This window comes from Triticum urartu, chromosome 2 (genome assembly GCF_003073215.2).
Source record: "Triticum urartu cultivar G1812 chromosome 2, Tu2.1, whole genome shotgun sequence".
Classification (NCBI taxonomy): Eukaryota; Viridiplantae; Streptophyta; class Magnoliopsida; order Poales; family Poaceae; genus Triticum; species Triticum urartu.
Genome location: NC_053023.1, coordinates 513,169,910 through 513,314,088, shown reverse-complemented (window position 1 = coordinate 513,314,088; position 144,179 = coordinate 513,169,910). Strand labels below are relative to the sequence as shown.

The window sequence follows — 144,179 nt, the reverse complement described above, 5'->3', positions numbered from 1 at the left end:
CTGATTACAACGCAATAAGTAATTGCAAATCTATTCACACCTATCAAACTAATATGTGTTCACACTTAGCACCGGGCTATAAAAACTACCTACTCAAAAATTACTTCACAGTTCCTCTCCTCATCACCCACAAAACTGGTTTTTTCTGTCAAGTCATTCCGCCATGACCAGTAGGAGGAGTTTAGGGTGGAGATATAACCAGGAAGCAAAGACCAAGGCTGCGGAAGCACTAGAGAGGTCCCGCCACGAAGTCCCAGCCGCAGCAGAGATATCCTGGCGCGCCGCAGAGCCCTCGAATGAGCTCTCACGGGCACGCGAGGGCTCTCACAAGCGCATTCGCGGCATCGGCCATCGCGACGAGCCGACGTTCCTAAAGTCCTTCGCCGGCAACGACGACATTCTCGCTAGCATCAGTACGCAGCTGGAGCTGGTCAACGACTTGATGAAGCTGCTCAAGATCAGTGATGCCTCGGTTGACAAGGCGACCAGCCTCGTCGAGCAACTCATGGGTGACAATGCGAAGCTCCTCAAGTTGGTCGCCGAGAAGGAGGAGGAGGCCGCCGGCTGGAAGATGCTGCATGAGCAGAGCAGTGCCTCGGAGATGACACTGAAAGCGGTCGTCGAGGAACTGATGGGTGGCTTGAGGAAGCTCCGGATCGAGCGCGAGCAGGAGGTGGAGGAATCCGTGGCTGCTTTCAAGCAAAGTCGTGAGGAATTGAAGAAGGAGCTGGAGGATTTCGCCACCCGGCGATCCATCGACGAGTAAAGACAGTAGCGACCCAGATCGTTGTGTGCAATTTCCTTCTTCTCTTGCCCCCGTGTCTTCCGGGCTTTGCCGCATGTGGCATTTTAAATTATTCGGAATATGTAAGACAATTATTATCTGTGCCATTGTAAATTTTTCGTCGTATTATCCGTTGCCATTTTATTTATGGTCATATTATCCATTGCCGAGTTGAAAACACGAATAAAGCAAATGCTTCCATGGGATCACAAGAAAATACCATTCGTCCAGGTGCTTTAATTAACCCATTCATGGAGAAGTTGTGAGCGAGGCGAGCGGCAGCTGGTGCATGGAGGTCAAAGAGCTCGCTTCCCAGTGAGCATGGGTGGCCTTGCTGCTCGCACGTGTCCCGTCGAGTCTGGGAGGTGGACAGGAGGTGCGCGTCCCGTCGAGCCTGCGCGGCGGACTGCTTGCACACGTCCCGTCGAGCCTGCACGGTGGACTTCTCGCGCTCGTCTCGTCTAATCAAACAGCTGCACGCACGCCACCGAGTATGGTTAAATTTCGACACGATTAATATAATACAACCGTTTGCGATATTAACATGTTAGCTTTGTGTTTCAAAAAGGACTTCATTGGCTACTAATGTGTGCACCTCTTCTCAAACTAGACGTTTTTTACCACGACATATATGTGCCATGTCATGTAACCATGCCAAGTTTCATGTTTTTTGGGTGACTTTTTGATTTACTGGGATTTAAAAACCGAGATTCTCAATGTTTCAGGACGACGACAAGTTTGTAATTCATTCCCATTCCTTAAATGAGACCTAAACATGCACCCAATGACACATGTACGATTTCCCACCCATTTTGCTTCACTGGAGCATGTGGTTGTAGTTCAAATTTGAATTATGGACTACATTAAATGCATAGAAAACTTAGTAATTAGTAATATATATACAATGGCCAAACGAACCCTAAACAGTTTCAAATTTCAGCCCGACACTCCTGTTATTCTATGTTGCCTATAGAAAACAAAGTTCAAGGCGAGAAGAGGCAGCGATTATCGTTTCTCCCACAAGAGGGGCATGTTTCCCTACCGGAACCACGAGGGTTGCGACAGGCTCCGGTTTGTAAAAGCCTTGTAATATAGCTTCGCCCAAATTGGAAAATTATATGTACCATGTAGTGACACCATGCCAAGTTTCATGATTTCCTGGTGAGTTTTGGATTTATAGAGATTTAAAAACCGAGATTCACAATGTTTGTGGCCAAGCCAGGACGGCGAGACGGTTGAATTCGTTCCCATTCATTCCATGGGACCTAAACATGCACCCCAAGGAAACATCTAAGTTTTTTCTAGCCATGTTGGTGCACTGGAGCATGTATTTGTAGTTTGGATTCGAATTATGGACATTAAATGCCTAGAAAACTCAGTCAATGAATAAAAAAGGTCAAACGAACCTTGAATAATTTCAAAGTTTAGCGCGAATCTCCAGTTGTTCCGTGTCACGTGTAGAAGAAAATACGAGGCTAGAAGAGGGAGTGATTATCGTTTGGCCCACAAGGGGACATGTTTCCCTATCGAAACCACGAGGGTTCTTGGGACAGGCTCCGGTTTGTAAGAGGTTTGTAATAAAGCTTGGCCCAAATTGGCAATGTTTTTACCACGACATATATGTGCCATGACGTTACACCATGCCACCTTTGATGACTTTCTAGTGAGTTTAGGATTTATGGGGACTTAAAAACCGAGATTCGAAATGTTTGAGGATGAGCCAGGACACCGGTACGGTTGTAATTCATTCCCATTCCTGGCATGAGACCTAAACATGCACCCAAGGACACGTGTATAATTTTCTAGCCATTTTGGTGAACCGCAACATGTATTTGTAGTTCAGATTTGTATTATGGACATTAAATGCCTAGGAAACTCAATTAGTGTATAAAAAGGCCAAACGGACTCGGAATAAGTTTAAATTTCAGCACGGATATCATGTCGTTCCATGTTGCCCGTGGAAGAAAATACAAGCCGAAAAGAGGCAGTGATTACATTTCGCCCACAAGGGGAACATGTTTCCCTATCGGCACCACGAGGCTTCTTTGAGAGAAGCTCCGGTTTTTGTAAGAGGTTTGTAATAAAGCTTGGCCCAAATTGGACAATGTTTTTACCACGACATATATGTGCCATGACGTGACACCATGCCACCTTTGATGACTTTCTAGTGAGTTTACAATTTATGGGGACTTAAAAAACGAGATTCGAAATGTTTGAGGACGAGCCATGACACCGGCACGGTTGTAATTCGTTCCCATTCCTCGCATGGGACCTAATCATGCACCCAAGGACACATGTATAATTTTTCTAGCCATTTTGGTGAACTGGAGCATGTATTTGTAGTTCAGATTTGAATTATGGACATTAAATGCCTAGGAAACTCAATTAGTGTATAAAAAGGCCAAACGAACCCTAAATAAGTTTAAATTTCAGCATGGATATCCTATCGTTCCATGTTGCCCATAGAAGAAAATACAAGGCGAAAAGAGGTAGTGATTACGTTTCGCCCACAAGGGGGGCACATTTCCCTATCAGAACCACGAGGCTTCTTTGAGAGAAGATTCGGTTTGTAAGAGGCTTGTAATAAAACTTGCGCCACAATGGACGAAAAAAATTCCTCGACATATAAGTGCCATGTCGTGACACCATGCCAGGTTTCACGATTTTCAGCTTAGTTTTGGATTTACGGGGATTTAAAAACCGAGATTCTTCTCACAAAATGTTTTCAAATAGCACACGGTTCACTCACGAAAGCCGATATTCAATGAAAACTTCGTGGAAACCATATTTTAAAGTTCCATAAAAATCTGAGAAAAATGTGTGATGTTAAGAAGGTGATGTTTTATTGCGACACAAAATTTCAAGTTGAAAAACATTACGAGATGTGAGCAATGAAAAAGGCAAATTCAGCCCTGAATAGTGACATTACTATTCGGCACTATTCAACGTTGATTTTGTCTTTTTCATAGTTACATCTCGTAATGTGTTTCAACTTGAAATTTTGTGTGGCAATAAAACATCAACCTCTTAACATCCCACATTTTTTTCAATTTTTTTTAAACTTCAAAACATCTTTTTCTTGTGGTTTTCACCGGTTTCCACCGAATGTTGGTTTCCGTATGATATCCCCCCCCCCCCCCTACGCGCGCGATCTGAGTCGTGCTTTCTGATTAGCCAGAACCCAAACCCCATAGATCGTACGTGTGCACCGTTGGATGCTCCTAGATCGAACGGCAACCCTGAGCCCTTTCGACAACACATGCAGTACATGGGTAAGCACTATGCGCATGCGTCGTGTAGCTCACGCTTCCTTCTCTACTAGGTTTTCATTCAAAACAGCACATGCAGTTCATCTCATCCAAAATCAATTAGTTTTATAAAAAATCTATTTTAATATTCATGGAATTATGCATTGTAAAGGTAAAAACAAAAAGCGACAATTCATTTTAAAAAAAATTGGGCAATTAAGATATGGAAGATTCTAGAGAACAAAGGAGGAGTGCTTGTGTTTTGAGGTTTGTGCATTATGCTTAAGTTCAACCATGGAGTCTTCTAGATTGTACATGTGGAAGAATCTAGTGGAATGTAGATGATATCCAACGGCTAGTAGTGCTTGGATTTTCCATCTCTGTACCGTCGGATTGGCTTCATCCAATGACCAACTTTCAAAGTTATTCGCACACTATATAGGTGTATAGATGTATAGATATATATATAGATGTGTCCCATGCTAGACAAAATAAAGTTTGAGCGCATGCGTGGGACGACCCCCCCCCCCCCCCCCCCCCCCCCCAAAGTTGGGAAACTGACATCGTACATATTGAACCAAGCTTGGAGTCGGGTACGGTGTTTGGTTTGTAATGTAGTTGGTGGCCCATCGAAGTTGTGCATTTGGGATTTAAACACATCATACACCATCGTACCCATACATATTTTCAGGCCGCATGCAGTGTATACGGGGTCTTCTGATCGACCACGTCTCCCTTGTGCGGTTTTTGTGATGACACGCATATCTGTGGGATCCCCGAGTGTATATATATCATCCCTTTGACCGATAATGAGGGGTATGTGTTGGCCATGAATGGATTCCTTGTTCGTGTTAGGGCCGGTCACTGTCAAATGTCGCTCAACCAAAGCTCGAGCTCATCCGTTGTCAGGATTCCCTCCCAGATGCTTGGATTGCTGGGTTCGACCTACATCAATCCCTGCGTATCTCGTCCTTAACTACCTTGCCTTCATGGTTGTTGTCTGTATCGAGAGGTAGCACTACAAAAAAAGACACATCTGTGACATTTTGGGCCGAACGAATTTTTTTCTGTCATACTTATGACACTTCTATGACGATAATTGTGACAAAACCCGGTATCATCATAGATGTGGTGGGATCCTACTTCTATGACAAGAAAATCATGACAGAAAATGGGCTTTTCGTCCTGGGCGGGCCGGAGACGCAGCTGCATGACATTCTTTGGGCCGTCCATGACGGAAAAAACCATGGTAGAAGTGAGGGCGAGGAAAATTTCGTGGAGTTCCCGGTTACGGTGGGTGGTCGGGGGTCGAGCGATGCGCGTTTCTCTCGTACACGTACGCGCGTGTGTGCGAGGCGTTGGGCTCTAACTGATCCCGAGCGAGGCGTTGGGCTCTAACTGAACCCGAGCGATTGCACTGCAGGCTACGCGTTACTGAACCCGAGTGATTCCTTCGCTACTGCTGCTAATTGAAGCCGATCGATGCTGCCTCTGGATGAATAGTGAGCGTTGCTGGGGGGGTTTGGATGAATAGTTCCCGGTCAGGGTGGATGAACAGGACCCCGTGGTGTTGCCTCTGGATGAACAAGACCCCGATCGATCGAGCCGGTTGGGGCTGGATGAACAGGACCCCGTGCAGGGCTAGATGAACAGGACCACCCCGTGGAGGGCTGGATGAACAGTAGACGGTGGAGGGCATGATGAACAGTAGCCCGTGGAGGGGTGGTTGAACATGAGCCCGTGGAGAGGGCTGGTTGAACAATAGCCGGTTGAGTAGCGCGTAGTGGAGGCTGGATGAACAGGAGCCCGTGGATGAATAGTCGCAGGTGGAGGCTGGAGGAGGTCGATGGTGGATGAATAGTAGCCCGTGGAGGCTGGAGGGGGTCGATGGTGGAGATGAACAGTATCCCGCGGAGTCCCGTTTTGTGGTACGCCACACCCCTCCCGATGAACATGACCCCCGTTTCGACCGTAGCGCTCCAACACAAGTCCGTCTCCTCCGTTTTGCGGTACGCCACACCCCTCCCGATGAACATGACCCCCTTTTCGACCGTAGGAGGTTTGTTCTCTCCGTTTTGTGGTACGCCAGACCCCTCCCGATGAACAGGATCCCGTTTCGAAACGTGGCCGATCGAACACAAGGCCGTTTCCTCCGTTCTACGGTACGCCAGGCCTCGTTTCCATCGGCTGTTTCGTCCAAGCCCTCCCGATGAACACGACGACGCATTCTGTTCCAACCCAGCCGGTTGGCTCCCCATGAACGCGACGACGACGTTGTTTCTCCGTTCTGACCCAGCCATGTACACGAGCCCTGGCCATGCGTATGCGCGAGTAGGCGTTCGAGACCCCACCCGTATGTACGTACGTGGCCATATTTTCTTTCTTGCATACTGGCCGCTGTACGTACGTGTACATGCTACGTGCGTACAACACGTGCGCGCCTCTACATCGACCAGTATGTACGTACACGTTCGCGACCAGAATGACAACGCTACGTACGCTTCAACCAGGTGGGTCCCGACTGTCAGGCACTTCTTTGCGTGCGAAGATGTAGCTGACCGGTCCCGGTAGTCAGGGGGGCGAATCGTTTTTTTTGCCCGGACGCACTTCCTTGCGTACGAAGATGTAGCTAGTAGGTCCCAGCAGTCAGGGGGAAATGTTTTTTTTGTGAAATACGGTTGCCCGTCCAGTGGGTCCCCGCTGTCAGGTGGATGATACGTCTCCGTTGTATCTACTTTTCCAAACACTTTTGCCCTTGTTTTGGACTCTAACTTGTATGATTTGAATGGAACTAACCCGGACTGACGCTGTTTTCAGCAGAATTGCCATGATGTTGTTTTATGTGCAGAAAACAAAAGTTCTCGGAATGACCTAAAACTCCACGGAATATCTTACAATAAATAATAAAAAATCCTCGCCAAAGATGAAGACCAGGGGCGCACACCCTTGCCACGAGGGTGGTCCCCCTAGGGCGCGCCCCTACCTCGTGGGCCCCCTGGAGACCTCTCGACTCCAACTCTATATAATTGCTTTCGGGGAGAAAAAAATAAGAGAGAAGAAATCATCACGTTTTACAATACAGAGCCGCCGCCAAGCCCTAAAACCTCTCGGGAGGGCTGATCTGCAGTCCGTTCAGGGCTCCGGAGAGGGGGATTCGTCGCCGTCGTCATCATCAACCATCCTCCATCACCAATTTCATGATGCTCACCGCCGTGCGTGAGTAACTCCATCATAGGCTTGCTGGACGGTGATGGGTTGGATGAGATTCACCATGTAATCGAGTTAGTTTTATTAGGGTTTGATCCCTAGTATCCACTATGTTCTGAGATTGATGTTGCTATGACTTTGCTATGCTTAATGCTTGTCACTAGGGCCCGAGTGCCATGATTTCAGATCTGAACCTATTATGTTTTCATCAATATATGAGAGTTCTAGATCCTATCTTGCAAGTCTATAGTCACCCATTATGTGTTATGATCCGTTAACCCCGAAGTGACAATAATCGGGATACTTACCGGTGATGACCGTAGTTTGAGGAGTTCATGTATTCACTATGTGTTAATGCTTTGTTCCGGTTCTCTATTAAAAGGAGACCTTAATATCCTTTAGTTTCCGTAAGGATCCCGCTACCACGGGAGGGTAGGACAAAAGATGTCATGCAAGTTCCTTTCCATAAGCACGTATGACTATATTCGGAATACATGCCTACATTACATTGACGAATTGGAGCTAGTTCTGTGTCACCCTATGTTATGATTGTTACATGATGAACCGCATCCAGCATAATTATCCATCATTGATCTGATGCCTACGAGCTTTCCATATACTGGTTTATGCTTATTTACTTTCCCGTTGCTATTGTTACAATCACTACAAAATACCAAAAACATTACTTTGCTTTCACTACTCTTTTGTTACCGTTACCATCACTATCATATTACTTTGCTGCAGATACTAATTTTCCAGGTGTGGTTGAATTGACAACTCAGCTGCTAATACTTGAGAATATTCTTTGGCTCCCCTTGTGTCGAATCAATAAATTTGGGTTGAATACTCTACCCTTGAAAGCTGTTGTGATCCCCTATACTTGTAGGTTATCAAGACTAATTTCTGGCGCCGTTGCCGGGGATCATAGCTCTATTCTTTGAGCCACTTGGGATTTATATCTGCTGGACACTATGAAGAACTTGAAAGATGCTAAGACAACAATTTATCCCTCAACTACGAGGGGAGGTAAGGAACTGCCATCTAGCTCTGCACTTGATTCACCTTCTGTTATGAGTAAGCTTGCGACACCTAAACCTGCTTCTGCTATTCGTTCTGATATGTCGCATGTTATTTATGATGCTACTTCTGCTATACATGATACTTATGATGAAACTACTTCTATGCTTGATACTACTGTGCCACTTGGTGATTTTCTCGAGGAACGACTTGCTAGGGCTAGAGAGATTGAAAATATTGAATCTGATTATGAAGATGAAAGTGATGAGGAAGAATCACTTGTTATTCCTGAGGGTTATTTATTTGATCAAGATGCTTCTTTAGCTATTTTAGCTTGCAAAGATAGATATGAACTCAAAAGGTTATTAGCTAAATGGAATAAGAAATCTCTAAATGCTAGGATGAGACCTGACCCTGCTTTTGCTACTTCACCTATCTGTGTTGCTGATGAGGATTATGAATTCTTTGTTGATCCTGATATAATTACTTTGGTTGAATCTGATCCTTTTCATGGCTATGAATCTGAAACTGTTGTAGCACATCTTACTAAATTAAATGATATAGCCACCCTGTTCACTAATGATGAGAGATCTCGCTACTTTTATATCCTTAAAATATTTCCGTTCTCATTAAAGGGTGATGCTAAGATATGGTTTAATTCTCTTGATCCTGGTTGTGTGCGTAGTCCCCAGGATATGATCTATTACTTCTCTGCTAAATATTTCCCTGCTCATAAGAAACAAGCTACTTTAAAGGAAATATACAACTTTGTGCAAATTAAAGAAGAGAGTCTCCCACAACTATCCAGGTAATCTCTGGAAGCATCGGTTAGTCCATTATAAAAGATATCAAGTATTTCATTTTTCTTAAGAGGATGATCAGACAAAGCATTAAGTAACTTGAGAAGCCTCCCCCAAGCTTGTGGATGCTCAGTGGAGGAATCATTATTTTCCACGTAATAAGGAGGCACTTCCTTGCTGCGGACATGGACCCAGCTATCAGCCTCTCCACATATAGTCCACGTCTGATGGAAGCCGTTCCTTGACCATGTTGACCACGCCACCGAGAGCACCAGGGCGGTGGACGATGGTGAGGCCTAGGAAGGGGACGATGCGGAGCTAGGGAAGACGCGGCAGTGGATGCCCATGCGTAGAGGAGTATGAGGGTTCACTGGTTCACTGCGGTGTGAGGCTGCCGTCGCCGCAGAATAACACGGGGTGTGGGTGAGTAGAGGGATGACCTGGCCAGCGGTGGGAGTAGTAGGGAGTGGTGAGGCCTTCACGGCATCGCAGCCGGCCACGGGAGGCAGGAGCACGAGGCACGACCGGCGCTGGTTTGGGCGGCTGGAGCAAGAAGACCAGAGGTTGAAGAAGCACTACGGCCGTTGGATGGACATCGTACGGTCACTGGAGCTAGAATCGTGCATATTGACTAAGTTGACAAAGCCCTCCGCCCCCGTCAACTTAGTAGGCCCACAAGTCAGCCTCCGACTATACTAGGTCCTAGCTAGCAGGGGGAGTATTCATTTTTTGTGCGTAATAAGGAGACACTTCCTTGCATGCGAAGATATAGCTGGTGGGTCCGAGTTGTCAGTGGCGATAACGTTTTTTTCGCGAAATACAAAGGCCCTTTTGGTGGGTCCCAGATGTCAGGTGGAGGAATCATTATTTTGCGCATAATAAGGAGGCATTTCCTTGCGTGCGGCCGTGGACCCAGCTGTCAGCCTCTCCATGTATAGTCCACTTCAGATGCATGTCGGTCATTGACCACATTGACCAGGCCGCGCCGAGAGCACCAGGGAGGTGGATGACGGTGAGGCCTAGGAAGGGAATGACACGGAGCCAGGGAAGACTCGGCAGTTGTTTCCCACACAGAGGGGAGTACGACTGTACGAGGGTTTACTGATTCGTCTGCCGTCGCCGGAGAATAACAGCAGGTGTGGGTGAGTAGAGGGATGGCTAGGCCAGTGATGGGAGTACGATGGGGCGGTGAGGCCTGCGCGGCAGGACAACAGGCTGCGGGGAGGAGGGAGCAGGCACTCCCGCCGGCGCTTGTTTGAGCGGCTGGAGCAGGAAGAGCAAAGATTGAAGAAGCACGACAGCCGTTGGATGGACATCCAACAGTCACTGCTTGTGCGTCAACCTTTTTTAGGAAAGCCTCAAATCTGTGGAAAACAACATACAACCCATCTGCCAATATTTCTAATAATTTACAGCCCATTTGCTAATTCTTAAGGTTTTTTTGGAGCCCATATTCTTTTTGTTAGCATTACAGCCCATATTGTGGCCACGGTTAAAAAATTATACGAAATTTTGCATATTTCGGTGCGGTCCGAACTGTTTTTAATCCTGAAATTTCGAGTCACATTCAAAATGATTTTAAAAATAAGTATATATCAATATAAAATCCAACAAATTGTCCACGCATAAAAATCAATGCAATTTAAAATCTCGGAATGAAAAAAAAGAAATCTGAAACTAATTGTCGGTTTGATGTGTTTTAAAAATGTACATCCCATTTCTCATTACTGATAGGCCATTTTCCCGGTCAGACGAATGAAGCTCTCCTCGTCTTGAAAGATTTGCAGCACAACAGGCCTGACAAAGCGACTTACTTGGAAAATCACAAAAAAAACTAGGCTGTGGCCGTGGACCCAGCTGTCAGCCTCTCCACGTACAGTACTCTTTCGATGGAAGTCGGTCGTTGACCACATTGACCACGCCGCGCCGAGAGCACCAAGGCGGTGGACGACGGCGAGGCCTAGTAAGGGGACGACGCGGAGCCGGGGAAGACGCGGCAGTGGATGCCCATGCGGAGAGGAGTACGAGGGTTCACTGGTTCGACTATGGTGTGAGGCTGCCGTCGCCACAAAATAACAGGGAGTGTGGGTGAGTAGAGGGATGGCCTGGCCAGCGGTGGGAGTAGTAGGGACGGTGAGGCCTCCGCGGCATCGCAGCCGGCCACGGGAGGCAAGAGCACGAGGCACGACCGGCGCTGGTTTGGGAGGCTGGAGCAAGAAGACCTGAGGTTGAAGAAGCACTACAGCCGTTGGATGGACATCGTACGGTCACTGGAGCTAGAATCGTTCATATTGACTAAGTTGACAAAGCCCTCTGTCCCCGTCAACTTAGTTGGCCCACAAGTCAGCTTCCCACTATTGTGGGTCCCAGCTAGCAGGGGGTATTCATTTTTTTTGTGCGTAATAAGGAGGCACTTCCTTGCGTGCGAAGATATAGCTGGTGGGTCCGACCTGTCAGTGGTGGGAACATTTTTTTCACAAAATACAGAGGCCCTTCTGGTGGGTCCCAGCTGTCAGGTGGAGGAATCATTATTTTGCGCGTAATAAGGAGGCATTTCCTTGCATGCGACCGTGGACCCAGCTGTCAGCCTCTCCATGCACAGTCTACTTCTGATGGTGTTGTTCGTTGACCATGTTGACCACTCCGCACCGAGCGCATCCAAGGTGGTGGACGACGGTGAGGCCTAGGAAGGGGACGATGCGGATCCGAGGAAGACGCGGTAGTGGATGCCCACGCGGAGAGGAGTACGAGGCTTCAGTGGTTCGGCTGCAGTGTGAGGCTGTCGTCGCCGCAGGGCCTGGCTAGCGGTGGGAGTAGTAGAGGGCGGTGAGGCCTCAACGGTAGCACAGCCGGCCACTGGAGGCAGGAGCAGGCGGTCTCGCCGACGCTGGTTTGGGCGGCTGGTGCAAGAAGAGCAGCAATTGAAGAAGCAGCAGGATCGTTCGATTCAAATCCAACGGTTACTGTTGCTAGAATTGTTTGTTGACTAAGTTGACAAACCCTACGTACGTGTCAACTTAGTAGGCCCACATGTCAGCCTCCCAACCGGTGCGCCCCAGATGTCAGTAGGAGGAATCATTTTTTTCACGTAATAAGGAGGCAGTTGATTGCGTGCCGCCAGGCCAGCGGAGGGAGTAGGGTGGGCCGGGGAAGCCTGCGAGGCATCACAGCGGGACACAAGAGGAGGGAGCACACATTCCCGCCGGCGCTAGTTTAGGCGGCTAGAGCAGGAAGATCAGAGATTGAATAAGCACGTTGGCCGTTGGATGGACATGCAACAGTCACTGCTGCTAGAATCGTGTGTTGACTGACAAAGCCTTGCGTAAACAAGTCAGCCTCGAAATCTGTGGCGTGTACAGCCCATTTGCTATTATTTTTATATTTTTTACTCATTTTTCTAATTCATATGGAATTTATTGCAGCCCGTTTTCCATTTTTAGAATTGCTGCCCATTTTCTGGTCAGTACCAGGGTTAAAAAAATTAACTAAATATGTGGGAAATTTTGAAAATTCGCAATTTTTTGCTGGGGAACAAAATATTCTTAATCCAAAAAATAGTAGCCATACTAAAACAAATTTAAAAATAAATTAGTACCATGTCATGTTAAATCCAATGAAATACAGTATAAGATATCAGTGAAGAATAAAAACAAAAAAAGAAACTAATATCCCATTTGCTATAATTTTTTTGGAATTTTCAACCCCTTTTGATATTACTTTTAACAGACACTGACCATACTCTTTGGCCAGGCCAGAATGCATCTTGCAGCCCAGTAAGTCAGAGAAAACCAATAGGCCTAGCTTGGGTATTCTTTAAAAAGAAATACTGGGCTACCTATTTCCCAAAGAAAAAACTGCTGGGCTGATCATGTTGTTAGACGGGCCATAGAGACCACACAACCCAATTTATAGCCTGCTCCTCCAAATTACTACTCAAAAAAAAGTTGTGCAATTCTATCGTTAATTGACTATACGTTGAAAATGATGTGGGTCCCAGATATCAGCAGGGTGGATTAGAGTAAAAAAACGAGGGGTTCATCTGAGTAGTAAAAGAGGCGCTTGCTTGTGTTCGGGAGTGGACCTGGTGGGTCCGTACTGTCATACTCACAACTACAGTCCTATCCCGATTCACTATGTTGACAAGGATCGTTTCAAAAAAAACTATGTTGACAGGGCCGGACGGCGGCGCCGCGGTGAGCGCACCAAGGTGGAGGATAAATTGTTGTCGCCAATGTGCTGGGTTGGGTTGGATATTCTTATTGAAAAATAAAAATGGACCGGAACTATTTACAACGTTGGCTAAGATTTGCATGGGTCTGCTGGTTGCAGGAAGAAAATGCTGGGAGAAAGAAGACTGGTCGCTATCTTTGCCTAAGAATAATATCGACTGAATGTAACGACACTATCATAGGAAATAATATCCTCCTGTTAAATCGTGAATTTAAAGAACTGGTGCATGAGCATTTAGCTTTATTTATTTATTTACTTATTTATGTTTAGGGGACCGTGAGCATGTAGCTGGGCCGGATTCATGTGAGATCCTCCCTTCCGGTTAATTATGGGCTTCTCTATTGGGCCTTCATCAGTGGGCTGCATGTTATCAACAAGTGGAAAATGTGTTCCGTACGAAAGATAGTATGCGCTACATAGGGTACGGGGCACTAAAGGATCGAACCGTGCAACGACTTCCAAAACATTGTGTTTGTCATTCTAACAACACATTTATTCAACCAACAAACGAAATATACTACTGATTGTACATTGAAAACAACAGCAGTAGCAGCAACCAGGGCTGGGGGTGCAACAGAAGTAGTAAGGGGGATCAATCGCCGGGTGTAGACCTCCATGAGCATCTAGCTGCCGCGACCGTCGACGAGCACCATCCAAGACGTGTTCATGTCGACCTAGTACATACCGTTAATGTAGTTGAGGGTGACGAGGATCGGATCGCAATCAAGGGGGTTGATGCTCGCCACCCTACGATCGTTATGCTGCGTGACACGCCGTTTCTGAAGATCAGGCGACATCAGCAAGCAAGGAGCTGGCTTAAAAAGCTCTGCCCTGAGGGCTTTGAGTAAACGGTACAACCCCGACGAGCACGCTGCGGGCGGCATGGTACTGAGATTGTCCACACGTGAAACAATGAGCTTGATTACCTCTATGGGGAGCGAATTCCGGCCACTCTTTCAGCGGACGCTGCTCGGTTCTGCCATTGTTAGTGCTTGGGTTTCAGACGAGGGGGGAGGCGCCTTAGTAGGGATGGAAGATTGGACGAGATTATGTGCAGACAAAGATGGAGAAGCGAATATGTGTTGTGGGAAGTGGACAGGTGATGATGACTACAACACGCCGCTTGACTTACAAGACACATACCAGCAGCGTAGGGTCATATCGATGCCAGACAACTTGCTTGGGTGATCACAGTACTGGTACGCCATACATTACCTACTACTATGCCCTAACTTGCTTGAGTAGAGTAGTAGTGGAGTAGGACTGGAGAAGTGGTATATTCTAATCTAAAAATAGTTACAAAGTTCAATGCCCAAGCATGTAACGACTCCGAACCGCCATCGGTGCTAACTCCAATCCCTAGCAAACGTTCGCTGGGAGACATGGCAGTTGCAAACGCCCGCGACGCAGTTACAGTACGTGTGTAAGGGTGGCAGTTTTTTCAAATACTATGGCTTAAAAACTGGCCACCGTCGGATGGAAATCTGATGGTTACGTGAGATTCACCAGGATTGAGCTCATGGCGAACAATCATCAGATATCATTACTAAAAAGGTTAAAACACCCGGGGCTATAACTTGCACCGGCTGACCACTAACAAAGATACTAACATAGTTGTAAAATGGTCAAAGACTGTGTCTACGTGGTGTTTGTAATTATATGCAAAAAAAATTAGCAAGATGCCCGCGCATTGCATGGAACATCAAGATGCATTTTTTACAAAACACCTGTTGTGATTGACCCATGCAGGAGTAATCGCATGTGTAAAAACTAATGATATCTTGAGAATTTTTTCGATGAAATGGTATTTCGGCCATTTCATCGAAAAATGATATCTCGAGAAAGATGATAGAGGTGAGGAGGAGTGGGGCATGGTGGTGACTGGTGGTCGGACTTGGCGGAGGCATGGGGATGGACGGCGTCGGCAATGACCACCATGCCAGATTGTTCTAGAGACTTCCTTTTTTAATTGCTCAGCAATGAGGTTGTGGGAGATAAGGATGAACGAGGCAAGGCCTTATCTATAAATGTGGAGAGAGGTGTGGGTATCTTTTGTAAAATTGTCATAGTTTGCTTTCAATCCGTCAGATATAGACCGGACAGTCTATATTATAAGATGACAGGCACACCATCATCACCAACTCGGTTTTTTCTCTACTCCTACTCCTATAAAAGACTCAGTTGGTGATGGTGGTGTGTCTGCCATCCGCCATTTCTGACCATTAGATCTGCATCTAAGGGTTGTGATGTAAGTTGTGGCCTTTTGCAACAATTCCCACTTCTCTTCTCCAGTTTACACAAAACCCCTTAGTATCTTCAAACCAACCACATTCCTCCCTTACTTCATCAAAACAGCCCAAAGAATATATTTGGAGTGAAACATAAGATATTTTTAGTGATGTGTATATCAAAAGTAAAGTGTTTTCTTTCAAATTTGTGAATATGTATTATTCTACTTTGGATCCGTTGCAACGAACGGGCTCATTGTTATAAAGGTTTATCTCTTTCATTCTCCCCAACGAACACCTAGTGTACTGGTCCGGGCCGGATGCTCGCAGCGCAATGACCTAAGTTCGAATTTTGTCCTAAACTTTAGCTTTTTATATTTTTTTTAATATATACTTCTATCGCTACTGTACTGGTAGTGGAACCCACAGAGTACTTAGAATACAAGATTAAGGATGGATTTGTTTCTTTTTAACTTTCTGTACGAATCTGTAGCCAGCCTGCAAGTCATGTACAAAGGTTTAACGGAGGGGTTTGATGGAGGCGAGGAGGCATGTTCAGCCGGGCGTGCAGCGGACGGCGCAGTACTATTCGATTTGACAGCTACAACTAGTATATTATAAAAAAAGAAGAGTAGTAGAGATAGAGATAATAATAGAGACTAGGGAGGAGCACCATCTACTGCTTCGTGGGCTACTCCTGCACTCCATCCGGCGTCCGCAACGTCCCTACAACTACTCCCTCCTGCGCTCCATTCGGCGGGCGCTGTTGAAATTTGGGGAGCGCACTCTCGCGACTGCTGGCAGCGATGAGTTCACTGACGACGACTCCTTCCCCGACCTCGTCACCTCTTCCTCAACGACATGGGCGACAACCTCAACGCCAACGGTGCTGCTCCCGTTGCACCGTATGTGTTGTTGTCCTTCCTGTTCAAAATCATGGTAGAATTCATGTTTCTAGTCTGTGTCCTAGATTCGATCTGTTTACCTACTATGCTAGTCCACATGATTAGTTTAATCTCTGTTATAGTCGTCATGATTTATTTTGTGCTTATTCGGACTAAATCTCATAGTAACTTGCTCATATATTCAACTGGCGGAACGTCCCCAACAGCCACTCCCATTTCATGGACGGCCTGGTCGATGCCTCCAAGGAGCCCTTCGTCTACTGCTATGAGTGCCCAATGCCATTTTGGGGCTCACCAGCAGACATCTTGCATCACCTCACGCAGGCGTGCGACGATCACTACTGGCCCTTGGCGGAGAACATCAAGTATGAGACGTGCTACCCGTTCACCGTGCCGGAGTCGCTGGAGGATCACCGCCGCCTGCTAGTCTCGGAGGAGGACGGCAGCGTCTTCCTCTTGATCGTGGGCACCAGTGAGGCCCGCGCAGGCCGCTGCCCCGTCTCTGTAGTGTGCGTTAGGGGCGATGCCGCTGACGCTGACACTGACACGAGGCCGATGTATGGGTGCGTGCTCACTATTACTACCCCTCGGAGGTACGTGGGCGGCGACACTGGCTATGTCGAGCTGACATGGACTCTGCCGAGCTGGGACCTTCCCGTCGATGTGGACATGGAAGACGCATGGTATGATTTGACCCCCAACAATGTGCACGGGGACTCCAACGAGGTTCACCTGGACATCTGCATTACCAAGTTAAATGTTGATCATTAGTATTTGCTCAATGTAATCTGCTGTCTAAGGATGTGGAGACTTCCATGCATGATCTTGCTCTATTGGAGTGTCGCGCATGAATAAAAGTGTATCCATTTATGGTTTAGTCTAGAATCTTCCATGTACGAATTTTTACTACAGTACTGGTGAAAGACTTATGATGAACCATTTCTTACATCTCCTCTGCCCCCTTCCAAGTCATCCTGATTTAATCCCTCTGTCTAGGTGTATAAGGGCATGGTTAATACTTAAATAGTATAGCCAACTGTTGACTATAAAAAAGTGCCATGTCATCTGTAGCCAACATGTATAACAATGGATACTCAAAAAATAATTCTTGAAGATCATTTCTTGCAAAGCACAATAAGTGTTATTTCTTCACAAGTTTTGGATGAAGGTTGAACAGTTGAACGCTTTTGTTTGCAAAAGATACTTTTTATCTATTTTACCCGGATGTTTGTGAGCTCTAGAGATGAAATAATATCCGAAGAAACCTATCGATACCCATTACACATGCGATGACCCCCACATCCTTTGTCAAAATAAACAACTTCCCGATCAATGTATTTCACTCTTCCATGCAACGCACGGGCACCTTACTATAGATTAGTATTACCAAAAATTGAACTAACATTATATATAGTACGATAAATGCTGATGCATGTCACCTAAAATTATATCATTGAAAACTATGTTCAAATACGAATCCAACGATATTGTTTTTGTTGACATGCACTAACATTTTGTGAGTTAAATCTTCAGTCAAATTCAATGGGGGATAAACCACGACTGATGTAGTACTAGTGTAGAGGGCGGCGCTGCACAGGAGTCTCACCCCGCTCGTGGCGCGGCAGTAAAGCCGTCATATCACAAAACCCAACCACTCCCAGTAATAAGTGGCCTGGTAAAATAAACGGACAAGCAACCATCACATCCCTCCGCCTTTTTTGCATTTCATCTCTCTGCATTTACTTTCTCCGGTTCATCTCGCACACTCGATCCCTAGCTAATACTCCTAGTATCCCTAGCTACTACTCCTAGGGCCAGTTCTTTTGGCGGCTTAAAAATAAGCCGTCTCTTCCCCAGCTTTTCCCATAAGACTAGTCACAGTGGAGAGTAACATTAAGGCGCCTCACTCATTTATTTGGGCTTCACAACTTGTTAGGCAAAAAATTCGATACATGGTGTAGGAAGCGGTTTGGGAATTTGCATGCCTTTCCGACCAGTGAGATACTCCGTACAAAGTACGACAGAGAAATAACCACAGAGAAGGAATATAAAGGTAAACAATCAAACGAGCATTTTTGCATTGAATCATTTCACATGCTTGACTAGTGCTATTTTCTACTTTTACAAAAACCGCATCGTAATGTTAAAACGTGCATTTGCACGTACATAAGTAATAGTAGTACTCCCTCCGTCTAGGTGTATAAAGTCTTCCCTCCTTCTTGGTCACGGTGCACAACCAAAGATGACTTATTCACCTGGACGGAGGGAGTAGCACAGTCTGCAAGCATATATAGAGAGAGACGTGTAGTGCGATAGTATATAGTAAAGTTTGTGCTATATGCACCTACTTACAAAATGCGTACGGATACACAAGGTTTCCAAACTTTCCCTCTTACATACTTAATTAAGGATGCTAATAATTCCCGAACGTTCGGGATTTATCATTTGCGTCCCAAAACTAATGAGATCACCTTACGAAACTAAATTATACTCCTACTAAAAGCAACAACGCTCGCAGGAGCGCTTGCGGCGCGCCAGGAGTGCCCTGGTGCGCGGCCGTTTCCTAGCGCGCCGACACAATGCCTCTTCCTCAGCCTCACAACTCGTGATGTGCTGATTGGCGGCTTGCCCGGGCGAGCGCGATCTCACCGGTGTGGTGATCCGGCGCCAACAGGTACTCCTCCTCGCTGGAAGCGTGCACCCGGTCCACGTACCGCCAAGCGTAGATGAGGCGCTTGGTCCCGACTGCACTCAGTGCTTTGGCACGGGCGTCCTCCGCCACCCTCACGACCCTTGCACGAGCCTTCTGCCAAAGAGCCAATTGCCTGACTCTCTCGGACGCGTCATAGACCAGCCAGGCAGCTTGCCCCGCGGCGCGCTTCTCTTCCTCGGCCTTCTTCTCCGCCTCTATTTTGGCTTTCTTTGCCGGCGGCAAAGCCTCCCACATGGCGACATCCATTTCTTTCCAAAGCTCCTCAAGGCTGGGGGGGGCGGTGGGCGACACGACGTTCTCCTCGTAGCGGGGAGCCGACGCGAACTCCGACGCGTGTGCTGGCGAGATTGGGAACGCAGAGGCATACACCTTGATGCGTCGCAGCGAGGAGTGGAATGCCCACGCGCCCTCCTCGATTAGTGGCGATGAGGAACGGAACGGCGACGCCTGACCGTCCAGGCGGTGCAGCAAGGGGCACCTAGGGCTTGGGAGGGGTGATGCCATGGTGGTCGACGTGAGAGGGAGGGGGAGGAGATAGCGATGGACGTGAGCGTTCTTCTGAATGCCATGGGAGGCGTAGTATTTATAGCGAGCAATGGCACACCTACGCAAGATATGGACTGAGCTGCAATGACTTAACTGCAGGTCCGGTTGCGTCAGTGACATGTGGGCCAGACCCCTGGTGGGCCCATATGTCAGTGACCCAATGCACCTGCAGCTAAGTAACTGAAGCAGTGTCCCGGAAGATATGTTGTGTGATTAACGTAACAGCTACTCCCATCACATGCTCAGATTTCAAGGTGCATTAATTCATCGCATGCGAGGATTATGAGAAACTTGACCAATGCATGTACTTCATGTATGCATGCATTGCACTTAATGCATTGGTAAACACAATTCTTTGAGAAAAACAAGCGCATTAATTGAGTGCTTTTACAAACTATGAAAATTATTCCACCACTCAGCATCTACCTTGGTTGGTGAGATTTTTGAATTGAGCCCTATAAACCGGAAAGGAGGTAGTATGTGGGCATATTTGTTGGAGTAAATTACGGGGGAGGGAAGGGGTGGAAATATTGCTGGTCACAACGGATTGGACGAGCGCGGGGGGAGGAGAGTCATGCATGTAGATTTTTTCCACATGGGGTGGAGTGGTGGGACCGCCGGAGGGAGAAGGAGAGTCTGGCAGGCATATTGTTTCCACACATGGAGAGGAAAGATTTGGAGATGAATGGGCTTCCTGCATGTATGGGGAACGGTGCATAATAAGTCTCATCTTGCATGTTGGGCTAGGTATAGTCTCAAGTCATTACAAACATACACGCCCCACACATGTTCATATTTCAAGGTGCACTAAATTATTGCATGCGATGATTAAGGCTGGCCATAATGGTGGTATCTTAGCTGGTATCATGCACACGGGAATAACAAACATGCTGATGTGGCAAAGAATTAAAGAAGAGAGGGGGGTTAGAGTAACTAGTGTTCATGCATGCATTGGTAAACACATTTTTTTGTGAAGAACAACAACATTAGTTGAGTACTTTTGCAGACTACAAAAACTATTCCATCGCCTCTATCTTGCTAAGAGTAGGTGAAAATTTTGAATCGAGCCCTTTAAACTAGAAGGGAGGTAGTAGTACTCTAATAGCTCTTGTTGTGATGACAAGATAGGACATGGCACACACTTGGACAGAGGAACTAGTAGTCTGCATTGTGCATTTAAGTTTTGTCTGAAGTCAATGTACCTCTACTTTGACCAAACTTATAGAAAAATGTATCAACATTCACAATGTCAAATCAATATTTTTATACTCATTATAAAACGTAGTTCTTATACTCATTATAATCAGTATTGTAGATATTGATATTTTTAGTATAAATTTGGTCAAACACTTTGCAAACGGTTGACGGAAGTAAAAAGGACCAGAGGGAGTATCATGCATGCGGAGTAGGAAAAAAATTGCTCATTTATAGCCGGTTGAAGTCTCAAAGGGCGCGACCGCGCGAGGGAGGCGAAGGTCGTGGGAGGCGCGACGGTTGACGGAATTCAGTGAAGTTACCCACGCGCCAGCATGGCGTGCGAACATGCAGAAGCTATACCGTTAGGCCTACGATATGGGTCTAGTAGACATGACATCTAGTGGGTCCCACATAGTTCTCGAGAACTCTTTGGGGGCTTGCAGCCATTTATCCACCGGGCAAGCCAGCAACCCCACGTTGTTCGCACGCCCTACTCGTCCCCACCTTCTACTAGTACAGTACCTTACAACAGTTCGCTCCCAGTCGTCCCGTCCTTTCACATTACACCAGTTCAACTTCTCCTAACCCTCCTCCAAAATCCATGGCCTCCCAAATCTCCATGGTCGCCGCTGAGTACTAGGTTAGAGCCATCACCGGCGATGAGTTCATCGTCATCTACACACGTGGATCCGTGACGGTGAAAGCATGCTTTGCTCACTTCCTACGCATGTTCAACAGTTCAACGGATGAGTGGGTCGCTGGGCTAGATGTTGAGTACACCACAGTCCTGCAAGGAGAGAAGATTCTAAAGGAGGCAGAGAAGAAGAAGCCCGCCGTGATCCAGGTTTGCGTACATAATGTGTGCTTGGTCTACCACATATGCCATGCTGACGTTGAGTGCCAGGATTTTAAGAACTTCCTCAAGGATGAAAGAGTGAAATTCCTTACTATAGACTTTAGGAACGATAGGGATGTCCCGGGTCGGATAGGCCTCGTTGTAAGCCAGCCTTCGATCTCTAGAAGGCAAGCCTGGTGTCCTCCTCTCAGCCTTCAATGCTGACCCTGGCAGCAGCAAATTTAATCCTTCATATGCTAAACTGAAGAAACCTCACCACGAGTTTCATCATGCATGGGAGTGTAACGACCCGACCTTAGACGGTCAAGTATCTGTGCTTAAGTGTCATCCCTGGATCGGTATGCTGACACACACAGTACTCGACGATTTATAACAAAGGTAAATCACATGTATAAGATAACGTAAATACTATTACCTCAATCCAAATAGCGGAAGTAACAACATGGTTGTGGATTCCCATCAACACCAACGACAAAGTTGAGTGTAGAAATCGTAACCCTAACGTATCACTTGCTCGTCGTAAGATTCCTGCAACATGAGACGTTGCAGCCACAAAGGGTCAGTACATTGAATGTACTGGCAAATTCACACCAGAGGATAATGATGAATAATGACTATCACTATATGCATATATGGCTGGTGGAGGCTCTATGGTTATAATGTTTTTGCGAAAAGCCAATGTTTCCCTATTGCAAAGTAATATATTTTATTTAACTACAAAGTTGGTTGAAAACATTGAGTATTGTAAACCCCATCTCAATCCCAATTAAAAGGTAATTAATAACCCAACAAAATTAATTTAGAGTGATGAGATAAACATGATAATCCAAGAACCAGATACTCAAGATGTCCATAACTGGGGACACGGCTAATCATGATTAGTTTGTACACTCTGCAGAGGTTTGTGCACTTTTCCCCACAAGAATCGATCTCCTCCGTTGGATTTCTCGCACTACATGATGTTTGAGAAATAGATGACCGAGACACAGTCTTTCCGAAGAGGTCCCCTTAACTGATAGATAGGCCGGTACACCTATAATCCCCTACATCTGCTAGCCCATCATGGAAAGGTTTCCCACAACTTACTCAACTATGCCAGAGCCCATAATGGCATGTGGCAGCACACGGAAATTTCCAGCATGAATAATCTTATGATCCCTTTGAGCTTGGGTAGCGGTCCATAGGAAAATCACACGGTACCCCGGGATTTCCAAAAATACAGGCAATCACTGGGTTCCCAAGGTGCCTCAATCCACCCAGATGTGTATTAAAGTTGCCACCTTAAGTTAACCATTAATTAACAACTCACATCTGTCATGGACACTCTTAAACCCAATCCACGTCTACGAGCATAGCATGGCAATATAAGCATAACGTAGAAGTAACTCGCAAGGTTTGATAATAAAACAGGTGAATAGGTACTACCTCAATCTACTTCCCAACCCACAATTTATTCAGACCCTAACCATGCAATTGTTTGAGGGTTGATCTAATGCAATAAAACTGGGTAGTAAAGAGGTATGATCAAAGTATGAACTTGCCTTGTACTGTTGATGAAGATGATTCACACTCATAACTCTTGATAGTTCTACTCGTCATACTCCGTTCAATCTATCGTGAGCAAGCAATAGTAACCACACATAAGCAATCACTCAAAAGATCGGGAAGAACGAAGAAGACAGTTCGGAAAACATCAAAACCAAGCAAATAACTCTTGCAACATAAAACAATTTCTAACAGTACCAAAATTATGTGAATTTGGCCTTATCAGAAAGTTTAGGTCAAGAGCTTCGATTTGCAAAAAGAATCAACTAAATCGGAGTTACAAAACTCAAGTTATGTTCAAAAGAAGTTCAAATACAAATCTGTTTGAATTCAAATTTGAAAACTTTCAAAAACATATTTAAGTTGATTTACTGGATAGAGGGGTTCGTAATGAAGAAGTGGGCGTTGGTTTCATTGGATTTGGACAAACGAGTAAGAAGTAGCGTAGGTTTGAAGAACAGGGACTAGCGTGTAAAGAAAATAATCACAGATAGGTCCTTGACCGAAATTAAAAGAAAAAGAAAAAAAACTATCGAGCGAACACTCGCTAATAGAACCTAAATGATGAAACCGTTTGCTCTAGAGGTTTAGAAAACGAACGTTCTCTAAATAGAAAAAAAATGCTTAGAGAAAAAAATGGATCTGGATCCTTAGATCCAGATCGGACGGACGAGGAGGGGCGGCGGTTACCGCGGCGATTGGAGTCGCCGGCAACGGAGAAGACGGCGGCGGCGGCGTCTTCGGACGAGACGGCGACTTCGGGGCTCGGCGGCGCCGGGCAGAGGCACCAGGAGGAGCGGCGCGTCGCGGCGAGGATGATGGCGGCGTCGGCGGCGACGGGACGGAGCGGGGTGGAGGCGGCTCCAACGAGATGTGTGGCGGCGGTGGCGGCGCAAGATACGGCGCAAAGCAAGGAGAGAGAGGGGTCGGCGGCGCGCGGTATTTAAGGAGGGCGGGGCGACTCCGTGGCGTGGGTGAGGGGGCAGAGGAGGCTGGGGCGGGCACGACCTCCCATGGCGACGCGGCGTGCGTGCAGTGGAGTCCGGCTGGAGCTCGAGGACGCGCTACGTTGGGCTGGGCTGGGCCTGCTAGCTGGGCCGCCCAGTCGGAGGGAAAGGGTTTTTTTAAAACATTTTTCCAAACAAACAAAAATAACAAAACCAAAATAAATAAAAATATTATATAGGCATATAATATATCAAAAAAAATAGAAAAAGATTTTCTACAACGTGAACATTTTTCTTGCATCAAATAAAATCCACAAAAAGTTAAATAAAGCAAAGAGTGCTACTAGTCTAATAAAATCTAATAAAAATCATTTTAAAAATACGTAAATTAATTAAAAAAATCCAATTTTCTGATGTAGGGAATCATGTTACCCTATTTTCCATATATTTTTATTTTGGAGAAAAATAATTTGAATAAAACTCAAATAACTCCAAATTGAAAATAATTTCAAATGGACTTTAAATTTGAGTTCTTTGAAACTTCCAACTCATATTTGATATGTTCTGAAGAAGTCATTTTATCTTCTCTCATGAAAATCATTGAGTTGATTAAAGTTTCTGAATTGGAAAATATTTCCAAAAAATATTCAAATCTCTTCAAAACCCTTTTCATTTATTCAAATGGAAGAAGTCATGTCATCTTCTCTCTAGGGTTTTATATTTGAAAAGAATTTGAATTCACGGAGATCATAAATGCAAAATGAAAGTTTGGGAAAGTCCTTTTATTCCCTCTCATTTAACTTCCAAAAAGTTTCGAATTACACTCAATTTCACTCAAGCAATCACACCACAATCAAATATATCTATTTATTATAACATTCCAAAATTTATAATTTTGGGATGTTACAAACCTACCACCCTTAAAATGAATCTCATCCTCGAGATTCGGAGAGGCTAGAAAGAAATAGGTTAGGGTCGGGGTCTTCTCAAAATCCATCGATCGTCTCCAGGGGTATGGAGTGCTACCACCCTTAGAAACATGGTAACGGTTCCAGGTAAACTCATATACTCCATCCTTATTCTTGACGGGGCCGGTCTTCTTAGATTTTTGGGAAAACTCCTTCTCTGGGCTCTTCCGGTAGCGGCATAACCTTTTCCACAATTCTTCTGTCCTTTCATCTTGGTAAGGTTATTCCAAGACTGGGTCTTCTTAGCTGACGGGTCTGGCGCCAATACTAAACAACTATCGATATCTCATGGTGGTCATCAATTTATGGTTTCTCCTGCAGGGAATGAGTCTGGGCTTCATTCTCACCGTATATCCTACGTGTGGCAAAAGCTGCCTTGTACAAGGGAAAAAATTGCTATACCATTCTAAGGTTTAAAAAAGGTTTAATATCGTCGTCTCTCTACTATAGGTAAGTCACTCAGATTTACCATCCCATATAGCAAGGCGAATAATAAGAGTAAGTCGGTATGGTGATCAATCCATCCCGCACCCAAATCATTACCTTGTATACGGTTTAGCGAATCTCGCATTCTAACACTCAGTCATCCTCACAAGCATTGCAGAATTTTTCTTGTCGACGAACTAGGTTCGGATAAATCCATTGATTCTGCAATCCAAACAAACATCTATCGTTCCTTCGCAACTCCCAGGTTTTGCGTAAACTCCTATAAAAATTGTCTATTGCTAAAATCGTAACTTCTTCCAGGGTTTTTCCTTCAACAAGGGTGTGCTTGCTTCTTGGCAGGTCCTGGGGCCTGTGGGTTATGGCCCATCTCATCACTTGTAAACCTTTAACTCATCATCGGGGCAACTGATCACTACTCCAACATCCAACCTCCCAGCATTCTTAAATCCATCCGATTCTACTATCTTTCTTTCTTCTATTGGCACCAAACTAAGACGTGATTACTCCATCTCATCATGGAGTTACAATTGCTCCATATTACCAACATCATACCTCCTTTATATCAAATAGTACTTCCTCCCTTCATACTCTCGAGGTATCGCACATATCGAGATAAAACTCGTACTTAATTTTGTCCAAAATCCACTTCGTGGAATATCCTCATCCTTTCCAGGGGTCAAGTGTCCTCACAGGGTACTACCACCCTTAAAATGCACAAATCTTCCATAGAACATATTTCTCATATCCTCGAAAATGGTCAAAATCTTTCTTCACAGAGTAACAACTCATAAAATCCATCAGTACTGACGATGCTAACTTTATTGATCCTCAAATTACTACAATCTCCTGCATATCCATTACATGCCTCAACTCAACACCTCAATACTGAAAACGAAATGTTCTCACTACTACTACTATATTCCTTTTTCATCACAACTATTTACCATGAGTCTCCTTCTCATTGGGACAATCTCTGGCAAAGTGCCCTGCTTTATTGCAGCAGAAACATATTACTTCTGACAAGTCTCTAGGTTTCCTTTTTGGGCAACTGTTGCAGTAGTGCCCTGACTCCCTGCACCTGAAACAGGTGATATGACCCAGGTCCTTCCTGGATTCCAATCTATTTCTCTTCCTGGACCTTTCCGTTCCAATCAGGGCTTCTATTTCCTATGGGTCATACTCTACTTCCTCTGTCGGGAATTCTACTAGATCCCCATTCAAACAATTCTGGGAGATGTGTCCTTCTTCTCCACATGAATAGCATGACTTGGTGCAGGGTTTAATTGGGCCTTCTTCGGGTGTGTCCTCCACCTCTTCCTTCATCACAGGTTCTTCTAAAATTTCCATTAAGGCTCCTTTCATTGCTTCTTTCTTCTGCTGGATGGTTCTTTGTACCATGGGGTAAATGCGACACTGAGCAGGGTAGTGGGTAGTCCCTTCACACAAGAAACAAGTGATCTGCCTAGTTGGGCATTCTTCAGTTGGGTGACTTCCTTCACAATGAGGGCATTCATCCCTGTGTTCCTTATGGTTGTGTCCTATTTCTCCACAAATCTTGCATGCACAAGGTTTCTTCATATCCTTTCCATAAGGCTTCAACTTCCGGGACACAAGACGAGATCTTTGCAGAGTCAACTTAAATTCTTTCCAAGTGGTTACTCCTTGACATCCATTGATGGTTTGGTACATCCTCCACCTAATAGCATCACCTCTTTCAAAGCACTGAAGAGCATGCTGGGTCATATCCTTTCCGGCTACAGAGTTATTCTCCATATGATCCTCCATGTTCTGAATCCATCGGTCTGTCTCCAATTGACTCATCGGTCCAGAAAATATGGTTTCATCTCCGTTCATCCTCTATTGGGTCCATGGGTTTTGGGGGTGAGATGAGAGAGATGGAGAGGGATACACACAATACAAACAATAGTTTTGAAAAGACAAATTTTATTTTGTGGCTGTCGAAAAAACATCAAACAAATGACATCTCACAATCGTTGCATCTAACGTAGGTATATAACAGGGGTTTGGTCTTCTAAAGGCCAATAAATCTTCAAGGTCGTCTAACTCTTCAAGTCTTGTTCATGCCTCCAATGGCTTCTTCCGATCATGCTTGTCTTTCTCAAATTCTTTTGCCAGATCCTATTTGTTGACAAAAAGTTTCTCGTGACATCCTTAAATATTCTTGGTGTTGCGTTCCAAACTTCTGGGTTTCAACATCCTTGGCATTAACCATGGCCCTACTGTCCTTCAGTTCCCGACGAATCTCCGGTATCTTGAGGTTTTGCTCCTCCAGCTTGGCTACTTTCAGCTTCTGGGTCCTGAGTTTTTCACGAAACACTTCTTTGTCAAAATACGGCTTCCTGAAGGTCCATCAAAAATTTCTTCATGTAATACTCCAGATCCTGGCGATACACCAACTAAGGTTAAAACTGCATCCTTTGCTAATAGATGCCCCATCAGCCTTCTTGTCATCCAATCCTTCCAAAGAAATGCATGCTTACTCAGCGCGGTGGCAATAGCATAAGCGGCCGATATAGCCGTGTTTCTGCTCTTGTCATTTCCATGAGCTATCATTCCATAGTTGATATCTCTTGCCTTAGGGTTTTCTTGACAAAATCTTTGAGTTCTAATGCTCTATGTTCTGGTCTTTCTTCGACACACCTTGATCTTGGGTATTGACAGCTCCAATAGTCTGCCAAGTTCCATAAGGGTAATCTTCCTAGGTCATACAAATCTGGAAAATTCTATAGGGTCTTCAAATTCTCCTAGTCTTCGGAGTCTTCAACCGTTGTAGTTTCCATTATTATAATGCACGGTAAAATCCTCTTCATTCCGAAATGATCTTACTTGTCCGATATCTTGTCCTTCTCGGAGTGGTCTCATCAGCTGAATCTTCGCATGGTCAAAAGGGGAAAAGGGGGGTATGGTCTCACTACAAGGGAATATTTGAATAAGCTCAGAAGAGAACAGAGATAAAAGATCTTTTAAAAAAAAAGTTGTAGAGAAAAATCTTTCCCTATGGGCTTGCCAGTTTCTAGGGGTCACGTCCTACAGTCAACATGTGCTCTGATACCATCTTGTAGCGACCCGACCTCAGACGGTCAAGTCTCTATGCTTAAGTGTCATCCCTGGATCGGTATGCTGACACACACAGTACTTGAGGATTTATAACAGAGGTAAATCACATGAATAAAATAACGTAAATACTATTACCTCAATCCAAATAGGGGAAGTAACAACATGGTTGTGGATTCCCATCAACACCAATGGCAAAGTTGAGTGTAGAAATCGTAACCCTAACGTATCACTTACTCGTTGTAAGATTCCTGCAACATGAGACGTTGCAGCCACAAAGGGTCAGTGCATTGAATGTACTGGCAAATTCACACCAGAGGATAATGATGAATAATGACTATCACTACATGCATATATGGCTGGTGGACGCTCTATGGTTATAATGTTTTTGCGAAAAGCCAATTTTTCCCTACTGCAAAGGAATATATTCTATTTAACTACAAAGTTGGTTGAAAACATTGAGAATGGTAAACCCCATCTCAATTCCAAATTAAAAGGTAATTAATAACCCAACAAAATTAATTTAGAGTGATGAGATCAACATGATAATCCAAGAACCAGATACTCAAGATGTCCATAACCGGGGACACGGCTAATCATGATTAGTTTGTACACTTAGTAGAGGTTTGTGCACTTTTCCCCACAAGACTCGATCTCCTTCGTTGGATTCCTCGCACTACATGATGTTTGAGAAAGGGATGACCGAGACACAGTCTTTCCGAAGAGGTCCCCTTAACCGATAGATAGGTCGGTACACCTACAATCCCCTACATCTGCTAGCCCATCATGGAAAGGTTTTCCACAACTTACTTGATGAGGACATCAATACCATTGTTACACCCATAGCCCCTACTGTTACATATACTGGACCAATTACTAGAGCTCGCGCACGCCAATTAAATTACCAGGTACTTTCGTTTCTTGGTAATGATTCTAATGTTCATGAGATTATGATGCTTCCTAAATTAGATACATTTGTTTTGCTTACAAATGAAGGGCCTAGCTTGGAGAAGGATGAACATTGGAGCAAGAACACGCATGGAGTTGATGGCATGCGCAAGGGGATCAAGAACGGAGTTACAAGTGATGATTTCAGGACTTTGAAGCCGCCATAAGGAGTGCATGAAGCCTTGGACGAAATATACAAGATGCCACTTCATAATATCCGTCCATAGGCTATTGTAGGTGCTGCGTCACCTTATTAATGGGCCAGGCCCATGTAATTTCGAAATACTTAAGTATAGGCTATTTTTAGAGTCCGTATGTGTGGGGAAACAAGAGTTAGGGTTGGTTTCGGACCCCACCCTCAAGGGCCACGAAATTCCCCCCTCTTCCTCCATATATACAGCCCTTAGGGCGTCGTTTAGACTGTGGGGTTTTGTTTAGATTAAAAGTTCGCCATAGCTGCAACTTCGCGTACTTCGTTTGTGTCCAACGACCAGACCAAGACGTCATAGAACCCCACCTTGATCAATAAAGCTTTCATCTTATATTCGCAATATCCCGATTGCAATCTCAGTTTCTTGCTTGTTCTTCATTTGCTCGTAGGAAACAGACCCTCGTGGTCAGGTTGATCGTGCTCCGGCGTGGTCAATAACCCTCGGAAGTTGGTTTAGCGATTGCTAAGGCACGACGTCTCGCACGTTCGTAGTCGGATCGTCAAGGTTGACTCCCATAGAAAACGATAGCCACCATCTCATCGAAACATCGGGACACCTTAGCCTCTATCATTACTCAACTATGCCAGAGCCCATAATGGCATGTGGCTGCACATGGAAGTTTCCAGCATGAATAATCTTATGATCCCTTTGAGCCTGGGTGGCGGTCCATAGGAAAATCACACGATACCCTGGGATTTCCAAAAATACAGGCAATCACTGGGTTCCCCAGGTGCCTCAATCCACCCAGATGTGTATTAAAGTTGCCACCTTAAGTTAACCATTAATTAACAACTCACATCTGTCATGCACACTGTTAAACCCAATCCACGTCTACGAGCATAGCATGGCAATATAAGCATGACGTAGAAGTAACTCCCAAGGTTTGATAATAAAACGGGTGAATAGGTACTACCTCAATCTACTTCCCAACCCACAATTTATTTAGATCCTAACCATGCAATTGTTTGAGGGTTGATCTAATGCAATAAAACTGGGTAGTAAAGAGGTATGATCAAAGTGTGAACTTGCCTTGTACTGTTGATGAAGATGATTCGCACTCATAACTCTTGATAGTTCTACTCGTCACACTCTGTTCAATCTACCATGAGCAAGCAATAGTAACCACACATAAGCAATCACTCAAAAGATCGGGAAGAACAAAGAAGACAGTTCGGAAAACATCAAAACCAAGCAAATAACTCTTGCAACACAAAACAATTTCTAATAGTACCAAAATTATGCGAATTTGGCCTTATCAGAAATTTTAGGTCAAGAGCTTCGATTTGCAAAAAGAATCAACTAAATCGGAGTTACAAAACTCAAGTTATGTTCAAAAGAAGTTCAAATACAAATCTGTTTGAATTCAAAATTTAAAACTTTCAAAAACATGTTTAAGTTGATTTACTGGATAGAGGGTTCGTAACGAAGAAGTGGGCATTGATTTCGTTGGATTTGGACAAACGAGTAAGAAGTAGCGAAGGTTTGAAGAACAGGGACTAGCTTGCAAAGAAAATAATCACAGATAGGTCCCTGGTCGAAATTAAAAGAAAACTAAAAACACGAACGCTCGCTAACAGAACCTAAATGATGAAACTGTTCGCTCTAGAAGTTTATAAAATGAACATTCTCTAAATAGAAAAAAAAACACTTAGAGAAAAAAAATGGATCTGGTTCCTTAGATCCAGATCGGACAAACGAGGAGGGGCGACGGTTACCGCAGCGGTTGGAGTCGCCGGCGATGGAGGAGACGGCGGCGGCGGCTCCAGGGCTCGGCGCTGCCCGGTAGAGGCACCGGGAGGAGCGGCACGTCGCGTCGCGGCGAGGATGTTGGCGGCATCGGCGGCGGTCCACGGCGACGGGACGGAGCGGGGTGGAGGCGGCTCCGGCGAGATGCGTGGCGGCGATGCAAGATGCGGCGCGAAGCGAGGAGAGAGAGGGGTCGGTGGCGCGCGGTATTTAAGGAGGGCGGGGTGACTCCGTGGTGTGGGCGAGGGGGCAGAGGAGGCCGGGGCGGGCACGGCCTCCCATGGCGGCGCGGCGGCGTGGCGTGCGCGCGGTTGAGTCCGGCTGGAGCTCGGGGACACACTGCGTTGGGCTGGGCTGGGCCTGCTAGCTCGGAAAGGGTTTTAAAAAAACATTTTTCCAGACGAACAAAAATAACAAAACCAAATAAATAAAAATATTATATAGGCATATAATATATCAAAATTTTCAGAAAAAGATTTTCTACAATGCGAACATTTTTCTTGCATCAAATAAAATCCACAAAAATTTAAATAAAGCAAAGAGTTCTACTGGTATAATAAAATCTAATAAAAATCATTTTAAAAATACCTAAATTTATTCAAATTTATTTTTCTCCAATTTTCTGATGTAGGGAATCATGTTACCCTATTTTTCATATATTTTTATTTTGGATAAAAATAAGTTGAATAAAACTCAAATAACTCCAAATTGAAAATAATTTCAAATGGACTTTAAATTTGAGTTCTTTGAAACTTCCAACTCATATTTCATATGTTTTGAAGAAGTCATTTTATCTTCTCTCATGAAAATCATTGAGTTGCTTAAAGTTTCTGAATTGGAAAATATTCCAAAAAAAATTCAAATCTCTTCAAAACCCATTTCATTTATTCAAATGGAAGAAGTCATGTCATCTTCTCTCTAGGGTTTTGTATTTGAAAAGAATTTGAATTCACGGAGATCATAAATGCAAAATGAAAGTTTGGGAAAGTCCTTTTATTCCCTCTCATTTAACTTCCAAAAAGTTTCGAATTACACTCAATTTCACTCAAGCAATCACATCACAATTAAACAATCAATCAAATCCATCTATTTATTATAATTTATAACATTCCAAAATTTAGAATTTTGGGATGTTATAGGGAGTCGAAGACATTAGATGAAGATCACATCCTGTATGCAGCAATGGATGCCTACCTTTGTTTAAATATCTACAAGGATTGGATGAAGAAGTAGAGCCCAGTGTCCAGTTCAAGCAAAGAAGCGTCGGCGAAGAGGAAGAGGAAGAGGGACGAGGACGAAGTCGAGGACGTGGACTCGGACTCGGAGTACGTGGAAGTGCCGTCGCTCATGCTGGTTCTACTGCAGTGTTAAGCGGACTAATTGCTTAGTTTATTTTCAATGGTGTGTTGTGCTGAGGACCCAGCAGAACTATGTTTATGTTCTTTCTCGTTATTTGAACTCTTTAGTACGTACAGTAGTACTAGTACTACGTCTCCCTCTGTTCCTATATGTAGTGTGTATACATTTTTTAGAAAAATTCTGATTTATAGTGCGCATTGGCAGCCATCCTGTACTTTGGACCCAAATAGCCTTGCACAGCAGCGCACATGCAGCCTCCTCGCTTGCCGCTTCTGTTGAACTGCAACAGCACATGCCCTGGGTGGGGGTATTCCGCGTCCAAGATGCAACCTCCAGCTCATGTGTTGGTATGTGTGCCTATAACTATGCGCACTAGATATTGGAATGGAGGGAGTACTACTGTTCTTCTTGCAGTTGGTACTACTGTTCATATCTTCGTGTTCCTACTGTACTTAATACGTTCGTACTAGTAGTATAATTTGGGTTAGTCGATTTGTGAAAGAAGTTCGATGGAGCGAAGGAAGAAGACGGCAGAGAAGCAACCCCAATATCTATATTAGGGTGGCAGGGTGCACATGATCTATCTTATGAGTGTTGGGTGTGGAATGCAGTCCGCCGGAAAAAAAATGGATCGTGCCCGGGGTTAAACGGATGGCGGGGGTGGGGGGAGCATGGCGGCGGCAGGCGGTTTAGGGGAGGGCGCGGCGGCGGCAGGCGGTTAGGCGTGTGGCGGGCTGAGAAGATGAACCGTGCATCAATTTCGGAGGTTGAAGAAGCCCTTCTAGCCATCCATGTTGCATCAAACGGCTCACAAGAGTCGACTAACCCAAATTGCTCCTTCAGATTGCAGGATCCACGTGGCATTCAAGGTCTCGAAGGTAGATTCCGCGTCCGCACCCGGTTTGCGGGCTCAACGCGCGCACGACCAGCTTCCGCCGCGACAGCCACCATGCGCGCCTCCTCCGCGCGGGCGGAGACGACAATGACACGCTAGTTCCTCCTCGCCGGCGTGCTGGAGCACGCGCTTGTCCTCCTCTTCGTACGTTGCATGCATAGACACGGCTCCACCAGCTGGTCGCATGCTTGGCAGCGCGGCGGCATCATGAGGAGGGACTGCAGACGACATGAGAGGGCGAGCCTTCGGCTTCATGGCACATGGATGGCGGCGACATGGCGGTGATGGGCGAGAAATTGTTGGCCGGAGCAGGCGGGCGCCGGCATGCGCAACGACGGCGGCGGCATATTGATGAGTGCGCATATGGAAGCTTAGTTTAGTTTGATATAGGGTTGGTCAAACTTAAAAGAAAACCGCACTAGTATACGTAAACATTAGACTTAGGCCCCGTTTGATTTCGCTTTTTCAGCCGGATTCCGCTTGCTCGCAGCTAAATTGTAGCCAAAGAGCAAACCGACGCATGCCGCCATCGCAGCGCATCCAAAAATACACGCACGAGCGGCAGCTGCCTAGGAGGTGCTTTCCCGGATTCCGCTGCGTGCCTCTTCGAACCCACCCCTAATAGATGGGTGGAATTAACCACCTTTGCCACTGGGGATGGGTCGATCCACCCCGATTCCAGAACCCACCGAGAGCATACATCGGCCCCTCTTTTATCCTTTCCCCTTCTGGCCACTAGGGTTCGTCCCGCCGTCGCCCTTGCTGGTGGACACCGGCCCGCTCCTCCACCGCGATGGCTTGGCGCCGCCGTCCACCGACCGCCTCCAGATCTGTCCCCGTCCGCCCGAAGATCCCCTCCACTCTGCCGCCAGGGACTCTTCTCCTGCCGCTGCCGCTACATGGGGAGAGGAGCGCCGGCTAGCCACCACTGCCGGACGCCTCCATCCCCCTTCCTCCTTCGCCCGACGAGCCTCTTCACTCCGGGAACTTGCTGCTGCTGCTAATCCGAGCTGCACCACCTACCTCGCTGAAGCTCTGTCCCGGCAGCTCTCTGTGAGGTAAAAAATCTACTTTTGTGATGTACAAACCCCTGTTTGTTCTTGCTTCCATATGTGAGATAGATACAATGTTGCTGATGTGTTTGTGTGAATTCTTGTTGCCATATTTGTGTGAATTATTGCTGCCATAATACAAAGTTTGTTGATGTATGTCAAATACTATGGTCAGATTAGCCTATATTAGTATATGTGTTGATTGATTAAAGTGTTATGGCAGCAATGCATGACCGCAGTATGTGCATGAAGTGCTTGACAATTAACCTTAATATTTATCTTGTGAAATAGATGGAAAAGGAAAAGGCTAATTGGGATGCACATCACATAACTATCTTCTATGAGATATGCAAGGACGAGGTCGATGCTGGAAATAGGCCAAAGGGATGTTTGAACCGTAGAGGGTACACACATCTTGAAGATAAGTTCTTTGATAGGACTCGAAAAAGATGTTCACAGAATCAATTTAAAAACAAATGGGACATGTTGAAGATACAATATGTACAATTCATGTTGTTGAAAAATGCGGCAACTGGGCTAGGTTGGGATGATGTGAACAAAACCATTATAGCCGATGATGATTGGTGGAAAATACATCTTAAGGTATGTACTATCATTTATTTTGTTAGCAGCGTTTATTTGGTAGCATCATTTTGTTTGTGGAATTGCTAACTCTTATGCTATATTTCAGAAAAATCCTAAGCATGCAAAGTACAAGAAGAAGGGGCTGGCCAACTTGGAAGAAATTCATGTCATGTTCGCCAACGCACATGTCACCAGGGCTACATCATCTATTCCTGGGGAGATGTCAGACAGCACAAATGATGATGATATGCCTGATGTTGGAGAAGAGTCCGAGGAGGATGGAAATGCATTGAAGGAGGTCAAGGTTTCACCTAAGGATGGAAAGGCGGCAAAGGAGGTCAAGGTCTCACCTAAGGATGGAAAGGCGGCAAAATATCTGAAGCGCAAGGCCAAGTTTATTGACGAGTCAGCTAAGGAGGACAAGAATCCTTTTCTACGTGAGTAGAAGGCCACACTTGGGAATATAAACTCAGAGATAGCAGCAACTCATGCTCCAGCAAGTGTTGTTCCTACCATGAAGGAAGTTTTGACTTTGACGAAGTATTGTGGGGCCGAGGAGGGAACTCCTTTGTATTTCACAGCCACTGACCTTGTCCTCCAACCCAACTATAGAGAGTTGTTCATGCTGATCGAAACAAAAAAGGGGAGACTTGATTGGCTCAATAGGAAACATGATCAAATGAACAAATAGAACCACAAAACCTTGTCCTCCAACCCAACTATGTTTGAACTATTTGTATAACTATTTGTTTTAGTACTTATGAACACGTGTCTTCGTGATGTAATGAACCATATCTATGTTATTGCTGCCTTGTTTGTGACAAACCATATCTATCTTATTGCTACCTTGTTTGTGATGAACCATATCTATCTTATTGTTGTCCAGTTTTTGAAAATGTTGTTGCTGCCACATATTAGCAATGTTCATGTCCAGTTTTTGTAAATATTGTTATACATGTTGTTGCTGCCATATTTGACAATGTTACTGCCCAAATTTTTTGTAGATGAATGGAGTGGATCAGGATATCAATGATGGCCTAGGAAAAGGAGGAAAAAGCTCAAGCGGTTGGCGACTTTGGCATATCAAGTTGGGTGTATGGGTGACATGGGTAATCACTACACCAAAACCTATCTACTAAAAGAACCATATAGGATTCCAGAACAAACTGGTTATGAATGGGTTATGGAAACTCTTGGTCATAAAAGGAGTTGTTATAGGATGTTTTGGATGAGTCGAAGAGTATTTGAGTCATTGCACAATATCCTAGTGTCTCATTATGGATTGAAGTCAAGCAGAGAAGTGACATCGTAAGAGTCTTTAGCTATGTTCTTGTGGATGGTTGGTGGCCCCCAATCATTCTCTCATGTTGAGAATCGTTTTTCGAGATCAACGGAAACGGTCCATCGAAAGTTCAAAGAGGTCTTGAATTGCTTGTGCAAGTTAGCAGGACATAACATAACACCTCGAGATGATACTTTCACAACCGTGCATGCAAGAATTCAAGATGAGAGATTTTGGCCTCATTTCAAAGGTGCGATCGGTGCAATAGATGGCTGCCACATCCCAGTTACACTGCCATCGGATGAGGTTGTTAACCACACAGGTCGCCATGGATTTCCATCACAAAATGTTATGGCGGTTTGCGACTTTGACAAGAGGTTTACTTTTGTTGTGGCTGGTTGGCCCGGTTCAGCACATGACACAAGGATCTTAAATGATAGCTTGGTAAAGTATGCACATCGCTTCCCTACACCACCACCAGGTACTAATATGTGTTGTTGCCATTACGTACTATCCTCTTTTATATTGCTGCCATTACTTGCTCCTCAACAACCATGCATAACAATGTTGCCTTTTTTATAGGAAAATATTACCTCATCGATTCGGGATATCCAAACCGTGAAGGATATCTTGCTCCTTACAAAGGCCAAATATACCACATACCAGAATTTCGTAATGGACGAAAACCGGTGGGCAAATATGAGGTGTATAATCGCCACTCTTCACTTAGAAATGTTGTTGAGCGAACATCTGGAGTGCTCAAAGCTAAATGGCGCATCTTGAAGGGTGTACCTAGTTTCAAACCTCGTACACAGAAAAAGATTATTATTGCTTGTATGGCGTTGCACAACTATATTCCTGAGACCAAGTTGCCCGACGAGGAGTTTGACAAATGTGATGAAGATGAGGATTATATTCCTGATGAGGACTTGGAAGTAGTGCCAGTCAAAGGAGATAGTGTTCCGGCGAGACTTAACATCGTCGACATGAACATAGTCCGTGATAGAATTGCTAACTCCTTGATGAGCTCTACTGCATCATAGAGTTCTTTTATCTGCTCATGGGTGAACTACTATTCTATTTTGTGATATGTGTAGAAGTGTATATAATATTTTGGGTCGTGATGTCTACTACACAACCTTCTTCTTGTAGACGTGTTGGGCTTCCAAGAGCAGAGGTTTGTAGGACAGTAGCAAACTTCCCTCAAGTGGATGACCTAAGGTTTATCAATCCGTGGGAGGCGTAGGATGAAGATGGTCTCTCTCAAGCAACCCTGCAACCAAATAACAAAGAGTCTCTTGTGTCCCCAACACACCCAATACAATGGTAAATTGTATAGGTGCACTAGTTCGGCGAAGAGATGGTGATACAAGTGGTATATGGATAGTAGATAATAGTTCTTGTAATCTGAAAATATAAAAACAGCAAGGTAACCAATGATAAAAGTGAGCGTAAACGATATTGCAATGTGTTGAAACAAGGCCTAGGGTTCATACTTTCGCTAGTGTAAGTTCCCTCAACAATACTAACATAATTGGATCATATAACTATCCCTTAACACGCAACAAAGAGTCACTCCAAAGTCACTAATGGCGGAGAACGAACGAAGAGATTATGGTAGGGTACGAAACCACCTCAAAGTTATTCTTTCCAATCAATCCGTTGGGCTATTCCTATAAGTGTCACAAACAGCCCTAGAGTTCATACTAGAATAACACCTTAAGACACAAATCAACCAAAACCCTAATGTCACCTAGATACTCCAATGTAACCTCAAGTATCCGTGGGTATGATTATACGATATGCATCACACAATCTCAGATTCATCAATTCAACCAACACAAAGGACCTCAAAGAGTGCCCCAAAGTTCTACCAGAGAATCACGACGAAAACGTATGCCAACCCCTATGCATAGGTTCATGGGCGGAACCCGCAAGTTGATCACCAAAACATAAATCAAGTGAATCACGTGGTATCCCATTGTCACCACAGGTACGCACGGCAAGACATACATCAAGTGTTCTCAAATCTTTAAAGACTCAATCCGATAAGATAACTTCAAAGGGGAAACTCAATCCATTACAAGAGAGTAGAGGGGGAAAGAAACATAATAAGATCTAAATATAATAGCAAAGCTCACGATACATCAAGATCTTATCACCTCAAGAACACGAGAGAGAGAGAGATCAAACACATAGCTACTGGTACATACCCTCAGCCCCGAGGGAGAACTACTCCCTCCTTGTCATGGAGAGCACGGGATGATGAAGATGGCCACCGGAGAAGGATTGCCCCCTCCGGCAGGGTGCCGGAACGGGTCTAGATTGGCTTTCGGTGGCTACGGAGGCTTCTGGCGGTGGAACTCCCGATCTATTGTGCGTTCTGGAAGTTTTAGGATACGTAGGTATATATGGGTGAAAGAAGCACGTCGGTGGACCGAAGGGGGGGGCACGAGGCAGGGGGTGGGCGCGCCCCCCACCCTCGTGGGCACCTCCCTTCTTTCCTGACGTGCACTCCAAGCTTTTCCGGTAGCTTTCCTTCCAAAAATAACTTCTCTAGTTGATTTCGTTCCATTTCGACTCCGTTTGATATTCCTTTTCTTCAAAACACTGAAATAGGAAAAAAATAGCAATTTTGGGCTGGGCCTCCGGTTAATAGGTTAGTCCCAAAAATAATATAAAAGTGGATAATAAAGCCCAATATTGCCAAAACAGTAGATAACATAGCATGGAGCAATCAAAAATTATAGATATGTTGGAGATGTATCAAGCATCCCCAAGCTTAATTCCTGCTCGTCCTCGAGTAGGTAAATGATAGAAGCAGAATTTTTGATGCGGAGTGCTACTTGGCATAATTTCAATGTAATTCTTCTTAACTGTGGTATGAATATTCAGATCCGAAAGATTCAAGACAAAAGTTCATATTGACATAAAAATGATAATACTTCAAGCATACTAACTAAGCAATTATGTCTTCTCAAAATAACATGGCCAAAGAAAGTTCATCCCTACAAAATCATATAGTTTAGTCATGCTCCATTTTCATCACACAAGAATGCTCTCATCATGCACAACCCCGATGACAAGCCAAGCAATTGTTTCATACTTTAGTAATCTCAAACCTATAAACTTTCACGCAATACATGAGCGCGAGCCATGGATATAGCACTATGGGTGGAATAGAATAATGAGGGGGTTATGTGGAGAAGACAAAAAGGAGAAAGTCTCACATCAACGAGGCTAATCAATGAGCTATGGAGATGCCCATCGATTGATGTTAATGCAAGGAGTAGGGATTGCCATGCAACGGATGCACTAGAGCTATAAATGTATGAAAGCTCAACAAAAGAAACTAGTGGGTGTGCATCCAACTTGCTTGCTCACGAAGACCTAGGGCACTTGAGGAGGCCCATTGTTGGAATATACAAGCCAAGTTCTGTAATGAAAATTTCCCACTAGTATATGAAAGTGATAACATGAGAGACTCTCTACTAAGATCATGGTGCTAGTTTGAAGCACAAGTGTGGTAAAAGGATAGTAACATTGTCCCTTCTCTCTTTTTCTCTCATTTTTTTGGGCCTTCTCTTTTTTATGGCCTTTCTCTTTTTTATGGCCTTTCTTTTTTTATTCCTCACTTGGGACAATGCTCTAATAATGATGATCGTCACACTTCTATTTATTTACAACTCAATGATTACAACTCGATACTAGAACAAGGTATAACTCTATATGAATGCCTCCGGCGGTGTACCGGGATATGCAATGACTCAAGTGTGACATGTATGAAATAATTATGAATGGTGGCTTTGCCACAAATACTATGTCAACTACATGATCATGCTAAGCAATATGACAATGATGAATGTGTCATGATGAACGGAATGATGGAAAGTTGCATGGCAATATATCTCGGAATGGCTATGGAAATGCCATAATAGGTAGGTAGCTGTTTTGAGGAAGATATAAGGAGGTTTATGTGTGAAAGAGCGTATCATATCACGGGATTTGGATGCACCGGCGAAGTTTGCGCCAACTCTCAATGTGAGAAAGGGCAATGCATGGTACCGAAGAGCCTAGCAATGATGAAAGGGTGAGAGTGCGTATAATCCATGGACTCAACATTAGTCATAAAGAACTCACATACTTATTGCAAAAATCTACAAGTCATCAAAAACCTCGGTACTACGCGCATGCTCCTAGGGGGATAGATTGGTAGGAAAAGACCATCGATCGTCCCCGACCGCCACTCATAAGGAGGACAATCAAATAACACCTCATGTTTCAAATTTGTTACATAAAGTTTACCATAAATGCATGCTACGGGACTTGCAAACTTCAACGCAAGCATTTCTCAATTTCACAACTACTCAACTAGCATGACTTTGATATTATTACCTCCATATCTCAAAACAATCATCAAGCATCAAACTTTTCTTAGTATTCAACACACTCATAAGAAAATTTTACTAATCTTGAATACCTAGCATATTAGGATTTTAAGCAAATTACCATGCTATTTAAGACTCTCAAAATAATATAAGTGAAGCATGAGAGATCAATAGTTTCTATAAAACAAATCCACCACCGTGCTCTAAAAGATATAAGTGAAGCACTAGAGCAAAATTATAAAGCTCAAAAGATATAAGTGAAGCACATAAAGTATTCTATCAAATTCCAAATCATGTATGGCTCTCTCAAAAGGTTTGTACAGCAAGGATGATTGTGTTAAACTAACAAGCAAAGACTCAAATCATAAAATACGCTCCAAGCAAAACACATACCATGTGGTGAATAAAAACATAGCTCCAAGTAAAGTGACCGATAGAAGTAGACGAAAAAGAGGGGATGCCTTTCGGGAAATCCCCAAGCTTTGGCTTTTAGGTGTCCTTAGATTATCTTGGGGGTGCTATGGGCATACGCAAGCTTAGGGTCTTGCCACTCCTTGTTCCATAATCCATCAAATCTTTACCCAAAACTTGAAAACTTCACAACACAAAACTTAAAGTAGAAAATCTCGTGAGCTCCGTTAGCGAAAGAAAACAAAAGAACACTTCAAGGTATTGTAATGAACTCATTCTTTATTTATATTGGTGTTATACCTACTGTATTTCAACTTCTCTATGGATTATAAACTATTTTACTAGCCATAGATTCATCAAAATAAGCAAACAACACACGAAAAACAGAATCTTTCAAAAACAGAACAGTCTGTAGTAATCTGTAGCTAGCGCAAGATCTGGAACCCCAAAAATTCTAAAATAAATTGCTGGACGTGAGGAATTTATCTTTTAATCATCTTCAAAAAGAATTAACTAAATATCACTTTCCAAATAAAAATGACAGCAGTTCTCGTGAGTGCTAAAGTTTCTGTTTTTTACAGCAAGTTCAACAAGACTTTCCCCAAGTCTTCCCAACGGTTCTACTTGGCACAAACACTAATTAAACACAAAAAACACAACAAAAACATAGGCTAAATAATTTATTTATTACTAAATAGGAGTACAAAGCAAGGAATAAAAATAAAATTGGGTTGCCTCCCAACAAGCGCTATCGTTTAACGCCCCTAGCTAGGCATAACAAGCAAGAATAGATCTAGGTATTGCCATCTTTGGTAGGCAATTCTTAGATGAGGCATCTATCTCCCTTAGGAATTTCTTTCTTTCTAGTGATTATCAAACTCTTAGGCACAAGATCGAAAAATTCATTTGTAGCAATTGGTTCCTTAATGATAGCAAAGAGATTGGGATGAATACTTATAGATTTAAGATCCGCAGTTTCCTTAATAGATGAGTCACCCTTATTTTTAGGAACATACATAAGCTTGGCAATTTTAGTAGGAGGACTTGGAGTATTCTTTACGGAAGAAAAAGCGGTTCCCAAGTTTGTAATGATACCCTCAAGTTTATCAATTCTAGTAGAATCTAAGTTTATATTCTCATTAACTATGGGTTCCTTTTAATAATATTTTTCAAAGTCATTCCTACCTTAGATCCATATTGAGTAATTTGATTGTGGATCTTTTTATCTAGATTTTCAATTAATTCAATAGTAGCAACTTTGTTTTCAATAATTTCAAGTGTTTGCATAACATGCTCCAAAGTTAACATAGTTCCATTAACCAAAAGAGGTGGTGAGCCAAATAAATCTAACATAGCATTATAAGAATCAAAAGTATGGCTACCCAAGAAATTCCCCCCGGTAATGGTATCAAGGATATATCTATACCAAGGATTAACACCTACATAAAAATTGCGGAGAAGAACTGAAGTAGATTGCTTCCTGGTAGATCTATTTTGAGCATTGCAAATTCTATACCAAGCATCTTTTATATTTTCTCCCTCCCTTTGTTTAAAATTTAGAACTTCATTCTCGGGAGAAAAAGGAGAAGATAAGAGACTAGCCATGAAGACAAGAAAACAAACTAACACACGAGCAAACAAAAAGGCAAACGGAGAAAGAGAGGGAGGATAGAGAGGGAGAGAGGGCGAATAAAACGGCAAGGGCGAATTGGGGGGAGAGGAAAATGAGAGGCAAATGGCAAATAATGTAATGCGGGAGATAGAGATTGTGATGGGTACTTGGTATGTTGACTTTTGCGCAGACTCCCCGGCAACGGCGCCAGAAAAGAGCTTGATGTCTACTACACAACCTTCTTCTTGTAGACGTTGTTGGGCCTCCAAGTGCAGAGGTTTGTAGGACAGTAGCAAATTTCCCTCAAGTGGATGACCTAAGGTTTATCAATCCGTGGGAGGCGTAGGATGAAGATGGTCTCTCTCAAGCAACCCTGCAACCAAATAACAAAGAGTCTCTTGTGTCCCCAACACACCCAATACAATGGTAAATTGTATAGGTGCACTAGTTCGGCGAAGAGATGGTGATACAAGTGGTATATGGATAGTAGATAATAGTTTTTGTAATCTGAAAATATAAAAACAGCAAGGTAACTAATGATAAAAGTGAGCGTAAACGGTATTGCAATGTGTTGAAACAAGGCCCAGGGTTCATACTTTCGCTAGTGTAAGTTCCCTCAACAATACTAACATAATTGGATCACATAACTATCCCTCAACATGCAACAAAGAGTCACTCCAAAGTCACTAATAGCGGAGAACGGACGAAGAGATTATGGTAGGGTACGAAACCACCTCAAAGTTATTCTTTCCAATCAATCCGTTGGGCTATTCCTATAAGTGTCACAAACAGCCATAGAGTTCGTACTAGAATAACACCTTAAGACACAAATCAACCAAAACCCTAATGTCACCTAGATACTCCAATGTCACCTCAAGTATCCATGGGTATGATTATACGATATGCATCACATAATCTCAGATTCATCTATTCAACCAACACAAAGGACCTCAAAGAGTGCCCCAAAGTTCTACCAGAGAATCATGACGAAAACGTGTGCCAACCCCTATGCATAGGTTCATGGGAGGAACCCGCAAGTTGATCACCAAAACATACATCAAGTGAATCATGTGGTATCCCATTGTCACCACAGATACCCACCTCAAGGCCCGCACATCGCTCTCTATCTCGCACGCACAATCTCTTCGTGAATACCCTGCTTAGCATGTAGCTTTCCATCACATACACACACATTTCTCTCCTTAGGTTTGTTTTCTCTCAATATCTGACACACACACACACACACAACACACAACACACACACACCCTCCCCCGAGCACACAATTCATCCCCATCCAAGGTTATATGGTGACTACTCTCGCTTGTGCTTCTCTGCACCCTAGTATGCACAACACCTCAATCTTCAAAGAGGGCATCGAGGAGACCGAAGACGGCGACCACACTATGCTAGAGAATGCAGGGCCATTTGGAAGCAGGATGATGTGACGACGGCTGACTGACTCATCCCCCACCCTCTCTCTCGCACAAAATTACCAATCCCTCCCCCCCGCACAAATTTATCAATCCCTCAACCCACAAGATCCTTCCCCTCTCGTCCATGTTTTTCCAGCTCTCTCATCAAACCTGTTGTCTCTTCTCCTTCCACGTGTATAGAATCTGGATGCACGCGCATCTCACGTATATTACATGTCTCCATCTTTCTCACAGACCTAACTTCTTCCTCTCTCTTTCTCTCTTTCTCTATTTCGTTAGGTTTGTCTCCTAATCTCTCGTCCACATACATACAATCTTTCCCGCCCTACCCGCTCCATCTTTACAAGCTCTCTCTGCACGTTTCATTCCCACATTGGGATATGTTCAAAATGTTGCTTTTATAATGGCTGATGTAGAGTTATTGTTGGTTTTGTTGCATCCTACAAAGTAATAACTATGAAATGCATTTTGATTGTCATTTGACTGGGATTATGTGAGTTTGAGCATGTTGTGAAGTACTATAGACCTCGTATACATCTTGGAATTCGACAATGATTGTAACTATTGAATTGTATAGACCATATACATTCGAAGTCAGTAGCCTAATATATTTATTTCACAATTTCAACAAATGATTAATTCACTACATACTAAGAAAACAAATGTGTACACCCTCCGTTTTTATTTAAGTCCGCGTATTAGCATTGGTCAAAGTCAAGTTTTGTAAACTCTTAGAAAGTTTATAACAAAAAATATTAACATATACAATAACAAATAAATACCATTAGATTCATTATTGAATGTACTTTCACATCATACATATCTGTTATGGTAAATGTTTATATTTTTCTATAAACTTGGTCAAACTTTAGGAAGTTTGACTTCGGTCAAACCTAATATGCAGAGTTTACTAGTACTACTCGCTAGTTGCTTAGCCGAATCACCCAACACGCCACACGGGGAGTTCAGTGTCACAAAATTTTGAGGTTGGCGGGAAAATCTCCCGCGACCCTGATTCGAGCAGTGGGAAGTTACCATCATAGCCTTCAGAACAGGCCTATGGATGACGGTTGGTAGGGGGCTATTTTCGTAACTTCAGGTTCACCCTACCCAGCCAACCCCACCCCGGCACCCATAGTAGTACACCTGAATACTCCCCATTTTCTATCCCCACCGCAAAATAGACTTCTCCACGGCACCGCAGCCTTCGTGCTCCTCCCCTTCTACATAGGCGCACTCGTCCACCGCAACGCATCTGCCTCATCGACGACCTCGTACGATGCACTGGAGCCAGTCCACCATCGTCGTCATACACGAAGCCTCTTCCCCAGCACCGTCTTACACGGTCTCGGATCTGCCTCCCGAAAGACGACGCCAAGCGCAGAAGCACCACCATCGTGGACAATGAACGGACTCCCGTTGCCGACCATGACTCACAGAGGCCGCTGCGACCATCGTTCTCCTCCTCGATTGGTAATGTGTGTATTGAATCACTTAGCAGTACATGTGCAGTTCCAATTTTGTTCATACCTACCCTTCAAATTTCCTGGGTGCTATTGTTCCCGTAAAAGTAATTGGTTATAGCCTCCATTGTCCAACAGAATATCAACTTGTAATTGTGCGTCGCTCCTGTATCGCGCTGTGCTTGGGTAGGTTTTTCATCTGCAACCAGTAGTGTGGCAAATGATGGAAAGTTTTTTAGAACTAGCAAGATGCACATGCGTTGCATGCATCAAGATGCATTTGTATGAGTAGTTTATCTTGTGGGAGAAAAGGATGAACAAGGGAAGGCCTTATTTGCAAATCTGGAGAGGGGTGTGGGTATCTTTTTGCAAAATTGCCATTGTTTCCTTCCTATCTGTCAGATATAAATCGAACGGCCTATATTGCAGGATGGCAGGCACCATCATCACCAACTCTGTTTTTTTGTAAGAAAAAGAAAAAAAGTAGAGAGTAGAGAAGTAGAGATAAATATTAAATATTAAATAAATATAATAGTAGAGAAGAGAGTAGAGATAACAGAGACATCGGGAAAGGATTGCGCGCCCGGGGGAAAAAGCGGCCGGGCGTGCGCTAGTTTTGGCGCGCGGCGTCCGGCGCGCTTTATAAAATCCAACACCCTCCCACCTCTTTGTGCCTTGCCACCGCTCTCTCCCTACTCTGTGCCATGCCACTGCTCTCTCCTCGCTCTTTCTTGCCTCACCACCGCCGCGCCACCATGCCACCGCGTCGCCGGGAAACTTGGGGATACCGTGGCGTCCGCGCGCGCCCCTCCGGCAGCTTCTCCGTCGAGATCCGGTTCCGCAGGGTGTGCCTCGGCCTCGGCAATTTCGACACCGCCAACGAGGCCGCCCGCGCATACGACGCGGTGGCGTGGTGCCTCTGGTGGCCTCATAGAACATTGAACTTCCCCAATGTGCCGATGCGCACTACAAAAAAAGACACATCAGTGACATTTTGGGCCGAACAAAAAAATAATTCTGTCATACATATGACACTTCTATGACGATAATTGTGACAAACCCCGGTATCATCATAGATGTGGTGGGATCCTACTTCTATGACAAAAAATCATGACAGAAAATGGGCTTTTCATCCTGGGCGGGCCGGAGACGCAGCTGCATGACATTCTTTGGGCCGTCCATGACGGAAAAAACCGTGGTAGAAGCGAGGGCGAGGAAAATTTCGGGGAGTTCCCGGTTACGGTGGGAGGTCGGGGGCTGAGCGATGCGCGTTTCTCTCGTACACGTACGCGCGTGTGTGCGAGGCGTTGGCTCTAACTGAACCCGAACGAGGTGTTGGGCTCTAACTGAACCCAAGTGATTGCACTGCAGGCTACGCGTTACTGAACCCGAGCGATCGATCGATGGCTGTTAACTGAACCCGATCGAGCGATTCCTTCGCTACTGCTGCTAACTGAAGTCGATCGATGGGATGAACAGTGAGCGTTGCGGGGGGGGGGGGGGGGGTTGGATGAACAGTTCCCGGTGGGGGTGGATGAACAGGACCCCGTGGTGTTGCCTCTGGATGAACATGACCCCGATCGATCGAGCCGGTTGGGGCTGGATGAACAGGACCCCGTGGAGGGCTGGATGAATAGGACCACCCCGTGGAGGGCAGGATGAACAGTAGACGGTGGAGGGCAGGATGAACAGTAGCCGGTGGAGTAGCGCGCGGTGGAGGCGGGATGAACAGGAGCCCATGGAGGCTGGGGGAGGGCGACGTGGAGATGAACAGTATCCCGTGGAGTCCCGTTTTGCGGTACGCCACACCCCTCCGATGAACAGGACCCTCGTTTCGACCGTAGCGCTCCAACACAAGTCCGTTTCCTCCGTTTTGTGGTACGCCACACCCCTCCCGATCAACAGGACCCCCGTTTCAACCATAGGAGGTATGTTTCCTCCGTTTTGCGGTACGCCACACCCCTCCTGATGAACAGGATCCTGTTTCAAATGTGGCCTGGTCGAACACAAGGCCGTTTCCTCGTTCTGCGGTACGCCAAGCCTCGTTTCCATCGCCTGTTCCGTCCAAGCCCTCCCGATGAACACGACGCATTCCATTTGCCTCCCCATGAAACACGACGCATTCCGTTGCCTCCCCATGAACACGACGACGATGTTTCTCCGTTCCGACCCAGCCATGTACACGAGCCCTCGTCGTACGTATGCGTGAGTAGGCGTTCGAGACCCCGCCCGTATGTACACATATGTGGCCGTATTTTCTTTCTTGCACCCTGACCGCTGTACGTACGTGTACATGCATACGTGCGCGCCTCTACTACGACACGTGTGCGCCTCTACATCGACCAGTATATATGTACGTACACGTTTCGCGACCAGAATGACAACGCTATGTATGCTTCCACCAGGTGGGTCCCGACTGTCAGGCACTTCCTTGCGTGCGAAGATGTAGCTGGTGGTCCCAGCAGTCAGGGGGGCGAATCGTTTTGTTTTTTTGCCCGGACGCACTTCCTTGCATGCGAAGGTGTAGCTGGTGGGTCCCAGCAGTCAGGGGGAAATTTTTTTCGCGAAATACGGTGGCCCGTCCGGTGGGTCCCGCTGTCAGGTGGAGGAATAATTATTTTGCACGTAATAAGGAGGCACTTCCTTGCTACGGCCGTGGACCCAGCTGTCGCCTCTCCACGTACAGTCCACGTCCTGATGGAAGTCGTTCCTTGACCACGTTGACCACGCCGCGCCGAGAGCACCAGGGCGGTGGACGACGGCGAGGCCTAGGAAGGGGACGACAGGGAGCCGGGGAAGACGCGGCAGTGGAAGCCCACGCGGAGAGGAGTACAAGGGTTCACTGGTTCGGCTGCGTGTGAGGTTGTCGTCGCCGCAGGGCCTGGCTAGCGTGGGAATAGTAGGGGGCGGTGAGGCCTCCGCGGCAGCACAGCCGGCCACGGGAGGCAGGAGCATGCGGCACGACGGGCGCTGCTTTGGGCGGCTGAGCAAGAAGACCAGAGGTTGAAGAAGCACTACGGCGTTGGATGGACATCGTACGGTCACTGGAGCTAGAATCGTTCATATTGACTAAAGTTGACAAAGGCCCCCATCCCAGTCAACTTAGTAGGCCCACAAGTCAGCCTCCCACCATGGTGGGTCCCAAGCTAGCAGGGGGAGTATTCATTTTTTTTGTGCGTAATAAGGAGGCACTTCCTGTGGGTCCGAGCTGACAGTGGGGGGAACGTTTTTTTCGCGAAATACGCTGGCCCGTCCTGGTGGGTCCGAGAAGTCAAGGGGGAAACGTTTTTTGGTGAAATAAGGTGGCTCGTCCGGTGGGTCCCTGCTGTAAGGTGGAGAAATAATTATTTTGCGCGTAATAAGGAGGCACTTCCTTGCGGCCGCCTGGACCCAGCTGTCAGCCTCTCCACATACAGTACTCTTTCCGATGGAAGTCGGTCGTTGACCACGTTGACCACGCTGCGCCGAGAGCACCAGGGTGGTGGTCTGGACGATGGCGAGGCCTAGGAAGGGGACGACGCGGAGCCGGGGAAGACGTAGCAGTGGAAGCCCGCACGGAGAGGAGTACGAGGGTTCACTGGTTCGGCTGCGGTGTGAGGCTGCCGTCGCCACAGAATAACAGGGGGTGTGGGTGAGTGGAGGGATGGCCTGGCCAGCGGTGGGAGTAGTATGGGGGCGGTGAGGCCTCCGCAGCAACACAGCCGTCCACGGGAGGCAGGAGCAGGCGGCATGACCGGAGCTGCTTTGGGCGGCTGGACCAAGAAGACCAGAGGTTGAAGAAGCACTAAGGCCGTTGGATGGACATCGTACGGTCACTGAAGCTAGAGACGTTTATTATTGACTAAGTTGACAAAGCCCTTGGTACGCTCCAACTTAGTAGGCCCACAGGTCAGCCTCCGAAACGGTGCGCCCCAGATGTCAGGGGGAGGAATCATTTTTTGGGCGGCCGAAGCTAAGAATATCCGAGATTGAAGAAGAAGCACGACATCCAACGGCCACTGCTGCTAGAACCGTGTGTTGACTATAATAAGTTGGCAAAGCCTTGCATATGCGTCAACTTATTTTTTAGGGGACGCGTCACTTAGTAGGCCCACAAGTGTGTGGCAGAGAACTTATAGCCCATTTGCGTTTTGTAAGAATGTACATCCCATTTTGGAGTTCTAATGGAATTTACAACAACCCATTTACAGTTTGTTAAAAGTACAACCCATTTTCTAGCTAGGACAATGATTAATAATTTCAACCAACCGTTGAAGACAGAATTCAATAAAAATTTCCCACATTTTGATGGGCTCCAAAATATTTTTATCCTGAAATTTCTAGTCAGATTAAATATAAATTTGTATTACGTAAAAATCCAACGAAACATTGCGCGCGCAACAATGAAAATTTAAGATTTTCAAAATCCATAAATAATATTTTATAAACTAATTTTGTGTTTGGTGCATTTTTTATAGTTTCTGCCCAGTTTTTATAATTACATCCCATTTATTATTTTTTAAAGCCCATTTTCCTGTTAAGCCTAATGCATCCCTCCAAGGAAAGATTTGCAGCCCAGCGGGGCGGAGAATAACAAGTTGACCTTGCCTGGGTATTCCTCAAAAAGACGTATAGCTGGGCTAGCCATTTTCATCTTGAAAAAATTAGTATCTGGGCTGGATATCTGGCCTGGGCTAGACGGGCCACAGCCCGCCCAGTTAATACCCTGCTCTCCTCTGAACAACAACGAAATCATCGCCAAGAAAAACTCTGCAGTGCTCACGCCTCAAAAACACAAATACTGCTCGAGCTGCTTGGTCCCAGCTGTCGGCCGCACCTTGTGCAATTCTCTCGTTTATATTGACTACATAGGTTGACAATGGTGTGGGACCGTGATGTCAGGAAACCAGGAGAAAGCAAAAAAATATAGTTGTACATAATAAGGAGGCACTTGCGTACGTACGGCTATGGCCCTAGTGGGTCCCTAGTGTCATCCAGTCAAAATAAAGTCATCTCCTGAATCCTCATGTTCGTTGACGATGTTAACAATGCTCGGCGCCACGGCGAGCGCAACAACTCGAAGGACAACGGAGAGGGCCTCGCGGGCCCTACGGATGGTCTGATACAGCGCCCGCTACTCATTCAGGAAGCCAGGATCATCGGACACCTATGAGCACCTTCGAGAAACTGAGACGGCATGAAACGGTAAGGCCGCGCTTGGGAGCTCTGGTTTATTTCAAACCTGTATTAACATACAAGTGTAATTTACTCATCATCGAAAACAACGCGTAAAATACAGGCGTAATGAAACCGAGGGCCCGAGGTCTGTAAGTAAAACCGGCGGGTTACGCGTGTAATTTGAGAGACCAGTGTATATTTTACGAGCACTGCTATATGGACGACATTACCAGACGATACATGCACGACGTGCGTATCATGCCATCCATGGGCAAGGCTGAAACAGCAGCTAACGGCTGGATTAGCAATCGTCCGAGTGTCGTTCAGCGTTTTTATCGTGTGTCAAGTACTTCCGATATTTTACTAGTCGAAATCGACCAACCAAGCACCTTCGCCCGAGACCATCTGCTTTAATTTACAAGCGTCAGTTTTACAAGCGGTTTTGGTTGGAAAACGACGATCCAATCACGGCCTAATATCATGAGTTGGTCGGAAGATCATATGGTTTCACGTCTAACCTACCCGACTTGTCGTATAGGCTATGAATGAAACATCAGACGATGAACTTCTTAAGCACGGAAACAACAGAAGAGGATGATCTTCTTAACAAGCAAATCACTGGCATTAGATCGACATGCAAAACAATACGAAGCATTATTCTCAGGAGGCACGGTGAACAGCTCGTGATGCCGCATGCCACAACATTCCAAGCTCAACTTTGCAATCAAACACAAGGCCTGGCATTACATAGACAATATTCAGAACAAACTCTTAACACAGGAATATCTCAGCAGAGTAACTATTTACTTCTAAACTGAACACAGGAATAGGAAAAAACACTCGACGCTGCTCACAGCAAGGGCGTCCCACTCAAAAATATCAAATGCATGTCTTCTGGCTAACATCAATGAGCAAATTTTGACAAGGTTTTCCAATTCCAATATATTAAACTAACGTCTTCTTGCTAACATCAATGATTAAACTTTGACAAGCTTTTCCCATTCAAAATATGTAATGCCTATGATCGTGGAGTCCTGTCGTAGCTTTTATACTTGTTTGGGCACTTTTTGCCCAGGGCACTCCACGTATTGTTAAATTGCCAATGGTCTCTGCAGACTAGTCATGTCACCGGTGTCTAATAATACTCTGTAAAGCTTCTCGGTCATTCCTTCTGTAATGTAGCGCAAACAGTGACTGCTTCTTTCTGCAAAGTGGAACGACCAACTAGACCCAGTAATGCAGCAGTTTGCCTTACACATTGGCTCCTTTTGTGCAGTTCAACTAAAATCGAAGTCGGAATAAAACCGAGCTTTAATTTTGATATCCCTGTAAGCAACAATAGGTATAAGGGAAACAATTACTAAGAAATAACGGTTGATGACTTGTACTCCCAGAAGAAAAGCATCTACTGATCTACTTTATCTTAATGGGAAACAAAGCAGGAGAGTAGCAATTCTCCATCAGTGTGATTCATTCATATTGACTGAGACATTATCTTAACAATGCCTTGTTTCAACATGTATAAAGAACGACAAAGCTTATAAAGGGGGTGATGCTGAATTTGTTGTAACAAAGCAACAAGCATCATGTCTGGGTTGGTCCCATTTTTGTTCACTACTTAATGGGAAAAGACAGCAATACAATAGCTTCAATTCATCATTTATTTAAAACAGTACCAATACAAGTAGCACAACATCTCAAAACACACTGCACGATCATGTGGATGAAGGCAAGTACCAACCTGTCATGACGCACACAAGATCACGTACGAATCTGCCAACACGAATAGGAAATCCAATCTCGTTTTGTGCAGTTGCACTGAAATCAAGCAAAGTGTTTCGCGTAGCGAAGCAAAATGATCACAATAGCAACAAGTTGAATAGATATCCCTGTATAAACAGAGGCAAAAAAGGAATCAATTACTGGCCAATAAAGGAGGATGAAACATGCGGCCACAAAAATGGTAATCCCGCCAATCCCTAACAAGTGTTGTAGTTTTGAAATAAGATTCAGTAGTTAATTCTGAGAGTGGCATCAATTACTGGCTTATAAAGGGGGTGATGCTGAATTTGTTGTAACAAAGCAACAAGCATCATGTCTGGGTTGGTCCCATTTTTGTTCACTGCTTAATGGGAAAAGACAGCAATACAATAGCTTCAATTCATCATTTATTTAAAACAGTACCAATACAAGTAGCACAACATCTCAAAGCACACTGCACAATCATGTGGATGAAGGCCTGTACTGACCTTTCATGAGACGACCAACATAAAATACGAATCTACCAACACGAAAAGGAAATCCAATCAAGTTTTGTGCAGTTGCACTGAAATCAAGCAAAGTTGTCGGCGTGACATTTAAGTTTTCTATAGCAACAAGTTGAATAGATATCCCTGTTTTAAGAGGCAAAAAAGAAAACAATTACCAGCCAATAAAGGAGGATGAAACATGCGGCCACAAAAAGAAGCATCTACCTTATCTTGATGGAAAACAAAGTATAGGACAGTAGCATTTCTAAAACGGTTGCATTGATTCATATTAATAGAGAAATTCTTTTAAAACAGATCAGCAGTTAATTCTGAGATTAACAACAACAAAATAGCTGCATGGGACATGCCAGCACCATGTGCATCCACACGTATAAATGGGTGATGCATTGTATGTAGCCAAGCAGCATATATGCGCTGGTCCCATATTTGTTCTCTTTGAACCTTCTTACTATGTGAGGGCAGCAAATCTAGTCATGCACAAACTACCCGACCCCCCAGTTTCTTTCCCTTTTCAACAAAGAGATCGGTTCCTTACAGATGTGTGTACTAGGTTACCCCCTTTTTCCCTTTTCGACCTACAAAGCGGCTGGATAGCCAGTCTATACTACTTTCCGCCCCTCCTTTCCTCATTGAACCACGTCCTAGATTCTTGCTCCAGCCCACCGCACCCTTCTTTCCTCTTTGAACCAAGACCTAGATTCGACTACAGATCGAAAAAGATCCACATGCAGCTAGAGCAACGACGGTTTCAAAGAAACTTATACCTTAGGGTCGTCGGGATGTGGCAAGGTGTGCGGCGGGAGGCCGGATCTGCCCACACTAAGTACGGCAGCGAGGAAGAAGGGGTCGGTGGCCCTCCCGCATAGGCACTGGGTGAAAGAGAACAGCGCAGCTGGCAGTGGATTGCCTCCCTTGCCGAAGGCGATAGAGTGAACGCTGCACCTCCTCCCCTTCCCGATGCAACGGGACATGGACGCCTCCTTCACCAGCTGTGAGGGGGGAGAGAGACAAGAGGCCAACGCAGTCTTGTTTAGATCTGGTGAAGAGAGGGTGAGAGACTGTGAATATAGCAAACCTTAGCAAATGTATCTAGACTCATTTTAGTGCTAGATACCTCCGTATCTAGACAAATCTAAGACAAGTACTCCCTCCGTTCCGAATTACTTGTCTTGGATTTGTCTAGATACAGATGTATGTAGACTCATTTTAGTGCTAGATACCTCCATATCTAGACAAATCTAAGACAAGTAATTTGGAACGGATGGAGTAATTCGGAACGGAGGGAGTAACATATATGTAGTGCAGCGAGTGTGTGGAGAGTGCAAACCCTAGCAAACAAGCGCTGAGGCTCCCGCTTATATATATACTACTGTAGTACGGACTGAGCTCCGGTGCCTTCACTACACCTGCTTTTGGCTGTATGACAGGTGAGCCAGCCACATTTTGGGCCCACCTGTCGTTAAACCCTAGCGAAAATTGCACCAACGTGAAAGACGACTGCGTCTCCAACGCAACCAAGGTGAACTAACGAAGGATATCATCTTTGTGCGTAACAAGCAAAGAGCACTGATGGAAGACAGCTTGTTTTTCATCAAAAATCGACCAGCTTCACTAGCCGATGCAACCATGAGGCACAACCATGAGCATCGATAGGTCATCGTGGTGATGCATCATCCATTTGGCATCAAGTTTGGGTGAGGCACCTAAGAAGTTCGACAAATCCTCACTGTGGTCTGTTTCTTCTCAGTAATCATGCTCGAGGAAGGAAGAACCACGTGGCAGAGGACAGTGAGGCGGAACAACAATGGCCATCCAATTTTGTGTAGTTCCACTAAAATTGAGGAAGACATGCCCGGGTATGGAGACACGCATCGCTGTTTCCAAAAATATAAAAAAGGGTTAGCAACGACATCTCAATTGTCAATAAGAATTAATGAAAAGTACACCAACAAACAGAAGCATCATAATTATCTTGATGGGAACTAAACCAGGATACCCGAGAAAAAAGCATTTCTTCATTTAACCAGTGATAGTACTACCACCATATGGACAATGACTGCACAACCACCATGTACTTTTTGTCGAAACAACATGTATACCTCCACCGAGGAATAAATCAGGACAACTTTTTGAGTGGCATTTCCTCTATAATAGTACTAGTAGGTGATGTTGGACCAGCCGACGAACCCTAGCTACTATGCAATGGGAGCTGGGGAGTAGTCGCATAGAAGAAAACCCGCACGCAGCGACCTGGGGAGCTGGACCAGTACAAGAAGTTATACCTCAGGTGGGCGAGATGTCGTTTAGGCGGGCGGGCGGGATCTGCCCACATGACGGCAGCGAACAAGGGCGCGGAGGATCTTCGTCCGCACCAGCGCCGGCTCTGAGAGGACGGTGCGCATCGGCTTCCTCCGTCACCGACGGCGACAACGTCAACGCTGCACCTCCTCACCTCCCGCAGCGGACGGGATTCAGCCGGATCTGTGACCACCGGTGAGGAGAGAGATAGAGTGGACACTGTCATCTTGTTTTGATATGGAGAGGGTGAGAGAGCGAGACGCGAGAAACTCTATCAAACAAGAGGCTATAATGGAGTAAAAAAATCTCTCCATAGCAGTGGTTTTAAATAGAATACGTGTGTTCCCGGAAAAAAGAAACGAAAACTGGCGGACAATTTTTTAAGGGTCTGTCTAGGACACATCTAGATGTGACATAGTTATGTCACATATAAGTTGATGTCCACTCTGTTTGTTGTCTTTTCCTAGTTTTTTTTGTTTCTTGTTTCCACATTATATACTTGTGGGAGCTTAGATGTGATATCCTTAAATAACATCTAGATGTGAATTAGACAAACTGATTTTCTAACGTACCAAGAAAGAAAACTCGATCAAAAACACGCCCCCGCTTCCAGGTCGCGAGAGTCGTCGCGCACACACACATAGACATAGACATGCATATCCGTGTTTACGTAAAATTCCATTTCCATCTCCATCTCCAATCATATTTGTCCAACTGGCACATTATTTACGTTGTTAATTATATACACAGCAATATTAACGTACAGCATCTCTTGTTTGCGCACGTCCGGACCGCTGCCACGGCCGGTCCTGACCAACCCGAACCCTCTTCATCACCCGCGCATGCTTCCCGCCCGAAACGGTCAGTGCCGCATTCATGCCCGACCAGAGCGGACGTGACCTCTCACTGGCTCCGGCATTGATTGCGGCGCGCCAGCCGAGAGAGCGTCGCCCGCGCCGCTTCCGGGTGCACGCGGCTGCTCCGCGTTCAAAGGTCGCAATAGCCGGCTACAACATGCGCGATCTCTTCCAGTAGTAACTTCTTGGGAGTCCGTGCTACAACTAGCTGTCCTCCCCCAACTCGTCAATCTCTTCCAGTAGTGCTAGTACTCCATGGCGCGATCCATCGACAAGCAGGCGGGAAAGTTATGGTATACTACTCGGTTTGTGGTGAGTGGCATGCCGAGCGACCGTGTGGGGTCGAGCCGTGGAGGAGGATGAGACATGAACACGACAGACGTGATTTAAACGTTGGTTTTGCTCGATGGCGTGATCTAACAAAATGAAACGTTGGTTTCTCTCCGTTTCCATTTTTTCTCCGGAAAATTGGAAACTTTTCCACTCCATTTTCATTCCTATGCCAAGGTTGCCCCGTTACAACATTCCATCAAATACAATAGAAAACTAACATGCATGCTGATGCATCTCAATGATTCACAGATCATAACCAATATTTACTTCACAACTAAAGAAAAAAGTTGTGAGAGCGTGTACGATAGAAAAACTACTGATGGGGTCACTACGGCTTAAACCCTAAACCCTAAACATGATTTAATTTCCTGGCCAGGTAGAACCTGTCGAAGGAATGTGCTAGAGGGAGATTCTTTAGTGAGAATGTCAACAACAATAGAAGCAGCACTCTTTGGTTCTCCACCTTCTGGTACCTCTTGTTCCATAGCACTTTCCATGTCGGGAAGGAAAGACGGCTGGCACCCTCGGATCATACAATGCTTTTGTGCAGTTCCACTAAAATCGACCTGAGCATCCCTAATGGCAAAGATATTGAAGAAGTGTGATTAGAATAATAGTACTGGCACTAGTTCATGAGACATAGACTCATCACAAATAGAAGCCGGTAGAAGTAGAGAAAGATCGACATGGAGATGGAGCTACGGCAGTGGAGCAAGCCGGCTCTAAAAGGAAGATGGACTACCTGGGACGTCGGGCTGTAGCTAGAAGGGTGGTTGGGACGCGGCCTCGGCCCATACCGCAGTGACCCCCGATTGGGACGCACCGACTGTGGGTTTTCTCCCTCGTCGATGTCGACCGCGTCTACATAGAACATTGTTCCCTTCCCCCAGCTGCGGGATCAGGCCCGTCGTCCTATGCTTGTGAAGAGAGCAACCTAAGCAAGCAGGCTTATAGCTTAGGCTCCTGCTAGTGTATATATAGTGGCTTTCTTTTTCTCTCCATATCAACCATTTTATATTGCGTATGTGTCATTCAAGAGTGAAATGATGGTTGCTTCTTCTGACTAACTTACTGTGTGATTTAACTGCTCCTTAGTGGCCCCTACACGTACTCCCCCTACGTCTATGCAACAGTCACACGTACACATGGACGTAAAAACGCGCGCGACGCCCTAGTGCATGCATGTCCGAGCACACGATGGAACATAGACGGTCAGGCTCAAGTGCTCAACCTACACGTGCATGCACACACATAGTCAGTCAGGGTGAGCTAGTGACCGTATGAACACCGGAAAAATATATATATATATATATATATATTGAGCGCAATGAGTGTATTATGAAGTCCACTGACCATATTTTTACAAATATACAGTGACAGACAGTGTATTTTATCTCGTTTGAAATTAAGCCATATTAACTGGAGAGGAGGCAGCATGGACTGGAATTACTTTGCTGTGTCCCGTCAACTTGCCGAACAAGGAGAAGGTTGCAGGGCGGGAGAAGCTTGCGCGCGGTGGCTCGCAGGACAAGGAGAAACTTTTGACTAATGCAAGCTCTCCCTCGCTCAGGCAGTGAACGTGCAACAATTAATTCGGTGTCAGATTGCCAGAAGCATACACTATACTACTAGTGCTATTATTGTTCGACTTCCCGAACAGCCAAGCGCAAAGTTTACTAGTACTACTACTATAGTCCATAAAGGTACGTACTATACTAGTACTAGGAACCGGATGGAGGAGGGTCTGCACTCTTATTATAATTTTAAAATGTGATAAAGCAATCTTCAACACATTTGGTTCTCTTCGAGGGTTTTCGCATGTGATAATGGAAGTTGATTGCATGGAACACTCGCCACAATTCTCGCTTAATTCTGGCTCATATCCTGTTACAAATAGTAGCGCTCAGTAATATTTCCTCTTTTTTTGTTATTCAGCATGTAAACAGGTCAGCAAACCTTGCGGCGCATCTTCGTGCGAACCGTGCTTGCTGCACTTTGAATGTGGCCGAGAGCTGGCTTGATGAAACACCTCGCTTCGGGGTACCTCGCTTCCTAGTGACCAGTGTCTTGGCTGATCGTCCTAAGAATGCTTATACATGAATAAAGCTCTCTCATTTACCCGCAAAAAAGATTAAGCCATATTAACTGGAAAGGAGGGAGTATGGACTAGCACTACTTTTTGGTGTGTCCCGTCAACTCGCAGAACGAGGAGAAGTTTGCAGGACAAGGTGAAGCTCGCTTACGCCTTTTGACTAATGCAACCTACCCTCGGTGGACATGCATCAGTCCATTTGGTGTCAGATTGTCAGAGGCATACACTGTAGTACCCAACATGCGAAGTACCATCATTGTTCGACTTCACGAAGGGGCGAAGAGCCAAGCGCAGTAGTACGCGTACTTGGTTTTGCACCTTCATACTACTCCACCCTCCGTCATAGTTTACAGGACGCGCTTCATTATGATGCATTTCTCTCAATGCATTTCCACCACCAGAGAGACTTTAGACGCGTTTGGTATAATGCTCAATTAATTAGTGCGTGGTAACCGCAATCAAGTCCACAATTTTCTCTCCATGTACTGTACTACTACGGAGTGCATGCATGTGTGCACCCGGGGTGGAAGCACTGCATGCATGTGTGTATGCATTATTCCCTCTAGTAATAGATGCCGTGCTATAACTACCAATGCTATTTTTCAGGCCGATCGCTAGTCGCCTTGGTCCCACAAATTTTTTTCTTTTTTCTGAAGCGTGCTGTATAAACAGTGACGGATGGAGTAGTATGAGCGGATTCAACGAAGAGTGTATTGATGGTTGCTTCTTCAGAGCAACTTACAGTGGGAAAGGTGGGCTTATGATTTGACTGCTCATTACTCATTATTAATGTGGCGCAACGATCGGGCTGAGTCTCCCATGCGGTTGTGCACTACCCCCTCGGTTCTTAAATATACTCCAGAGTATTTGACTTTCTAGAGATTTCAACAAGTGACTACTCAAATATTTGTCTTTTTAGAGATTTCAAATGGTCTGGCACATACTGATGTATATAGACATATTTTAGAGTGTAGATTCACTCATTTTGCTCCGTATGTAGTCACTTGTTGAAATCTCTGTTAAGACGAATAGAATATTTAGGAACGGAGGGAGTACACATACGAAGCAAAATGAGTGAATCTACACTCTAAAATATGCCCATTTGAAATTTGTAAAAAGACAAATATTTAGGAACAAAGGAGTACAATTTTGTGCATGGCACATGGACCCGGATGATGAAGAGGCTTCTGGCAATGCTATCAAGCTTCCATCATTTGTTTACATAATTGACGTACTATACAACTAATTTTCCAGCGACATGAAATTGTACAATGGTGTGAGCTTTCAGCTTTTGTTTCACGTGTCTTGCCATCGATGCTTTTTCGAAAACAATAAAAAACTAACTTCCTTGCTAATGCATGTCAATTATTAGCAGATCAGAGCTAATAATTACATCACAACTGAAGACAAAGTTGTGAGAAGGTGTTAAATTAAAATTGATCCATGCTTTCATTGGCAGCAACGTCCCCCCAGCTCTGTCTAAATCAACAAGGCATGTTGGGGGAAAAAGTAGCTGTCTGGAGCATGCAACATTCCGATCATTTTGTGCAGTTCCACTAAAATAGAGCTGAGCGTCCCTGTTCCAAAGATATCAAGTGTAATTACGATAATAGAGGACTGCTGATGAAACAATAAACACACAAATAGAAGTCGGTCACCTTTGCAGTCTCTCTTAAGACTAACTAGTTGGAGAAGATTAGGCTCGGAGTTGGATGAGGAGGATAGAGCAAAACCAATCTTCCTTTGTGCAGTCGCACTGAAATGTAGAGGTGTTGCCCGTGTGACATTTTAGTACAATTGCACAAAACACTCTTAAGAAAAGTGATTTGTGCAGTTCACCAAAAGGTCGCAATAGCAACGACGTGAAATGGATAGCCCTGTTTGCAAAAAAGAGGTAGAAAGGAAACAATTACTGGCCAATAACAGTTGATGACACTTGCGACGACAAAAAAGAAGCATATTCCTTGTCCTAAGGGAAGATAAAAACACGGGTGTGTTTGTCTAAAACGGTGTGAGGACGAGAATGCAATATGGAAAGTACGTCGGACGAGCTATGTTTTGGGCAAAGAACTATGGAAGATCCACATGCAGCGACATGGGAAAACGGGCAGTGGAGCAAGGCCGGAGGGGATACCTAGAGGTCGTCGGGATGTAACTAGGTGAGCGGCGGCGGGCGGAATCTGTGAGCAGGCGGCGTAGGCCCTGCCGCGTCGGAGCTTGGTCAGAGAGAACGGCGTGTACCGCAGATCGAGACGTGCTGCCTCGGCGCCATCGAACGGAGAAACGATGCACTTCCTCCCTTTCCTCCGGCGGACGGGATGCGGCCGGATCAGTGACCAACAGTGAGAGAGAGAGAGAGGCCACAACACTCCCTTTCCCCCGGCGGACGGGATGCGGCCAGATCACTGACCAACAGTGAGAGAGAGAGATAGGCCACCGCACTCCCTTTCCCTCGGCGGACGGGATGCGGCCGGATCAGTGACCAACGGTGAGAGAGAGAGAGAGAGGCCACCGGAGCCTTGTGTGAGATACTCTGAAGAGCGGACTACCTTTTCCTCCATAAAAATCATTTTATATTCTGTGTACGTGCCATTGAGTGCTATAACTTTATTTAAAAATAACGCGGCAACGCGTCAAGTTGAACTTTGTTTCGTGCACGCGTGGTACATGACCTCCCTAGGTAAATAATCGCTACAGGCGTTCAAATTAGCACGTGGGCGGCCATTTCGTAAAGAAATGAGCTCCACCGTGTACCCGCGCGGGTGTGGCTGGGCATGAAGCGTGAGTACGTGCACGGTGCACCTATTCTCTTCTTGTATACGTACACCACCTGCGTGGGGTTGTGTGAGAGAGATACAAACCTAGAGAGATATAGTGTGTGGGTTCTTGAGAGTTTTTTTGGGGGGGGGGGTCAATCAAAAAATTTAACATATGCAATGTGTGTGAAATAGAGTCCTGGATATAACATATATATAGAGGGGGCGATCCACGAGAAGAAAGTGGAGGTATCATCAGCTTGAGGTGTCCATAGAATCGAAGAGAGGGATGATGTGTGTGTGTGTGTGCGCGCGCGGTCGATAAAGAGTGCCATCGAATTTGTGTGTGCCCACGTCAAAGATATAGAGTGGTTGGCCTGCTAGAATGTGAGATGGCACATGTGCAGTTTGTCTCTGTGGCATGGATACCTACCTGCAGCGCTCGACTATCGGTGTGTGGTGGGGGAAGAGGGAGGCCCAATTAACTATAGAGGTACAATGGCTGGTATATGTGTGGAGGAGGAGAGAGGCCTACCTCATGTATTAAGGAGATCGATCTGCCTCATGTATTAAGGGAGATCGATCGGCATCCATGCATATGTGCAGGAGATGAATAAGGTTGGGAGAGAGACATAGCTAGAGTGTTGGAGGGGGTGGTAGTGGAGTTGCTTCTAACAAATGGTGGGATAGGCTTGCTAGAAAAACGGAGGGCACGCCCGCAATATCAATAAGAGAGGAGATGGCTGCTTGTTGTCTGTGCACGTGCGTGTGAGAGACGGGTCAGGAGGCATGCACGAATGATGAGGGGGGACGATGTGGCTGTGGTAAGCAGACGTAACTACATAGGAAGATCAATCGCCCTTTGTAAGAGAAATGAGAGACATAACTTGTGAGGTACGTCGATCGATGGGGGTAGTTAAAGTCGATCTAGGCATATGTTGGGAGATCGATCGGTATACATGCATGTGTGTGTTAGAAGCAAATGAGGCACGAGGAGAAGAATAGAGAGAGAGGGATGCATGTAGGAGGTGGTACGAGAGGCATACTATATCGAGGGGGAGGAGTGTGCGAGTACGAGAACGATGAAAAGAGTGGTGGGAGTGAGGCATGGACGGTGACAAGAGAAGAGGGGAAGCTTGTGTTTGTGCTAGGCACACCTGGCTAGAGAGGCATATTGATCGATGTGTGCTGTAAAGAAGGAGCTGGGGGGCCTACACACACCGTGGGTGAACGACCTAAAGTGAAAAGATGAATTTGCACGATGGAGCTAGAGAATGCTGAGGGAGGGTGAGAGGGATGCGGGCGTGTGCATGCACAAGAGAAAGTTAGTGCTAGCTACAAAGATAAGAGGGTTGTGTGGGTGTAAAAGACGAATAGAGATCATATATACTTCATTATAAATAGCGAATTCGGATATTTGAAGAATTTATCATAGTGTTTCAAATCAACGGATGTGTGAATATATATAACGGTGATACACATGGTGTGGTTATGAACATGGTATACTACATTTAATAAATTTTATCTCTACTCTTATAAAAAAACGGAGTTGTTGATGATGGTATGCCTGCCATCCTGCATTATAGGTCGTCTGATTTATATCTGGCGGATAGCAAGGAAACTATGATGGTTGAAGTTGGCAACAATCATGATTGTAGATTCTTATTGAAATAGAGAAACGAATTCAAATTTAGTTCGAATTGCAGCGGTAGTATAGACATTTGGAATGCACTAAAATGTTGGTATGAGTAGGTTACATGCATTATACAACAAGCAAAAAAATTTAATTGGACATAACATGGATTCATACTCCCTCCTTCCATCTATATAGGGCATAATGAAAATTTTAAGACCGCCTTTGACTATTGACAAGATTAGTAGTACATGACATGCACACTGTGAAAATTATATCATTGAAAGAACCTTTCACAGACGAATTTAATAGTGTGCTTTGTGTAAGTTGCATGTCATATATTATTGCTCTAATATTTGGTCAAAGTTAGCATTGAAAAACGCATTAGGCCCTATATAGATGGAAGGAGGGGGTAGCTTTGAATAGCATTTGTATAGTAAAACGGGGTAAGACTCTCTCTTTGTGTGGTGTGAATAGTTTTATTTTTTTCGTTTTCTTTTTGGTTGAGGGAAGTGCGAATTGATTTGGTATGTACAAGTACAATATTACTACACGTTAGGCTTGTCCCTAAAATTCAACCCGCGTCTTGTTATATCCCGAAAATTCAGATATCGTGCTCCCAAAACTGGCGCCTTCACAACCCGCGCCTTGCTATCCCGAAATTACAACGCGTGCGAAAACTCCCTCCAGCTGCCAAATCCCGACACGCGAAACCCCCCTTCTAACCCTGAGCCGAAAGGGCCACTAGTTCAAATCGGTGGGGGGTACTTTTGTAACACACCCTACATTTTGGACAAGCGCGTTCCTAAGTCATGCTTCACCCCCTTCCATCACCCCCTTTTCACCATTCAAAATCCCAGGCCGCCATAACCTCTCCGCTCCAGCCGCGAAACCCCACCCTCCTCCGTCCGCCACGTCACCGCTGCCCAGCCGGAGCCTCTTCCTCGACAATGTCGTCCACTGCAACAGCTCGACGTCCCTCGTCCACCTCCCCGGATGAGGATCCGTCGTCCATCTCGTCATCCCGCCGGTTCAGCCGCCCCATCCTCCACCTCCAAGGAGCTGCTCCGACGATCGCCTCGTCTATCACGGCTGCTCCATCCCCATAGCACCGCCTTAACCTGCTCCACCCGAACCGCAGCATCCTCACCGACTCCTCGGACGAAGCCGAGGCCTACTCAGTGCCACCAAAGAGGTTGTACACTCATCGCATCGCACCTTCTCCTTAACTCGACCTCCCGGCGCCGATGGTGCTCCATCCCGCACCCCCATGGAGCGGCTACCTAGAAGCCGGCACCGCGGGCGACATCTCCATGGCGGCTCTCCCCCAGTGCGAGGCCCCTTCGGCGGCGGCGTCCATACCAGCCAGATCTACTGCTGCTGCTTCGGCTCGCGCTCGATCGCTCGCTCACCCAGTTGCTGCTGCTGCTCTCCCCCTCGCTTGTGTTGCTGCTCTGCTCCGATTAAGCCACACTTCAGTCGACTGAATCGACTTTTGGGTCAGTCGATTTTCAGGGGTTGGGGGGCTCGCCGGAGTTAAGGAAGAACCACCCGCAGCGGGGACGGGGGCTCGCCGGAGAGGTACCCCACTATCTATCTTAGGGTTCAGGGTGGGGGGCGGGGGGCCTAGAGGGCTGGCCGGGGCGGCGGTGGCGAGTTGTTTCGGGGCGGCGTGGCAGCGCTGGGGCCTGCGGTTCGGCCGGTGGTGGCTGGCGGCTCAGGGGGGTGCAGGTTGAAGATGAACTGCATGCCCTCCCTAAACTACATGTCAAGTGCCTCTCTGCTACCATTGCGTTTAGTTCCGACAGTAGCATTCAGATTCCACAGTAAATTTCAGTTTCGATAGTTAAGTTCAGAGTCAACAGTTTTTACCTCATCTGTTGTAGTCAGGTGGTTTTTGGTGATGTTAATTTTACATCCATTTTACATCATCTATTGGAGATGCTATTAGAATCCCACTTGAGATTGACGATGTCTGTCTTGTGCTGCTTCAGCCTTGACGTCTTACGGCTCACCGAAGCTGCTCCAATGATAGAACAATCCATCACAACAGAGCAGTGCCCTGTACGCCGTCTACATCGCCCTCAGATCTTCCTCCACACCTCCGACAGCCACCTCTGCCTCAACTGCTTCAGCGACCAACCCAATGATGCTGAGGTCGACACGGCTACGGCAAAGAGGTTGTACACTTGTTGCATCACTTATTACTATACATTCACGTTGATCCATTAGGGCTATTTTGGTTCAACGGAAAAACATAGATCCACTGGTTGTTACCATCACTCTAAATTTCTGCATGCTCTCCTTACATAATCTCACCATATTTTTTTCGTATGCATGTCAGATATTGTACACAGTCATGCTAAACATGTGGAGAAAAAGAGAAGAGTTTTGCACGGCAATACAATGTCATGCAGACATTGCTCCATGGTGGGTTCAATGGAAAACCCTCCCCACCCCTCTCCAAATTGTAATCCAGAGGAAGATATCTGTTTTGAGGTAGATTCGGACGCCGCTGACCACTCCTATTTACCCCCAAGGTGTTTGCTCTACCTTGGCATGATGATGTTAGTCATATCATGCATATGTTGCCTTGCAGTGCCTACTTTTGATATCATATATGTCATCTGCTTAGTTTAGACATATTCTGTAATGCCACCTGTTTAGTTTCTATATCATATATGGGAATTATGCAGTCTCATGTCTTTTAGCCAGCCATAATATATGTGAAATGTGCAATGCCATACTGTTTAACCAGGCATCATATATTTCAATGATATCTTGCCCATCATTTTCTTCATTACATTTCCATTTGTTGACAATGTTTGTACATTAAACTACTCTTCCTGTGAATCAGCCATTTGGGTGGGAGATGGAAAAATCTGGAGTGAAAACAAGGCCTTCAGAGCAGACAGTGCTACCTGTCGAAGCAGATATCTTGTTGGGTCCCGATAGCTCCTCAGAGATGGATTCAGAGACAGATGACCAGTCCTATTCCCCCACTGAGGTGTATGCTCTAACTTGGCATGGTTATACTGCTCATATCATGCATACGGTGTCTTGCATTGCATAGTTTAGACACCATATACACAATATTCAACACCATGTTCTTAGTTCAGACATCATATTGAATGCCCTCTGTTTAGCATATAAATCACATATGTGAATTAAATGATGCGATCCTGATTACTTAGATAACATGTAGGTGAATTATGTCATGCGATCCTGTTTAGTTATTCATCATATCTTTGAATTATGTTATGCTATGCTATCCAGTTTAGATAGACATCATATATGTGAAATTATGTCATGCTATCCGTTTTAGTTAAACAATATACATGTCAACTATTTCATGCCCTCTTTTTTCCACACTATCTATTGCATCTGTCTCTCATACAATGTCTGTACATTCAACTATGTTTCCTGTTTATCAGACATTTGAATTGGAGCGGGTGATGCCAGTATCTAGCAGACTAAAAACACGGTCTTCAAATAAAACAGTGCTACCTCTTGGTGGAGATAGCACCCCGGTTGTACATGCATAAGAACCAGCCCTACCACACATAGCCCAAACTCTCGCAGATTGTACCCCTACTACGATGGACAGAGAACCAACTTCACCAAATCTAACCCCAACCCCAGCCGATAGTAACCCAGTTCCTGTTGACACAGCACCATCTCCACCACAGAGCTCCCAAATAAGAGCAGTTAGTAAGGCAGCTCCAGTGCCCAAAGGGCCAGTACTATCACGGTGAACCCCAACTCCACCAGTTAGTACGCCTATTCCTGTGGAGGAAGCACAACCAGCTAGTCATAGTTTCGCATCTATCGCATTTGATGTTGTTAAATCCTATGTGCGTATCTTCCCATCTTGGAAATATTATACTGAAGATGAAGGAAAATGCTAGTTGCAGGTGTTTGTACAGGAGTTATGTGTAAGTAATGTTATTCATGGCAATTACTTTGCTTCGTCCCATACATCCTACCTCCATGATGGTTATAGTACAGCAAATTTTCCCATTTTTCTCTATAGAGAAGGACCAATTTGGAAACTCAGGATGAGATAACCTGTGCTAATACCTCTTCTATCTTCAAGAATGCTTGGTGGCAGTATCGGAATTACATGAAGAAAACGTACTTCACTCGCAAAGAAACTCATCAAATTCCCTTACGTTCTCCTGAGACACATTTACTGGACGATGACTGGGAACGCCTTGTTCTGTACTGGACCCAAACCAAGAATGTGGTAAGGTCTATGAGCTCATTTTATATTTTTAAGTATTATATTCTTGCATCTTACTGTACTCTATTCATGTAGAACAAGTGCCTAAACCTGAAGAACAACTGTTCTAATTTAAGATTCCATTGCTACCATAGGACATAGATATATGTTTGTTTGATGCTTTTATTATGTACTAGTACTTGGCAATAGAAGACTTGGTAGTTTAATCATGTCCACCTTACTAATGAACTGGTTCACCGAAATGAGTTTCATATACTAGTACATGCTAAACTTATTATGTGTCTGCTTGTTTCTTCTTTTAGAATGCTGACAGAATATTGGGGAAGAGTGCCTTATTAAGCAATGGTAAAGGAAGTAATGCAGATAAGGTTCAGGATAGTGACACATCCTGTCTTTGTTTAGTGTTGGAGTTACTAGCCACTACCGCTTGCACAACTATTCAAACTCACTGTCTGAATCAGTTTGGTTTCTTGAGTCTCAACTACAAGCTGAAAGACATCGATCAGCTGTGCTGCGATAAGAAGCGGAAGGACTGCGGAAGTCTGGAGCATTCAGATGCATACTTTCTGGTGCAACAGCAAGCGTTGGAGGATTTTAGCGCCAAACAAGACAAAGCTCTTCTGAAGTTGTTTCAGTTATGCTCTTGTTTTGCTGCCGCGTTTATTTGCACTGGTGGCCAATTTTGATGGCCAGTGTATATGATATGCTGCTTTGTTCCCTATATTTGCACTGGTGGCGAACTTCGATGCCCAGTGGATGTAATATGTGTAATAGCCGTGATAGCCTAGCGTTAGTTGCTTGCTTATTTATTTCCTTGTTGTCTTGTTTATTTGTTTGCTTGTAGTCATTGCAGTTCTTTTTCCGCGGTTAACTAGTGGCTGCAATAACCTATTTTTTAAAACTAGGCCACAATAACCATGGGCTAATATTTACTGCAGTGACACTGGGCCTCCTACGGGCCGTAGAAACAATGGGCCTTCTATGGGCCGTAGAAACAGTAGGCCTTCTACGGGCCGTAGAAACAATGGGCCTTCTACGGGCCGTATCATCAATGGGCCTTATACGGGCCGTATGATGATTGGCCAAACATGGGCCAATAACAGGCCGCATTATGACCGTAAACGGGCTAGAGTTGGAATAGTCCGTTCATGGGCCGACCGTAACGGGCCATCGTTAATAGGCCATATTTGATGACGCTATGAAAACGACCCAATGTATTAACGGACCACAAACGGGCCAACTGTAACCACATGCTGAATTTGGCCCACAAGCAGAAAATGATAGTAATGGGCCGTAAGTAAATGAATGCTGGAAATGAGCCCAAGAATAAATGGGCTCTGAGAAGGCCAAAAGATAACATGGGCTGGAAACGGCCCAACGGAATAACGGGCCGTTAATGGGTATAAAGTGATACACTGTTCATTACGGGCCAGTTTCACCATGGGTCGTTAATGGGTGTAAAGTGATACACTGTTCATTACGGGCCAGTTTCACCACGGGCCGTTAATAGGCCAAGAGTTACATAGGGGCTCATATGGGCCGAAAGACATCATGGGCCATACATGGGCCAGAAGTGAAAACGGGCTGGAATCATATTGGATGGCCCAGATGACGCTACTGGGCCTAATTTGGATAGGGCGTAATGGGCCTTGGGTTAGCGGGTTGTAAATGGGTTATATGAGAACATGTCGTTAACAAGCTTTCCATGGGCTGGCCCGCCACCTTTTGACCAAGTCAAGTGGGCTGGCCTTTTCACAGGAATGGGCCTCTGTTGGGCCGTGCCACATGTTGACGTATCATAGGCGCCTTCCATCCAATGAGTGGTTGACATCTATCCCAACGATGAGCCGACACGTGTTTCCTCCAGCCAATGATGATTTTACACGTGGAAAATCCCCATTGGTCGGGGCTGTTAACGGGTTATCGGATCCAAAACCCGACCCGATAGCTTAACGACGTTCCGTTACGGTGGATGCCACGTGTCGGTCACCCTTGACGAAAGCACTTCTGTGACGCGTGATTTATCGTCATGGAAGTGGACACTTCCGTGATGATAATTTTGGTAATGTCATGGAACACTTCTACGATAGCACAGGTATGACTATCTTGATTCTGTCATAAATTTGTCATGGATGTACATGCATGCCAAAAAAAGTGACCCACTGTGACAAACACGTATCATCACGGAAGTGTATTTTTTTAGTGGTGGGAGCGGGCACAGGAGCTCGCGCCTCTGCCGCGACTTATCACCGACAAGGATCGTCGCGACAACCGGAGGCGAGAGCACCGTCTCGGCATCGCCGAGATGGACGAGGAAGCCATGGCGTTGTGGCGCCAACGTTTCCTGCAGGACATCATCAACGAGCGCGAGTTCTACACGCAAAGGAGGATGGAGAGGGATAAGAGGATGGCGGAGCGAGCTGCCTATCGCGAGGACAAGCGTAGGCGAAAAGCGGACGCTCAATTCAACATGAGGCTAGGAGCAGCGTCGCCCTGGGAATCCGACGACGATCGGTATCTTCACGCCTACAGTCAGACGTCGGAGGAGGACATCACCGAGGAGGAGTCAGACGACGAGGAGGACATCATCTATCTATGCTGAGAACTATCCTCTACTCTCTAGTCTCTACTCTCTATCTCTACTTCTCGATCTTAGCACTGTAAACGCTTTTTTAAAGCGCCGCGCATTGCAATTCTGTTGGAGATGCTCTAACATGGCAGACGAGTACTTTAATGTTTCCCACAAGATGCACGAGTATTACTAGTAGTATATTTTTCTTGCCATGTTGAGATTTTAAAACCACGAGTGCAAACATGCAGAGGAGCAATGAAGACCAAACACGGGATATTGGGGACATCTTCAAGGAGCATGGCAAGTTAAAGAGGAGCTGCACCGAACATGTAAAACGAGCTTTGGTAAGTAACACCCTTTCAATTACTTTCATTTAGCCTCGTGTTCTTCGATGTGTATATGTTGTAGTTTCTATTTCTCTTAAGCCTCGTGTTCTTCGATGTGTAATAAGAAGAGTCTTAATCGTCCTAATGCTTTCATTTTTAGCTTGATGTAGCAAGTGGGTGTTCTCACCTTGTAGTATGTTTTTATTTTTTCTCCTTTTGAATTCACTTCTCCCAGTTCTATTTATCTGGCTTCTACTAAATGGATATGGGTTGCTAATATTGATCTAAAAAATAAGTAACTTCATGTCAGGATGCAGTTCCTATGAGGAGGGAAGTATGGTCAACCTCGAGATCATGTTTCCAAAATGAGGCTGGATTACACACAAGGTGCCAGTTCCCTAATGATGCTGGATTAGACACAAGGTGCAAATTCCCAGATGATGCTGGATTACACACAAGCCAGGTGGAGTCGTCAGCTGTTCGTGACCTCATGGCTCTAGTAAAGGCTGAAAGAAAGCATGGAGCAGCCCTTGAGAATGTAGCTGAGTTCCTGAAGAAGCGAAAAGAGCAATCAGATGCTCTCTTTACCCATGCCAAAGAAGAGATGGAAGAATCCAAAATTAAGCTAGTAGAGGCAGAGCAGGCTAGGCGTCTCCTGCTATCTAAAACTGTTGTCAATACAAAATTTCCTTCATAGTAGCTAGGTTCAAATGTTTATCCAGTCAGCATGCCTGTTGTGCGTGCATCTACTGATGTGGCACAATTTTTTTGGGTCATGTAATAACAGTAATTACTTTCCAAACAATAACAGACGAAGCATTGGACATGGTATAGTTCACGCGCAAGCCCGACATTCCAAGTTCAAATTCCACATCAAACTCATGTTCACAGATATCTGCACATTCATACATAATGTCCACAACCATGATTCACTTCAAAGCCAAAAAAATTGAGGACAGTTATGAATAAAGAAAAACCTCTAGTTCCTGCTACCAGTGCGAGCACACACTAGTAGAAAAACCCTCATTCGTCCCGGTTGATAAGGGCCTTTTGTCCCAGTTTGTGAACCGGGACTAAAGGGTCGTTACTAATGCCCTAACCCTTTAGTCCCGGTTCTTACACGAACCGGGACAGATGGGCCTCCACGTGGCCGGTGCGCCGAGCCCAGGCAGGAGGGCCTTTGGTCCTGGTTGGTGGCACCAACCGGGACCAATAGGCATCCATGCGTCAGCATTTCAAGGGCTGGGTTTTTTGTTTTTTTGAAGGGGGGGGTTGGGGGTTTTGGGGGTTTAATTTAGGTGTTTCATATATTGTGTTAACTAGCTAATTAATAGAGAGAAGTGTCCTCTCTTATGTCCGTGCTTGGTCGATGCTATATATATGTATATATAGAGAGGACTAGACACGCTAGCTAGTAAGCAAATAAAGGAAACAGAAGATCATCATGAACATATGCATACAAAGAGAAGTGATATCGACCACCTCTCCTTCTCCGAGAGATTGGTCGAACAACAAGTTCTCGTATATCTATCTGACACTACCGGCTATATATATACAATAATTATCTCTTACAATATAATCTCCTAATTATATATGAACACATGGTCCACATAGTATTCTCCGTCTTCAGCGATCACGTGGTCAAGGAAGAATGCCGCCAATTCCTCTTGAATTGCTCGCATACGATCTGGTGCTAGGAGTTCATCCCGCATCCGAAACATCTAATTTGAACAAGGGGGTCAATACATATATATGTGAATAAATGAAACTCAACACAAATGATGGTAATAAAATAAAATTGTGAATATTATTGCTTACGCACTTCATATTATTCGTCAGAGTACCCTCGTTCACAGGTTGTGTGGCGGATGGAATCGCAAACGTAGTATCCACAGAAATCATTCCCTTGTTCCTTCCACAACCACTTTACAAGAAATAGAGGTCAATCAAACTGATAAGCAAGCATGCCAAATGGTATTGATGAAACTAGCGCTTGAATCACTAGGAGATGCGCGGAACATGTTACTATAGTACTTACTTTCGGGCGTCTAAATTGCAGCTTCTTCGGCAGTCCTGGAGCTTTTTTGGTGAATTTTCTCCAAACCCTGCCAGACAAAGAAAACAATTACTTGATATCAGGAAATGAAGAAAGTTGCTGATATGGTGGATAATGATCGATTTAACTTACTTCTCGAGCATTTGAGTCATGTCCGCATAGTCCTGGGGATCTTTTCGTCTCGAGTCTAAGACGGTTACTAGTCCCTGCTCAAGCTTAATCTCTAGGAGAATATAGTGGAACCTGCGCACGCATGCATAACTCATCAATTACATTACTATAACCTGGACTAATAAGGGAAACCGAATATGCACAAGACGGTAACACTCACTTGAAGTTCTAAGGAAAGAGTATTATATCTTTGTTTTCATTTATTACCAACGATCGTAGCAAGTTGGCCTCTGTATCTTCGGCACGATATTTAACCTCAGTTGCATGTATGAGATTTGTGTTAATGAACCCAATATCACCGATTTGTCTTTTCTTCAATTCGGCGATCTTCAATCTGCATAATATAGTGAGGATAATTATAAATACATGCAATGAAAGAGCTGACCTATATAGAGAGACTTAATGACAGAAGTAGTACTACTTACAGACAGTAGCAAGTGACTGTTGCTTTATCGAGGGCCTTTTGATTGAAAAACTGGAAGAACTCCTCAAATGGAACATTCAACAGTTCAATTCCAACGAGGTCATGCTCCTCTCTAACTCTCAGCGTCAAAGTATTCCTCCCCCCAGACTCTCTGCAGGTTTTCATGTACCAATCATGGAATCTTCGCATCATCGTTGTTAGAGATCTTTCATCTTTGATGAGAGGCTTCCCGTACTAGTATTTGTGTTCCTCCATCTCCATGAAATCATAATGTACATCGTCGGGCAGGTAATATCCAAGATTGCTATAACCGGGCACCATCCTCGGATCATTAGTAGGCACCTTGAGCAGGGGGCATGATTGGTTCGCTTGTTCGCCGAGCTGGGAAATTTTTTTCCCAGCTCGTCATTCTTTTAACCTTTGATCACTGACAGTACTTCCCGACCGCTCCGCTTCGACAAATGACTTTGCAATAATGCGGTCATAGTTGCCTTTCAGCGGAGACCTTGCTGGGTTTTTCAGGGCAGCCAGAGTGCGCTTCGCTTTCACCGGATCTACCTTCTCCTCCGGAGGTGGATGTTTCTTTGCTTTCACCCCTTCAAAGAAGTTCATCACTTCGGCTCGCACGATCTTGGCGTTCTCCTCCGGGGTCCTCTCGTATGGTAACTTCTCTGGAGTCTTCAGAGAAGGACCGAATCTGGATTGCCTCCCGCCTCTGGCTGTACTGCTAGACGCCGGCAGAGCAGACGGAGCGGTTGCGGCTGTCTTCTTTCCTTGCTTACGAGGCGGAGGAGAAGGACTACAACGCGCCGGAGCAGCCGGAGCGGCGGCGGGTCTCTTCCGCCCTTGCTGACGAGGCGGAGAAGGAGGAGGCTAGCTGCTTGGGCGCGCCGGCGCAGGCGGAGAAGGAGGCGGAGTGTCGCCACGCGCCGGAGAAGGAGGCTGAGTGCCCTGATCACTCGCCGGAGGAGGAGGCGGAGGAGGAGGCGGAGTGCCATGACTCGCCGGAGGAGGAGGAGGAGGTGGAGGCGTCCAGTTCAGAAGCTTGATGAGCTCCTTCTGCCATAGGCATGGAGTCAATAGACAAGAACCCAGCCGAGTCTCCCCTTCACCGGTAGGGTAGTCAAGCTGGAGGTCCTCAAATCCCTCTGTTATTTCGTCCACCGTAACCCTGGCATATCCTTCTGGAATCGGACTACAGTGAAAAGTTGCGTCGGGTTCAGTAGGTCGAACAGAGCCGACAGCCGCCTTGACTTTAAAGTTCTGCCATTGCGTCATAAGGTGGCAATGTTGAGACTCCGTGATAGCATCGACGGGGTAGCTAGCAGGAACCGTCAAGACATGCTCCGGCTGAAGCAGCTCGGTGGAAGCCACACTGCTTCTCCGCTGATATGGCGGGGTAGCTTCGGGGGTAGTTTCGGCAGGTCGCTTGCTGCGAGCTACTTCTCGTTCCTCTAGCGCTTGAACCCTTTCGTGCAGCGTCTAAATTTGGGCATGCTCCACTTTTTTCCTCCTCTCCTGGCATTTGTAACCGCCTGCGTCCGAAAAACCAGCCTTCCACAGAACGGAGCCTGGCGTGCCTCGTGTCTGTCCAGGGTGCTCAGGATTCCCGAGGGCCATTGTGAGCTCATCGTTTCCTCTGTCTGGAACGAACGTCCCTTGCTGCGCTGCATAGATATAGTGCTTAAGCTTCTTGACCGGTATGTTCATTTGCTCGTCTGTCCAAACGCATTTCCCTGATACAGGGTCCAAGGTTCCGCCAGCCCCGAAGAACCAAGTCCGGCAACGGTCTGGCCAGTTCATTGTCTCTGGTTCGATCCATTTATCAAGCAGATTATTCTCAGCCTTGGCCCACTTAGGCCGGGCTTTGAGGTAGCCACCTGACCCCATGCGATGGTGAAGCTTCTTCTTTGTAGCATTTTTCTTGTTTGTCGCCGACATCTTCTTACTCTTTTTCGATGTCTTGTAGGCCACAAATGTGGGCTAGTGATCTCTGATCTTCTCATATCTGCCGATGAATTTTGGTGTCTCTTCTTTGTCAACAAACGTTTTCAGCTCATTCTTCCACCTCCTGAATAGGTCTGCCATCTTCTTAAGAGCATGAGACTTGATTAATTGCTCTTTAATTGGCTTCTCCGGATCCTCCTCTAGCGGTAGGGTGAAATTTGCCTTCAGCTCAGTCCAAAAATCATCTTTTTGCATATCATTGACATAAGACACCTCAGGGTCTTCGTTCTTAGGCTTATACCATTGCTGGATGCTGATCGGGATCTTGTCCCTAACAAGAACCCCGCACTGAGCAGCAAATGCTTCCTTTGTCCGGATGGGTTCAATCGGCATGCCATCGCGCGCGATTGCTGTGATCTCAAACCTTTCATCCGAGCGCCACTTTTTCTAGTCGTATTCAGGCCGTGGGGGCCCGGTAAGTGGCACTTTTTTTTGTTTTCTTTGTTGCTTTATTTATTTTATTTTGTTTCTACTTAAAACAAAATACTTATTGTTGCTATTTTTATTTATTTTATTAAAGTTTATTTTTAATTATTTTTCTTTTAGGTCACAAAAATTATAAACTTTCTGTTAGTGCCATTAGTTTTCAATTTTTTTTGTTTTTTGTTGCTTTATTTATTTTATTTTTTTCTACTTACAACAAAATACTTATTGTTGCTATTTTTATTTATTTTATTAAAGTTTATTTTTAATTATTTTTCTTTTAGGTCACAAAAATTATAAACTTTCTGTTAGTGCCATTAGTTTTCAATTTTTTTTGTTTTTTGTTGCTTTATTTATTTTATTTTTTTCTACTTACAACAAAATACTTATTGTTGCTATTTTTATTTATTTTATTAAAGTTTATTTTTAATTATTTTTCTTTTAGGTCACAAAAATTATAAACTTTCTGTTAGTGCCATTAGTTTTCAAATTTGTTTTTTTGTTTCTTTGTTGCTTTATTTATTTTATTTTGTTTCTACTTACAACAAAATACTTATTATTGCTATTTTTATTTATTTTATTAAAGTTTATTTTTAATTCTTTTTGCTTTTAAGTCAGAAAAATTATAAACTTTCTGTTAGCGCCATTAGTTTTCAAATTTGAATAGTTAAAATTTGAATTCTTCGAAATTTGTGTGAATCACAAGTTTATGATTAACTTTACTATAAAAATAGTTTTTTTTTTCATTTTTTTGTTTTGTTTTTTGCATTATTTATTTTCTTTTATTTTTTTCTTTATTTTTTAATTCTTTTTGCTTTTAGGTCAGAAAAATTATAAACTTTCTGTTAGTGCCATTAGTTTTAGAAAAATTATAAACTTTCTGTTAGTGCCATTAGTTTTCAAATTTGAACTAGCGGGGCTATCCGCGCATTTGCGCGGCTAGACTATTTATTTATAATTAGATTTGCTTTGACTTTTGACTTACTTTGTGCATTTAACATTATGATGTGACATTTTAGCATTCATTAAATATTTTAATATGAATTATTTTTCTTTGTATGTTTTCAGTTTTTCCATTATATGTAAATTAAATATGATTGATTTACGGTAAAGATTTTTAATGTATTTGCGAGTGTGTTTTAGAAGGTATTAAGTATTGTTTTTTATCTTGCGAACCAACCTGTGGTTGGTGTGTGTTTAGTGGGAGCAAACGTACCGTCCACTACGAAGACGTTTGTGACAACTTTTTCAATCTCAAGATGATGTGCCGACTTGGTCTCTCAAAGATACTCATAGGTGTAGGGTGTGCGTGCCTGCATTCATAAGGGTGAATGTATATACGTATATATTAGCGTTTGTGTGTGTATTGTGTTACAAAAATATTGTCTTTTTATATAGAATTCAGAACGGAACCTATGACCATGTGAAGTTATGTTTCAGAGATATGCACATTTGTGTGGCTAGATTTTTTTAATTTATGTTTGGCTTTGTTTCGACACTTGACTTAATTTGGAAATTTAACATTATCATGTTATATTTTAACAATCATAAAAGACATTGGAAGGAAATGATTTTTCTTATGTGTTCTTTCTCCATTACATGAAAAATATGTATGATAGATTTAATTTATTTGACCCCTAAAAAAAGATTTGATTTATTTGTGAGTGTCTTTTAGAATGTTAGAAGTATTCCCTTTTTCATGTAGAACTGTACGTCTATCTAAAGTTTATAGGTTGATTCCCATGTGTACTTTGTTCCTAGACTGGACGAAAATATCGTTTATAAACAAAAGACTAGACCAAAATTAGCATGTGCTTTGACCGTGCTAGTTTTGGTTGGTTTTTAAGCACACAGCCTTAATTTTGTAACTGGTCGAACCAATATTTCCCTAGGGGTCTCTAGCGCAGCTCTTCTCCCCTTTTTTTCTGAGACGGGCACCACCGCGCCGGAAAAAAATTATATAAGACCAGGTCTCATGATTAGCAGGTGAGACCCATCCTGATGGATGACACGGGGCATTCATAAATCATAAAACATCTAATCTTTCTTCCCCTTGATTTTAAGTAGGGGGTGGGAGATGCTTTAAGATTTGTGAATGCTACGTGTCATCTATTAGAATGAGTCTCGCGTGAGACCTGGTCTCGTAGTATTCTTTTCCGCATGCGCCCGTCACTGGCTGCCTCGCAGCGGCGTACCGCCGCCAACCATAGCTTAAGCGGAGGGAAGATGTACGCCGCAGCTTCTCTCCCGACCTCTATTGCCGAATGGATTTGGGGGAGCCTGCACAGGTAATTTTTTTTTGCATCTCACATTGAGTTAAATTTCATCTCAGATTAGAAATTGTTGGGTAAAATCTCCATGCCACAACCACGCTCAAGATTTATTAAAGAAGATACTTAAATCTCCATGCTGCAGGCAATTTTTCATGGAGCTGAGATACAATAGAGATTGAGATTTGGGGACTATTCATTATAGGGATTAGAGATTGGATTGTGATCTTCTGGAAGTATGTGGCATGAGAGAGATGATGCTAGATTCAATAGAGCTCATATCCATTGCCAAATGAAGAAGGTACGATCTGTATTTTTTGCGGCCTCACCGCTTATTATCTTCTCAGACTTCATACCAATGGACTGTTTCCTCTTCCACACAGTTCTTTTAAAAGGATATTCTTCGGCATGAGCATATCGCTTCCGATTAGCTTGCGGCGGCCTGCTGGGCTAAGATTCTCGCTGGATCCGCTGAATATCTTGCGGCAAGGAGGGCACGCGGTGGCGCGGCCGGACGGAGAAGCCGGCACAGTTGAGCTGCCGCGAAGTGAACCAAGGAGCCGTCGACCTGCATGGAGCAGCGCGGCGCAACAAACACAAAGGAGCGGAAGACGGATTCATTAGTGCCGCAAGTAGCAGCGCAGGTTTGGCCTTCAACTATGTTGCCTAGTCTAGGACCTAGTGGAGCTAGCTATGCGTGTGGCCCAAATACATTTTTTCTAAAAAAAATAATTTTGGTCGGATCGGTTGAGAGTTAATGAGAAAAATAAATTAAGCTTTTGGTCTGTGACTCACCATCATATACTTGTTCGTGATATAATAATATACGCCCTGGAGGCTCAATCCTTCTTTCGGTCTTTTTAAATTTCATTGTGGCTTCATATGAATCAATTCGTAGTCAAGCTATGATTTTTTTTCATAGTATTCCAGATGGATTTCAAACTTAATCTTTTCAAATATTGTTGAGCATTTGTTTTCATATAATCTAGGCCATGCTAGTACATTTTAGTTTTAGCAAATGTTGTAGGCACATCAGAGCTTTGACCAACTACACAAATGCAATGCTAATTCTTATGAATGTTACTACTTAACACTTAAATTGATGAAGAACAAATGAATGTACTGCTCATTCTCTTCTGAATAGTACGCGGATTGTTTAAAAACAAAATGTCATATTGTTCATACATATTGATCATTTATAAAAATGCGATAAATCTTTCTGTTCTCCGATACATTAAAATAATGAATATGTTGTATACGCAAAGCTCACTAAGTAAACAACATCGACTCCTTGTTATGAGCATATACTCTTGCGTATTTCTGTGGATAAACTATTGTCACAAAAAGTTTCAGGAATAGGTCCTTCCTCTCTTGGGTCTTGTTTGGCGTACTTGATCTTCCAGTTGACCTGTGTCCTCAAATTTTACATTAGTACCTTTGGTCTTGGTGTTGTTAGACTTTTTAGTCAAACTTCATGTCATCCTTATGGCTACATAGATGATACTTTTATCTTTGGCGTTACAAACATCTGAGCCTTCATGTTCAACTTTTGTCCTTCTGTTTTTTGCATGAACACTTCTGATACTTTTGGGCACTGCTTTTTCTGTTTTTCAGATCTACTATTTTTATTTTCTTCATCTTCCAAGTCTGGTAATACAACAGATCTTCGCCTCCTTTTCCCTCCATCGACACTTCTTGATGAGCTTTTATATTGATGCTCCTTCTGATGTATTATACTCCCATTGCTTTTCTCTTCTGGCTCCTCTTTCACAGTGACCAACTCACATACGTTTTTGCTAAATTCACATTTACTTATTTGTACCTGCAAAAATCACATAAATGGATGAATTAAGGGACGAATTTATGTAAAGAAAAGTTTGTACGGTGAAGTATTCAGTCACCTTTTTAACTGGCTAATTCAGTTTCTTTGTTTCTTGTTTTAACATGTCGTCCACTTCATCGTCCATCAAATCCTATTGAGCACAATGGATCAAGAATTGTAAATAGCTGCTTCAATAGTTCCATATAAAAGAGTATAATAATTGGTGTTTAAATATATTTGATAGTTTAATAGACCATTACCTCTTCAACTTTATCCTCTAAGTATCGCTTCTCAAGCTTTTCATTAGGCACGAATATTATTTTTACTGCATAGTTTTGCATGCCAGAGAGAGGTTCTTATTGTTGAGTTTGAATCGAAAGATAAGTCTTTGTCCACATAATTCTTGTATAATCTTTGGGACTTCTTCAAATTTTCCATCTAAGGAACCCAACAGGAATGAGACTGATGTATTGAGCATTCTTTCAGCCCCGCAAATGTGATAGTACATAATGATGGCCAAATCAAGAGAATATGCTTACCTAGGTGTTACACCTTCTGGATACGTATCACAATTCTTGCAATAATTATTATGTGATTCTTTCGTAGCAATTTTGTTGTAAACATCACATGACATGTACCACCATTGAATATTTTCTTGTCATCGATCAATTGTAGGTATTGTTGTGAACACAATGTCCTGCAAGTTGATGAAGAAAAGTATAGCTCTTTAAAGGATATTTAGCCACTCATACAAATATGTCAAACACATCTGTAGGTCTTGGAGGCTTCTACAATATCGTATCTTAGAAGATTTTCTGATTCATTAACTCATCTGTTGGGTTGTCGTGCCTGATTCCAGTAAGTTCTCTTAAGGTTATCCTTCTGTAAAACATTTGATCTTCTAGTTACCATTGAGTACTTTTATCTATCTCCATCATTTTTTTGAAGTTTCTTCAATGGAGTGGCTATAAATAAATGTTAGTAAATGAAGATATATTATGAACTTCTATAGGACCAGTACCTACAAATTATGCTTAATACCTGCCACGAAGTTCCCAAGTCTCGGGTATATCTAGATTGGTATGTACTCTTGTGGCGCTAGTTGACTTTAGGCACAGACCTATTTAATGAACAATAAATCAGTTAGATTTATTATCTTGGTGGTATGAAAAAAAGGAGATGTAAACATATTCAACTTACCGTTGAATTTTTGCACCATTGTTGAGGTAACAATAATAATTGTTTGATTGCCAATTACATCCTCACTTAAATGATGAGCTAATCTTCCCCATAATGATACTCTGATTTTATCATGCCTGAATAATTCATTCGAAAGTAATTAATGGTAATAACAAATATAAGTGGAAGAAAATGTCTTTACCCTTCTGTGAAAAGTTGATGCAAGGATATACACTTACTCTTGCATTAGAATTTCAATTGCACGTATATCTAAAGGTGTTTTCTTCTTTGTTATCCTTGATTCTATTGGCTTACTCTTGGTAAGTAAGCCAATAACATCTGCAAATTTGAAGATTAAAGACTTAAAAAGTTAGGAAGTTATTCATTTGGAATATATTAATACAACTACCAACAAATGGCTTCATAATTGAATTGACCACTTTGAAGTAAGAATATGACTATCAACATACCTGAGCATTGTTGGTCCTTTTCTAGCCGTTCTTGTAGGGTATCTTTGCTAGCAAACTTGAAGTAGTAATCTGGAAAATTATCCGATGCACCTTCCATCTCCTTTAATTTTGTATTGTATAAAAAAGTAATTTTAATTTCATTGTTGACTGGCCGATATTTTGTTGCATCTATAACTTTAAAATTGCTAAAAGCATATATAGAACCCTCGTTGATCTTTGCTCTGTTAGTGTCAATACGATTCTTCCAGATAGTAGCATGAACCGTATGACCCTTCAAAATTTAATGAAAGAAAATCTTAGTAGTAATTTTAAAAGTAGAACAATCCCATTGTTAATTATGTGAAGAAAATACCTGCTCATCCATCAAAATCATATCGATGCTTATAAGTTTATCAGTCGAAGGGTTGATTGAGTCCCACATTCTCATTACTTTGTCTTTAATATTCCATATCTGTCGTCTTGTGGTTAACTCACTCAACTTCGTGTACGCCATACAGATGTTGCCTTCAAAACAATTTTAAAAGGAGTGGTTCATATGATAATGCACTAATGAAATTTGGTTAGAAAGAAGTGTTCTAAGTAATGATCAATGAAGAGGAAAACATGGTGTTCATAAGCAGGTTGTGAAGACATGCAAGGACGGAAAGATCTAAACAGACCTCAAGATTTCAGTTATATATTACCCAAAATTGATGATGTTTCTGTCGATTTCTTCTTCCGTCGTTCGATGTGTTGGGTGTCCTGCCGTATGTCGCCCCTTAGATTCGTATGACATATGTCGCACCTTCGATTCGTTCCTGGCGTGTGTCGATATGTCGTTGTGTGGATCTCCCTTCTATCCTCATACGTGTGTTGTTGGTTGCTCTGGCGTCTGTTAATTCCCTGGATGTTCTGGTGTGTGTCCCAACCTTTATATTAGTCCAAATGTTGTTCAGTTTGAATTGGACACGGACGGGTGTCCGCTGGAAACTATTCTGTGTGCAATAGTATACGTCCATTCGTTGCCTAATATGTATCAATCCGTTTAGTTTCCTTCACGTGCAATAGTACACATCCCATCTGTGTGCAATAGTATATATCTGTCCACGCGAATTTTTATGTGTGTCAGGACTCTTGCTAGCCTTTTTTACCTGATGGGTCTTGCTTCCTTTTTATTAACTAGCAAACATGCCCGTGCGTTGCAATGGTAGAACAAAAAAGTTCACGCCTTCTTTTGTACTCCCTCCAGTCCTTTTTAGTTTACATATGAGATTTTTCTAAAGTCAAACCTCGTAAAGTTTGACCAACTTTATAGAAAAAAATATGAACATTCACAATGTGAAATCATTATCATTAGATGCATCGTGACTTAAATTTTCATATTGTATAACTTTAGCATTGTAGATGTTGATATTTTTCATATAAAATATGGTCAAACTTTACGAAGTTTGACTTTAAACAATTCTTATATGCAAACTAAGAAGGACCGGAGGGAGTAAAACAGCGTCCCATCAATATTACCGCTTGTCCTTCTTTTCCACCCTCCTCGTGGTGTCAACCTAATCATAACTTGTCAGAATGTGGTAAATCACAAGGCGATGAGCTTTGCCACCTTATGAGACACCTCTCATTGAACCTTAATGGACCTAAATAACTCAACAGTCAATGCTGTCACATTAATACTTTCATTGCTTAGAAGTTAGAACAATTGAAAAGGATACAAACAAAACGAAGACTTAGTTGGACGCCTTGCAATTGTAACAGGGTGCAATTTTCAGTTTAGCCGCTATCAACTACCCAAGAATTTAGACGACCAATACCAACATCGGAAATTACAATATTCTAAAAGCTCGTTGTGCTTTGGTAAACTGTTTCACTAAAAGCATACACCAGAGTAGGTTGTCTTACCCCTAAGAAAATGAATATACTATTACATAATATTCTTTGTAGTTAATCCTAGAAATATATATTTGCAATTAATTCTAGAATTCCTATAAATATTTACAGTTAATCCGAAAAAAATACAGTCAATCACCCCACCCACCCCATCATGCTTCGTTTTGATGGGAAAAAAATCATAATACAACAAATAGCAAATTCCACCAAAACAAAAGAAAAGAGGAGATTATGAGACCATTAGATGAAACGAGCAGGTGCTCCAGCTTGAAAGAGCTCCTCTTAGTTGATCAACCTTTGTTCCTTCAACGATCAAGCTATCAGATCAACAAAAGAACATAACCATGAAATACCCATCGACCGGTCGATTTCTATCCAATGAAAATATTTGGTTGGTGATAAATCCCAAGTTGACCAAAACTGGTGTGGAATCGGTCAAAAACCAAGGCGTATACTTATGTGGGTTGTAGGAAGTGCTAGATTGAACGACATGTTCCCTCAAAATAAATTTTGAACGAGAGGTTTCCGATATTAATTTTGCATGAATTTTTTATGCTTCTCTTATCTTCCTGAACCTCTTATCCTCCTCCTCGTCTTTGTCTCCCTCATTCTAGATGGTTTAGGATTTTCGTGATCAAGATGGTTTGTGCCTTTTGACGTGTCTTTATCCATTAAGTGCTAGTACATCTTTTATGAAATTCTCCACATTGCAAACAATATTCTCGAATAGAATAGAAAAAGGAGAGTTGACCTAAGCACAGATGCTCAACTACATGTACAAAATTCTATAACCTGCAAGCCCCGACCACAAATATCCCTTCATGTACTGTGCATATAAATACATGAACATATGAGACTCGCGGCAGCTTCGGACTCGGTGCCCTCACGTACAGGCCTGAGTGCCCAGTAGTTTCAGTGGTGGTCGCACCTGCACGAACACATGCATGCTCATCATACTACTCCAGCGCTTTGTCGCCGGGAAGCTCCATGTGCTCCGCGTACGCTTCAGCCCTGACCTGCTGCACCAGAAGCTCCTACGACCATCAGGGCATGGGCAGGGTGCTGCTCGTCCTTCCTATTCATGCACGTGAGATTGAGCAGCACAACGGTGCGCCATGTTAGAATCTGGGCGAAGGGCTCGTACATGTCATGGTGCTTGCCCGCCGCCGAGTGGCCTAATTTTAAGAGGGGCCAATTTCTGTTTGAGCTTGGACATGGCCCAGCAGCCTTGTGGTGATCCTCTTCCTCGTTGCCGTACTCTTGCCATTGATTAGAGGTACGCATGCATTTTTTTTGTATTGAGCCTACAGATTCTTCCTTTACTTACTTTTATTATATACAATCTCGTACCTGTCATGATGCTCGTTTTCACCTTTTGTTTGTTGACTTCTGAGGTGGTCGGTATATTAACCGATGGCAGTTAGTTAACAAAAGCGGGGTGGGACAATTAAACAGCAAAGCTGCTAAGCTTAGCTGGTTGTTGTAGCTAGAGTCTCAGGAAATGTCTTGGGTTCGATTCTTATATTCCAACTTATTTTTTGCGGTATATAAGAAAGACCCCTCACATCGTTATTAGCCCAGATTATTTTCATGGGCTCTAGGAAAGCCCATCCACGAGGGTGCCCAGCCCAGGACGGGCTTGTACATACGAATCTTCATCCTGCGATATTTTCTGCAATCGTAGGGCACACCCAATTAGTACCACCTCAGATAATATAGAAAATCTTCAAAAAATAGAGGTGAACGGATGAAAAATTTGATGAAACGCACCTTACTTTATTAGTAGGTATAGATATAGATATAGATTACGTCGGAACCCCCACACGTAGACTGATTGGCCTTTGCCCGATTGATTTTTTCTATTGTTAATAATGTCGGGCGTGGCCATCTCATGTGTTTCTATTTAACATATCTCAACCGTCCAATATATTAACTTTGTAGAGATAAATCTTAACCGTTCGTTTCCTATCGTTTTAAGTATATAATAGATAGATAGTTAAAATTTGAATTCTTTGAAATTTGCGTGAATCACAAGTTTGTGATTAACTTTACTAAAAAAATGAGCGTAGATGCGCTTATAGAGAAAATTCAACCTAAATTCATAGTAAATTTCTATGAATTTCAGAGAAATTCGCTCTGAATTTAGCTCAAATTTTCTTATATTCCAACTTATTTTTTGCGGTATATAAGAAAGACCCCTCACATCGTTATTAGCCCAGATTATTTTCATGGGCTCTAGGAAAGCCCATCCACGAGGGTGCCCAGCCCAGGACGGGCTTGTACATACGAATCTTCATCCTGCGATATTTTCTGCAATCGTAGGGCACACCCAATTAGTACCACCTCAGATAATATAGAAAATCTTCAAAAAATAGAGGTGAACGGATGAAAAATTTGATGAAACGCACCTTACTTTATTAGTAGGTATAGATATAGATATAGATTACGTCGGAACCCCCACACGTAGACTGATTGGCCTTTGCCCGATTGATTTTTTCTATTATTAATAATGTCGGGCGTGGCCATCTCATGTGTTTCTATTTAACATATCTCAACCGTCCAATATATTAACTTTGTAGAGATAAATCTTAACCGTTCGTTTTCTATCGTTTTAAGTATATAATAGATAGATAGTTAAAATTTGAATTCTTTGAAATTTGCGTGAATCACAAGTTTGTGATTAACTTTACTAAAAAATGAGCGTAGATGCGCTTATAGAGAAAATTCAACCTAAATTCATAGTAAATTTCTATGAATTTCAGAGAAATTCGCTCTGAATTTAGCTCAAATTTTCTGTATAAGGGCATCTATTTTCACTTTGGGAGAAGCTCAACAAGGCAGAGAGGGAAGGGCTTATAAACCGGTGTGAGCCCCCTTCGGTTGGCGAGGTGGGACTAAACTCTGACCGCAACAAGGACCAACCCTTTAGTCCCGGTTTGTGGCACAAACCGGGACTAATGGTCATGGGCCAGGGGCGAGGCGCATTGGTCCCGGTTGGTGCCACGAACCGGGACCAATGCCCCCTTTAGTCCCGGTTGGTGGTACCAACCAACCGAGACCAAAGGCCTTGTGCTGCCCCGCGTCAAAAGTTTAGTACCACCTCGCTAGCTGAGAGAGCTCGAGAGTGGTTTATAAGCGCTGCTGCGCCCACCCTTTCGAGCTCCTCTCAATTGTAGGCTTTCGGGCCTAACCATACGCTGTGTGCCTGTGGGCCTACTGGGCCACCTACGAGCCTAAATCCTGGCCCATGGTAGGGTTTCTAGTCGTATTCAGGCCGTGGGGGCCGAGTAGGTGGCACTTTTTTTTTTGCTTTATTTATTTTATTTTGTTTCTACTTACAACAAAATACTTATTGTTTTTATTTTTATTTATTTTATTAAAGTTTATTTTTATATTTTTCTTTTAGGTCACAAAAATTATAAACTTTTTGTTAGTGTCATTAGTTTTCAAATTTGAATAGTTAAAATTTGAATTTTCTTTGATATTTGTGTGAATCACAAGTTTGTGATTAACTTTACTATAAAAATAGTTTTTTTGTTTTGTTTTTTGCATTATTTATTTTCTTTTATTTTTTGCTTTATTTTTTAATACTTTTTGCTTTTAGGTCAGAAAAATTATAAACTTTCTGTTAGTGCCATTAGTTTTAGAAAAATTATAAACTTTATGTTAGTGCCATTAGTTTTCAAATTTGAATAGTTAAAATTTGAATAATGATATTAGGTCAGAAAAAGTTGAAAGTTGGCATGGTATCATAATTTCACCCACATAGCATGTGCATGTACAAAACGGACAATGGTATCATACTCGTCTGTTACAAAGTTGGCATGGTATCATCATAATAGTTGCAGGAGAAAGTCTTCACTTTTTCTTCGCTTGTGTCATTTGCTTATTGCGCCGTAACCATGGATAATCTTCATCGTTTATCAGGATGCTTGGGTCAGCCTTGACTTTGAAGGGAGGAATTTTATGAAACTTTTCATAATCTTCAGACATGTCTGTCTTGTCCTCCACTCTCACGATGTCCCTTTTTTCCTGAAAATACTATGTGGCGCTTTGGCTCATCGTATGATGTATTCGCTTCCTTGTCTTTTCTTTTTCTCGGTTTGGTAGACATGTCCTTCACATAGATAACCTGTTCCACATCATTGGCTAGGACGAACGGTTCGTCAGTGTATCCAAGATTTTTCAGATCCACTGTTGTCATTCCGTACTGTGGGTCTACCTGTACCCCGCCTCCTGACAGATTGACCCATTTGCACCTAAACAAAGGGACCTTAAAATCATGTCCGTAGTCAAGTTCCCATATGTCCACTATGTAACCATAATATGTGTCATTTCCCCTCTCGGTTGCTGCATCAAAGCGGACACCGCCGTTTTGGTTGGTGCTCTTTTGATCTTGGGCGATCGTGTAAAATGTATTCCCATTTATCTCGTATCCTTTGTAAGTCAATACAGTCAAAGATGGTACCTTGGACAACAAGTACAGCTCATCACAAACAGTGTTGTCACCTCTGAGATGTGTTTCCAACCAACTGCTGAAAGTCCTGATGTGTTCACATGTAATCCAGTCGTCGCACTACTCCGGGTGTTTGGAGTGCAGACTGTTCTTGTGTTCATCGACATACGGGGTCACCAAGGTAAGAGTTCTGTAGAACTGTGTAGTGTGCTTGAGACCAAGAATATCCGTCCCTGCATATTATTGAGTCCCCTCCCAGCGTGCCTTTTCCAGTCAGTCTCCCCTCATACCGCGATTTAGGGAGACCTATCTTCTTAAGGCCAGGAATGAAGTCAACACAAAACCCAATGACATCCTCTGTTTGATGGCCCATGGAGATGCTTCCTTCTGGCCTAGCGCGGTTACAGACATATTTCTTTAGGACTCCCATGAACCTCTCAAAGGGGAACATATTGTGTAGAAATACGGGCCCCAGAATGACAATCTCGTCGACTAGATGAACTAGGACGTGCGTCATGATATTGAAGAAGGATGGTGGGAACACCAGCTCGAAACTGACAAGACATTGCGCCACATCACTCCTTAGCCTTGGTACGATTTCTGGATCGATCATCTTCTGAGAGATTACATTGAGGAATGCACATAGCTTCACAATGGCTAATCGGACGTTTTCCGGTAGAAGCCCCCTCAATGCAACCGGAAGCAGTTGCGTCATAATCACGTGGCAGTCATGAGACTTTAGGTTCTGGAACTTTTTCTCTGGCATATTTATTATTCCCTTTATATTCGACGAGAAGCCAGTCGTGACCTTCATACTGAGCAGGCATTCAAAGAAGATTTCTTTCTCTTCTTTCGTAAGAGCGTAGCCGGCAGGACCTTCATACTGCTTCGGAGGCATGCCGTCTTTTTCGTTCAAACGTTGCATGTCCTCCCGTGCCTCAGGTGTATCTTTTGTCTTCTCATACACGCCCAACAAGCCTAGCAGGTTCACGCAAAGGTTCTTCGTCACGTGCATCACGTCAATTGAAGAGCGGACCTCTAGGTCTTTCCAGTAGGGTAGGTCCCAACATATAGATTTCTTCTTCCACATGGATGCGTGTCCCTCAGCGTCATTGAAAGTGCAACTATCCCTAGGTGGTTTTGGTAATTCATAACAACATATAGCTCATTGAGCTAATACTATTCCAAGATGATTATTTCAGGGAAGCTCAATGATTGGCATGGCATGGATGTGAAAGTGGAACCCTCAAAATGCTAAGGACAAAGGATTGGCTCAAGCTCAAAAGCTCAAGACTCTTCATTTTATATTTTAGTGATCCAAGATCACATTGAGTCTTTAGGAAAAGCCAATACTATCAAGGAGGGATGAGGTGTTGCTTAATGAGCCTCTTGCTTCATGTGCTTAGTGATATGCTCCAAAACCCTCAACCTACTTTCCCATATCCACATATGACCTAAACCCTAAGCCAAACTCGGTCCTACCGATTCTTCCTATCCGGCGCCACCGAGTTTCACTTGTCATTAGCCACTGCCAAACCCTAGCAATTCGGTTCTACCGATAGGGATCTCGGTCTCACCGAGATGGGATTGCAAACTCTCTGTTTCCCTTTCGTAACTTTTCGGTCTCACCGAAAGAGCGAATCGGCCCACCGAGATTGCAATGTAAATCTCAGTGTTTCCCCTTTGTAACTTTTCGGTCCTCACGAGTCACTCGGTCTCACCGAAAGAGCAAATCGGTCCCACCGAGTTTGCCTGACCAACTCTCTGGTTAGCTAATTACCAAATTCGGTCTCACCGAGTTTGTGTAATCGGTCTCACCGAGATTACGTTATGTCCAAACCCTAACCATATCGGTCCTACCGAGTTGCATGTCAGTCCCACCGAAAATCTCTAACGGTCACTAGGTTTACATTTTCGGTCCGACCGAGTTTGTTGATTCGGTCCCACCGAGATTGGAAAACTGTGTGTAACGGTTGGATTTTGTGTGGAGGCTATATATACCCCTCCACCTTCTTCTCATTAGTGAGAGAGCCATCAGAACACACACATCATTCCAACTCATATGTTCTGAGAGAACCACCTACTCATGTGTTGAGACCAAGACATTCCATTCCTACCATATGAATCTTGATCTCTAGCCTTCCCAAGTTGCTTTCCACTCAAATCTTCTTTCCACCAAATCCAAATCCTATGAGAGAGAGTTGAGTGTTGGGGAGACTATCATTGAAGCACAAGAGCAAGGAGTTCATTACCTACACACCATTTGTTACTTCTTGGAGAGTGGTGTCTCCTAGATTGGCTAGGTGTCACTTGGGAGCCTCCGACAAGATTGTGGAGTTGAACCAAGGAGTTTGTAAGGGCAAGGAGATCGCCTACTTCGTGAAGATCTACCGCTAGTGAGGCAAGTCCTGTGTGGGCGATGGCCATGGTGGGATAGACAAGGTTGCTTCTTCGTGGACCCTTTGTGGGTGGTTGCTTCTTCGTGGACCCTTCGTGGGTGGAGCCCTGTGTGGACTCGCGCAACCCCTTACCCTTGGGTGGAGCCCTGTGTGGACTCGCGCAACCGTTACCCTTTGTGGGTTGAAGTCTCCATCAACGTGGATGTAGGATAGCACCACCTATCCGAACCACGGGAAAAACATCCGTGTCTCCAATTGCGTTTGAATTCTCCAAACCCTTCCCTTTACATTCTTGCAAGTTGCATGCTTTACTTTCCGCTGCCAATATACTCTTTGCATGCTTGCTTGAATCATGTGATGATTGCTTGACTTGTCCTAAATTAGCTAAAATCTGCCAAGAACTAAAATTGGGAAAAGGTTAAGTTTTTATTTGGTTAAGTAGTCTAATCACCCCCCCTCTAGACATACTTTCGATCCTACAAGTGGTATCAGAGCTTTGGTCTCCATTTTCTTGATCTCCATAGCTTTTGGTGGTCATAGCCTTGGTTTCACAACCTAGGAGAGTATGGCTTCTAGCGAGGGAAATTATCACCGTAGAGGTCCTTACTTTGATGGTACTAATTTTGCTAGTTGGAAGCATAAAATGAAAATGCATATTCTTGGACATAACCCCGCCGTTTGGGCTATTGTGTGTATTGGTTTGCAAGGTGACTTCTTTGATGGGAGAGAACCGAACCGTGAAGCTACCGCGGACGAGTTGAAGATGTTGCAATACAATGCTCAAGCTTGTGATATTCTCTTCAACGGATTGTTCCCCAAAGAATTCAACAAAATTAGCCGCCTTGAGAATGCAAAGGAAATTTGGGACACTTTGATTGATATGCACGAAGGTACCGACTCCGTCAAGGAATCCAAGTTGGATGTGCTTCAAAGCCAACTTGACAAGTTCAAGATGAAGGATGGTGAAGGTGTCGCTGAAATGTACTCTAGGCTTGCTCTCATCACAAATGAGATTGCCGGCTTAGGAAGTGAAGAGATGACCGATAAATTCATCATCAAGAAGATTCTAAGAGCCTTGGATGGAAAATATGATACCGTGTGCACATTGATCCAAATGATGCCCAATTACAAAGATCTCAAGCCAACGGAGGTGATTGGAAGAATTGTTGCTCATGAGATGTCACTTAAGGATAAAGAGGAACTTCACAACAAATCAAGTGGTGCCTATAAAGCCTCATGTGAAGCCCCTACATCATCAAGTGAGAAACAAGACTTCAATGATGAATTGAGCTTAATGGTGAAGAACTTCAACAAGTTCTACAAGGGTAGAAGCAAAGATAGAAGCTCCAAGTCAAGGTCCTACAATGACAAAAGATCTTCTAGTCGAGAGCGAAACTGCTACAATTGTGGAAGACCCGGACACTATTCCAATGAGTGTACGGCTCCCTACAAGAGAAGAGAAGATTCTCCAAAAAGAAGAAGCAAAGGATCACCACCAAGAGAGAGAAGGAGTAGAGATGATCGTTATGAACGAAGATACTCACGGAGAAGCAAGGATTCGGAAAGGAAGGAAAAATCATCAAGGAGCTACACAAGACGAAGACATCAAGCTCATGTTGGTGAATGGGTATCCGGCTCCGACTCCGACAGCCACTCCGAGAGAAGTTATTACTCCGGCTCCGAAGATACTCAAGATGAAGGTGTTGCCGGTCTAGCACTTGTGTCAACCAACTCCTACGACATATTTAACTCACCAAATGAAGGAATTGGAAGATGCTTCATGGCCAAAGGTCCTAAGGTAACACACCCCGAGTATGTTGATTTCAATAGTGATGAAGATGACTTGTTAGGTGATGATTTGCTTGGTGACAACTCTAGTGATGAATACTATGATGAAATGTCAATTAAACATGCTAATCAAGATAAAATGAATGACAATGATAAGGAGAAGATTGAGGCCCTAACTAAAGAACTAAACACTCTTAAGTTAGCTCATGAAACCATCTTCGAAGATCATCGAGAACTTTTAAGAGCTCATGAGAAATTACGCTTTGAGAAGCTCAATCTTGAGCAAGAGCATGAGTTCTTAAAAGCAATCAATGATGATCTCCGCAAGAAAAGTTCTTCTTACATTGCCAAGCATTTACTCTTATCTACTTACATGCCTCAAGTCAAGTCTAGTAACAAGAAAGATTCTTCCTCTAGCAGTAACAATGATCATGCTAAATCCAATATTGTTGCTTCTAGTAGTTCTCTTGATTCCACTAATGATTCTCTTAGCCAAGTTACACTTGAGCAAGAAAATAACTTATTGAAGGGAATTATAGAGAAAGGAGTGTACAAAAGCCTTGCCGGGAGTAAGCAATTCGAGGAAATTGTGCGCAAGCAAGGAATGCACCGGAAGAATCAAGGTGTTGGTTTTGAACGAAAGTTCAATGCCAATGGAGTTGAGTGGGAAGAAGATCAATACCCCAAGACAAAGTTTGTCCCTCAACAAGAGAAGTATGCTTCTTTCAAGGGGACACAAGCTCAAGATGATCTTCCACCACAAGACTACGAGAAAAAAGGCAAGGACAAGCTTCAAGAGGAAATTGATGCATTTGAAGAAGCTCCAAAGACCTTAGTCAAGTGGATTCCCAAGACTACTTCAAGTTCCACTTCATCAAGTACGACTACAACTCCAAGGATTCCCATCAAGATGATGTGGATCCAAAAGAAGAAGAACTAGAGAGTTCTTGAGGGTGACTTCGCCAACATACTTCACTCTTATCATTTTGGCAAGAACAAGTGCAATCAACTTCCACATCTTGCACTAGTTCAAGGAGTCACAAACCCTCTTGTTGGTAAAACAAGGGACAAGGTAACTTAAAAAGTTTTCATGGACATCATCTTTTGTGCGCATCACTCTATGTCTATGGATATCCTTGCTTGTTCCTTGTGGGACTAACCCATGTAGGTATTGGAAGTGCAATTCACTCAAATGGATAGCTCCAAGAGATCTACATCAACATTGAGCATCCACATCTTCAATATCTACATGAAGTCATCATCGACAAAACCCAAGGTTAGTTCATCCCTCTTAGGGGGGATATCACATCTAGGGGGAGCTTTACTCTAAGACTTGAGCTAAAGCAACTCTAAAGATGTGAACAAAACAATGCTTTATGTAAAAGTGGTAACCCCACTTGAGCTTAAACGATGAGTATGACCTATGATCAAGTGTTCTCACTTGACTCCTAAGTCAATATACTCATATATAGATGACCTAGTCATCGCAAATTGCTTGATAGATGCTAGAATTGGTTGTGCATGCCTTGCCACATATTTCATTTGCCATCTTATTGTGTGAGCATGCTGGTTGCATATTTTACTCATTCGAGGACATCCACTTGTTGTTTTGATTGTTTGGTTTTATCTTCTTTTGCCAAGTGGATGGACAAGAATGCCTAAGAACCCCCTCTAGCTATCTATGCTTTTCTCGTCTCAAACTCTATTCATGCTGCATCACAAAATTTGATCAAGTCAGATTCGAACCACTCTGTGTGAGGAGCGCTCGGAGTCCCCGATTCGTCATAGACTTAAACTTCCAAAACCTCTTTATGATTCTCGGTCTGACCGATACTCCACCTTCGGTCCTACCAAGATCATTAAGTTGATCTAGGTTTTCGATCTCGGTGCAACCGATTTGAACCTTTCGGTCACACCAAGTTTCAGTAACTGCACGCAGTTATGAATCTCGGTGCCACCAAGTTGTTCCACTCGGTCACACCGACAGGGTCGGGCTATATATAGTCACGGGCAAAATTTTGGAAATTTCTCTGAACCCCTTCGCCCGCGCGATAGCCTGCTCTGCCCTCATGGTCTCCAGATCATCTTCTCGCCGCCAGCAGCCTCCAGTCGCTGGTCTCCGTCGCCGTCAACGGGAATTCTGCCCCGCCTTTGCCACCGTAGCAAGTCTCCGCCGAACTAGGGTATGGACTTGATCACAGTACTATTCCCCGTCCAATTCCTAGCACATTGTGTTCTTCATGATTCTTGCCACGATTGAAACACTCCTATCCAGTAAAAATGCCCGTAGATTAGGTTTGATTCGAAAATTTTAGGGTTAGGTTTCCGCCGAAACCATCTTAGACCCACCGAGTTGAAAAACTCGGTCCCACCGATTTGGCTCTTGCCATAGCACAAGTGAGACTCGGTCTGACCGAGAATTACTTATCGGTGTGACCGATTTTTGAACTCAGTGAAACCCTAGCAGTCTCGGTGCCACCGAACTGTGACTCGGTCCTACCGAGTTCACTAGTTTAGGTTCCAAAACTGCTTCGGTATCACCGAGTTTGAAAATCGGTAGATCCGAGATGATTTCAGTGGGAAACTAAAACTAAGTTTTTGGATCATTCTTTTGCAAAAATCTCTGCATTTTGTGATGCTCATCCTTTCTACCTCATCTATAATCTATTCACAGGGTCAGCAGTCAGTTTGCAGCATGTTTGATCAAAGTGATAGCCAAAATATGTCAGAGCAGCAAGTGGTGATGAGTGAGGGCACTAGTCCCTCCAGTTCATCTGATGAAGGCAGCAGGAGCACTCCTAGCAATTTGCCAAAGGCTGCCACGAGACAAAGGAAGAAGAGGACTTCAGATTCCGAAGATGAGGACTATGTGGCAGAGGAAGAGGCCACTTCCAAGAGAGTTGAGCCAGCTCAAGGCACTAAGCCAGGTCTGAAAATCAAAAGGCCAGCAGGCAGGCAGCCCATGTCAAAGGCAAGAGCCTCAACTGAGAAGCCCACTTCCCAAGAGCCAGTTGCAGCTGAGGGCAAGAAAAGGAAGGAAAGGGTGAAGAAGACTGTGGCTAGAGTGCTTGGAAAAGCTTCCATCATGGAAGAAGAAGAGGAAGAAGAGGTAGCTGCACCAGCACCCAAGGCACCCAAGCTGATGGGTGATGCCATAAGGTCAGGGGCTACTGCATCTAAGCCCAAAGTTGCCTCCAAGCCAAAGCCTAAGAGAAATACAAGGAGCATTCCTGCAGCTGAGAAGAACAAGGCCCCAGTGACTGAGACTGTTGTTGAAGAAGAGGAAGAGAATGTCCTGAGAAAGCTAAAGCCCAAGATCCCAGACCACAACGATGCTCATCCTGTAGCTGAGGATATGAAGCTCGGGAGAGATTCAGGGCTGAGGAAGTGGAGAGAAGCAGACCCATATGCTTCAAGAAGAAGGACTGCCGTGGACTACAGGTTTCACACCAAGGAGCAGCAGGATTTTTATGAGACTGTTTTGCTAGATAAAAAGCCAATTGTCTGTGACATGAGATGGGTTGATTGGACATACATCAAGGAGAAGGAGGAACACTACCCAGGAGTATATGACAGCTTTAATGCTTGTGGAGTAGCTGACTTTGTTGGGCAGAAGCTCACAAAGTGGAACGAGGAACTGATCATGCAATTCTACTCCACGGCACACTTCTATCCAGATGGGAGGATCACATGGATGTCTGAGGGTACAAGGTACCAATCCACAGTTGCTGAGTGGGCACAGATCATAAATGCCCCAGAGGAGCAAGATGATGACTTGGATATCTATGCCAAGAAGAAGATGGACCATAACTCCATGTCCAATATGTACAAGGAAATTCCCAATGAAGCTCTTGACACCTTCAAATTTGGGTCTGTGCATTACCTTCTGTCAGGACTGCCTACGATCAATTGGATACTAAGGCACACCTTACTGCCCAAGTCTGGAGATCACAAGATGATCACAGGCCATGCTATCAACTTGCTACATGTGTTTGATGTGCCTCAGAAGTTCAAGGTGATGAGCCTCATAGTGGAAACAATTAAGAGGACTGCAGCAGATCAGAAGAGGAGTTGCGGATATGCCCCTCAAATTCAGGAGCTCATCAACTCCAAGATGGGCACGGGCATATATCTATTAGACAAGGAACACCTGCCCATCCGTCCAGATTTCGAGGACAATCAAGTTGTCATGACTGAGAACGAGCCATCATCTGCACAAGCTTACGCGAAGAAGGAGAAGGCGAGGAAGGAGAAAGCTGCCAAGATGCCTACTCAAGAGGAGGCATCTGAGTATTTCTTGAAGACTAAACAAGAGCAGCTTGGTTACTTGATTGCATCCACGCTGAGGATTGAGCAAAGTCTAGCCACCCTCACTCAGAATCAGCAGAGCCTAGAGAGGATCATGGAACAGAAGTTCTATGACTTGGATGTCAAGGTAACGGAAGTTCAGTTTGCAGTGGAGCAGCTCCAGGAGGACATGCAGGAGAGGAGAGGCAGGACTACCACTCATGCCTTTGCCAGAGTGCCACGAGGCCCGAGGTCATCTGCCATGCCAGTTGCTGACACAAGAGCCACCACCTCAGCACCAGCCACAGCCTCAGTTCCACCAGCTCCAGCATCTACTTCAGCTCCAACTCCAGCGACTACTTCAGCATCTACTGAAGCCTTCGTCCTTGGAGTGATCTGGACTCCACCACCACCTGAAGATCAAGCCTGAGTGTCAATTTAGCACTATGCATTTTCTAGGAACTTTTTGGTAACTTGTTGCCAAAGGGGGAGAAGATGTATAGATCATAGGCTTCGAGAGAGAGAGTGTTGCTTTTCTCTCTTGCTTTATTTGGTGGTTTTTCGAACTTTTTTGCTTTTGAGTGCCTGAGATACTACGTCATTATTTGTGAGACATTGATGATCATGTGTTTGATCATAGGCTACACTTAATGCTTGCTTAATACTATTATCCTATCTATCTTGTGTGATCATTCACTTTTCTTGGTGATGAGTGCATGCATTTCATTCTTATCATTTTGAGCGCTCCACCAAGGTGTATGTGACATGGAAGAGTAACCCATGACTCTAACTCTTTGTGCATTTGCAGTCCAAAGCAAATTTTAAATATGCACAAATTTAGGGGGAGCTCTTACTTATCACATACTTCTCAAAGCGACGATATATTTCTTGCTTATTATAATTTGTCGAAGCTTTGATCTATATGTTGTCATCAATTACCAAAAAGGGGGAGATTGAAAGTGCAACTATCCCTAGGTGGTTTTGGTAATTCATAACAACATATAGCTCATTGAGCTAATACTATTCCAAGATGATTATTTCAGGGAAGCTCAATGATTGGCATGGCATGAATGTGAAAGTGGAACCCTCAAAATGCTAAGGACAAAGGATTGGCTCAAGCTCAAAAGCTCAAGACTCTTCATTTTATATTTTAGTGATCCAAGATCACATTGAGTCTTTAGGAAAAGCCAATACTATCAAGGAGGGATGAGGTGTTGCTTAATGAGCCTCTTGCTTCATGTGCTTAGTGATATGCTCCAAAACCCTCAACTACTTTCCCATATCCACATATGACCTAAACCCTAAGCCAAACTCGGTCCTACCGATTCTTCCTATCCGGCGCCACCGAGTTTCACTTGTCATTAGCCACTGCCAAACCCTAGCAATTCGGTCCTACCGATAGGGATCTCGGTCTCACCGAGATGGGGTTGCAAACTCTCTGTTTCCCTTTCGTAACTTTTCGGTCCCACCGAAAGAGCGAATCGGTCCCACCGAGATTGCAATGTAAACTCAGTGTTTCCCCTTTGTAACTTTTCGGTCTCACCGAGTTCCACTCGGTATCACCGAAAGAGCAAATCGGTCCCACCGAGTTTGCCTGACCAACTCTCTGGTAAGCTAATTACCAAATTCGGTCTCACCGAGTTTGTGTAATCGGTCTCACCGAGATTACGTTATGCCCAAACCCTAACCATATCGGTCCTACCGAGTTGCATGTCAGTCCCACCGAAAATCACTAACGGTCACTAGGTTTACATTTTCGGTCCGACCGAGCTTATTGATTCGGTCCCACCGAGATTGGAAAACTGTGTAACGGTTGGATTTTGTGTGGAGGCTATATATACCCCTCCACCTTCTTCTCATTCGAGGAGAGAGCCATCAGAACACACACACCATTCCAACTCATATGTTCTGAAGAGAGGACCACCTACTCATGTGTTGAGACCAAGACATTCCATTCCTACCATATGAATCTTGATCTCTAGCCTTCCCAAGTTGCTTTCCACTCAAATCCTCTTTCAACCAAATCCAAATCCTATGAGAGAGAGTTGAGTGTTGGGGAGACTATCATTTGAAGCACAAGAGCAAGGACTTCATTACCTACACACCATTTGTTACTTCTTGGAGAGTGGTGTCTCCTAGATTGGCTAGGTGTCACTTGGGAGCCTCCGACAAGATTGTGGAGTTGAACCAAGGAGTTTGTAAGGGCAAGGAGATCGCCTACTTCGTGAAGATCTACCGCTAGTGAGGCAAGTCCTGTGTGGGCGATGGCCATGGTGGGATAGACAAGGTTGCTTCTTCGTGGACCCTTTGTGGGTGGTTGCTTCTTCGTGGACCCTTCGTGGGTGGAGCCCTGTGTGGACTCGCGCAACCGTTATCCTTGGGTGGAGCCCTGTGTGGACTCGCGCAACCGTTACCCTTCGTGGGTTGAAGTCTCCATCAACGTGGATGTAGGATAGCACCACCTATCCGAACCACGGGAAAAACATCCGTGTCTCCAATTGCGTTTGAATTCTCCAAACCCTTCCCTTTACATTCTTGCAAGTTGCATGCTTTACTTTCCGCTGCCAATATACTCTTTGCATGCTTGCTTGAATCATGTGATGATTGCTTGACTTGTCCTAAATTAGCTAAAATCTGCCAAGAACTAAAATTGGGAAAAGGTTAAGTTTTTATTTGGTTCAAGTAGTCTAATCAACCCCCCCTCTAGACATACTTTCGATCCTACAGTCATTCGGAACAGCTAGTCCGCCGGGACCCTTTCCAAAGATTACGTGTAAATCATTGACCATAGCAAGTACGTGATCACCGGTACGCATGGCGGGCTTCTTCCAGTGATCTGCCTCGCCTTTGAAATGCTTGCCCTTCTTTCGACATTGATGGTTGGTCGGAACAAATCGACGATGGCCTAGGTACACATTCTTCCTGCATTTGTCCAGGTATATACTTTCAGTTTCTTCTAAATAGTGCATGCATGTGTGGTATCCCTTGTTTGTCTGTCCTGAAAGGTTACTGAGAGAGGGCCAATCGTTGATGGTTACAAACAGCAACGCGTGCAGGTTAAATTCCTCCTGTTTGTGCTCATCCCACGTACGTACACCATTTCCATTCCACAGCTATAAAAGTTCTTCAACTAATGGCCTTAGCAACACATCAATGTCGTTGCCGGGTTGGTTAGGGCTTTGGATGAGAATTGGCATCATAATGAACTTCCGCTTCATGCACATCCAAGGAGGAAGGTTATACATACATAGAGTCACGGGCCAGGTGCTGTGATTGCTGCTCTGCTCCCCGAAAGGATTAATGCCATCCGCTTAAACCAAACCATACGTTCCTTGGGTCACTTGCAAACTCAGGCCAGTACTTTCTCTCGATTTTTCTCCACTGACCCGTCAGCGGGTGCTCTCAACTTCCCATCTTTCTTACGGTCTCACTGTGCCATCGCATCAACTTGGCATGCTCTTCGTTTCTGAACAGATGTTTCAACGTGGTATTATAGGAGCATACCACATCACCTTCGCAGGAACCCTCTTCCTGGGGGGCTCGCCGTCAACATCACCAGGGTCATCTCGTCTGATCTTATACCGCAATGCACCACATACCGCATGCGTTCAGACCCTTGTACGCACCGCAGTAGAGGATGCAGTCATTAGGGCATGCATGTATCTTCTGCACCTCCAATCCTAGAGGGCATACGACCTTCTTTGTTGCGTATGTACTGTCGGGCAATTCGTTGTCCTTTGGAAGCTTCTTCTTCAATATTTTCAGTAGCTTCTCAAATCCTTTGTCAGGCACAACATTCTCTGCAGGCAATTCTAGTACGGTACCGAGCTTTGTGTTGCCATCTTCGCAATTGGAGTACAGCCCTTTTTTGTGATCCTCTAACATGCGATCGAACTTCAGCTTCTCCTTTTGACTTTCGCATTGCGTCCTTGCATCGACAATGACCCAGCGGAGATCCTCATCATCGGGCACATCGTTTCGTTCCTCATGATCTTCAGCAGCTTCCCCCGTTGCAGCATCATTGGGCACATCGTCTGGTTCCTCTTGATCTTCAGCAGCTTCCCCCGTTGCAGCATCACCGTATTTAGGGGGCACATAGTTGTCATCGTCCTCTTCTTCTTCACCGTCTTCCATCATAACCCCTATTTCTCCGTGCCTCATCCAAAACATTATAGTGTGGCATGAAACCATGTAAAGCAGGTGGGTGTAAGGATTTCCGGTCAGAGTAAGACTTCGTTCCCACATTTAGGCATGGACAACACATAAAACATTCTGCTTGTTTGCCTCACCCACTTCGAGAAAATCATGCACGCCCTTAATGTACTCGGAGGTGTGTCTGTCACCCTACATCCATTAGTTCATCTGCATGCATTATATATAATTAAGTGTGTCAAAAACATTACAGAACATCATAATAGATAATTAAGTGACACATTAATAGAAGTTCATCATCACATTAAACCAAAGTACATACATAGTTCTCATCTAAACACATATGCTCTCCAGAGCATCTAATTAATTAAACCATACATTGAAACTATGTAAAACATTTCAATGCGAAAACAAATGCGATCATAATTGCAACCAAGGTAACAATTGATCCAACAACATAATGATACCAAGCCTTGGTATGAATGGCATATTTTCTAATCTTTCTCATCTTCAACCACATTGCACCCATCTTGATCTTGTGATCATCGACGACATCCGCAACATGCAACTCCAATATCATCTTCTCCTCCTTAATTTTTTTATTTTTTCCTTCAAGTAATTGTTTTCTTCTTCAACTAAATTTAACCTCTCGACAATAGGGTCGGTTGGAATTTCCGGTTCAAATACCTACTACATAAATAAAATATATGTCACGTTGGTTGGCATAATTGTCATAAACAATAAATGAACCAAATAGTTATAAAAAGATAATATATACCACATCCGAATCATAGCCAGGACGAGGGCCGACGGGGGCGGATACCAAAACCATCACACTATATATATAATAACAAGCAATAATAAAAGTAAGAAAATTAGACAAGTATCTATCTAAAGTAAGAATTTTTTTTCTTTCAGAAAGAAGATAAGAACAAGAGGCTCACCATGGTGGTGCCGGCGACGAGATTGGTGCGGGCGATCGACGGCGGTGAAGACGGGAATGGAACGTGACGGGCCGCTAAACCTAGAAAAATCTCGAGGAAAATGGAGCCTTGAGGTCGAGCTTCGAGAGGAGAAAGCTAACTAGTGTGGCTGGGCATTTCATCGAACACCTCATTGTTGGGTTTCGTAGTAATTTCAAAAATTTTCCTACGCTCACGCAAGATCATGGTGATGCATAGCAACGAGATGGGAGAGTGTGATCTACGTACCCTTGTAGACCGACAACGGAAGCATTGTGACAACGCAGTTGATGTAGTCATACGTCTTCACGATCCGACCGATCCAAGCACCGTTACTCCGGCACCTCCGAGTTCTTGGCACACGTTCAGATCGATGACGATCCCCGGGCTCCGATCCAGCAAAGCGTCGGGGAGGAGTTCCGTCAGCACGACGGCATGGTGACTATTTTGATGTTCTACTGTCGTAGGGCTTCGCCTAAGCACCGCTACAATATGACCGAGGTGGAATAGGTGGGGCACCGCACCGGCTAAGGAACGATCACGAAGATCAACTTGTATGGTTGCCTAGTATATAAGGATGGAGGAACGCAAGTGGTGCGCCAATGTGGAGTCCTACTAGGACTCCAGTGTCCACCAAGAAGAAGAGAATGAGAGAAAAATGGGCCTGCATTGCTAGGTATATAAAGGATGGAGGAGGAGGAGGCCGGCCAAGGCAATTGGTGCGGCCAGGATGTGGAGTCCTACTAGGACTCCAAGTCCTAGTAGGAGTCCACCAAGAGGGGAGGAAGGGAGAAGGAAGTGGAGGAGAAGGAAAGGTGGCCGGCCCCCTTTTCCCTAGTCCAATTCGGACTAGAGGGGAGGGGGGGGGCGCAGCAGCCCCTTGGCCCTTTCTCCTCTTCCCACAAAGCCCATCAAGCCATTGCTTCTCCCGTAACTACCCGGTACTCCGAAAAATACCCGAATCACTCGGACCTTTCCGATGTCCGAATATAGTCGTCCATATATCGATCTTTACGTCTCGACCATTTTGAGACTCCTCGTCATGTCCCCGATCTCATCCGACTCCAACTCCTTCGGTACATCAAAACTCATAAACTCATAATGTACATCGAACCTTAAGCGTGTGACCCTACGGTTGAGAACATGTAGACATGACCGAACACGTTCCGGTCAAAACCATAGCGCACCTGGATGCCCATATTGGCTCCTACATATTCTACGAAGATCCTTATCGGTCAGACCGCATAACACATACGTTGTTCCCTTGTCATCGGTATGTTACTGCCGAGATTCGATCGTCGTATCTTCAATACCTAGTTCAATCTCGTTACCGGCAAGTCTCTTTACTCGTTCCGTATACATCATCTCACAACTAACTCATTGTTGCAATGCTTGGCAAGGCTTATGATGTGCATTACCGAGAGGGCCCAGAGATACCTCTCCGACAATCTGAGTGACAAATCCTAATCTCGAATACGCCAACCCAACATGTACCTTTTGAGACACCTGTAGACTCCTTATAATCACCCAGTTACATTGTGACGTTTGGTAGCACCCAAAGTGTTCCTCCGGCAAACGGGAGTTGCATAATCTCATAGTCATAGGACCATGTATAAGTCATGAAGAAAGCAATAGCAACATACTAAACGATCGGGTGCTAAGCTAATGGAATGGGTCATGTCAATCAGATCATTCAACTAATGATGTGACCTCGTTAATCAAATAACAACTCTTTTGTTATGGTTAGGAAACATAACCATCTTTCGATTAACGAGCTAGTCAAGTAGAGGCATACTAGTGACACTCTATTTGTCTATGTATTCACACATGTATTATGTTTCTGGTTAATACAATTCTAACATGAATAATAAACATTTATCATGATATAAGGAAATAAATAATAACTTTATTATTGCCTCTAGGGCATATTTCCTTCAGTCTCCCACTTGCACTAGAGTCAATAATCTAGTTCACATCGCCATGTGATTTAACAGCAATAGACATCACCATGTGATTAACACCCATAGTCCACATCGATATGTGATCAACACCCAAAGGGTTTTACTAGAGTCAGTAATCTAGTTCACATCGCTATGTGATTAACACCCAAAGAGTACTAAGGTGTGATCATGTTTTGCTTGTGAGATAATTTTAGTCAACGGGTCTGTCACATTCAGATCCGTAAGTATTTTGCAAATTTTATGTCAACAATGCTCTGCACGGAGCTACTCTAGCTATTTGCTCCCACTTTCAATATGTATCTAGATCGAGACTTAGAGTCATCCAGATCTGTGTCAAAACTTGCATCGACGTAACTTTTTACGACGAACCTTTTTGTCACCTCCATAATTGAGAAATATTTCCTTATTCCACTAAGGATAATTTTGACCGCTGTCCAGTGATCTACTCTTAGATCACTATTGTACTCCCTTGCTTAACACAGTGTAGGGTATACAATAGATCTGGTACACAGCATGGCATACTTTATAGAACCTATGGCTGAGGCATAGGGAATGACTTTCATTCTCTTTCTATCTTCTGCCGTGGTCGGGCTTTGAGTCTTACTCAACTTCACACCTTGTAACACAGGCAAGAAACTTTTTCTTTGACTGTTCCATTTTGAACTACTTCAAAATCTTGTCAAGGTATGTACTCATTGAAAAAACTTATCAAGCGTCTTGATCTATCTCTATAGATCTTGATACTCAATATGTAAGCAGCTTCACCGAGGTCTTTCTTTGAAAAACTCCTTTCAAACACTCCTTTATGCTTTGCAGAATAATTCTACATTATTTCCGATCAACAATATGTCATTCACATATACTTATCAGAAATGTTGTAGTGCTCCCACTCACTTTCTTGTAAATACAGGCTTCACCGCAAGTCTGTATAAAACTATATGCTTTGATCAACTTATCAAAGCGTATATTCCAACTCCGAGATTCTTGCACCAGTCCATAGATGGATCGCTGGAGCTTGCATATTTAGTTAACACCTTTAGGATCGACAAAACCTTCTAGTTGCATCGTATACAACTCTTCTTTAGTAAATCCATTAAGGAATGCAGTTTTGTTTATCCATTTGCCAGATTTCATAAAATGCGGCAATTGCTAACATGATTCAGACAGACTTTAAGCATAAATACGAGTGAAAATCTCTCATCGTAGTCAACACCTTGAACTTGTCGAAAACCTTTTTGCGACAATTCTAGCTTTGTAGATAGTAACACTACTATCAGCGTCTGTCTTCCTCTTGAAGATCCATTTATTTTCTATGGCTTGCCGATCATCGGGCAAATCCATCAAAGTCTATACTTTGTTCTCATACATGGATCATATCTCAGATTTCATGGCCTCAAACCATTTCGCGGAATCTGGGCTCATCATCGCTTCCTCATAGTTCGCAAGTTCGTCATGGTCTAGTAACATGACTTCCAGAACAGGATTACCGTACCACTCTGGTGCGGATCTCACTCTGGTTTACCTACGAGATTCGGTAACTTGATCTGAAGTTACATGATCATCATCATTAGCTTCCTCACTAATTGGTGTAGTAGTCACAAGAACAGATTTTGTGATGAACTACTTTCCAATAAGGGAGAAGGTACAATTACCTTATCAAGTTTTCTACTTTCCTCCCACTCACTTCTTTCGAGAGAAACTCCTTCTCTGGAAAGGATCCATTCTTAGCAACGAATGTCTTGCCTTCGGATCTGTGATAGAAGGTGTACCCAACAGTTTCCTTTGGTATCCTATGAAGACGCACTTCTCCGATTTGGGTTTGAGCTTATCAGGTTGAAACTTTTTCACATAAGCATTGCAACCTCAAACTTTAAGAAACGACAGCTTAGGTTTCTTGCCAAACCATAGTTCACACGGTGTCGTCTCAACGGATTTAGATGGTGCCCTATTTAACGTGAATGCAGCTGTCTCTAATGCATAACCCCAAAACGATAGTGGTAGATCGGTAAGAGACATCATAGATCGCACTATATCTAATAAAGTACGGTTATGACGTTCGGACACACCATTACACTATGGTGTTCCAGGTGGCGTGAGTAGTGAAACTATTTCACATTGTTTTAATTGAAGCCAAACTCGTAACTCAAATACTCTTCTCTACGATCAGATCGTAGAAACTTTATTTTCTTGTTACGATGATTTTTCACATCACTCTGAAATTCTTTGAACTTTTCAAATGTTTCAGACTTATGTTTCATCAAGTAGATATACTCATATCTGCTCAAATCATCTGTGAAGATCAGAAAATAATGATACCTATCGCGAGCCTCAATATTCATCGGACCACATACATCAGTATGTATGATTTCCAACAAATCTGTTGCTCGCTCCATTGTTCCGAAGAACGGAGTCTAAGTCATCTTGCCCATGAGGCATGGTTCGCAAGCATCAACTGATTCATAATCAAGTGATTCCAAAAGCCCATTAGCATGGAGTTTCTTCATGCGCTTTACACCAATATGACCTAAACAACAGTGCCACAAATAAGTTGCACTATCATTATTAACTTTGCATCTTTTGGTTTCAATATTATGATTATGTGTATTACTACGATCGAGATCCAACGAACTATTTTCATTGGGTGTGTAACCATATAAGGTTTTATTCATGTAAACAGAACAACAATTTATTCTCTTACTTAAATGAATAACAGTATTACAATAAACATGATCAAATCATATTCATGCTCAACGCAAACACCAAATAACACTTATTTAGGTTCAACACTAATCCCGAAATTATAGGGAGTGTGTGATGATGATCATATCAATCTTGGAACCACTTCCAACACACATCGTCAGTTCACCCTTAACTAGTCTCTGTTTATTCTGCAACTCCTGTTTCGAATTACTAATCTTAGCAACTAAACTAGTATCAAATACTGAGGGGTTGCTATAAACACTAGTAAAATACTCCCTCTTCCTAAATACTTGTCTTTCTAGGCATTTCAACAAGTGACTACATACGGAGCAAAATGAGTGAATCTACACTCTAAAATATGTCTACATACATCTGTATGTAGTAGTCATTTGAAATGTCTAGAAAGACAAATATTTAGGAACGGAGGGAGTACACTCAATAACATGTATATCAAATATACTTATGTTCACTTTGCCATCCTTCTTATCCGCCAATCACTTGGGGTAGTTCCGCTTCTAGTGACCATCCCTTTTCAGTAGAAGCACTAGTCTCAGGCTTAGGACCAGACTTGGGCTTCTTCACTTGAGCAGCAACTTGCTTGCTGTTCTTCTTGAAGTTCCCCTTTCTTCCCTTTGCCCTTTTCTTGAAACTAGTGGTCTTGTCTACCATCAACACTTGATGTTTTTCTCGATTTCTACCTTCGTCAATTTCTGCATTACGAAGAGCTTGGGAATCGTTTCTGTTATCCTTTGCATAGTTCATCATGAAGTTCTACTAACTTGGTGATGGTGACTAGAGAATTCTGTTAATCACTATCTTATCTGGAAGATTAACTCCCACTTGATTCAAGCGATTGTAGTACTCAGACAATCTGGGCACATGCTCACTAGTTGAGCGATTCTCCTCCATCTTTTAGCTATAGAACTTGTTGGAGACTTCATATCTCTCAACTCGGGTATTTGCTTGAAATATTAACTTCAACTCCTAGAACATCTCATATGGTACATGACGTTCAAAACGTCTTTGAAGTCCCGATTCTAAGCCATTAAGCATGGTGCACTAAACTATCAAGTAGTCATCATATTGAGCTAGCCAAACGTTCATAACGTCTGCATCTGCTCCTGCAATAGGTCAGTCACCTAGCGGTGCATCAAGGACATAGTTCTTCTGTTCAGCAATGAGGATAAACCTCAGATCACGAATCCAATCCGCATCATTGCTACTAACATCTTTCAACACAATTTTCTCTAGGAACATATCAAAATAAACACAGGGAAGCAACAACGCGAGCTATTGATCTACAACATAATTTGCAAAATACTACCAGGACTAAGTTCATGATAAATTTAAGTTCAATTAATCATATTACTTAAGAACTCCCACTTAGATAGACATCCCTCTAATCCTCTAAGTGATACGTGATCCAAATCAACTAAACCATGTCCGATCATCACGTGAGATGGAGTAGTTTCATTGGTGAACATCACTATGTTGATCATATCTACTATATGATTCACGCTCGACCTTTCGGTCTCCGTGTTCCGAGGCCATATCTGTATATGCTTGGCTCGTCAAGTATAACCTGAGTATTCCGCGTGTGCAACTGTTTTGCACCCGTTGTATTTGAACGTAGAGCCTATCACACCCGATCATCACGTGGTGTCTCAGCACGAAGAACTTTCACAACGGTGCATACTCAGGGAGAACACTTCTTGATAATTAGTGAGAGATCATCTTATAATGCTACCGTCAATCAAAGCAAGATAAGATGCATAAAAGATAAACATCACATGCAATCAATATAAGTGATATGATATGGCCATCATCATCTTGTGCCTGTGATCTCCATCTCCGAAGCACCGTCATGATCATCATCATCACCGGCGCGACACTTGATCTCCATCATCTTGATCTATATTCCAATGTGTCGTCGGTCGTCTCGCCAACTATTGCTCTTGCAACTATTGCTATCGCATAGCGATAAAGTAAAGCAATTATTTGGCGCTTGCATCTTATGCAATAAAGAGACAACCATAAGATTTTGCCAGTTGCCGATAACTTCAACAAAACATGATCATCTCATACAACAACTTATATCTCATCACGTCTTGACCATATCACATCACAACATGCCCTGCAAAAACAAGTTAGACGTCCTCTACTTTGTTGTTGCAAGTTTTACGTGGCTGCTACGGCTTAGCAAGAACCGTTCTTACCTACGCATCAAAAACCACAACGATAGTTTGTCAAGTTGGTGTTGTTTTAACCTTCGCAAGGACCGGGCGTAGCCACACTCGGTTCAACTAAAGTTGGAGAAACTGTCACCCGCAAGCCACCTAGTGCAAAGCATGTCGGGAGACGTCTCGCGTAGCGTACCGCTGTAATGTCTCCGGCCTTCATCCAACAATACCGCCGAACCAAAGTATGACATGCTGTAAGCAGTATGACTTATATCGCCCACAACTCACTTGTGTTCTACCTCGTCATATAACATCAACACATAAAACTAGCTCGGATGCCACCTGTTGGGTTTCGTAGTAATTCAAAAAAATTCCTACGCTCACGCAAGATCATGGTGATGCATAGCAACGAGAGGAGTGTGTGATCTACGTACCCTTGTAGACGATAGCAAGCGTTGTCGACAATGGGATGTAGTCGTACGTCTTCCCGATCCGACCGATCCAAGCACCGTACTCCGGCACCTCCGAGTCTTGGCAAGCGTCGGGGAGGAGTTCCGTCAGCACGACGGCGTGGTGACGATTTGATGTTCTAACCATCGCAGGGCTTCGCCTAAGGACTGCTACAATATGACCGAGTGGAATATGGTGGAGGGAGGCACCGCACATGGCTAAGGAACGATCACGAAGATCCAACTTGTGTCTATGGGGTGCCCCTTGCCTCAGTATATAAAGGATGGAGGAGGAGGAGGCCGGCCAAGGCAATTGGTGCGGCCAGGATGTGGAGTCCTACTAGGACTCCAAGTCCTAGTAGGAGTCCACCAAGAGGGGAGGAAGGGAGAAGGAAGTGGAGGAGAAGGAAAGGTGGCCGGCCCCCTTTTCCCTAGTCCAATTCGGACTAGAGGGGAGGGGGGGCGCAGCAGCCCCTTGGCCCTTTCTCCTCTTCCCACTAAAGCCCATCAAGGCTCATTGCTTCTCCCGTAACTACCCGGTACTCCGAAAAATACCCGAATCACTCGGAACCTTTCCGATGTCCGAATATAGTCGTCCAATATATCGATCTTTACGTCTCGACCATTTCGAGACTCCTCGTCATGTCCCCGATCTCATCCGGGACTCCGAACTCCTTCGGTACGTCAAAACTCATAAACTCATAATATAACTATCATCGAAACCTTAAGCGTGCGGACCCTACGGGTTCGAGAACAATGTAGACATGACCGAGACACGTCTCCGGTCAATAACCAATAGCGGAACCTAGATGCTCATATTGGCTCCTACATATTCTACGAAGATCTTTATCGGTCAGACCGCATAACAACATACGTTGTTCCCTTTGTCATCGGTATGTTACTTGCCCGAGATTCGATCGTCGGTATCTTAATACCTAGTTCAATCTCGTTACCGGCAAGTCTCTTTACTCGTTCCGTAATACATCATCTCACAACTAACTCATTAGTTGCAATGCTTGCAAGGCTTATGTGATGTGCATTACCGAGAGGGCCCAGAGATACCTCTTCGACAATCGGAGTGAAAATCCTAATCTCGAAATACGCCAACCCAACATGTACCTTTGGAGACACCTGTAGAGCTCCTTTATAATCACCCAGTTACGTTGTGACGTTTGGTAGCACACAAAGTGTTCCTCCGGCAAACGGGAGTTGCATAATCTCATAGTCATAGGAACATGTATAAGTCATGAAGAAAGCAATAGCAACATACTAAACGATCGGGTGCTAAGCTAATGGAATGGGTCATGTCAATCACATCATTCTCCTAATGATGTGATCCCGTTAATCAAATAACAACTCTTTTGTTTATGGTTAGGAAACATAACCATCTTCGATTAACGAGCTAGTCAAGTAGAGGCATACTAGTGACACTTTGTTTGTCTATGTATTCACACAAGTATTATGTTTCCGGTTAATACAATTCTAGCATGAATAATAAACATTTATCATGACATAAGGAAATAAATAATAACTTTATTATTGCCTCTAGGGGATATTTCCTTCACTCATGTGCATAGGAGGTGAGCTAGAGCACCACAAAGCCCTCCCCTCGCCATCGAGAGAAAAACAGAGCACTATGGAATGCTCTGCTCGCGGGCGAGGGTACCTATAGGCACCTCATTGGTCCCGGTTCGTGGCATGAATCGGGACTAAAGGGAAGCCTTTGGTCCCGGTTCAAGCCACCAACCGGGACCAATGGTGGTGGGCCAAGAGCGAGGCCCATTGGTCCCGGTTTGTCCCACCAACCGGGACCAAAGGGGCCAGACGAACCGGGACCAATGCCCCCACAAGGCCCGGCAGGCCCCTGGCCTCACGAGCCGGGACCAATGCCCCCATGGGTCCCGGTTCTGGACTGAACCGGGACTAATGGGCTGACCCGGCCTGAACCAAAGCCCTCTTTTCTACTAGTGACAACAAGTCAAGACCATGCGTAATTAATTATATTTTGGTCATTTTTTGTGTTCTAAAATGCCGGCCGGCTCACGGAAGGACGTGTTGCCGGCACACACGCGGATTCAATGAAGGCGGGCGGGGCAGTCTGAAGCCGGTTGCATGCGGCGAGGAGGCGTGTTCAGCCGGGCCTGCAGCGAGTGGGGCCCTCTTGGCCGACGCGTCGGTTCAATGCCTGCGCTATGAGAGGTCGCGTCCGTGTCAGAGCAATCACTCCCTCCAGTCCTTTCCTGTTTGGGTATAACAAAGTCTCATTTTCCATTCACATTTTACAAGTAAAATTCATGGACAAACTTTGACCCAAAATACGATGGGGACAAGTAAACCAGAACGGAGGTAGTAGTTTTTTTTAATCATAGAAGGGTTTCCCCCTTCTGATTTTCATTACTGAAAACCAACATATAAATCTAAACCATAGTATTTGCCCTAGAACTACCAATTTCAACATCTCACGACATAAACCCATACAACGATACGCCAAGGAGGTACGTAGTCTATGAATTCAATTTTCGCTCCATACCAATCATTCTAAAAACTACTTAGTACTTATAACGCGCCATTGAAAATCGGAACTCTTAACCCCGCTAAAAATGATATTTTAAACGTGGCTACTCGATCTGTGGCAACTAGCGAGCCACCGCCTCCAAGTCATTCACGTGTGGTCCCGACCATCAACTCCTACGGATCAAATTATCACGCGAGCTGACTATTCCTACAAAGGTGCGCTCCACCACGTACCCGGTACCCGCGAATGCAGCAATCGTGCACCTAGGGTTTTAGGGTTTATTTGTTAACGTTGCCTTTACGTAACACTCATGTGTGCGAGAGAGCGAGAGACCGACTGCGTGCGTGCGCCTCTTCTCTTCATATATGTACTCCACCGTTTGTCTGGTGTCCAAAAAATTATAATAACTACTAGCAATGTGCCAATGTGTTGCCACACGATCATAGTAGATTAATACATATTCACCAATTTGATAGAAAAAGTCTAGTTTTGAAATACGTATATCACTAAAAATATGTTATGTTTCACTCCAAATATATTCCTTTGGCGGTTTTGATGAGATAAGGGAGGAATGTTGTTAGTTTCAAGATTCGAGAAGTGGTATATGTCTAATTTCTACTCTTACTAGCAAGATGCCCGTGCGTTGCACGGAACATCAAGATCTTGTGGGAGAAAATGATGAACGAGGGAAGGCCTTATCTTGAAATGTGGAGAGGAGTGCGGGTAAATTGCCATAGTTTCCTTCCTATCCGTCAGATATAAATCGGACGGCCTATATTGCAGGATGGCAGGCCCACCATCATCACCAACTCTGTTTTTTACCCCTACTCTTATAAAAATCATAGTCAGTGATGATCGTGTGCCTGCCATCCTACAATATAGGTCGTCCGATCTATATCTAACGGACAGGAAGGAAACTATGGCAATTTTGCAAAAAGATACCCACACCCCTCTCCACACTTGCAAATAAGGCCTTCCCTTGTTCATCCTTTTCTCCCACAAGATAAACTACTCATACAAATGCATCTTGATGTTCCGTGCAACGCATGGGCATCTTGCTAGTTGTTGCAAAAAGCCCATGTGTGTGTGTGAGAGAGAGAGGGAGAGAGGAGGGGGACGGAGTGCATGTGTGACAAAGACACAAAGAGTGTGTGTGCGAGAGGTATCGGCTTGAAATGACACAATAGTGTGTGTGTGCACGATCGAGAGGGCGTGTCTCAAGAAGGGAAGAAAAATCTACATAGATACAAGGAGCAGGGGAGAGACATGTATGCGATAGTGGAAGCATGAGTGTGCGGGTGTATAAACCTATCCAGAGGCTAGTCGATAAATGTTTGTGAGAGAAATACGAGTCGGGGGTGCGAAAGCGAGAGTTTTGTGAGTGAGAGAGAGACGATAGTCAGGAAGGGGAGTGGAAGCAGGAGTTGTGTGTGTGAGAGAGAGAGGGGAGGGGGATTTTGTCTGATCAGTAAACAAATGAATAATGTCAGTCTGGGATGGAGACGAAAAAGAGACCCCAACAAATGTTGTGTCTACAAGAGAGAGAGAGTAATTTTAGTGGTATGATTCATATCTAGAGACATATAGGGTGTGTGAGAGAATCCCATAGAGAGAAAGACAAAGTGAAAGATGAGTGGAGACAGTGTGTGTGACGGTGAAAAAGAAAGCTTAGGTACCTAGTGATACGAGAGAACGGTAGAGACGTGAGAGATAATGAAAACCATGTAATGTATAATGATAGGGAGAGTATGACACTTCTCAAGGGAGAAGTCGAGAGACCATGTTTGCGAGGATAGGAGAAACATGAAGTGAGCGTGCGGGTGAGCTAGAGAAAAGAGAGTGATAGCTACATGAAGGAGCATGCATGTGAGAGAGATGAGCGTGAAAGGAGTGAACATAAAAAGGATTCAAATATTTGAATTCGAGATGATGATACATGTAATCCATACTCAAACCAAAATTGATCTATCAAACATGCATACTCATATGAATTCACGCGCATCTATGTTATTTAATATGTAGATATTACCGATCCATACATTTTAGTAGAACATAATTTGGTTTAATTTTTTGAATTCAACCTTATGATTTTGAGATCATTGTATTTGTAAATCATATTATACATATAAAGGAGCAGAATTCTTTGTTGTGCTTTTGAAATTATATATAAAAAATGATGTATATAGAATTTTATTCCAATCAAAAATGGATCCTATGCGAAAAAATAGAATACAAACAGGATTCGAATTGAGTTGGCACGGTAAACGTGCACTCTACAAAATTTGAACGAAGCGGGGAAAATCGCAGTAACCGCCTGAAACCAAAATCCGCGAGATGGAAATTACTACTGCCTATCCCTGCCACGCAAAGCCTATCTGCTCGATTTCTATAGGTTTCAATAGGGGTAGGTTTGTAATTTCACTCAAATGTGACATAATCGCCTCTCACCCGGATTCATACACGGTGGGCGCCAAAACACAGTGTGTCCTCGGCTGAAATCGACTCCCTCCCCGATTCATACATGGTGGGCGCCAAAAACAAACTCTCGTAGGCAAATATTCGGTGTATGCGAGATTACTGTCCTATCCCCAACCGACTAATATTGCTGTGATGTAGGAAATTTGAAACGGGGCCTAAGTTTGTAAATTTCCTAGCATTTAAGACAAGCGCGCCCTGAAGACATGGTTCCCCCTTCCTCTCCACCTACATTTCCCCATTCGTACTCCGTGGGTGCCAAAACACCCTCTCCACCCCAGCCTCCTCCGTCCGCCACCCCATCCACCACCGTCCTCCTCCACCATGCCGGAGCTAATACCCCGCCGCCGCCGTCCATTACAAGAGATCGACCTCTCTCATCTACGGCTTCGGACCGGGATCCTTGCATCCCGTCCTCTCGCTTCATCCCCGCCGTCGTCCACCTTGCCGGCGCCGCTCCTACGACCGTATCCTCCACCACGCCCCGCCGCCACTGTCTACCCTCCTAGATCTGCTTCCACGCCGCCGACAGCCATCACTATCGCATCATCGTCAAATTCACAACAGATGCATACACGGCGCCGCACCAGAGGCGGTACTCTTTCGTATCTTCTCAACTTATTTATCGCAGCAAGAAAATAGATCGCAGCTGCTTTACTCTGATTTCTTGTCCATCACTTACTTGCTAGTTGAAAGCAAACATTGGTTGCGAAGTTGCCTTTGTCTGGTTTGCACCTTCAGATCCGCCATGGCATGCTCAACACTATACTCCCAATGCTTATGGTTTTCCCCTTTTATATTCCACACTAGTTAAATCACAGTAGACTAAATTTCAAAATTGGGTCAGTCGATTTTTCAGAGCTCGCCGGAGTTCGCCGGTGCGAACAAAGGGGCTCGGGTGGGGACGGTGGTTGTGGGGCGGCGGTGGTGGGGCCTCGCCGAACGAAGAAAACTCGACGCGGGTGGGGGCGGGGGTGGGGGGTGGGGGTGGCGGAGGAACACATGCGGTGGGGGCCAGTGGTCCGTCCGACGGCCCGTGTGGTGTTCTGTATGGGAAGAATCAGAGATGAGGAAGAAGAAGGGTTAGGAGACGTAGGATCTTCATCCAACCGCCTGAAATGGTCGACTGACCCAAATGACAAAAGTCACGCGACTTGCATGCAAACATGCCTTTATATTAAGTACCATCATCGTACCTGCTTAGCACTGCTCCTGAATCCATCAAGCTAAACAATGTGCCACTCATAATTCCAAACTTGTTGCTCAAGTACGAATCTGATATGATGCTGATATTACTAAAACAGATAACATTTAATTGGTCAGCTAATGTTCCTACTTTACTTTCGAAAAATCACGTGCACCACATATAGAGAGACAGCAGGGAGTTGCTTTCTTAATGCGCTCTGGTTCATCATGTGTGGGCACTGCGCAACGAACATTTTATTATCCAAAATCTGCTTGCTCTTCTTTAGCATGTTCCTCTTCCGTTCTTCTTTAATAAGTACTCTCTCCGTTCCTAAATACAAGTCTTTGTATAGATTCCACCATGGACTACATATGGAGCAAAATGAGTGAATCTACACTCTAAAATGTATCTGGATACATCTGTATGTGATCCATAGTGTAAATCTCTACCAAGACTTATATTTTGGAACAGAGGGAGTATGATAGCAGTATAGTATGTTCCTTGTAGTGAAGATGAGCAGGGACATTTGCAGTATAGAGGTCTATACGATCGGTTGTGATGGACACTTTGAACTCTTCGGGCCTCTTTGATTCATAGGATTTTGTAAACATGGGAATAGGATTTGTAGTGGCCTGCCCACTTGAATCCTATAAGAATAGCAAGGAAATACAGGGAGCTGTGTCACCTTTGAGAGTTACACTGATATTAACAATACCGCACCTTCAGTTTAAGAGAGCTGGTATCCAAAGCCTTTCTAGCCGTACCGGCAATACTAGCACATATATTGCTGATTTTACTCTAATGCTTACGATTTTCCCGTTATATCTACACTATGATCTGTGTAGCTGCTTTGTGTCGCACTAGCAGTAGTCCACTCTTGAAGCTACACACTGCAATGACTTACAAAATTGGCACCAAGGCATTGAGTGCCATTCTGGATGCAATGAAACTCATATGCTCCCCACCTGTTGATTCTTGTTCAGAATATGATCCTAATGACTATTCTAACCTCGAGGAGTCAAAGGCAGATGGCCTATGCTATTCACCCATCAAGGTGCCTGTTCTAATTTGGCAAGGTTTTATTGATTGCACGTATCTTGCATACGTTGTATTGCATTTCTTCTACTTTGTTGCACCGCCATCTGCTTAGTTTACTCATCATATATGTCAAGATGCCATGCCCATCCATTATCAATACATATTCCATCTGTCATCATACCATGTTTTTCCACTCAAATGCCTTCTTGTGCATCAGACATCAAAAAGGAAGAGGGTGATTGCCGAACCTGAAGGAGCACCAGCAAAGTCCTTGAAAAACGAGGTTGTGCCGGAGAAATCAGACAGCACCCCACTTATATTGGCTGTACAACCAGTGACACAAAACGTAGGACCGACTCCAGCAGACTGTACCCATACTTCACTAGCCACACCACTAGCCCCACCACACAGGACCTACACTCCAGCAAATGGTATGCCGATTTCAGTTGCCATAGCACCAGCCGTACCACAGAAAAATCCCACTCCAGCAAAAAGTACAGCAAGTCCACCGGCCGAAGACCTATCCCAACTGCAAAGACGACCAAATCCTGCAGATTGGAACCCCATTCTAGTTATTCCTAGTTTAAAAGACAATGCTTTCAATGTTGTTAGGGACTACGTGCATATATTCCCATCATGGGAAGATTATAGTGAAGACAAACACCATTTTCACATCTTTCTGTCCCACTCACGTGTAAGTGCTATTATTCATGGTGATTATTTTCCTGTTTTCTGCTGATTGAACACATCAATGATTTACATTACATTGTTGTAAGTAGGCGAGGGTCAATCTAGATAGTCATGACGAGCAAAGCTTGCTTGCGCTATTGAAGGAAGCATTGCAGCAGTATCGGTGTTACCTGAGAAAATCACACTTTGATGGCAAGTCTATAAACGAATTCCTGGTGAAGTCTCATGTGCTAAATTTACAAGACATTGAATGGAAAAACCTTGTTATGCATTGGTCTCATTCCGAGAATGAGGTACTGTCTATGATATCGCATGACAATTTGAACTTCTACTTTTTCGCATGTGCCTTACAGATCTTTTTTGCAGGAAATCTGCTCGAAAAGAAATTCCGGTTTGAAAAGAACGACATGATATCTCAAATATGCTTCCTGCTGCTTTGCTCTTATTAGTACCTGTTGTCCTGTATCACTGTACTTGCATACATACCTAGTTCATTATGTGACAGCAGTATGCATGATAGCTTGATTATCAATTGTTCGCTCCAAATTATCTGATATGTATGAATGGTTACATTAGTGTAGAATATATCCAATGCCAATGAATTTTTTTTAGCTCGACATTGTTCTTGTAAGTACTTGCTGTCCTTTATCAGTGTACTTATATTGACAGGTAGTTGTTCATGTACCATCACTCTACAGCTTATTTTCCTTTGCCCTCCATTTTCTACACATAAGATCTATATTTACTCTTACCATAAGGTTGGATAACACCGATGGTACTGAAGAAGTTTAGCTCTGCATTGCTCTTGGCTGTACCTTTTGCCTGTATCGCTGTACTTACATTTATATCTACTTGGTTATGTAGCATCACTCTTCATCTTATCTTAAATATTCTCCATTTTTTCTTATATTATCACATCTATATTTGCTCTTAACAAAATGTAGAATAAAGGCAATGGTTATGAAGAAGATTCTGTGGTAAACTTCTTGAATTGCCCCCCATCAGCATGGACAAGGGCTTTATAGAGCCTGCCTTCACCAATAATGTAAGTTTGTCCTTCTCAGGCCTTCAAACTTTGTTGTGTATATTTGGTTAGGCATGACTGCAACAGCTGTTTATTTTTGGTGTTTGCATCAAATTGCATGTTTAAAGTTTATTATGTACTTGATAAACAAAAGTTTGTCCTTCTCAATTTAAGTTTTTAGTTGTACAACCAAGTTCCTTCTTCATACCATGTAAATTAAACTATACAGAGCAAGTGATCTTATTTTGCCAATCTAAAATGGGATAAATTGACAGCACACTAACCATTGATACTTATGAGTTCTTGATCTGTAATCCAGTGGTGTCGTCAAGCTGCCAACTCCTTCACAATATCATTTCCTACCATGTCTTGACCTGAACAATACCATATTGTGTTAATGCTATTTTAAACTGTGTCACTTTATTTGTCAGTAAGAAATGTGATGAATTGTCAGCACTGATACTTATAGAGAAGGACCGATTTGGAAACTCATGATGAGGTAACCTGTGCTAATACCTCTGCTAACTTCAAGAATGCTTGGTGGCAGTATCAGAATTACCTGAAGAAAACGCACTTCACCGGCAAAGAAACTCATCAAATTCCCTTACGTTCTCCTGAGACACATTTACTGGAGGATGACTGGGAACGCCTTGTTTTATACTGGTCCGAAACCAAGAATGTGGTAAGGTTCCATTCTTGCGTCTTACTGTACTCTGTTCATGTAGAACAAGTGCCTAAACCTGAAGAACAACCGTTCTAATTTAAGATTCCATTGCTATCATACTTCAAAAAAGCGCTAGGCGTTAATAGCGCATTTTGCCACCGCCTTGCGCTTTACTGACCAAAGTGCATGCTTATGCGCAGTTATGCACAGATTAAGCGTAGTTATGCGCAATGCATTTTGCCAATTCCTAGAGCCTATGCGCGCTTATAGACCTTTGTCCTGAAGAAGTTTACAATGCGTTTTGCCAATGCGAAGTTTGGTCCTTTTTTAACTATGATTGCTATCGTGCATACTGCTTTGCTCTTGTATCACTATATTTACTCATACAAACTTATTTTTAAATTGAAGGATCCAATCGAAACTCCAATGGCATAGCAGGTATGTTCACGCATGTTTCTTTAACAGGTTTGCTCTTATCAATAGCTCTGTTGATTTCAATTTCAATTGTGTATATAGTTAACTTCTCATATCATGCACATTACTAGCATCACAACAGAGCCAATTGTGTTGTTGTACATGTAGACCCGTGGTACCCATCTGAAATCTTGTTGTACCGTGTAGTTTCGCACGCTTTGTATTCTTTCACTACTGCTTTGTCTTGAACTGATATGATTTGAACCGTGTCTCTATTTTGATTTGGCAAGACAATGTAGTGACCATAGGACATAGATATATGTTTGTTTGATGCTTTTATTATGTACTAGTACTTGGCAATAGAAGACTTGGTAGTTTAATCATGTCCACCTTACTAATGAACTGGTTCACCGAAATGAGTTTCATATACTAGTACATGCTAAACCTGTTATGTGTCTGCTTGTTTCTTCTTTTAGAATGCTGGTAGAATATTGGGGAAGAGTGCCTTATTAAGCAATGGTAAAGGAAGTAATGCAGATAAGGTTTAGGATAGTGACACATCCTTGTTGGTCTCCAACAAAGCTGATAAAATAGCTAAGGAAGACTATCTCGAAGACAATGGTACAACCCCAAAGTCCTATCTTGGTTTAGTGTTCGAGTTACTAGCCACTACCGCTTGCACAAGCTATTCAAACTCACTGTCTGAATTAATTCGGTTTCTTGAGTCTCAACTACAAGCTGAAAGACATCGATCAGCTGTGCTGCGACAAGAAGTGGAAGGACTGCGGAAGTCCTTGGAGCATTCAGATGCATACTTTCTGGTGCAACAACAAGTGTTGGAGGATTTTAGCGCCAAACAGGACAAAGCTAATAAGCTTGCTAAGCTTATTGCCAGCATGGTGGATACCCAGGATAACGTTTCTTGAGCTCTTCTGAAGTTGTTTCAATTATGCTCTTGTTTTGCTGCCGCGTTTATTTGCACTGGTGGCCAATTTTGACGGCCAATGTATGTAATATGCTGCTTTGTTCCCTATATTTGCACTGGTGGCGAACTTTGATGCCTAGTGGATGTAATATGTGTAATAGCGGTAATAGGCTACCGTTAATTGCTTGCTTATTTATTTCCTTATTGTCTTGTTTAGTTGTTTGCTTGTAGTCACCGCAGTTCTTTTTCTGTGTTTTTCTAGTGGCCACAATAACCTATTTTTGGAAACTAGGCCAAAATAATCATGGCAACACACGGACTATTGTAACCATGGGCCTCCTGTGGGCCGTATGATCCATGGGCCTTCTACGGGCCGTAGGATCATTGGCCTTCTATACAGGCCGTTGGATCCATGGGCCTTCTACGGGCCGTACGATCCATGGGCCTTCTACGGGCCGTACGATCCATGGGCCTTCTATGGGGCGTATCATCATTTCGCCAATCATGGGCCGTACTATTCGTGGACCATAACAGGCCGTTAATAGGCCGTATTTGATAACTCTATGAAAATAGCCCAACGGGTTTTTTTGACATGAAAACGGCCCAACGTATTAACGGGCCACAAACGGGCCAACTGTAACCACGGGCTGAATTTGGCCCACAAGAAGAAAATTGACAGTAACGGGCCTTAAGTAACCGAATGCTGGAAATGAGCCCAAGAATAAATGGGCCCTTAGAAGGCCGAAAGATAACCTAGGCTGGAAATGGCCCAATGGGATAATGGGCCGTTAATGGGTATGAAGTGATACACTGTTCATTACGGGCCAGTTTCACCACGGGCCGTTAATGGGCCAAGAGTTACAAAGGGCCTCATATGGGCCAAAAGACGTCATGGGCCATACATGGGCCGGAATTTAAAACGGGCTGGAATCATATTTGGACGGCCCAGATGACGGTATACTGGGCCTAATTCGGAGAGGTCGTAACGGGCCCTGGGTTAGCGGGCTGTAAATGGGCTATATGCGAACAAATCGTTAACAGGCTTTCCGTGGGCCGGCCCGCCACCTTTTGACCAAGTCAAACGGGTTGACCTTTTCACAGGAATGGGCCTCTATTGGGCCGTGCCATGTGTCGACGTATCATAGGCGCCTTGGGTCCAATGAGTGGATGACATCTGTCCCAACGGTGAGCCGACACGTGTTTCCTCCAGCCAATGATGATTTCACTCGTAGAAAATCCCCATTGGTCGGGGCTGTTAACGGGTTATCGGATCCAAAACCGGACCCGATAGCTTAACGGCGTTCCGTTACGGTGGATGCCACGTGTCAGTCACCCTTGACGAAAGCACTTCTGTGACGCGCGATTTATCGTCATGGAAGTGGACACTTCTGTGATGATAATTTTGGTAATGTCATGGAACACTTCTACGACAACACATGTATGACTATCTTGATTCTGTCATAAAATCGTCATGGATGTACATGCATGACAAAAAAAGTGACCTACTGTGACAAACACGTATCATCACGGAAGTGTATTTTTTTTGTAGTGTAGGCACCACATCTAAACTGTACATTATTCTATATTGAAAACACACATCACCCCTTCCCAATGTACATCTGATTGCTCTCTGACTATAGCGCCAGAAAAGCTCCTGTCTGCTAGGACTACGTCGGTATTTCCCCAAAGAGGAAGGGATGATGCAGCACAACGACGGTAGGTATTTCCCTTAGTGACGAAACCAAGGTTATCAAACTAGTAGAACCAATCAACACAACATAAGCAGCACCTACACACAAATAACAACACCTCGCAACCCGGCATGTTAAAGGGGTTGTCAATCCCTTTCGGGTAACGATGCCAGAAAATTGTAGTAGATTGAAATAATAGATCACGAATAAAATAAAGTGCAGCAAAGTATTTTTGTATTTTTGGTTTACTAGATCTGAATAAAAATGCAAAGGAAAAGTAGATCGCAAACAAATATATGAGGAAGAAGACCTAGGGGCCATAGGTTTCACTAGTGGCTTCTCTCGAGAAAGATAGGAAACGGTGGGTAAACAAATTACTGTTGGGCAATTGATAGAACCACAAATAATTATGACGATATCCAGGCAGTGATCATTACATAGGCATCACGTCCAAGATTAGTAGACCGACTCCTGCCTGCATCTACTACTATTATTCCACACATCGACCGCTATCTAGCATGTATCTAGCGTATTAAGTTCATGGAAAAATAGAGTAATGCAATAAGAATGATGACTATAGACAAGATCCGTTTATCTATTGCATAGATATAGATCCCATCTTTTTATCCTTAGTAGCAACGATACATACGTGCCGGTTCCCTTTCTGTCACTGGGATCAAGACCGTAAGATCAAACCCACTACCGGGCACCTCTTCCCATTGCAAGATAAATAGATCAAGTTGGCCAAACAAAACCCAAATATCGGAGAAGAAATACAAGTCTATAAGAGATCATGCATATAAGAGATCAAAGAAACTCAAATAACTTTCATGGATATAAAAAGATATGACTAATCATAAACTCAAAGTTCATCAGATCCCAACAAACACACCGCAAAAGAGTTACATCATATGGATCTCCAAGAGATAATTGTATTGAGAATCAAGAGAGAGAGAGAGAGAGATGAAGCCATCCAGCTACTAACTACAGACCCCGAAGGTCTACAAAGAACTACTCACGCATCATCAGAGAGGCACCAATGGAGGTGGTGAACCCCATCCGAGATGGTGTCTAGATTGGATCTGGTGGCTCTGGATTCTGCGGCGGCTGGATGAATATTTCGTCCACTCCCCTAGGGTTTTGGGAATATTTGGGTATTTATAGAGCAAGGAGGCGGTCCGGGGGGCACCCGAGGTGGGCACAACCCACCAGGGCGCGCCTGGGCCTCCTGGCGTGCCCTGGTGGGTTGTCCCCTCCTTGGGACTCCCCCAGGTGCAACCATGGCCCAACATGTTCCTTCTTGTACATAAAAAATCTCTGTAAAGTTTCGTGGCATTTGGACTCCGTCTGATATTGATTTTCTATGATGTAAAAAACAGGGAAAAACATGAACTGGCACTTGGCACTATGTCAATAGGTTAGTACCAAAAAATGATATAAAATGACTATAAAATAATTATAAAACATCCAAGATTGATAATATAACAACATGGAAGAATAAAAAATTATAGATACGTTGGAGACGTATCAGCATCCCCAAGTTTAACTCCTACTCGTCCTCGAGTAGGTAAGTGATAAAAACAGAATTTTTGATGTGGAGTGTTGTTTAACATGTCATATCATATTCTTTTCTTTATAGCATGGACAATTGGACTTTTTATGTGATTCATAGCAATAGTCTAGTGTTGACATAATAATTTAGATACTCAAGCATAGCAACAAGCAACCATGTCTTTCAAAATATCAATGCTAAAATAAGTTATCCCTAGCCCACTCAAACATTGATCCATTCATGAAACACATTCGAATATTAGCTACACCCAATACTTAAGTACGATCATATTGCCACCTAGTTGGTGCTTTTTATGAGAGAAGATGGCGACTCAATTTTAAAATAAAAATTGCATAAAGTAAAAGAAAGGCCCTTCGCGGAGGGAAGTAGGAATTTGTAGAGGTGCGAGAGCTCAAAGCAAAAAATTAGAGATAAAAACATTTTGGGAGGTGTATCCATCCCACCAACGAAAATGACTTAGAGTTCCCAATACTTTCTAGGCATAGATATATCATAGGCAGTTCCCAAACAGAAAATAAAGTTTATGCCTTTTTCCACCATAACTTTCACTTTCCATGGCTAACCGTATCCACGGGTGCCCTCCATACCAACACTTTCCAAGGAATTTATTATTTGACAACATAAAGTAAATTCAATTTTTTTGCATTTCGGGACTGGGCATCCCTAATACCTTTGCCTTACTCTCATGCAATGACAAATGAATAAACACTCATCTTGAGAATAACACATCTAGCATGGGAAATATTAGCCACCCCTCACCGCTCCGCGAGCGAAACAAACACACAAAAGAGAAGTTTATTTTGAAAATTAGAGATGGCACATGCAAATTTTCTTAGAACGGCAAAATAATACCGCATATAGGTAGATATGGTGGACTCATGTGGCAAAACTAGGTTAAAGGTTTTTGGATGCACAAGTAGTGATCATACTTAGTGCAAAATGAAGGCTAGCAAAATATTGGGAAGCGACCAACTAAGAAATGAATAATCTCATATGCAAGAATTAAGCATAATTAACACCGAATAATGCACCATAAGTAGGATATAATTTCATTGCATGACTATTGACTTTCATACTTGCATAGGGAATCACAAACCTTAACACCAGTATTCTTACTAAAGCATAATTACTCACCAACATAACCCACATATCACATCATCATATCTCAAAACTATTACTAAGAATCAAGTTTATTTTGTCAAATGATCTTCATGCCATTTTTCTTTTCTTTATCCTTCTTGGACATCTATCACTTTGGGACTAATTTTCATGTGTTGCTTTTCATATGCTCAAACAAATATAAGTGAAGATCATGAGCATAACAATTTTCTTTCTCTCAAAATAATTTAAGTGAAGCAAGAGAGGATTTCTACAAAATTTTACTAACTCTCAAATAAATATAAGTGAAGCAAGAGAGCATTTCTTCAAAAATACTAAGCACACCGTGCTCAAAAATATATAAGTGAAGCACTAGAGCAAGTCCATTGCTCATAAAAAATTTAAGTGAAGCACAGAGAGCAACTCTAACAAGTCATGACATAATTTTGGCTCTCTCAAATAGGTGTGTCCAGCAAGGATTGATGACTTAAAACACAAAATAAAAAAATAAAAGACACATCATACAAGACACTCCAAGCAAAACACATATCATGTGACGAATAAAAGTATAGTCTCGAGTAAAATACCGATAGTTGTTTGAAGAAAGCGGGGATGCCACTCGGGTGCATCCCCAAGCTTAGTTGGTTGCTCATTTTTGGATAATAGCTTGGGATTCCGGGACATCCCCAAGCTTAGGCTCTTCCATCCTTCCTTCATCCATCGTAAGATAACCCAAAACTTGAAAACTTCAATCACACAAAACTCAACAAAACCTTCGTGAGATCCGTTAGTATAAGAATAATAAACCACTACTATAAGTGCTATATCAAACCAATTCATGTTTTGTTTTTGTATTATATCTACCGCATTCCAACTTTTCTATGGCAAAAACTCATCAAAGAAAACCATAGAGCCATCAAAATAAGCACACAACACAAAGAAAACAGAATCTTGTCAAAACATAACAGTCTGTAGTAATCTGACTATTTCGAATACTTATGTAACTCCAAAAATTCTGAAAAATTAGGACAGCCTGAGAATTTTGTGTATTGACTACTGCAAGTGGAATCGGTATTTTATCGCTCTCTGATAAAAAATGAAATTAATTTTGTGAGCATAGAAGTTTCTGTTTTTTAGCAAGATCAAACAACCATCACCCCAAAAGATCCTAAAGGCTTTATTTGGCACAAACACTAATTAAAACACAAAAAGCACAATCATAACAGTAGCATAATTGTGCTAACACACAAAAACAGGAAGCAAAAAGCAAAAATAAATTTTATTCATTGGGTTGCCTCCCAACAAGCGCTATAGTTTTACGCCCTTAGCTACGCATAAAGCAAGGATCTAAGTTTTGTCATCTTTGGTTCAAGATCCATAAGATGCCCTCATGATTGATTCCTAGGGTATCTTAATTCTAGTTCTAGGAAAGTGTTCCATACCCTTCCTCAAAGGAAATTGGAACTTAATATTGCCTTCTTTCATATCAATCACGACACCGATAGTGCGTAAAACGGTCTACCAAGATAATTGGGCAAGACGGATTGCAATCAATATCAAGAACAATAAAATCTATGGGCACATAATTTATATTTGCAAGAATAATAACATCATTAATTCTTCCCATAGGCTTCTTAATAGTAGAATATGCCAAGTGCAAATTTAAAGAGCATGATTCAAGATCGGTAAGACCAAGCACATCACATAAAGATTTCGGAATTGTGGAAACACTAGCACCTAAGTCACACAAAGCAAAACACTCATAATTTTTAATCTTGACTTTGATAGTAGGTTCCCATTCATCATGAAATTTTCTAGGAATTGAACCTGCTAATTCCAGTTTTTCTTCAAGAGCTTTCATCATAGCATCAACAATATGTTTAGTAAAAGCTTTATTTTGTTCATAAGCATGGGGTGAATTTATCATGGATTGCAACTAAAAAATACAATCAATCAAAGAGCAACTATGATAATTGAAGTCTTTGTAATCCAAAAGAGTGGGCACATCACTGGTTAAAGTATTGACCTCTCCAAACCCATTTTCATCAATTTTTTCAACAAGATTTTCACCCTCCGAAATATTGGGACGCCTTCTACCTCAAGTTGACTCTTCTCCAGTCCCTTTTTCATCAATCTTAACTTTACTAAACAAGGAATCAATAGAAGAAACAACAATCATTTTAAGATCTTCATCACTTTTATCCTGTAGTGAGATTGGTTTGGCGGCCATTTGATTTACTAGAGTAGCTTGTGCATCGGATATTTTTCCTAGCAAACTTTCATCAAAAGCATACTTAGATTTGAGATTGCAAACTTCTCTACTAATATTCTCAAGTTGTTTTGTAATAGCATTTAGCACGACGGAGTGTTCCTTAAGTTCTTCAGTAAAATACTTATTATGCTCAAATTGTGTAGTCATATATTCCTTAGTACTTTTCTCAATTTCAGGCCAAATATTTGGGTAAGGAACATCATAATATTTTCTTTGAGGCATCATGACTACGCAAACAAGAACGCACACAAAAACAGATTTGGTAAGAAAACAGCGAACGAGAAAGAGAGGCGAATAAAATGACAAATTTTTGTGAAGTGGGGGAGAGGAAAACAAGAGGCAAATGGAAAATAATATAAATTGCGAGGAGATGAGATTTGTGATTAGGAACTTTTTTATGAAGAAGATCCTCCCCGGCAACAGCGCTAGAAATTCCTTTTGATCGCTCTCTGACTACAGCGCCAGAAAAGCTCCTGTCTGCTAGGACTATGTCGGTATTTCCCCAAAGAGGAAGGGATGATGCAGCACAATGACGGTAGGTATTTCCCTCAGTGAAGAAACCAAGGTTATCGAACCAGTAGGAGAACCAAGCAACACAATGTAAACAACACCTGCACACAAATAACAACACCTCGCAACCCGACGTGTTAAAGGGGTTGTCAATCCCTTTCGGGTAACGATGCCAGAAAATTGTAGTAGATTGAAATAATAGATCGCAAATAAAATAAAGTGCATCAAAGTATTTTTGTATTTTTGGTTTAATACATCTGAATAAAAATGCAAAGGAAAAGTAGATCGCAAGCAAATATATGAGGAAGAAGACCCGGGGGCCGTAGGTTTCACTAATGGCTTCTCTCGAGAAAGATAGCAAACAGTGGGTAAACAAAATACTGTCGGGCAATTGATAGAACCTCAAATAATTATGACGATATCCAGGCAATGATCATTACATAGGCATCACATCCAAGATTAGTAGACCAACTCCTGCCTGCATCTACTACTATTACTCCACACATCAACCGCTATCCAGCATGCATCTAGTGTATTAAGATCATGGAAAACGGAGTAATGCAATAAGAACGATGACATGATGTAGACAAGATCCATTTATCTATTGCGTAGATATAGATCCCATCTTTTTATCCTTTGTAGCAATGATACATACGTGTCAGTTCCCTTTCTGTCACTGGGATAAGCACCGTAAGATCGAACCCACTACTGGGCACCTCTTGCAAGATAAATAGATCAAGTTGGCCAAATAAAACCCAAATATCGAAGAAGAACTACGAGGCTATAAGAGATCAAATAAAATAAAATAACTATCATGGATATAAAAAGATATGACTGATCATAAACTCAAAGTTCATCAGATCCCAACAAACACACCGCAAAAGAGTTACATCATATGGATCTCCAAGAGACCATTGTATTGAGAATCAAGAGAGAGAGAGAGAGATGAAGCCATCTAGCTACTAACTACGGACCCGAAGGTCTACAAATAACTACTCACGCATCATCGGAGAGGCACCAATGGAGGTGGTGAACCTGTTGGGGAACACAGTAATTTATAAAAAAAATCCTACACACACGCAAGATCATGGTGATGCGTAGCAACGAGAGGGGATAGTGTTGTCTATGTACCCTCGTAGACCGTAAGCGGAAGCATTATGACAACGCGGTTGATGTAGTCGTACGTCTTCACGATCGACCGATCCTAGTACCGAAAGTATGACACCTCCGCGATCTGCACATGTTCGGCTCGGTGACGTCCCACGAACTCACGATCCAGTAGAGTGTCGAGGGAGAGCTTCATCAGCACGACGGCGTGATTACGGTGATGATGACACTACCGTAACAGGGCTTCACCTAAGCACCGCTACGATATGACCGAGGTGGATTATGGTGGAGGGGGGCACCGCACACGGCTAGAAACAATCAACTTGTGTGTTCTAGGGTGCCCCTACCACCGTATATAAAGGAGCAAGGGGGGAGGCTGGCCGGCCCTAGTGGCACACCAAGGGAGGAGGAATCCTCCTCCTAGTAGGAGTAGGATTCCTCCTTTCCTAGTCCTACTAGGAGGAGAAGGGGAAGGAAGGAAGGGAGATGAAGAGGAGAAGGAAAGGGGGGTGCGCCCCCCTCCCTAGTCCAATTCGGACTCCCTATGGGGAGGGGGCGCGGCTGCCCCTTGTGGGCTGCCTCCCCTCTTCCCTATGGCCCATGAAGGCCCAACTTTCCCCGGGGGGTTCCGGTAACCCTCCAGCACTCCGGTTTTCTTCGAAATCACCCGGAACACTTCCGGTGTCCGAATATAGCCGTCCAATATATCAATCTTTATGTCTCGACCATTTAGAGACTCCTCGTCATGTCCGTGATCAGATCCGGGACTCCGAACTACCTTCGGTACATCAAAACACAAAAACTCATAATACCGATAGTCATCGAACGTTAAGCGTGCGGACCCTACGGGTTTGAGAACTAAGTAGACATGACCGAGACACGTCTCCGTTCAATAACCAATAGCGGAACCTGGATGTTCATATCGGCTCCCAAATATTCTACGAAGGTCTTTATCGGTCAAACCGCATAACGATATACGTTGTTCCCTTTGTCATCGGTATGTTACTTGCCCGAGATTCGATCATTGGTATCTCAATACCTAATTCAATCTCGTTACAGGGAAGTCTCTTTACTCGTTCTGTGATGCATCATCTCGTAACTAACTCATTAGTCAAATTTCTTGCAAGGCTTATAGTGATGTGCATTACCGAGAGGGCCCAGAGATACCTCTCCGATACTCAGAGTGACAAATCCTAATCTCGATCTATGCCAAGTCAACAAACACCATCGGAGACACCTGTAGAGCATCTTTATAGTCACCCAGTTATGTTGTGACGTTTGATAGCACACTAAGTGTTCCTCCGGTATTCGGGAGTTGCATGATCTCATAGTCACAGGAACATGTATAAGTTATGGAGAAAGCAACAACAACAAACTAAATGATCATTGTGCTGAGATAACGGATGGGTCAAGTCAATCACATCATTCCATAATGATGTGATACCGTTAATCAAATGACAACTCATGTCTATGGTTAGGAAACATGACCATCATTGATTCAACAAGCTAGTCAAGTAGAGGCATACTAGTGACACTCTGTTTGTCTATGTATTCACACATGTACTAGGTTTCCGGTTAATACAATTATAGCATGAATAATAAACATTTATCATGATATAAGGAAATATAAATAAGAACTTTATTATTGCCTCTAGGGCATATTTCCTTCAGTCTCCCACTTGCACTAGAGTCAATATTCTGGATTACATTGTAATGATTCTAACACCCATGGAGTCTTGGTGCTGATCATGTTTTGCTCGTGAGAGAGGCTTAGTCAACGGGTCTGCAACATTCAAATCCATATGTATCTTGCAAATCTCTATGTCTCCCTCCTTGACTTGATCGTGGATGGAATTGAAGCGTCTCTTGATGTGCTTGGTTCTCTTGTGAAATCTAGATTCCTTTGCCAAGGCAATTGCACCAGTATTGTCACACAATATTTTCATTGGACCCGATACACTAGGTATGACACCTAGATCGGATATGAACTCCTTCATTCGCTGCTGTCGAAGTAGCTATGTACTCCGTTTCACATGTAGATCCCGCCACAACGCTCTACTTGGAACTGCACCAACTGACAGCTCCACCATTTAATAAAAATGTGTATCCGGTTTGTGACTTAGAGTCATCCGGATCAGTGTCAAAGCTTGCATCGACGTAACCGTTTACGATGAGCTCTTTGTCAACTCCATATACGACAAACATATCCTTAGTCCTTTTCAGTTATTTCAGGATGTTCTTGACCGTTGTCCAGTGATCCACTCCTGGATTACTTTGGTACCTCCCTGCTAAACTGATTGCAAGGCACACATCAGGTTTGGTACACAACATTGCATACATGATAGAGCATATGGCTGAAGCATAGGGAACACCTTTCATTTTCTCTCTATCTTCTGCAGTGGTCGGGCATTGAGTCTGACTCAACTTCACACCTTGTAACACAGGCAAGAACCCTTTCTTTTCTTGATCCATTTTGAACTTCTTCAAAACTTTATCAAGGTATGTACTTTGTGAAAGTCCAATTAAGCGTCTTGATTTATCTCTATAGGTCTTGATGCCCAATATATAAGCAGCTTCACCGAGGTCTTTCATTGAAAAATTCTTATTCAAGTATCCTTTTATGCTATTCAGAAATTCAGTATCATTTCCGATCAACAATATGTCATCTGCATATAATATCAGAAATGCTACAGAGCTCCCACTCACTTTCTTGTAAATACAGGCTTCTCCAAAAGTCTGTATAAAACCACATGCTTTGATCACTCTATCAAAGTGTATATTCCAACTCCAAGAGGCTTGCACCAGTCCATAAATGGATCGCTGGAGCTTGCACACTTTGTTAGCACCTTTTGGATCGACAAAACCTTCTGGTTGCATCATATACAACTCTTCTTTAAGATATCCATTAAGGAATGCAATTTTGACATCCATTTGCCAAATTTCATAATCATAAAATGCAGCAATTGCTAACATGATTCGGACGGACTTAAGCATCGCTACGGGTGAGAAGGTCTCATCGTAGTCAATTACTTGAACTTGTCGAAAACCTTTTGCAACAAGTCGAGCTTTGTAGAGAGTAATATTACCGTCAGCGTCAGTCTTCTTCTTGAAGATCCATTTATTCTCTATGGCCTGCCGATCATCGGGCAAGTCAACCAAAGTCCACAATTTGTTCTCATACATGGATCCCATTTCAGATTTCATGGCCTCAAGCCATTTTGCAGAATCTGGGCTCATCATCGCTTCCTCATAGTTCATAGGTTCGTCATGGTCAAGTAACATGACTTCCAAAACAGGATTACCGTACCACTTGATACGTCTCCAACGTATCTATAATTTTTGATTGTTCCATGCTATTATATTATCCATCTAGGATGTTTTATATGCATTTATATGGTATTTTATATGATTTTTGGGACTAACCTATTAACCTAGAGCCCAGTGCCAGTTTCTGTTTTTTCCTTGTTTTGACTAACGCAGAAAAGGAAAACCAAACGAAGTCCAGTTGACCTGAAATTTCATGGAGATCATTTTTGGACCAGAAGAATCCCACATAGTACCGAAGATGGGCCAGAGGAGTCCCGAGGCCACCACGAGGGTGGGGAGCGCGCCCTACCCCCTGGGTGCGCCCCTACCTCATGGCCGCCTCGGGGATCCCCCTGACTTGTTCCCGACTCCAACACCTCTTATATATACCCAAACTTCCAGAAAACAACCTAGATCGGGAGTTCCACTGCCGCAATCCTTTGTAGCCACCGAAAACCAATCTAGACCCGTTCTGGCACCCTGCCGGAGGGGGGAATCCCTCTTCGGTGGCCATCTTCGTCATGCCAACGCTCTCCATGATGAGGAGGCAGTAGTTCACCCTCGGGGCTGAGGGTATGTACCAGTATCTATGTGTTTGATCTCTCTCTATCTCTTGTGTTCTTGATTTGGCACGATCTTGATGTATCGCGAGCTTTGCTATTATAGTTGGATCTTATGATGTTTCTCCCCCTCTACTCTCTTGTGATGAATTGAGTTTTCCCTTTGAAGTTATCTTATCAGATTGAGTCTTTAAGGATTTGAGAACACTTGATGTATGTCTTGCATGTGCTTATCTGTGGTGACAATGGTATATCACGTGATCCACTTGATGTATGTTTTGGTGATCAACTTGCGAGTTCCGTGACCTCATGAACTTATGCATAGGGGTTGGCACACGTTTTCGTCTTGACTCTCCGGTAGAAACTTTGGGGCACTCTTTGAAGTTGTTTGTGTTGGTTGAATAGATGAATCTAAGATTGTGTGATGCATATCGTATAATCATGCCCACGGATACTTGAGGTGACATTGGAGTATCTAGGTGATATTAGGGTTTTGGTTGATTTGTGTCTTAAGGTGTTATTCTAGTACGAACTCTAGGATAGATTGAATGGAAAGAATAGCTTTGTGTTATTTTACTACGGACTCTTGAATAGATCGATCAGAAAGAATAACTTTGAGGTGGTTTCGTACCCTACAATAATCTCTTCGTTTGTGCTCCGCTATGAGTGACTTTGGAGTGACTCTTTGTTGCATGTTGAGGGATTGTTATATGATCCAATTATGTTATTATTGTTGAGAGAACTTGCACTAGTGAAAGTATGAACCCTAGGCCTTGTTTCCTAGCATTGCCATACCGTTTTCACTCACTTTGATCACTTGCTACCTTGCTGTTTTTATATTTTCAGATTACAAAAACCTATATCTACCATCCATATTGCACTTGTATCACCATCTCTCGCCGAACTAGTGCACCTATACAATTTACCATTGTATTGGGTGTGTTGGGGACACAAGAGACTCTTTGTTATTTGGTTGCAGGGTTGTTTGAGATAGACCATCTTCATCCTACGCCTCCCACGGATTGATAAACCTTAGGTCATCCACTTGAGGGAAATTTACTACTGTCTTGCAAACCTCTGCACTTGGAGGCCCAACAACGTCTACAAGAAGAAGGTTGTGTAGTAGACATCAAGCTCTTTTCTGGCGCCGTTGCCGGGGAGGTTAACGCTTGAAGGTATATCTTTAGATCTTGTAAACGAATCTTTTTGTTTCTTGTTTTATCACTAGTTTAGTCTATAAAAGAAAATTACAAAAAAAATGGAATTGAGGGTATCTCATATGCTTCATCTTTTTAATATCTTTCATGAAAATAAGGATTCCCATAATTGTGCCAAAATGCTAGAAGAAGAATGCATTAAAATGTTTGGCACTAAATCTTTGAATGATAAGCATGATTGCAATGTTGTTAGTACGAACTCCTTGAATACCCATAGTACTAATGATGATTGCACTAGTCATGATGAAAATATCTCATATAAGCATGTCTTGTGGAGTGCATAGAGTTTGCAAGTACACACCAAATAGGGAAGATAGATTTTGCAAGAGGCATAAGTATTTAGAAACTAAATGGTTGCAAGAAAGGCTAGATGTTTGTGTTAAAAATTTAAATTTTCTTAGCCATCCTTGTGAACTTTGAAATTAACGTGGTCATTTAAATATCCAATGCAAATTGTTTCATGATCGAACCGTGTCCAAAAATTGTGATGACTTGATTTCCCTTGCGCATCATAATGAACTTAGTTTGCTTCTGGGTTATGAAGAAATGAAACGTATAACTAAGGATATTCCAGAATTTGTCCTTGATAAAGTTCTTGATTTTGATTAAGAGGAAATTTATATGTATTGTGCGGTGAATTGCATTGAAAATTCTTATATTGCCAATTACATAAAGACAAGAAAACAAATAGAAGATGAAGAGAATACTAATGAAAGGGAAGAGACTTCCCAATATCCTCCTATTATTTCTTATGATGAATGAGGTAACGAGGAGGAGCCTTCTATCCAACCAATCTCATTAATAAGGAGCTCCAAAAGGAGGATTGAACCCACACATGATGTGAAGAAGAGAAAGAAAAGACAGAGAAGCAAAGGTAAAAAGGTATCTCTCCCAAATGATGTTGCTCCTATTACTCATTCTGATGATGATAATTGTTATACTATTGGTGCTATCCATACAATTAATGATGAGAGTGATTATGCTTATGATATGCAAAGGCCCAAGCTTGGGGATGCTATGTTTGATGAGAATGACATGTTTGAGAATGTATTTGCTGCAATTAATGTTTGTTCCAAGCTTGGGGATGTTATGTTTCATGAAGATGATATATTTAACCTCCCAAGTTTTGATATGTAAATTTATTATGATGATAGCATGCCTCCTATTTATGATGGTTATATTGATGAAAGTGGGTTTGGAAGAGTGTCGACTTTAGGAAGTAATGATCCCACTATTTTGGAGGGTGTTGAATCTTATTTTGACAATTATGAAAGTGGATTTGGAGAGGTCATGACTTTTATTTAGTAATGATTCCACTATCTTGGAAGAGGTTTCAATTGATTGTGATGAGAACAAAGTTGCTACTTACGATGATTATTGTGATGACACTTATGCTATAAAAAGTAGTGATGATTATATTTATAAAACTTGTCATGACTATGACTACCCTGTTTCTGAACATTACTCTTTTAATGTGGACACAATTTATAGTATTCGAGTTTCTTATGATACTCCCACTATTCTGATTGAGGAGAATCTTGCTTATGTGGAGACTAGTAAATTTTCTATGCTTGTAGATCATGAAAAGAATGCTTTATGTGATGGTTATATTGTTTAATTCATTCACGATGCTACTGAAAATTATTATAAGGGAGGAATATATGCTTGTAGGAATTGCAATAATATCAAGTTTCCTCTCTATGTGCTTAAAATCTTGAAGTTATGCTTGTTTTGCTTTCCTATGCTAGTAGATTATTGTTACCATAAATTTTTTTCTCACAAAATCTCTATGAATAGGAAGTGGGTTAGACTTAAATGTGCTAGTCATATTCTTCATGATGCTCTCTTTATGTTTCATTTTTTTTCTTTTATGTGAGCATCATTGAAATCATCATGCCTAGCTAGGGGCGTTAAATGATAGCGCTTGTTGGGAAGCAACCCAATTTTATTTTTGTTCTTTGCTTTTTGCTTCTGTTTAGTAATAAATAATTCATCTAGCTTCTGTTTAGATGTGTTTTTATGTTTTAATTAGTGTTTGTGCCAAGTAGAACCTTTGGGAAGACTTGGGTGAAGTCTTTGCGATCTTGCTGTAAAAAATAGAAACTTTTACGCTCACGAGATTAGCTGCCTTTTTTACTAGAGAGTGAGTTTAGGTTGATTCTTTTTGAAGATGATTAATAGAGAAATTCCTCGGGTCGACCGATTTATTTCAGAATTTTTAGAGTGACAGAAGTATTCGAAACCTCCAGATTGCTACAAACTGTTCTGTTTTTGATAGATTCTGTTTTCATTGTGTTGTTTGCTTATTTTGATGAATCTATGAGTAGTATCAGAGGGTATGAACCATAGAGAAGTTGGAATATAGTAGATATTACACCAATATGAATTTAGACTGAGTCCACAACAGTACCTAAGTGGTTGACTTATTTTCGTATACTAATAGAGCTTACGAGTTTTCTGTTAAGTTTTGTGTTGTGAAGTTTTCAAGTTTTGGGTAAAGATTCAATGGCCTATGGAATAAGGAGTGGCAAGAGCCTAAGCTTGGGGATTCCCAAGGCACCCCAAGGTAATATTCAAGGATAACCAAGAGCCTAAGCTTGGGGATGCCCCGGATGGCATCCCCTCTTTCGTCTTCGTTCATCGGTAACTTTACTTGGAGCTATATTTTTATTCACCACATGATATGTGTTTTGCTTGGAGCGTCATTTTATTTTATTTTGTTTTGCTTCCTGCTTGAATAATATACCAAGATCTGAAATTATTAAATGTTAGAGAGTCTTCACATAGTTGCATAATTATTCGACTACTCATTGATCTTCACTTATATCTTTCGGAGTAGTTTTTCATTTGCTCTAGTGCTTCACTTATATCCTTTTAGAGCACGGCGGTGGTTTTATTTTGAAGAAATAGATGAACTCTCATGTTTCACTTATATTATTTTGAGAGTCTTTAGAACATCATGGTAATTTGCTTTGGTTATGAAATTAGTCCTACTATGATGGGCATTCAAGATGGGTATAATAAAAACTTTCATATATAGTGCATTGAATACTATGAGAAGTTTGATACTTGATGATTGTTTTGAGATATGAAGATGGTGATATTAGATTCATTCTAGTTGAGTAGTTGTAAATTTGAGAGATACTTGTGTTAAAGTTTGTGATTCCCGTAGCATGCATGTATGGTGAACCGTTATGTGATGAAGTCAGAGCATGATTTATTTATTGATTTTCTTCCTTATGAGTGGCGGTCGGGGACGAGCGATGGTCTTTTCCTACCAATCTATCCCCCTAGGAGCATGTGCGTGGTACTTCGTTTCGATAACTACAGATTTTTTGCAATAAGTATGTGAGTTCTTTATGACTAATGTTGAGTCCATGGATTATACGCACTCTCACCCTTCCACCATTGCTAGCCTCTCTTGTGCCGCACAACTTTCGCCGGTACCATACACCCACCATTACCTTCCTCAAAACAGCCACCATACCTACCTATTATGGCATTTCCATAGCCATTCCGAGATATATTGCCATGCAATTTTCCACTGTTCCGTTTATTATGACACGCTTCATGATTGTCATATTGCCTTGCATGATCATGTAGTTGACATCGTATTTGTGGCAAAGCCACCATTCATAATTCTTTCATACATGTCACTCTTGATTCATTGCACATCCCGGTACACCACCGGAGACATTCACATAGAGTCATATTTTTTTATAAGTATCGAGTTATAATTCTTGAGTTGTAAGTAAATAAAAGTGTGATGGTCATCATTATTAGAGCATTGTCCCATGTGAGGAAAGGACGATGGAGACTATGATTCCCCCACAAGTCGGGATGAGACTCTGGAAAAAAAAATAAAAAATAAAAAAGGAGAAAAAGGCCATAAAAAGAGAAGGCCCTAAAAAAATGACAGAAAAAGAGAGAAGGGACAATGCTACTATCCTTTTACCACACTTGTGCTTCAAAGTAGCACCATGATCTTCATGATAGAGAGTCTCCTATGTTGTCACTTTCATATACTAGTGGGAATCTTTCATTATAGAACATGGCTTGTATATTCCAATATGGGATTCTCAAAATGCCCTAGGTCTTCACGAGCAAGCGAGTTGGATGACTTAGTTTCTTTTTGAGCTTTCATACACTTATAGCTCTAGTGCATCCGTTGCATGGCAGTCCCTACTCACTCACATTGATATCTATTGATGGGCATCTCCATAGCCCGTTGATATGCCTAGTTGATGTGAGACTATCTTCTCCTTTTTTTCTTCTCCACAACCACCATTCTATTCCACCTATAGTGCTGGCTCACACTCATGTATTGCGTGAAGATTGAAAAAGTTTGAGAACATCAAAAGTATGAAACAATTTCTTGGATTGTCATCGGGTTGTGCATGATTTAAATATTTTGTGTGATGAAGATAGAGCATAGCCAGACTATATGATTTGTAGGGATAGCTTTCTTTGGCCATGTTAATTTGAGAAGACAAAATTGCTTGGTTAGTATGCTTGAAGTATTATTATTTTTATGTCAATATTAAAATTTTGTCTTGAATCTTATGGATATGAATATTCATGCCACAATAAATAAAATTACATTGATAATTATTTTAGGTAGCATTCCACATCAAAAATTCTGTTTTTTATCATTTACCTACTCGAGGACGAGTAGGAATTAAGCTTGGGGATGTTTGATACGTTTCCAACGTATCTATAATTTTTGATTGTTCCATGCTATTATATTATCCACCTAGGATGTTTTATATGCATTTATATGATATTTTATATGATTTTTGGGACTAACCTATCAACCTAGAGCCCAGTGCCAGTTTTTGTTTTTCCTTGTTTTTGAGTATCACAGAAAAGGAAAACCAAACGAAGTCCAATTGACCTGAAATTTCACGGAGATCATTTGTGGACCAGAAGAAGCCCATGGAGTACCGGAGATGGGCCAGAAGAGTCCCGAGGCAACCACGTGGGTGGGGGGCACGCCCTACCCCCTGGGCGCGCCCCCTACCTCGTGGCTGCCTCGGGGACCCTCCTGACTTGTTCCTGACTCCAACACCTCTTATATATACCCAAACTTCCAAAAAATAACCTAGATCGGGAGTTCCGCCGCCGCAAGCCTCTGTAGCCACCAAAAAGCGAAAACCAATATAGACCCGTTCTGGCACCCTGCCGGAGGGGGGAATACCTCTCTGGTGGCCATCTTCATCATCCTGGTGCTCTCCATGACGAGGAGGGAGTATTTCACCCTCAGGGCTGAGGGTATGTACCAATAGCTATGTGTTTGATCTCTCTCTCTCTCTCTCGTGTTCTTGATTTGTCACGATCTTGATGTATCGTGAGCTTTGCTATTATAGTTGGATCTTATGATGTTTCTCCCCCTCTACTGTCTTGTGAGGAATTGAGTTTAACCTTTGAAGTTATCTTATCGGGTTGAGTCTTTAAGGATTTGAGAACACTTGATGTATGTCTTGCATGTGCTTATTTGTGGTGACAATGGGATATCACATGATCCACTTGATGTGTGTTTTGGTGATCAACTTGCGAGTTCCCTGACCTCGTGAACTTATGCATAAGGGTTGGCACACGTTTTCGTCTTGACTCTTCGGTAGAAACATTGGGGCACTCTTTGAAGTTGTTTGTGTTGGTTGAATAGATGAATCTGAGATTGTGTGATGCATATCGTATAATCATACCCACGGATACTTGAGGTGACATTGGAGTATCTAGGTGATATTAGGGTTTTGGTTGATTTGTGTCTTAAGGTCTTATTCTAGTACGAACTCTAGGATAGATTGAACGGAAAGAATAGCTTCGTGTTATTTTACTACGGACTCTTGAATAGATCGATCAGAAAGAATAACTTTGAGGTGGTTTCGTACCCTACAATAATCTCTTTGTTTGTTCTCCTCTATTAGTGACTTTGGAGTGACTCTTTGTTGCATGTTGATGGATTGTTATATGATCTAATTATGTTATTATTGTTGAGAGAACTTGCACTAGTGAAAGTATGAACCCTAGGCCTTGTTTCCTAGCATTGCCATACCGTTTTCGCTCACTTTTATCACTTGCTACCTTGCTGTTTTTATATTTTCAGATTACAAAAACCTATATCTACCATCCATGTTGCACTTGTATCACCATCTCTTCGCCGAACTAGTGCACCTATACAATTTACCATTGTATTGGGTGTGTTGGGGACACAAGAGACTCTTTGTTATTTGGTTGCAGGGTTGTTTGAGAGAGACCATCTTCATCCTACGCCTACCATGGATTGATAAACCTTAGGTCATCCACTTGAGGGAAATTTGCTACTGTCCTACAAACCTCTGCACTTGGAGCCCAACAACATCTACAAGAAGAAGGTTTTGTACTAGACATCATCACTCTCGTGCGGATATTACTCTGGTTGTCCTACGAGGTTCGGTAGTAACTTGATTAGAAGTTTCATGATCATCATCATTAGCTTCCTCACTTACTGGTGTAGGAATCACTGGAACTGATTTCAGTGATGAACTACTTTCCAATAAGGGAGAAGGTACTATTACCTCATCAAGTTCTACTTTCCTCCCACTCACTTCTTTCGAGAGAAACTCCTTCTCTAGAAAGGATCTAGTTTTAGCAACGAATATCTTGCCTTCTGATCTGTGATAGAAGGTGTACCCAACAATCTCCTTTGAGTATCCTATGAAGACACATTTATCCGATTTGGGTTTGAGCTTATCAGGTTGAAGCTTTTTCACATAAGCATGGCAACCTCAAACTTTAAGAAACGACAACTTGGGTTTCTTGCCAAACCACAGTTCATAAGGTGTCGTCTCAACGGATTTAGATGGTGCCCTATTTAATGTGAATGCAACCGTCTCTAAAGCATAACCCCAAAACGATAGTGGTAAATCCGTGAGAGACATCATAGATTGCACCATATCTAATAAAGTGCGGTTACGACGTTCGGACACACCATTAAGTTGCGAGACTATTACTTGTTTCAAATGAAGACCAAACTCATAACTCAAATATTCACCTCCAGGATCAAATCATAGAAACTTGATTTTCTTGTTACGATGATTTTCCACTTCACTCTGAAATTCTTTGAACTTTTGAAATGTTTCAGACTTATGTTTCATCAAGTAGATATACCCATATCTGCTCAAATCATCTGTGAAGGTAAGAAAATAACGATATCCGTCGCGAGCCTCAATGTTCATTGGACCACATACATCAGTATGTATGATTTCCAATAACATTGTTGCTTGCTCCATTGTTCCGGAGAACGGAGTTTTAATCATCTTGCCCATGAGGCGTGGTTCGCAAGTACCAAGTGATTCATAATCAAGTGATTCCATAAGTCCATCAGAATGGAGTTTCTTCATGCGCTTTACACCAATATGACCCAAACGGCAGTGCCACAAATAAGTTGCACTATCATTATCAACTCTGCATCTTTTGGCTTCAATACTATGAACATGTGTATCACTACTATCAAGATTTAGTAAAAATAGACCACTCATCAAGGGTGCATGACCATAAAAGATATTACTCATATAAATAGAACAGCCATTATTCTCTAATTTAAATGAATATCCGTCTCCCATCATACAAGATATAATGTTCATGCTCAACGCTGGCACCAAATAATAACTATTTAGGTCTAAAACTAATCCCGAAGGTAGATGTAGAGGTAGCGTGCCGACGACGATCACATCGACTTTGGAACCATTTTCCACGCGCATCTTCACCTCATCCTTAGCCAATATTCGCTTAATCCATAGCCCCTGTTTCGAGTTGCAAATGTTAGCAACTGAACCAGTATCAAATACCCAGGCACTACTGCGAGCATTAGTAAGGTACACATCAATAACATGTATATCAAATATACCTTTCACTTTGCCATCCTTCTTCTCTGCCAAATACTTGGGGCAGTTTTGCTTCCAGTGACCAGTCCCTTTGCAGTAGAAGCACTCAGTCTCAGGTTTAGGTCCAGACTTGGGTTTCTTCACTTGAGCAGCAACCGGCTTGCTGTTCTTCTTGAAGTTCCCATTCTCCCCTTTACCCTTTTTCTTGAAACTGGTGGTCTTGTTGACCATTAACACTTGATGCTCCTTCTTGATTTCTACCTCCGCAGCCTTTAGCATTGCGAAGAGCTCAGGAATCGTCTTATCCATCCCTTGCATATTATAGTTCATCACGAAGCTCTTGTAGCTTGGTGGCAGTGATTGAAGAACTTTGTCAATGACACTATCACCAGGAAGATTAACTCCCAACTGAGTCAAGTGGTTGTGGTACCCACACATTCTGAGTATACGTTCACTGACAGAACTATTCTCCTCTATTTTGCAGCAGTAGAACTTATTGGAGACTTCATATCTCTCAATCCGGGCATTTTCTTGAAATATTAACTTCAACTCCTGGAACATCTCATATGCTCCATGACGTTCAAAACTTCGTTGAAGTCCTGGTTCTAAGCCGTAAAGCATGGCACACTGAACTATCGAGTAGTCATCAGCTTTGCTCTGCCAGGTGTTCACAACATCTAGCGTTGCTCCTGCAGCGGGTTTGTCACCTAGTGGTGCTTCCAGGATGTAATTCTTTTGTGCAGCAGTGAGGATAATCCTCAAGTTACGGACCCAGTCCGTGTAGTTACTACCATCATCTTTCAACTTAGCTTTCTCTAGGAATGCATTAAAATTCAATGGAACAACATCACATGCCATCTATCTACAACAACATAGACATGCAAAACACTATCAGGTACTAAGTTCATGATAAATTAAAGTTCAATTAATCAAATTACTTTAAGAGCTCCCACTTAGATAGATATCTCTCTAATCATCTAAGTGATCATGTGATCCATATCAACTAAACCATGTCCGATCATCACGTGAGATGGAGTAGTTTTCAGTGGTGAACATCACTATGTTGATCATATCTACTAGATTCACGCTTGACCTTTCGGTCTCAGAGTTTCGAGGCCATATCTGCATATGATAGGCTCATCAAGTTTAACCCGAGTATTCTGCGTGTGCAAAACTAGCTTGCACCCGTTGTATGTGAACATAGAGCTTATCACAGCCGATCATCACGTGGTGTCTCGGCACGACGAACTATAGCAACGTTGCATACTCAGGGAAAACACTTATACCCTGAAATTTAGTGAGAGATCATCTTACAATGCTACTGTCGAACTAAGCAAAATAAGATGCATAAAGGATAAACATCACATGCAATCAATATAAGTGATATGATATGGCCATCATCATCTTGTGCCTTTGATCTCCATCTCCAAAGCACCATCATGATCACCATCGTCACCGGCTTGACACCTTGATCTCCATCGAAGTGTCGCTGTCGTCTCGCCAACTATTGCTTCTACGACTATCGCTACTGCTTAGTGATAAAGTAGAGCAATTACATGGCGATTGCATTTCATACAATAAAGCGACAACCATATGGCTCCTGCCAGTTGCCGATAACTGTGTTACAAAACATGATCATCTCATACAATAAAATTTAGCATTATGTCTTGACCATATCACATCACAACATGCCCTGCAAAAACAAGTTAGACGTCCTCTACTTTATTGTTGCAAGTTTTACGTGGCTGCTACGGGCTGAGCAAGAACCATTCTTACCTACGCATCAAAAATCAGAACGCGGTATAGTGATTACTTTTTCATCTTCAGAAAGAACCCTGTTCATTGAATCTGATTCAACTAAAGTTGGAGAAACTAACACCCACCATCCACCTGTGTGCGAAGCACGTCGGTAGAACCAGTCTCGCGTAAGCGTACGCGTAATGTCGGTCTGGGCCGCTGTCGGATTTCGGGTTCCGGCAAAATCCTTGAGGTTTGAACACTAGGGTGCACATGAAGATCTCTCCCCCCTAGCTCACGCTCTCACCGCAATCTCAGAGCTAAGCGCGTCAAACTCGCAGAACAAAGGGACACAAGATTTATACTGGTTCGGGCCACCGATGTGGTGTAATACCCTACTCCAGTGTGGTGTGGTGGATTGCCTCTTGGGTTGAGGATGAACAGTTACAAGGGCAGAACAGCCTCCTGAGGAGAGGTGCTCTTGTGCTTGGTGAGTTTGTGTGGTGGCCTTGGTGGAATGGATCCGGTCCAAGATGAGATGCCCCCCTATGGTGGTGGGTAGTCCTATATATAGAGGCCCGGGTCCTCTTCCAAAATGTTAGGCGGGAAGGGATCCCACAACGGCCAATTTGAAGGGGCATAGCTAGTACAAGCTATCCTGACAAAAGGTGGTCTTCGCCTGCCAAAGGCTCTGGTGGTGACGCCGTCCTAGGCTCCACAGTGACCTCCATCCCGTCGTCCTGCTGGTCTTGGTCTCATTGCACTAATATGGAAACCTTTGCCCGATGCCTCGGGACTCCTCACCTGAGCTTGTCCCTTTAGCACCAAAGAGGAAATGAGGACAGTGCGCGCTGGCGCCCGTCTGGCCTTGGTCGTCATGGCTTGCATCACAGGAACCTTGTGAGGTGCCCCTCGCCTTGATCTCCCCGCCCCTCGCGAGCCAGCCTGGTGAGGCCGCCTTGAGGAGGTCTTGTGTCGTCCGCCTCGCGAGGCTCGACCCCTCGCAAGGGTCTTGAGTGTTTGCTGGTGAAGATGGGTCGTACGGTGCTGCTGGTGGAGCCACGCCATGGGTCGCAGGCAGGCAAGTCTGGGGGCGCCCATTCCCAGGATGCCGACAGTAGCCCCCGGGCCCAAGGCATGCTCGGACTTGGCTTCGAGGCGAAGCCAAGGGGCAAGTGCAGAGCACCGCGGGCCCCAATAGCCTGCGGCCTCGGTTGACGCGTGGCGATTGATGGGACGTGGGCGTCTCCGCTTCCCCATGCTGCCTCAGCAACTGCCCGACTTGACGAGTCCCCGCTGCATGCAGAAAAAGGGTCATTATTACCTTGGATCGTGGAGGCCGGCGGTTGGCCTCCTCTTGGCTGTAAATGGGAAGGGGGGGGGAGCCCCCATCACCCATCTCTTCCTTCACTTCTCCTGCTTCTTCTCCCTTGCTTCACTACTAGCAGCGACACCTATGGCACCGGTGAAGAGGTTCTCGGCCGCAGAAAAGGGGAAGGCCCGCCAGGAGGGGCTGGCGAAGAGGTTATCGGCCGCCAAAAAGGGAAAGGCCCTCCAGGAGGGGCCCAGCTCGCCGCCACCCAAGAGGGGGCGTGGTCGCCCGCGTAAGCACGCCGCGACCCCCACCGTGGCCCCTCGCGGCTG

General features: G+C 43.5%; 2 protein-coding genes and 1 long non-coding RNA gene across 4 annotated transcripts; all 3 read left to right on the top strand.

Moving 5' to 3' along the window:
* Positions 1 to 34,492: 34,492 nt before the first annotated feature.
* LOC125538358 (L10-interacting MYB domain-containing protein-like) lies at positions 34,493 to 37,943 on the top strand. 2 transcript variants are annotated; one of them, XM_048701618.1, is made up of 3 exons: positions 34,493 to 34,931; positions 36,515 to 37,273; positions 37,375 to 37,943. In XM_048701618.1, the coding sequence occupies exons 2-3, from the start codon at positions 36,835 to 36,837 to the stop codon at positions 37,833 to 37,835; spliced, it is 900 nt and encodes a 299-aa protein (XP_048557575.1). In that variant the 5' UTR covers positions 34,493 to 34,931; positions 36,515 to 36,834; the 3' UTR covers positions 37,836 to 37,943. The 2 variants fall into 2 exon arrangements, with proteins under 2 accessions (XP_048557575.1, XP_048557576.1); XM_048701619.1 differs by lacking the exons at positions 36,515 to 37,273; positions 37,375 to 37,943 and adding exons at positions 35,217 to 35,528; positions 35,617 to 36,335 and having other exon boundaries at positions 34,528 to 34,931.
* An 8,912-nt stretch (positions 37,944 to 46,855) lies between these two features.
* On the top strand, positions 46,856 to 70,341 carry LOC125537168. Its single transcript, XM_048700478.1, has 2 exons — positions 46,856 to 47,086; positions 69,943 to 70,341. Exons 1-2 carry the CDS (start codon positions 46,856 to 46,858, stop codon positions 70,339 to 70,341), a joined length of 630 nt encoding a protein of 209 aa, XP_048556435.1.
* A 7,800-nt stretch (positions 70,342 to 78,141) lies between these two features.
* On the top strand, positions 78,142 to 82,459 carry LOC125541736. The gene is made up of 3 exons (XR_007297633.1): positions 78,142 to 78,289; positions 78,372 to 78,632; positions 82,057 to 82,459. It is a non-coding gene; the product is annotated as an uncharacterized LOC125541736 (long non-coding RNA).
* The last annotated feature ends 61,720 nt before the right edge of the window (positions 82,460 to 144,179 follow it).

Excerpts from the sequence above, each read along its gene's own strand:
- LOC125538358 (XM_048701618.1), top strand. The coding sequence starts at position 36,835 with ATGTTCTTGTGGATGGTTGGTGGCCCCCAATCATTCTCTCATGTTGAG. Across the intron at positions 37,274-37,374 it reads CTTCCCTACACCACCACCAG|GAAAATATTACCTCATCGAT; the intron begins GTACTAATATGT and ends CCTTTTTTATAG.
- LOC125537168 (XM_048700478.1), top strand. The coding sequence starts at position 46,856 with ATGCCACCGCGTCGCCGGGAAACTTGGGGATACCGTGGCGTCCGCGCG. Across the intron at positions 47,087-69,942 it reads CTACAAAAAAAGACACATCA|TGGTGGGAGCGGGCACAGGA; the intron begins GTGACATTTTGG and ends GTATTTTTTTAG.